At 37.9% G+C, this 121,896-nt stretch overlaps 1 long non-coding RNA gene across 2 annotated transcripts; it reads left to right on the forward strand.

Annotated features, from left to right (window-relative positions):
- Positions 1-11,513: 11,513 nt before the first annotated feature.
- On the forward strand, positions 11,514-120,057 carry LOC132646365 (uncharacterized). 2 transcript variants are annotated; one of them, XR_009584576.1, is made up of 7 exons: positions 11,514-11,749; positions 44,267-44,386; positions 108,666-108,769; positions 112,544-112,762; positions 113,421-113,510; positions 116,020-116,192; positions 118,521-120,057. It is a non-coding gene; the product is annotated as an uncharacterized LOC132646365 (long non-coding RNA). The 2 variants fall into 2 exon arrangements; XR_009584575.1 differs by lacking the exons at positions 108,666-108,769; positions 112,544-112,762; positions 113,421-113,510; positions 116,020-116,192; positions 118,521-120,057 and adding an exon at positions 93,943-94,116 and having other exon boundaries at positions 11,523-11,749.
- Positions 120,058-121,896: the final 1,839 nt, after the last annotated feature.

Raw genomic sequence — 121,896 nt, forward strand, 5'->3', positions numbered from 1 at the left:
TAAAATCATAGTGTATTGATCATGATACATGATAATTTTGTAACTTAATTTGAGATGCAGTGCTGGATGCTTGCAGAGCTGTCTTTTTTATTTTTTTTAATTATCTTGGCTATGGTGTAGGTGTGTTCCCTATTTATTTTATGGTTAAATTTACCATTATTGCAAAACTGTCAGTAGAGTTTTGATGAGGACTGCCTTGATTAGTTCACTGTGGCCCAGGATTGTACAGCACTGGTCCATGAAATTCAGTTCAGGAGCTCACCCACTGTTGAGAGCTTTCATTTCTTTCACGGCATTTCATTATTTTCATCTCACCAGTCTCTCCCCTTGCAACTTAAATGTCTAAGTACTTTCACAAACACTATAGCAGAATATTTTTTAGTGTAGAATATTTTGTTAGTGTAAAATGTCACTGATTTTTACTTCTGAATGGTGATTGTGGAACCTGTAACTTTACTAACTTTATTGTTTTTCATCAATTTTAGTGGACTTTTAGGTTTTTGATATATATAAAATTGCATCATTTCTTAACATGCATAAGCTCCATAATTGATGAAATAGATGGCTTAATATACATTACTCACATATGTTTAGACCAGAAGATCAAAATCAATGTCACTGGGCCAAGGGCCAGCTTCTTTAAAGTCTTGAGGAGATTTCCTGTTGCTCCTTCATTGGCAGCTGATGGCGATCTTTAACTTGTCATCACATGGCTCCAGCCTCCACTCCGCCTGCATGTTGTTCCACCTTTGTGTGTATATTTTCTTTTGTGGGTTTCAAATACCCGCTTGAAAGAGTTTTGATAAGGACCTATCTGGATAATCAGGATTGTCTTCTCATCTCAAAATCCTGCATTACATCTTTTACTACCCAGTGATATGTTCATGGCTTCCAGGTGCTGTTACTCAGCATTAGTATAATACATCACCCATCACCTTTAACCAAAGCCTAAATATTTGTAGAATCTACCATAAGGAAGCCCAGGCATTTCAGTCATCTTTCATGATAGGAGCCAGGTCACCCAGTATTGCCAAGCAACACTCAGAAACAGCCACAGCGAAATTCTAAGCAGCTGTCTTAATAATGTGTGTGGCTCACTTTCCTCGTTTTTAAAATACATTTTATATTTTCGTCATTTTAAAGTTTGGTGTATACAAAATGCCCACTCTTTTCAAAACTACAGTACAATAATCTGTTTATTTTTTAAATGATGAACTATTCACTCACAGGACTTTTTTTTTTTTCAGGGCCCACTGTGAGTTAAAAACTTAAAATTTCACCTGAATGTTTTATAACAGGTGTTCCTAATTACATACATACATTTTCATAACTTCCAGTAAAAATGAATCAAATTGATTTACCCAGATTCTTTATAGCTATGGCTTGAATTAGCACATCCTGGTGAAAATGTTTTATAGAATGCTAAGTATGTCCTTGGTGCTTTACCATATTCTTTGCAAAATAGAAAGCATAAACTATTGTCAAGGAATTACAGAGCTTTAAGGAAACAGGCAAGTGCTGTAGTTTGAACAGACCCCGAGTCTCAGCCAGCACAGCAGGCTTAAAACAAAGCATGTGCTCATGTGGTTCACATTATTGTATCCTGACTGCATTTCATTTCATACATGGAATTTAACATTCAATGGAGAAATTAGACCTATGAAACATTCTGTTTCTTAGAGTGAATGAATACAAGGCCTTCGGTCCTGCAGCCATTGGTTGCTTTCATGACTATAGCATATGCGTAGGGGAACAGGTCATCTGCTTTTTGTCTTGCTGCATATTGTGCCTAGATCCAGTAAGCCTCTACGTATGTAAAAGCCATCATTAATACAGACAATTGAATCAGGAAAAAACTTAAGCCTTAGCTGTGTGGTTAGAGGATCTGTGTGCCACTGTGTACAAGACATTTTTAAAGATAATAAAGGCTATGTTGGAGACACTTAGAAATGGGGGACTTTAGCCTTTAAGAAACAGAAGAAATGAGTAGAAAAGCCAACACACACTTATACACAGAGAAACATGCATACCTTCACACATGTATACACACATACTTTCATACATGCACAATTTATGTGGACACACACACAGTAGACAAGGATGGACAAAAGCAAAAACTGGGCCAAGTAACAGTGAGGGAGATTAGCTTGATGCATTTGTATAACTGTGAGAGGGAGATTAGCTTGATGCATTTGTATAACTGTGAGAGGCAGTTGTGGTTACATCGGAGAATGTTACATAAAACTAGATGATAATGTTGTGTGAGTATGGGAGGGACACAGAACTGTAGCATTTTTAAAAATCAGATAAAATGCTTAAATTTGATATGACGAGATAGGAAACCCCTGAAATTCTGTGAGCAGACGAATAACATGATGGTGATAGATGATAATTTGCATACACAGCAAAAGGATTTAAAGAATACTAATCAAATACATTGGAAACTGAGAAAAATATTTCTTCTGAAATAGTTTAATGGAAAATTGTGACAGTACCCAAACAAATAACATGCGGGGGGAAAAAGGCTTTGCAGGATATTAATTGAAAGTGTCACCTAAGCAAGAAGCTATCTCAAACTTGCATTATGCATGCTTTAGTTCTCTGTACCTTGGACACTTTATCTATTTACCTCCCTCCAAAGAACAGACACAGTCTCTGCATGAACTGTTTGTTTATGATGTATAGACTTTGCAGTATGATAAACTGCATCTCCAAGAATGTGGCACTTGGAGAAGTTACTCGTTCTTTAGTACACATGGCTTAGAATATCATGAATAAAAATGACTAAAATTAAACTCAGACCACCAGCAGTAGATAACTGCCATCATCTTCATTTGTTGAAAACTTAACACTATCAAAGAAATCAGTTCAATATGCACAAAAGTTTGTAAATTACAATTTGACCCCATTGTATAAATCTCAATAGTCATCTGAAACATTGAAAGAACCCATTCAAAATAATTATGTAGATTCTAAATTGTGCACTCAAATGCTGTGTTTCGTTCAGTCTGGGCACAGGACAAGAATGTATGCCATAAAAAAGAAGAAAAGTTGAAGGTAGTTACCTAGAAAATTCTTAATTTTAAGATATAGGTAAAGAAATTTTACATCTTTAAAGGGAGTAAAAATATTTTAAGGACAAAATGGTTTGATTATCTCCATATATTAGGTAAAATTAGGCTTCATCACATAGCAGCTGTGTGGAATTCTTTTAGGATAGAGAAATAAATGTCACTCCCCATTAAAATGAAGCAGATGCCTTATTTGGGCAAGATAGCATGCATAATTTAATTAGATGCCCTAATATTCTGGAAAATGGCATGAGAGGGCTGTGTAGATATGGGTAACAATTTTGACTTTCAGAGGCGTTGTGGCTAAATAGTGTGCACTCTCGCAGCACACATCAGTCTCCTTCAACATGGCTACAAAATCTGAGCAGATGTCTATTCCTTTAACTCTACAAAGCACAACAGGCACAGGAGCAGCTGTATGTGAAAGCTGAGAGGCTGAGCACAAGAGTTAGGTGAGCTTCCTCTCAGTGGTCTGAGCACTCCAAGGTCTGCAGCAATATGGAAATGCTAAGGGCTGGACAGGCTGTGGAACATTGGGATGGAAGGGGAACAGACCTTGCAATTAATATTTCCTGTTGGGGATGAGATGTTTGACCTCACTTTTTCCTTCATGGGTGCTAGCAAATAAGAGGAGTGGCCTCTCATACTTTGCAAAGCTCTGGATATTTGTGCAAAGCCCCCTTTTTAAAGGTGGAAGTTGGGATCAATTGAAGAATAACAGTACTCGCAAGTTGGCCTCTCCTCTTAGAGAGTTAAATCAAGGAGGCAATGTAGATGCAAAATGACAAATGACATAGATAGAGTACTGAGACACTGATCTAAGGACCTAAATGAGCTTCAGACAATTCATAGGCACTAGAGAATATGAACCATCAAAGGGGCACAGCCATAAGAAATATGCTCAGAGTGATATTCTACACATCTAGGGTATGAGGGTGGACTATATGTTTTTTCCTAAACATGAGAGATTATTTCCTTTTATAGCTTCATAGTAACAGTTCTATAGCTTTATTATATATGTATATGTATATGTGTGTATATAATCTAATATAGCAAAGCCTAGGAATTAATGATGTTTGTTTTTTTTACATGCATTGTTTCACATTTAGTCACACCTTATTTCATAACATAAGAAAAGAACATTATTCTTATTTTTTTGTTTTCTGTATTAATGATACTAGTGAATAGTACATTCTCAAAAACTATTTGCTGCCTGACTGGTTCATTCTTACCATGCATATTATAAATAAAAATTATCTAGAACTCATATGGTATCTTTGGCAAAAATTAGACAACATGTATCAATTTTTTTTCAAGAAGCTTAACTGACACTAAGGAAATAGATTGTATTTGTGTATTAAAATTTCACAATTAACTATTCCAGGGAGTCACTGAGGGCTGTTTACTTACAGTATAACTGAGTGTTTAGAAACTGACCAAGAATACAAGTAGTTTGAATGTCTCCTTCTGTATCTAGAACGTATCTAGTCTCGATCTCTATCACTGATGTGGTTAGGGCTTGAGGGACAGCTGTCAGGATATACATGATCTAAAGCATAACTTGTCAATAAAACTAAATCTGATGATATCACTGTAGAAAATTGTGTGCACATGTGTGGGCTCTACATCACTTTCTTGCTGAAGACTGTCATAACTGTTACTCTGTGTTCTTGTTAGGCATGATGTGGACTCACCTTCCTTTCCAGTCTACCCTGAAGTCAAGTCTCTTAGTTATAACGTGGCATTTTTAACACCGTCGTTGGATTAACTGACTTTTGGTCAAGGCTCAAAGCTAGATGATGGAGGGCTGTTGGTCCGTGAGAAGTGCTGCCATAGAGTTTCGTAGAAGACAGATCTAGAAGAATCCAGTAGGTCCATTGTGTCCCATCAGTGTTGAACTGATCACATGAGTGGTGACTCAACTGGGATGGAATATACATCTTCCAGGATGACTGAGCTGCCTTTCCTTGCTGCAGTGCAAGTAACTTTCCAGATGCTCTTTGCTGCCTTCAAGGATGGAGTTTTATTTATTTATTCATCTATTTTAGCCTAAAGGATGGACCCACACTTCAGTGCTCAGGCTTTAGATCATCCCATGCTTCTTTTTATCTCCTCCCATACAGACCGAAAGCTCAGCTTGCAGCAAACTTCACTCCTGACTGTGTCCTCTGAGGTTCTTTCCATCGCTGTTCATGTTCTGGAACCCCTCAGTAATGCCAATGACTAAACAGGATGTTTTCAATAGAGCAGTCATCTCCTGTGGTAGCTGAAAGATGAGAGTTTTCATTTTCCCTCACCCCCCACTACTTTTAAACACAATTTAATTAAAAAAAATGACTAAGAGTAAGAATTTTTTTTTTACTATGGAGGGTCAGAGGAATGATTCTTATTTTTTTAAACCTTTGAGTCAAATTTCTCTCTGTATTTGTTACTCTGATAAATCCTTAGCAGGGATTTCGCCCCTATATTTAAGACAAATGTTAAAATACTACATATTTTCTGTCTGCTGTTTTCATTGCTTATACTAAAGCTGTGAAAGTTTAAGCTTCACTGGTAGGACTTTCTGCTTAAATTATTAATCCAATTTAGTTTAAATTTTCATAAGTTATTAAAGTAGATTCCATGTGAATAGCTGATTTTCAGATTTGGCGAGTCCTAATTCAAGACAGTGCGAATGTGCAGCCTCTGGGCCTTAACTTTCCTTAAGTAATGGATTAAATAATTTCTCTCATCCAAGACAGAATGTGGATAGCAGATGCTTTTCCTGGGGTTTTAATTATCTCAATGTTAGACCACCCAAGCGCTGGAAGTGAAGTTGGAGTTGGCCGTATAGATGGTGCTCAGAAGTGTAGTGCTGTCTGCTAAGTTGAACACTTTTCATCCTGGAAACTTTGATGGATACTTGATGTGTCCATGATGGCATGGATTTATCCAGGTTAAGATGCTCAAGTCACAGAGTAAAACATTCTTCCTTATGTCTTATATTGTGTTTCATTTTTTTCAGTCAGTAGCTAATTTCTTAAAGTCAGTAGACTATTAGATGCTAGCTATCATTAAACAAAATGTCAAGTCAGTTGTTATGGCCTTAGGAAAATTTTGGAAGACAAATAAGAAATATAAAAAAAAACCTTTGTAAAATAAGGACCCTAAAAGTCTAAAACTATTCTGCAGAACTTTCCATAAGTATACACAGCTCCTGAGCAGTGGTTAAAGTATTTTAGCCTTGCCATGTCCCTGTGTCACAACAAATGGGCATTCTTAGACACCAGAAATCTGGATCATCCTAGTCAACCCTACCTGTGGTATCTGAATAAGCACAAATATCTAACATGGAAGGAAGGAAAGGAATGAAAGAGGTATTTCATGGTGTAAACATTTCTTTCCATTTTCCCACTGGCTATACACATGGGTAAGATAGCTTATATAATTGTACCTGCCTGTAATGGTTCTGTACAGGAAGACAATGATCCTAGAAATTTTTTGGTAACCCAGCAATTCCAGTAGAACACCATACAGATGTTTCAGAAAAGCAAACAGGTTAATTTCAAATTCAGCAAAAACAATACCACACAAAAAAGTTAAAAACACCACACAAAGAAAGCCCAAAAGTATTGGTATTTGAAAAGGAAGAAACAACTAATTCAAGAGATCAATAAATGTGGCTACAGTTGAAGTTGTAAACCAGTACCAAGTAGGATGACCTCTAATAGATGGATGGGCTAGTCAGCAGAAAGAAGGGTGCATGTTGTGGTGGTGTCAGGAACTGGGTAGCTGAGCTTTTATAGATTCAGTTTGCTGCTATGTGAAGAATGAATGGGTGAGCTTTCTGGGCACTGTTGAAAGGCATCCCTTGAAGTTCTGTGAGTGAATGAGATGCTGCATGCTGTCCTCTGAGAGCAAGTTGTGGCACAACAACTGGAGAGGGCTTCAGGTGGGAAAGAGGAAGGGAAACAAAGGCCGAGTTCTCCCTGGCATGTCCATTGCATGGCCAGTAAGGTGATGGTTCTTAATGCTGTGACTTCATCTTAGAAACAGGTTCTATGCATGAGGCTTCAACAGCAATTAGGACTTTTACTGGAAAGAATCTAAGACCATACTTCAGACCATCATAAAAACAGCCTGCATTGTAACAAGGCCTCTAGTTTTTCACATACACATTGATCTGAAGTGTTTCTGTATGTGACTATCAGCATATGGTGGTATTGACAAAAATCAAACTTTCATAAAATCATTGTTCTTTTGTCTAAAAATTAGTGTGTTAAGTAATCTGATGAAGCAACGATGTTATCTTGTGTTGGTCAATTTAGTTCTAAACATAGAGGATCTGTCTCCATTGCTGCTTTTCTACACTATTAAAGGAAAACAGGAAATAAACTAGGCTTCTAAATCAGCTGAGGGTTTGGAGTTGAAAGATTAACATACCAGTTGGTTGAATTGCTTATTTTCTCTTTTCTACCTGATGCCAAAGCAGCCACATGAAAATGAAAAATCAAAATATTGAGTTATTGGCTTTGCCCTGCATAAACCATGAGTATATTTGGCTAACTTTCATTGTCTAAATTATTTAACTTTTGCTTACTTGTAAGAAATGTAGTCTTTGTACTCTAGAGGAAAAAAAATACTGCAAGAAAAATTAAAAGCATTCTAGCCATTTCAAGGTAATATGTATATATATATATACATATACTATATATATATATATCTAAGGTTCTCAAAAGATTCATCTTTTAGCATTTAACAGAAAAAAAAAAAAGAAGCTTTGTCTGTAGTATGTTTGGCTCATCTCTCTGTGATCTGGCCACACTTCCCAGTGTGTGCTTATTGTAAATTCAGAATGGCTGGGAAACTTCCTGTTCAGATAGCTTATTTTCATCTGATCCCAATTTTCCTACCAAAGGCTCAGACCACCCATGTCAAATAAACAAAATTACCACCGAGAGCTAATTTTGTAATGAAAACAATTTGAACATAAATGTGTGAAAGGGCAGAAACTTCTATGAATCTTTTCTTTTGAAGGCCACAATTCAATTTTTTTTCAATACAGTGTTTTTCTGTGTATCATTGGCTATCCTGGACTCACTTTGTAGTCTAGGCTGGCCTTGAAGTCATAGGGGTCCAGCTGCCTCAGTCTGCCTGAGTGCTGGGATTGCAGGTGTGCACCATCACGCCCAACCACAATTCAGTTCTTAATCAAGTGATTAGTTTGCATGTGCAAGACACTGAACCTAGAGTTGTTTCTGTGTTGTGATTTTCAGATGTTATAGAATTTTCCAGGTTTTGATTTTCTTGTATGAGTAGGGTAATATTTGTATCTCCTTCTTGATTGTTTTATAATGTATAAATATGACATGAATGCTAAAGAGACTTGAGATATGACAACTCCTGCATAAATATAGTAGATTGTTATTGTGAAGTGTGTTTTCTTGGAGACATTTTAGGATTCATACCATGTTCTGTATCTGGGCTTATCTGGTAACATGTAACTTGGTATGGCCAAATTCTGCCATCAACAAGTTTCATTTTCCAATACTTTCTTTCTAAATGTCAAAAGCAGAAATTACCACCTTTAGCACAAATATTTTTTTATGGGATTAAGACTTTTTGAAATGTTTATCTGAGTACATTTAAAAAGCACCTCCATACAAACTTTGAAAAATACATCATCATTAAATGAATTTATTGGTTTCATTTCTGTTTTCATTTTTATCAAAAAAAGGGAGTAGTGTTCCACAAAGCCGAGGACAAGAGAAAATGTAACTCTAAGTAAAGTGCATAATTTGGAACCCTGCCCGATAATGGGGCGGAGCGAATCAATGATGTGGGGGTTGTGCTACTTTTCTAGGTGTTGAAGGTCTCCAGAGAGGAGAGTTTTGATCTTATTCCCATGTCACCTTTGGTCTCTGGTAGACAGTGAGAGTCTCGTTGAGATATTGCGTAATTTGAGGGAGAAACAGTGACTTTAGTGTTAAAGTGTGTTCATGGATTGAGACATCCAAAGGAAAGGATGTTGTGCAGTCTATAGGATACATACAAGTTCCGTGTTCAGCCTGTGAAGCCAATGAAAAGCAATCTTCAGTATCAAGTTGTAAATGACAACACTGTAGTGAGTGGGATACAGAGCTTTCCCTCCTCTTACCCTCAGTCTGCTTTAGTTCAGTGTTCACAAGTACAGCCTGTTCAAAAGTTAAAATCTGTAAAGTAAAAGTGAAGGCACACAGGAGACTACAAAATCCATACCTGTAAAGAAAACAGAGGGGGTTGGGGAAACTCCTTTGAAAGGCAGGAAGAAAATTAGGAATATAGGAGACCAAAAAGAGGGATATTTCCAAAAACAGTAAGCAGTGAGCTTCACAAATACTTCACAGAAATTGATTTATTTGAAAGACAGAAGCTTATAGGTGAAATTTAGAGGCACTTAATTGTCCTATGTGGAAGAGAGCAAGAGGGAAGGAAGGGCAGGACCCTACATTTCCCATGTTGAAATGGACCTTTTGACCCTATTTTGAAAGGTTCTAGGACTTGTTCTTGTTCTAAGCAATAGGTTCCAGCATTTAGACCAGTAGTAAAGCTTCTGACGGCCAGAATGATATTCCAGAAAACCCTTAAGCTCCTGTGGCCTTACGCTACAGTGTGAACCTCTTGCAAAGCTCGGATCTAAATATGGTTTCGCAGCTGTCCCTAAACTGAGTTTCCAGTCCCTAATAGGCCAAGTTACAGTATAATCTGAACCTAACAGATATTGATGACAATAGTGAACACCCTGTATTTATGCTTAAATATTCAATTATGTTACACCAGGAAGGAAATAAGGCATATAAAGCTTATGCACACCTCACAAGGATTTCTGTGCTGTCTCTGTAGAGGAATGAGAGCTTTATATGTAAATGAATGAGTACCACCAGGCACTAGCTTTCAGCTACAGGATCTTGAGAAGCCTGAGACTCCTCTCCTCATGTATGAAATGTGGGTAATGCCAACAGCTGCCAACTTCTGGGCACCCAAAAGCTAGTTGTTATTTGTAGGGTGCGGCTGCTCGTAGGCTCACTGCTCCATCGGATGTCCCCATACCAGTAAATAAATTAGACAGACTGTTACTTAAGGAGAGAACAGACAAACAAACAAACAAGAGGACACAAATTAGGTATGAAGGTGGGAATAGACTTGTGAGGAGTTAGGCAGGGGACTGGAAGATGAATGTGATCAAACTCTATTCTGAGAATTCTCAAAATTTAATAAAATATATTACCAACGAAAACAAGCAGTTCCAGGTGTAAGGATGGGATTAAGGTGTGAAGTTTTGATTCATTCCTGGCATAAAGTAAGGTGTGTAGAAATAACCATAATGATTCAGGGAAGCATGAAAATGTAGGCATGAATAATGGGTTAAGATCCAAAAGATACCATTGTGGAAAAATGTCTCTCACTGAGAAACATGAGTTATCCTGAAGACTGAATAAGTGTAAGAGTGACTGGCTATCAGGAGGTATTGTCAGCAAGGGCATGGGGATATTCTGGCAAGTTAGTTTTCATTTGACCTCATTCTGCATTAGGGTTATAAGGAAGCCATTATCTGTCAGGAACAGCCATATCACCTTCAGTATTGGGAGGATGGGATTTAATGATCTTTACCCTTGAAGATCTTTACCTTAACCTTTAAGTCTCGACAAATATCTCAGGTGTTTTAAGAACCATGTTGCATAAATATTCCCTGAAAAACTGAAAAATACAGTCTGTCTCCAAGTTTTATGAACATTTTATGTTACTTAGAAAAGTAATTAAAGATGGGATTTGAGTAAGAAGAATGTCCCAAGTAGTTTGAGTACCTGATTTAATTTCTTTGGCATTTTGATATTTTCCTGCGTTTTCCCTTGTCTTTTTTTTTCTTTTTTCTTTTCTGAAATGAAGTAACAACTCAAAAACTTAATTCTGTTGCTGGTGTCACTAATGAATAATTTAGTATGTGGGTTTAGAATTGTTCTAAAGCCTTAATTTTCAAAATAAAAGTAGGAAACTCATTACTGGAAGACCTTGTTTCAGTGCTCGTCAACCTGACCGAGTCTGCAAAGGAATGCAATGATGATTTATTTCTGTCATCTCTGGAGCTGAGGGAAGAGCAACAACAACAACATTTTTCTTAAAGGCAAATCACACACAAAATTGCAGGTCAAGAGGATGAAAAGGGGAAAAAATCTTGCAAAGGCTGAGCTTTCCACCCCCTCCCACAGTCTCTGGGAGGGTGTCTTTGGTGGCTCCTAACTGATTCTGCCACTGTAAAATCCTACAGTCATCCTTCCACACATAAAGGACAAATAGGCAGAAGAGGAGGGCCTAGATGCTTTCAGTTTTAACTCTTCACCAATAGTGGAAAAGGCAGAATGCCTAAGCTATGGCTCTGTGGCCAATAGGATGGCTGTGTGTCTCTCACATGACTGCCTGCCCCTGCCTTTCGCATGGGCTCTAATTTAGTTCAATTCAGAACTGCAGATAGTACGGTTTCCACAGGAGCAGGGATGCCTGAGCAGAAGTGGCTGAGTTTCGAGTGACTTTAGGAAATGCTTCTCCCCTTTCCAGGGCATGCAAACAGGACTCTGCACCTGCCCCCGGGGTCAGTCCAGACAGAAGCCTCTGCTTCGCCTGCAGGGACGAGGAACTAGAGCAAGCAGCAGCATTTGAAAATTGTAAGTAGACATTTCTTCCCATCAAGTGTGCTGATTACAATAGTTTTCTGTCAGAAGCACAAAATATTCGAAGGTTTGTCGGGGAGCTCTCTTATGTGTAGTTTGAAAGGTAGCTAAAGGGCAGGGAACTATTTGAGGAGCATTTGTTGCATGCTTTCTTCTGTGGAAGATAAAGAATTAAAAAGAAAAGTCAGGCTTTCTGAGGAGTAGCTACGTACTGGGACACTGCTCCAGCATGCTGCTTTGTTCATAGGGAAAAATGCAGGCACACACATATGTACTTACTGCCCTTCTTTTCGTTCTTCATGTCTAATCAGATTTGATCTGTCCCCAGGAAAAATAAAAGACAAACTTTGCTGACTCCACTGACTAGGGCACCCCACACTTTCCAGACATCTGACAGTTATTATAATTAGCCATGAAAGACTGCTAAAGACACTTGGAGGCAAATAGCTCTTAAATCTGAACAATGGCTTCGAGCCAGGGCTTTCTTTTGATTCATTTTTGAAGTGTTTTAAATTTTACAATAATGACAGAAAATGAACTGGGTTTTGTGTTTTGTCCACAAAATGTGAAATGAGGTCCGAGCACGAGTGAGGGCAGCTGAAAGTGCCCAGTGTAGAGAAGGAAAAGACAGCTTTCTGTCTTAGGAGCCAGGCCTCCATATAAAGATTTTTTTTTTTTTTAATTCCTAATAGGGTGGGGTGGGGATGTGGGGGTGGGGAGGAAGCATGCCGGAGCTTCTTCATAGAAGAATCCTCAAAGAATAAAATAATTTAGGATTTCTTCCTGCCGGAGGGGGTAACGCTATGGCTAACATCTAAGTTGTATTTATGGAAAGATTTCTTTTGAAGGAGTTTTAAACAGAAGTGACATTCAAAGCAGTATTTTTTTTTAATTTATACAATAATTGGAAACAAATGGTAGAAAATGTTCCTGTTACTGATTTCTTTTCTTATTCAGCATGTGTAATTCAGCAATGCATGTCTTTCCTTCTAGAATCATCCAAATCCTTAAAAAGTTATAAGTTTAGTCTGATAAGAATTGGAACTGCAAATCAGGTCAGTGTGATTATGACTGATGAGGCTTTTGAACAACAAAGACTCTGACAGAAAGAGAGTTTATAAGAACACACTGCCCTCCCCATTTTAAAAAGAGAATATTAACTCCATCAATTATTGAAAGGAATTATTCAAAGGCTCCAGACATAACTAATTATGGCTTAGAGAGGTGCCAGAGCTCAGCCTGTGCTGTAATTATAAAAGTCCAAGACATTAGGAATCATTTCTTTTTTTTTTTTTTAAGGAGGCTTGAGCACGAGTTTTCACATACTCTTTTAAAAATACACCGGTTTTTCTTTGTCTGCTCTCATGTTATCTACACCTCCCCCACCGCCGCCCACTGTGTGCTGAGACACCTGAAGGCTAGACATAATGATCAACAGAGCTCCAGCCTGTCTGGACTCCAGCCAGGTTTTTTTCCCCTTCTACAATCAAGGAGCTTGCACGCAATGCATGCCGAGCCCATTCCACCGCTATGTGCAGATCCGGGATGGAAGTCGTACACATACTGCGGAAAGATTAAAGACAACAATATCCCCTTTCTCCTACCCTAGACAGACTCAATTTTTAACCCTTTCATTGCCTTTAAAACCAAGATGTCTCAAGCACTCAAAGACAGGTCTCCGGGGACCCTGCAACTCCTGCACCATTTCACATAGAGGCACACGCCTCATTTGGTGTGGAAATCCCATCTCCACGGATCCTGGCAGAATATTTGAGGATTCACAGTGTGTTAACTAAACGAAACAGAATTCGCTTGTGTGGGGAATGCGTTTTTGGACAAACTTACGCTATAAGAAGTCGGAGGTCTGTGGGAAGGTTTTCGCAAGCCTTGCAGAGGGCTGCAGAGGGCTTCTAGGGGTGCTGTTCTGTAGCATCGTTCTGTGTGTCTGTGTCTTTTTCTCATTCTCCCTCTCTCTCTCTTTTACACACACACATAAGACACACACACCAGCTAGACATCACTACCACAAGAACCCAGGTTAGTTGATGATGTCATCACAGATAAAATTTTGCCTTTGTGGGCAACATTTTAAATCACCTAGACGTCAGTGTCTTCTGGGTGTGTGCCCGTAGGAAGTTCAAGTGTTTGCCGGGTTAACCGACACCCACAGGAAAGCAGTCTTTTATTCGGAGCTGTCTCGAGGATGTTTTTACGGGGCAGTTTAGGTGTGCTTGTCATGATATGTGTAGTCAGGCAGAGTTCTGTGGTTCTAAGACTCCTTATTAATATGCAGATTGAACATGTCAGAGGTGGCTGAATTGCGAATAATTGTAGAAATGAAAAGCATTTTTAAATGACTTGGCTCAAAATTTTACAACAGTAATAGTCATTATGAATTGGTATTTGTCATTTGCTATTAATTTTGCTGACTTTTAAAATATTTTTACTATTAAAATTCCTTAAGAAAGAATAACTCATACAAATGATTTTGAGGTAATGCCCATTCTTACGCCTTTGTGAGTGTGTCTGGGTTAGATGAAACTTGGATTCAGTGTTTGTGCAGGAGTTTGCTCTATTAATTTTTCGCTTCTATGTTTGGGTCTTCCCCTAAAGAATCACTCACCAAAAAAGTGCTCTCGTCTTTATTCATATACATAGGATCCTATTTTATTTTCCTCATATCAAATGGAAGAAAGATGCTTTTACCACACCGTATGACGGGACTTTAGATAAAATGGAGAAAAATTCTATATACATACTACACCATAGCTATCAAGTTTTGGTATGTAACGTATCCCATAATATAGGAATTAGGGTACATTTACCAGCTTGGACATTCCTGGCATTTGATATACAATTTTGTAAGCTTTGGAATTCATTCTTCATACTTCTAATTTAGAGAGGATTTTCATAGCACATGTCTGTGAACAGTTCCACTAAAGTGTCAGCATAACAATGGATTTATTTGCCAATGTATTATGTGATTGTTTAAAAAAGAGAGAAAAAATATTGCTTCACTTGATTTTTGTTCAGAAAAGTATATAGTTGAAGAATAGACACATTTTGTACTTAGAAAAACTATTTATACAAGTTGAATAATATTTCTGTGGTGTAACAGTCCACTGTAAACTAATAAATAACTTTTTTCTCAGGCAAGACTTACTATTTTTATGTAAACAATCTCTTCCAATACACACTGGAGTTCTGGCCTTATAAAAATAATTTAATTTCTTTATCAAAGGGAGAAAGTGAACAAAGTGTTTTATTTAGATTCCACCTACTTTCTGAAAGCCAGGCCTGACATTGCCCTTGGGGATACAGGTTACTAGAAAGGCATCTTTCAAAGACAAGAAGATAATGGACTTGATTGAAATAGTTGGACTACGTAAGTCCAATTCAAGAACAAATGGTTTTTCAGAACATAACGAAGAAAGAACAATTTCCTATAGTTTATTCTCCTTACACAATGGTAATGATTTATTGGAAATGGCAGAACAAACACAAGATAGATGTAACCCAAACAGAAAACAACCAATGGTCTTTTATGTCAAGGATGCATCCATCAAGATTCTTGGTTTAAACAGAATATTCTTACTATGAGTCTTTTTGTTGTAGATTTTGCTGGTTATGCTCCTCAGCATATACTTTAGAATATAGGATTTCGACCACAATGTATTTTTCTTACCATAAAAAAGTGTTTGAAAAGGTATAGAAAGTGAATGTATTTTAATACAATAAAAATTGGGTAGCAACATCAACTGGTTGTGACTCTTCAAAGTGAGGATCACACTCAGATAATGAAGAAATTAGTTTATTGATGATATAATGATTATGGATACTTCACAAAAAATATAACTGAATCACTCCAAAAGTTTCAGTCCTAATTTAAAGAACAAAACAAAAACTACTATAAAACCAAACCGTTTCTGAGCACTCGCATGATTCCCAGAAGTATTCTTAGTTCACAGTCATGAACTCTCTTCATAAAGAGAAAGATTTCTTTTAAGCTTAGCCTGTAGGCTGAAGGCCTGAAATTATTGTGCACAGATGCCCAAGCAGTGTTCAGTGAGTACACAGGAAACTCTGCTTGCAATAATCAAAGAAGGGAAACTGGTTTTGCTGCTTTATGCTCCAGATTTTATCCCTTCAATCTGGATGCACCCTACACTGAAATTAATTTGAGTGAAGACTATCAAAGTTATTTTTGTAACTTATGAAAGATCCACTGCTTTGTTAGATGGCCCGAGAAGGAAAAGTTCGGAAAGTGATTGACTGACCCTCTGCTTGCAACCCACTCAGGCTTCAGTGAGGCACTGGGGTCAGACGGGCTCATGAATCACAGATAGGAAATGAACCAAATGGATATTTGGAGGTTTATGCGTCTGTGTCTGTGTGTGTGGGTACACACACAGACACACACACATATATGTATGTTTTCCATAAACAGATTTTTGGGTTGATTTTTGGCCATCTTTTAAAATACCAAGCCTTAGTTCAGCTGAAATAACTTTTTATACATATAGCTGAGACCAGATGGCCACATGCTCCTTTCTTATTTAGATGAGACTCTTCCTTTCAATAACATCTTTCTTCCTGACCTGCTTAAAAATTCCAGCGAATGAAATCAGCACAGGATTTTCAATTCTAATTGACCATGTGCAGAGGAAGGGCCAGGACAGAAATCAGTGGAGGCATTGTAAGTCTCTCTGCCTCAGTTCTGTCTTTGTGTTTCACCCTTGCTGGCCAATCTAAACTAACTGAAAATATTGAAAATGTTTAACATTAAAATAGCTGCAATATTATTCTTCAGTGAGAATTAGTTGGTTGATCTGATTCTCTCATTTCATCATAAGAATAAAAAACTTAACATGCGCTTACACAGCTTTTTTTAAAAAGTACATTAAATATTAGCATGACCCTTGAATTGAGGTAAAAAGATGGAATGCCATATTTATTTTTCACATTGCCTAAATAAATCACTATTACATCATATGTACATATGTTAGAAGATAGATATGCATTTCCATGAAAATATTAATTACCAAGAATTTTGGCTTATTTTGTATATGAACAGTAAGTTAAGAAAAATATTTTCCTGCAAGTGTATTAATACTTTTACTTTCAAGTATACTGGATATAGAATATGATATATATATATATGTGTATGTGTGTATTTATTTATAATAAGTAGTTCAATGAATTATAGATTATATATAAATATATTATTCAATTAGCTATATATGCTTTGAAAGTGAACGTCTACTTTGGCAGACATCCATTTTTATGTTGTTGTCAAATACTTTTCAGAGACATGGTGGAGGTAAGACTAGAAGCCAAGGCCTAGCATATGCAAAGCACCTATTCCACCACTGTGCTATATACCTCAGCTCCTCTTTTGAGTAAATTCTTGACTCAAATCACTATTTATGTATTTGTTTTTTGTTTTTTTTTTTTTTTTTTTTTTTAGTTAAAAGCACTCTGTTCTAAAAGTGTATTTTGGGAATGGCAAACCTTTGAGATCCTGTCATTATTTTGACATACAAAGTTAAAAGAAAAGTTGAACTCAAGCTGCACATATTAAACACAGATAGAAATTAAAATCAAAATCAGTTATCAGTGTCACTGAAAAAAATCCCAAAGAGGCTTTTTATCAGGGCAGTCCCTGGGTTAGTGGTTACAGTCAATCTATATATTTAAATATATAATATATATTATATATTTAGAGGAGTGGGGAGCTTACCTCATGTGAAACAAATATAGTGACTGTCTAAAAAGAAATGCTTTATCAAAAGCCACGTTCATGCAAATGTTTAAAAAATGAATCTTGGGAACGGAAACATGCATTATAATTGTTTGCATCGATATTAAACCAAAATCGAAATGCCTATTAAATGCCCATTCTGAAGGCTGTGCTCTACACCACTGATACGTGAAGTCAATTCTTTACAAACTTTGGGAAAATTAAAGTTCTGATATCTTATGTGTAACTCCCTGTGAAGCAACTTGTGCTTTCATACATTGGAGTGAGGAGTATCATGTCTTTAAGCATTTGAGTTATTGCTATTCTCATATTAAATAATTTTTAAATGACTTAGAATTGGAAAAGCCAGTTACAAACCTGAGTTCATAACTGATTTAACCAAATTTGTCTGAGTGGCTATGTTTAAAATCTTAAAAGATCAAAAGTATGAACTATCAGGAAAAATGACAGTAAAGTGACATCTTTACTTTATATCTTAAAAGTGATATTTATTTATAAACAGCTATATCTCAGGTTTATCTTCAGAACCAAAGAGTTTATTTACTCATGAATTATAGCCAGGCTATAGAAACTGATGGATAATGGGATCATGGGAATTATTAATTTAAATTGGTATTGAAATTTTTGATGATTTATACTAAATAATCAAGATAATAGATTTAAATAAGGATGCTGACTCTAAGCTACTTCAGTTTTCTCCATTTCTGTGGTACAATTGGCTACTGAGCAGGTCTTGATACTGTGGGATCAATGCTGATCACAAGTATTTAATCCAACAATAACTCTACATCTCACTGAGCTAAGTGAGTGTTAGTTTTTTCATTTATATAAGTTTGTGGTTGATATCCCTACTCTGTTTTACTTCTTGCATCCTAATTTTCTTTTAGGTAAAAAAAAAAAAAAAAAAAGAGAGATCAGGAAGAATTGTGCCCAGTTATGGAATCTTTGCAGCTGTGCAAAATGTCTGCCCTCGCTCTAGTCCCTTTTCTGTTCTGAGAAACTGTGAGAATGACTCTGAGCTTGAGATCCATGGGAAACCCAAGCCCCCTTCAGCTCTCCCTGGACACTAATTGCACTGTTTTTCTTTCTTAGGACCCTTCCGCAGATTAAAGTCTGCTGTATGGTCGATGCCCTCATCCAGTCTTCTGTACACTCAGCCATTAGTGCTTAGTGAGTTTTGCCTCCTCTTTCCTTGAGAGGCTTCTGAGTCATACACAGCCTAGCATGCTCTTGTGTTGTTTTCTGATTTTATGTTTTTAAGTGTAAAGGAAGCAGGGCTTTCTGGTTAGATGTGAGGATAAATATAAGGGCTCATGCAGATGTCTTCAACATTCTGAAAATCTGCGGTATGGTAAATAACAAGCCCTAAATCTGCCTTCGTGGGCTTTCACTTCTAGCTCCTGCAGTGAGGCCACCTTCAAGTGGAAGAGTTCTCCATTTAATTAGCTAAAAGAGGATGCCCAGTTTATTCTTGGGTTCCACCTGAGTAAGTATATCTCCTGGAGGAAAATTGTTGTTTTAAAGTAGTGAACGTCATTAAAAAAAAAAAAAAGTTAAAGGAGAAAACAAAACAACAATAACTAACAAGCAAACAAAAACAAGTGTTCAGCCATGAGATTATGCCAATAAAATTATAAGGACAAATAGTTTCACCTAACCTGAAGTTGTAAGAGTCTTAAACTTTGGACATTTTCAGCACTCAAATGCACATATAGAAACTCTTATGTAAAATTAACTTTTATGTAATAATGAGAGAGAGACAATTCTTTTTAAGGCTTTAAGTGTTCATTTAAATCTACAGCAGAACAAATGTGCATTAAAGAGACACATTTTGCTGATAGTGTAGTTGTTGGATTGTCTTGATCCATTAGGCATTTACCAGAATATTATTCAAAACACTTTAGGCAAAAAGGAAGCCCTCAGCCAGTACTGTCTTAGGAAACACTTTAAGTGCCCCTTGTTCTGGCAAGAGGTATGGATGTACACTAACAAGGACATTCATTGCTTAATAGGGGGATGTAAAAGGGTTAAATTTTTAAATCTTTGCAAGGAGGTGTGAGGGGCTCGCTGGTAGATGAAAACTGAACCAGAACCAAAGGCTAAGCTGCCAGCCAGTTGGTTGTATTTATGGACTATACTACATGTTGAAAAGAGAAAATCAGATGTAAGATGACACTGCAGGGGGCGTCTGGACTTTTCACTAACTCTGAAGTCTGTTTAGTCAATGCTTATTAAAGCTTGGTTCTGACCTTTGCCCCCTTCACTCCTCCCTGTTCCAGGTGCAACATTTGTGCAAGTTCTTGGCCATTATAGGGTACTCTGAGCAAACTTCCAGTCCTGAATGAACAGAGTATGTTGAGTGTTACAAAATGCCTAGGAGTTGTGGTGGGCACCTTTTTTAAAACTCTGTAAACTTAGACCCACTTCCTCTGTAATTAATAAGCAGTGAATACGGCTCTTCCTTAAGGTGTAACTGAAGATGTCCAAGTCCAGCTTTGCATCTAAAACACACTGCTACCTTGTTACTGTAATATTTTCTGAGAATTATCTAAAATAGCTACTTCTACCCAAACTAAGTCTCTTTGTAGGAAGTATCAATGTTTTTGTATAGGTATTTCAATCTTTATACTCATGTGTGCTCTAAGCATACTCTTATATTGCTTATTGCTAAAAGATTATTTTATGAAGTGTAACTAACAAAAAGAAAAAAAAAACAATAGCATTTTCTAAAGTATTGGAAAACTTTTCTATGAGAGCTTATAAATTATATATATATATATATTTTTATATTGTATTTGATCAATGTTGATAGCTTTAACAGCCAAACTTATGCCTCTAAAATTTAATGATAGATTGCATACATGAAGTATGAAGTGGCCCCAAACTCAACCAAAGATCAAAGTGAGAGAGAAAGTTAGACAGCTGTTGAACCATGTTAAAAAGATTAGGAATTTTGTTTTATTTTTCTTGTAAAAAAGTTTATTTAGCAGAGGAACTACTATGTTACCTAAACTCAGTCATTTTAAATGTATTTTTGAATTTCAATGAAAATTAAATCTCTGACTTTTTACCAAAAAATGCGTTTAAATTTTCACTGCTGGAGTCATACACAAATGTTTCTTATAAATATAGAGAACACTTCATTTTAATTTTGGAGTATTTCAAAGTATATAGGCAATTAAAGGCAAAGTACTATTTTGATCTATGTTTCTACTACTAATTATAATTAGTGTTTTGCTTTATTTATTTTAAACAAAGAAGAGGCAAAAAACAGTTTAAATACAGTTAAAAACCCTAAACTTACCATATCCTGATTTCCCTCTGGCTAGAGCGTAGAGGCCTGTCTTTGTTACTAGGTCATCTTTCATATCCTTATTCTCACAGTTTAATAAATTGTATGTCAGAAACTACTAAAAACTAAGGAGACATCAGAAGTAAAATTCCTAGTTAGCTCACTTAAAACCATCCTAAAGTCAAGGAAGGGGAGGGGTAAAATGATCATAATTAAATCTGTACTTAATATATGTGGTGTTTAATGTGGTAATTAAAGTCATCGAAAAAGAGTTTTCTTCTTGCTTCAACTAACTTGGATGGCAGGAATTGAGAAAACCTACACCTAGCTTCCCTTGCTGCAGGGCCTTTACAGCTGACTCTTTAAACTATGTCTTCATGTTACATACATATAGTGTGGGTAATGAGGCTAAATCATGCTTTAGCATTATTCCTGCTTTTCACATTCCCTTGCTTTTATAAGGGGTCATGTATTAGAGTTATCTTCATGCTTCAACACATTCACCTTCTTCACTCAGCAGGCCATTGGTAAGGATGCTTTGTTTTGAAGTATTCTAAGGAACTCTTAAGAACTCTGCTCAGCTTGGTTTGGGAAGGAGATTCGGTAGTACTTACGGAGATGAGCACTGACACTGGGGTGATTTTTTTGTCTCCTTCATTTGGAGTCAAGTGCCTACCTTTAAAAAAGAACTGAATGCAGTTCTGAAAAAGTGTCTTATTTATATGTGTTGTCACTACAGATTTGCATTAACCATGTGGTGATGCATTCTTCCACAGACTTGTGAGGGATCTTTCTGCACCTAGCCATTAAAGCATATATCTCCATCATCACTTCTGTGTTCTCTTAAAGAAAATTCTGGAAAGAAAGCTTTAGTACACGTAGGTGTGATGCATTGTGTTCTTTTATAGATTCCGTAGTAATTAAACTATTTGCGAAAAAAGTACATGAAGAAACATCTGTAGTAATTTACAACTTAAGCCAAAAATCTTAACACTTGAATGGAAGAGACATATAACTGAAGTACCTGGCTTAGATCCTTAAGGTGGGTGTTCACGTAAACTGTAAACTGCGTCTTATCTTAAGATTGGGTAATTAGTATCCAGTAATAAATATAGACTGTAGACAATGGGGTCACACAACCCAAAAATGAGACCAGGACATAAGAAGGGCTTCATTCTTTTCTACCTTGTATTTCAAATTTATCACAAGCCTCACTAAATGTAACCACTGATCTTTTATGATAGATGTACAGGAAAACTAATACAATGTTTCTTTAAAAAACATATTATTGATACATGGCAAATTATAGATGATTTTCAGACATATTTTGTAGACAAAACCATTTATTCAGACATAATTTCATTATAAGGTACATTAATGGGTATGGAAAGCAGCTCTCATCTTCTGGTTTTATCCCAAGAATTACAAATGTATGTGCTAGTGTTTCAGTGAGATTTTTCTTTTTTTTCTTTTTTTGGTTACCTTTGGCCACTAGATTCATTAGCCATTAAACTGCCAATTTTCTTTCATTGCAGATAATTACAGTCAGTGTCACACACTTGGCCATTTTTATTGTTGTTTTTCCAGAACTCTGGTTAATTCATTAACAGTCTTTCAAAGTCCTCATGTCTGGTTCTCATTATGTTTATTCAACAAGTAAGAAACACCTTGGTTAGGACCAACAGGGAGGCTTCTCTGAAAATGTGATGACTCTCTGTGGACCTGTACAGTGTAGTAATACTCTGCAGACCTCTGATTTCCTACCACTGACAGAGAAATGTTGAGCTAGGAGTTCTCCAAGTTGTTTACCAAGCTCTATGCCAGTACAGTTAGACCTCTCAGGACTGATGACATTTTTTTTGATGACTCTCAAAATACTCTATGCTATGCAAGTATTATCCTTTTAAAATGCAAAGTCACATTTTTGTATAACATTACCCACTTTCATTTATTTTGTTCTTTAAAAATGTCACTAGGCACTGAGGAGCAGCTTTCACAGACCTTGCTGCTTTCCTGAGGATAAGTCTCATCTGTGAAAATCTCATAGGTGAACAGGTCAGATAATTCTGATAATATCTTTTTCTGACGAAGCAAGTGAGGTAAGGAAACCCTGCTGCTCACTGGTAACAAGTCTGTTGAGTAGGAATCACTCTCCAAGACTCTATGACCATCTGGGAGAACTTAGTAGCATGGAAACAAGAGATGGAGCTCAACTGCTATCACTGGAAGCCATGATTTGACCCTGGGATTTCCAGGCACTAACCTAGATATTAATAGAAAGAATGAAATAATAGGTATTTTCAATGTATTATGAAATGTAGTAGGTTTTAGTTTGGCATCATCACTGCTTTTATTACAGGAAAGTTAGTCCGTGAATGAGTGACGAGAACTTTCCCAGTGTTTTCAGTCCGGATTTTAGCAATATAAACTTGCTCAGATTTCTTGTTTGTGAACAACTTGCCTTGTAAATTCTCCTGTTACTTAAGACTATGCACCAGGCTTCACCAAACTCTACAATTGTGATGAACAAGTGCTTTCTCACATTAGAAATGACCAGAGAAATTTGAACTTAGAGTTTAAAATGTCAGACATAGAAATAATATCAAAAATCAAAACTGCAGAATGAGTCATGGAAGCTCACAAAGGAAAATATTATATCAAGTGATTTAAATAATGATGTAATATTCATTTCAGTAGTTCTCAAGATACAAGAGTTTTAACTGTGTTGAAATTATTTTTCTAGTGAGGTCTGTATGAAATATTTAATTTATTCACTTAACAAATGATCATCAAACAATCATTCAAAACATGCCATGAATCTGACAGTAACAAATTTCTTAAATCTACTTGTGTGCCCAAGCTATCTCAGCCTCTAAAGTAGTCTACAAACATAGAATATATGCAAATTTCATGCTTTTTGTAAAAACTCAAATACACACAATACATTTGTTAATGATTACATTTGGACTTGAATCCCATTACTTCTGTCAATTTTGAGTCTTAATCTTCTTAAAAGACATTTTTAAATGGAATGTTAAGCTAAAGAAAGCGATGAATTGGACTATAAGCTGTGAATGCCTATTATTGTGTGTAAAATAGAATAATTTGTTAATGAGAATAAGTGTTCATATTATTTTAAGGTAAAAATTCATTGTTCAAGAGTTTTAGTTAGTAAAGTTATATAACATTATTTTCTATCAAAAAATCCAAGAGATTATTAGATGATTAAAAAGTCTGAATCTGAGTTGGGCACTGGAGGTGCACGCCTTTTATTCCAGCACTCAGAAGGCAGAGACTGACAGATCTTTGAGTTCGAGGCTAACCTGTGTCCAGTGAGTTTCAGGACAGCCGGGGCTACATAAAGAAACACATTCTCAAGTCGCTCCCCCCTAAAAAATTATGAATCTGGGGTAGAGAGATGGCTTGGTGGTTAAAAGCATATAAGGCTCTTGTAGAGGACTTAAATTTAATTCCCAGCACCTTTACAATTTCAGTATCATCCCCAGAATATCTGAACTTCCTTGACATTGACTTGTACAATGTCTAGGGAACATGAGGAGTCTGCCAATCTGCCTCAAGTATCACTAAGGTTAATTACAACTTAGTAAACTATAAAATAAGCAACTCCTCATGCATAGAGTATACAAAAGTAGTCAGCGATGCTGAAATTGATAGAATTGATAGAAGTTCAATGCTGTAAGCATTGCTATAAGAGCCATAGCAAGTATCAAAGCAGCAGAAAGCAAGGACTCGTTGATGGGGACTCATTGATGATGGCCAGATGACCAGATTCCCCAGGTCACTATTCTGTGAGCTACTAAGAATCATACTACACAGTGCTTGCTTGTGTAATTCTAGGATTTGGGAATATTATTCCTGTTGTCATCCTTTAGAATTTCAATTATTTGACACATGTTGAAAGAGAAGCATCTTGAGAATGCCTTTTCTTGACATTTCTGAACATTTGGGATTGCATAGGTGTGTAAAACTTAATGTCTTCAAATAAAAAAAATTATGAATAAAATGTCACATAAACATAAAGGATAATTGATTTATTCCTTAAATCTTGACAAAGGAACCCATGACCATGATATCATGGGAATGACTAAAAATTCTTTAGTGTATTCATTATCCAACCCAGAATCAAGATTCTTTAGAAAGGTGAGATGTTTAGGCATTGGCTTGTATGCCTTCTCTGAGGCAGAAGCAGAGTTGAGTCACAGTCTCCCATCTAGAAGCATTCAGTTGAAAGCTTAAGAAGCCACGAGGAAGATCTTCAGATTCTCACCAAATTTCTAAGTAATTTGTTAGGAAAAAAAAATTGTTAGAAAAAATTAAATCAAAGAAATCAAGAGCTTTTAAAATTTCTCTGAAAGGCTCTACCCTGCAGAGTATCAAAGCAGATGCTGAGATTTATAGCCATTCTTTGGGCAGAATGCAGGGAATCTTATGAAAGAAGTGGGAGATAGTAAGACCTGGAGAGGACAGGAGCTCCACAAGGAGAGCAACAGATGCAAAAAGTCTGGGCACAGGGATTTTTTTTAATTATTAATAGTTACATTTTATTAACTCTGTATTCCAGCTGTATCCCACCCCCTCATTCCCTCCCAAACCCACCCTCCCTCCCTCATCTCCTCCCTGCCCCTTTCCAAATCCACTGATTAGGGAGGACCTCCTCCCCTTTCATCTGGCCCTGTTTTATCAGGTATCTTCAGAACTGGCTGCAAAGTCCTCCTCTGTGGCCTAGTAGGACTGTTTCTCTCTTGGGGGGGTGGGGAGGTCAAAGAGCCTGCCATTGAGTTCCTATCAGAAATAGTCCTTGTTTCCTTTACTATGGGAAACCAATTGGTTACTGAGCTACCACAGGCTACATCTGAGCAGAGGTTCTAGGTTATATCCATACATGGTCCTTGGCTGGAGTATCAGTCTCAGAAAAAAATCCCTGTGCCCAGGGGTCTTTTCTGAGACTGATACTCCAGCCAAGGACCACTAATGGAGATGGCCTGGAACCCCTGCACAGAGGTAGCCTATGGCAGTTCAGTATCCAAGTGGTCTCCATAGTAATGGGGACAGGGACTGTCTCTGACAGGAACCAATTGCCCTGCTCTTTGATCACACCTCCCCCTGAGGGGGAGCAGCCTTATCAGGCCACAGAAGAAGACAGTGCAGCCACTCCTGATGAGACCTGATAGACTAGGATCAGAGGGAAAGGGAGGAGGACCTCCCTCATCAGTAGACTGGGAGAGGGACTGGAGTGGGGAAGAGGGAGGGTGGGATTGGGAGGGGAGGAGAGAGGGAGTATGGGGGGGATACAAAGTGAATAAACTGTAATTAATAAAAAATAAATAAACAATTCTGTATTCCTAGTTATGTATTTTAACTTCTGAAAAACTCCACGAAATCTCTAAAGAGAATAATGGGAATATATTTCTAGATATTAAGAGCATGAATTCTATATATTCCATCTGCCTTACCAAAAGTTGATGCTCAATAAATAACTTTGAGTACTGCACTCAGATTCAACTTGGCACTTTTTAAAGGATTATCATGGTTCCTTTCATTTGAATGGAAAATACTGTGGGCGGACCTCAGGCATACTGTGAATGACTTATAGAGAGTCATAATGCAACTTTGAATGTGAAAACATTTCTGATATACTTTATGAGGTTTTTCATCACTTTAGATAGACTAACAGAATGTAGCATATTGACTAGATAAAGGAGACTAAAACCTAGAAAACCAATAAACTGTGATGAAAAGTAACTGGCATCAAACAGAGTTCTTGAAACAAATGTGACTGCTGTTGTATGTATATTGAATTGTATGTTTAGAACCAGGGAAAGAAGCACTTATTGCCTTTACTTTTGTACCCCTGGAGACACTATCAAACTTCAACAGGTAATCCCAATGTAATGGTAATACAGATGGCCCTGGTTAAAACAAATGAATCATACAACAAAATCAAAAGTTGTAAATCTGGGAAAGGGACAGGTAGGGAGAGGGGAGGCAACAGGAGCCAGAGGTATATAAGAGAGGGAGGTGGAGGGAAAGAGCAACAAGAATGGATTAGATATTCATATAAAATTGTCAAAGAACTAACTTAATAAAAAAATGGTATATTGTCTACACAGGTCATATTTTATCATGGCATACAGAAGTCAGTATACAGAAATATTAACAAGTACAGTAAGTTGGCTTTTATGTGGCATTTAAACATGTTCCTTCTCAGCCTTCCCTGTAAGGGAACTCATTAGAGATCTGACCTGAACATCCACATATCAATTACCCATAATAATAAGAGATAAGGCTGCATCCTTCTTAGAATTAATGCCGACTTGCATATGAAAGTGTTTTATTGCTTTGATGTTTCCCCCACCTCCCGATAACTAGAAATAAAGATGGAAGAAAGCAACTCATTTAGATGCGTAACTATGAGCTTCTCCGGCTTCAGGTTCTAGTCTGAGCCCTTAAGTACTGCAACACTTGGGGATTATTACTTAGTCACTGTTTTTAAGTTGCTTCATTCATTTCCAAATGAGGAAAATGAAGGGATTTATCTGAAGAAAGTATATATAAAAACTGACTTCACTAAAGTCTTTATAAAGAATGGCTGATATTATGGGAGATCTGCCTGTATGCTGCAATGTGCATTTAAAGGATGACTGATTGCAGATGTGAAAACAGAGGCAAAGAGATGAGTACTGCTTCAGGAAGTTGGTATTCTCAAAACAGACTGCTGGACCTCACCCTCTGTTCTCTTCACTGGGAGTTTTATTAAAGCTAATATTCTGCAGCCAGATGAGTACATATGCTCTCATGTCCTTTATGTTTCAACAATTTTAAGAAGATGCCGTCAAGAAGTTAGCAACATCATGCCCATCATTCTGGTCATTTACGTCATGACTTCTGGCTACTGGTTCTGTTCTCACTTATTTGGCTTTATTTTTTGAGAGAGAGAGAGAATGAGAGAGAGAGAAAGAGAGAGAGAGAGAGAGAGAGAGAGAGAGAGAGAGAGAGAGAGGGAAAAAGAATGTGTCCACATGAGTGAAGGTACCCAAGAAGGCCAGAGACATTTGATCCCCTGTGACGGGATTTATAAACAGTTTTGAGTAACCCATTATGAATCACTTCCAAGATTTTGAGGTAAGACAATTTTGTAGCTAAAATACATGAAATTATCTTTTTTTTTTTTTTAAAGTTCAAGTTGACAGCAAACAGATGAAATGTAAGCCAGATGTGGCACATTCGGTCTTGGGAATGTGCACAGAGCTCCTAGGGCATTCAGGAATGAAATCTCCATAACTAATATGTTATAGAAAGACTCAGGTGCACAGTGCTAGCCTTATGGTGATTTCAAGTGCCATGAGAAACATCCTCTGCCATTCTGCACGTTTCTCTCATTTCTGTGGGAATGACAGTTCAGTGGGTGTCCCAAGAGCGATCATAACAGCCACAATGATGTGCTGCCTGGAGTGTGTTCTCCCTTTCTGACAACACAGCTGATTTTCCCTAATGAGCCTTTTGGTGTCCATGTGGCTTTTTATTAGCCATCTTTGAAGTACTTTTAGGTCTTTGTATCCTCAGATTACATTCCTTAATGCAACCTGTTTCAAGAGATTTGACTAACTGCCCACAGCCTTTAAGTGAATGAGTAGCAAATACTATTTTGGGTGGAGATTTCTTTTACTGAGAGAATAATGAATGGAAATTTTTCTTTTTTCCTTAATTCTGGTACTTGAACCCAAAATCTTGCACATGCGAATGGTGCTGTGCCCAGGAAGGGAAATATTATTCTCCTTATCTTTTTTCATTTTGGAGGGAAATGCATAATGAAAACAGTCAAGGAAGAAGTGAAAAAAAATCAACACACAGGACCAGGGCAGGAATCATTAACCTCTAACTTGATGCCTGGTGTTTTTTAGAATAATAAAGAATTAAAAGATTTTGTAATAATAGTGTTCACAAAAATTAGTAAAGTAAAAGAAAAAATTTTTCAAGCTATTTAATTTAACTATAGTCAAGTTTAAATTCCCTAATGGAATAGGGAAAAGTATAAAATGTGTTTTCATTGTAAATTTTAACATACTTGACACACTACCATAACTTTTATAGATATTATTTTGTTTAGAAGAATGAATTATTTTAAAAAGTAATCAGGGATGTTACAAGAGGAAATAAAAATAATTTGCCAAATTAGACACTACTATACACATATTGTTGAGCCAGTTTTTAAAGTGGGATTTTACTGCAAGCGTATGAGATACACATGCTGCTGTGTGTTGGCAGTATGAGCTCCTGTGCAGAAGCGAACATTTATTTCAAGCCATGTATTTTTGAAACACCTGGTCCTTGAGGCAATAAATCACATCCTCCCTCCCCAGTTAAGCTCAAAAACAGAGTGAAAAGTAAAATGAATGGAAATAGACTACCACTGTTATTCCTGCGACAGCCAGCTAACCTTCAAGCATGTACACTAAAAAACTGCATTATGGGGAGGCCACCCTGAGGACAGATCAGTTCCTTGGGGATAGGAGAGAGAAATGAGGATGGAGTGAGATAGAGTCAGGGTTAATGTAGAAGGAGTGGGAGGGGGTATGGGAATATTCCTGATCACATTTCTAGTTTTTCCTTCCACATGTCTTTATCACAATATAAATAGAGTATGTGAACAGAATGAATAGAAGAGCTAAGAATTTTTGGTTGGTAGAGTTCACGCGTGAAAAGTCAGGAATAAGAAACATTTCCTCATAAAAATATAAAAATGAAGAGGGAGACATTATAGGATGACACTTTAAAGAGAAAAACAAAAACGTGACCTTCAGTTCTTTATTGACATTGTATATAGAGCAAACTGTGCTCTTGCACATCCACACCACAGATAAACACGGTGGTAAGGAGTGCTTTTCTACCTGGAAGAACTTAAGTGGTTCCCAGATATTTAACCATAATTAAAGAACCACTAAAAATTGACACCAGAAACCTAGACCACCTATTTAAAAAAAAATGGCACAGTGAATTGCAGAGGCAAAGGAAATTGATCCTCCCTACAGGCTAGCGTTGGTAGTATTGTTTTCTTAAAGTAGTCTTCACCACTATACCAACCAACTTCTAAATCTCATCATCAAATTCAGCATAGCCTTTAAATTCATTCTTTCATTCAGCACATCAATAGGAAGTCTCACTAAAATTGTCTAATTTAAATGCTTAAAATCATAGGATATGGGGAAATACCTAGGAAAAAGTGTCATAATGTAATAAAACAAAACTACTCCTTGAGATTCATATGCTATAAAAATGTCTAATAATGTTGAAAGGGTTTTCATCCCCCAATCCCAAGAATAGAAGCTCTCTAGCCAAGTCACTTTACTTTATAATATTATTTAGTTTGCAAAGTGTAGAAATACTTTTGGTGAGGAATCTTGGTTTGGTTGTGAAATCTTTATGCCTTTCCTCCATTCTCTTTTGTTCTTGGATCTTCCACTAGTATCAACCCTTTGCTATCCATAACCACTAACAACAGATTGGCCATAGTGTACAGCTGAAATGACTTTAAACATGGCCAATGTTCAGAGCATTTTTAAGAGCTGTAGCATTGAACATTAGGAAGGTTAGCCCTATGTGGTGGACTAATTTTAGTGTAAGAATGGAGATGATACATCCAGCAGACTTTTATAGGCTTATCTGTAAAATAATTTTAAGAAGGAGTCGGGGCAGATTGATTAAGGGTTTCAAATATCCAAGGAAGCTTGTCAGTATTTAGATACCCTTCCTCAAGACATAATATCTTCATGCATTCAGAGTTTTTAGGAAACAAAATTGGTAGACTTTTTCTTGGGGTGAGGGCTAACGAACTGGCTCAAAGAATTGTAGGTGCTGGCAAAACTAGAATCTGTAGGGTAGGCCAGTTATAGGCTGGAAGCCAGGAAGAGCTGCAGTTTTTGTATAAGGTCAATCTGTTGTTTGCTGACTTCTCATCACGTAGTATTTAGCACTGTATCCCCTCCTCAAAGTGAAACTCAGCAATCATGTGGATTATTTTCTCCTGGGAATCCCCTCTAACTCTTGTTACTGCATGTGACTCATCTGCGCAACCATATATCCTAAGAGAGTTGATAGTCGTTTGAAAATGACAAAGCAAAGAAGGAAAGGATGAAGTTTGCCTTTTAGAAAGATGATTGAGGAATTAAGTCACATGAGTTACTTCACATTTTTCAAAATGAGATACTAGGGCAGAGGTATAAAATGTCACTTTGCATATTCCCTAATCAAGGAATTAAAAACAAGTAGCCATTTTCCATCTAATCTTGCCTTGTCCTTACTGACAAATTGATCACTGTGGTTTCAGACTAAATGCAACATTCTTGCCTGGAAGTCTAGTACACAACCTTCATTTACATGGGAAGAACTCTCACTAGTCATCCTTGACGTCTTGGGAGCCTGCACCCAGAAGGTCTGATGATACTGGGAACTTCCAACAATTCTCAGAGCTGTCTTTCCTTGCTGAGGATAAAGTTTCCACAGGAACAGCTAAAGAGAAACTAATAAAAAGATTGCACTTTGGTGCATGCAGCACACCGTGCTGACATTCTAGCTGAACAGTGCTACCCTTTCTTGTGCTGTACATTGGAACAGATCAAGACACTTAATATTGAAGTCACAACTATTTGCAGATGGGAGATAAAATGTTGACTCTCACTAGAAAAGCAGTTTTCTATAAGATTCTTTAACAAGCTCCCCAGGTTCATACTCACTGGACATGTAAAACTAGTAGAAGTACATGGTGTTCATGACCAGGTGCACATCTCACCGTACAAGCCAAACTCTGATAACTTCAACACATTTAACAAGTGATGGTGTGTGGTTCGATTCCCGATTACAGCGAATGCAAAGAATGCTTTAAATATTATGTCATTTCTCTCTGCAAGGGCTCAAAGGTGACTATGAGGTCGCTATTTACAATAGCATGTGTTAGGTCATTGAGAATTTCTTTTGGTTTTAAATTATAAAAAAGAGAAAACAATAGAAATCTTTTTTGTTGTTGTTGTTTTAAGCACGTATGTACACGGTATACCTGAGTGTACTTGGCTTTTCTAGAAGAGTTAGAACCCTCTTCTATAGAGAGTGTAAACATATACAGTCATAGCCTAAGGTTTTCTCTTGTTACGTGGAGCTATTGTGTTCATATATCTTTCAGGTTTGCTTACACTATTTCCTTCTATTGAAATTATTTTTTTCTTACTGCTTTTTGAACATTCAAATGAAGTCCAACTGAGATGGAATCATCCTAGATTCATCTCCCCTATCCATATTGCCCAATACAATACCTTCTTTGACATCCAAAACTTTATAGCTAAATCTTGTTCAGGACACTTACCATATTTTCCTTTCCATCTTTTGAAGACCACTCTATAGTTGGAGGTCTCATTTACTTAACAGAATGTCATTGATATAGGGTATGTGAATATTAATTGAAACAATTGAATTAATGGGTAAGAACTTAGTGAGGGAAAAGCCATGAAGACATCAAAGAGTCAATCCTATGACTGATATATCTCTAGAAAATTTGAAAGTACCAACTTCTTTCTGCCAGGTGGCATTAAAATAGCCTTATTTATTTCAACAGTCTAAATAAAAATAACCTTTGTAATTAAAATAGAGATAGGAGTTGTTTGACTTGTGTTACATAAATTTCATTTTTTAAAATGTCCATTATTTTCTAAGTCTTTGGTCAACAAATAGCTAGTAAGAAGACAATGGCATCAATCATTACAGAGTACAAATGATGAGCTCATCAAATAAGCCATGGGAAACAAAGAGGCTTTCTAAAATAGAAGTACCATTATATGACCAGGAGAAAAGGAAACTGTGGAGTCAAGAATAAGTGTAAGCCACAGAGGTCTTGTGGTCTATAGAATTCTGTGTCTGATTGTTAGTTATTCTTTCTCATACAATAAATATTTATTGATCACATAGTTAACTCCGACCATTCTTCTCACTGCTGAGGAGATAATGGTAAATGAGTGGTTAATAAGCTTGTAGCTCACCATAAACACACACTAGAATTTAATCATATATGCCATAAATACTAAGAAGACAAATGAAAGAATGGGGAAGGTAAGCTGTGAACTTATACATACATGTGTTGAGAAAGATGTACCGAAGTATTTTACCTAAGTCTTGAATGAAAAAGTGGGAAAAACATCAACTTCAGAAGATCTTTCTAGACCAGTGACATAGAACTATAAATGCCCTGAACTGCAAATGTCATTATGATGCATGAGGAAGAATAAAGAGACCATCATAGTCAAAACAGAGTGCCTAGGAAGAAGGTGGTAAGAGGTGCAATGAAGAAGAGGGGCGGGCAGGTTTTGTAGGATGCTTATAGCCATGGTGAAGATTTGGAATTTTATTTTAAAGCTGCTGAAGAGTTTGAACAGTAGTTTGTGTGAGTTCTCTTTAATGTCAACAGATATCATGACCACTGCTTGAAGAACAGGTCCAGAGGGATTGAGTAAGGGTGATGCACGAATCCCACGTGCAACAATGTGCTGTGATACACTCTGTTGTTCCTGTGGTGGTGAATTGCAGTGGAAATGGTGAGAAGTAGCTGGAGCCTGGATATAGCTAAATTGGCAGTAAGGGTTAATTTTTCCTCACAACCTGTACATAGTAAGGTTCAACCCTATATAGGTTTCAAAAGTGTCTTTATGAGAAGATTCCATTGTAGTATATTCATAGGATAATTATTCTCCAACTTCCTCTCTAGGTTGCTCAGTGTCAGGATTAAACCAGCTCGCTGAGAGGCCAGGGTGACATGCTTTGTGCACAACTCAAGCCAGATCCCAGAGTGTCAAGGCCACTGTTCTGTCCACCAAATTTAACAATTTTCCAGTGTTTTTATTCTGCATATCTACATATCCAAGAAGAGATTCGATTCAATGTGTAAAGTATTTTTAGCAGAGTTAGGGAAAATGAATTTTAAATGACTGGCTTCATAAAGAACTGTTAATTTGTTTTGAGAAGATAGGCATAATGATTCTCAGCTATGTTTTGGATTCTGAATACTGAAAACCAATGCACAGCCAATCATTTGAACATTCTGTACAGGGACAATGCTTAGTCTCTGTGAGCTGTGTTTTCTGTGTTACTTGAGTTTCAAATATGTGTGTTTCAAGTTTACAGTCATTAAAGGATACCCAAAGATACACTTAACAAGTCGTTAACTGTTAGTATTGCTAACTGCTAAAACATAAGTTTATTGCTACATCTGGTCAGTGACATATTTGCTTATTCTGATACATTAACCATGGACATATATACATTTTGTCCCTAAATACATCTTTAACCAACCATGCATTTCTTGAACACTTGAGTCAGTAAATTCACTAAAATAGTCCATTATAATGACCTTATTGTACTAGAAAATGCATATTGCTAGAACAATAGAGTTAGAGCTTATTTTTTCCTTACTATTCTTGAATAAAATTGTAATAAATCTTAGTCACTTTGGTGTTTGCCATGCTAGAACATGATATAGTTGCTCAGTTTTACTCAGGAAATGTATAGACTAGTACTAGCGTCTTCCCCTCACACATGTGAGTCATTTTCCCCCCACAATGTTCATTTCCCACACTACCCCAGCGTCCATCTGACTCACATACACTCTCCACCTCCTGAGTCAAACGTTCACTTCATTCTTTCTCACAGCCTGTTCTTCTGGAAACTCCATGTAGTATGCACCATTCACAGCCTTCATTTGTTCGGCCAAGAAAAAGAGTATCACAGACAGTTGGACACAATCCCTGTTTTTAAATTAATCCATGAAGCTCAATTTAACCAGGCCAGAAACTTAAAAAAAAAAAAAAAAGCAAAATACAAACCAAAAAGCAAACAAACAAACAAACAAACAAAAAACCAACCCTAAACGAAAACAAACAAAACTAAACAAAAACAAACCTTTCTCATTAGTCATAGGAAGCTAAATAATTATGTAATGATGCTTAGCAGTGGCTTATTTGTTTTGTTTTGTTTTGTTTTGTTTTGTTTTTCGACAGGGTTTCTCCGTGTAGCCCTGGCTTCCTTGAACTCACTGGCTTCACACTCACAGAGATCTGCCTGTCTCTGCCTCCTCCAGTGCTGGGATTACAGGCATGTGCCACCACTCCTGCCTCTAATAGCTAATTCTTAAAGTAAAAGTAAGCATCTTTTAAGTGTTCAGTGACAATTTTAGCCTCTTTTCTGCTTTAGTAATGATGTGTTTTGATGTTCCCTTTAGGGTGTTTTCCTCCTAATCTTTTTGTTTGTTTGTTTTTAAGATAAACATGTCCTTAGTATTGCTTGAATCACTGATTAAAGGAAGTGTGTAAGTATGGGAGATAGAAGAGCAGGAAGTTCTTGTTTTCTTCTGCTCTTAGTTATTTCTGTTTAGCTCGGTGGAGAAGGACTACTCTGGAATACAGGAACCTCATCCGTGGAGGGTGCCCCCTCAGCAAGGAGAGCCGAATGTACGGAACATTTCTGTGTGCGAGCCTGTTGTTTGCAAGGTGTGTCCGTTTTATTCTGGTGGAAACGTGCTTTCTCTTCAATGCTTCCATAGTGAACTGAAGGGAATCCGTGCTTTTTGTTACTGTAGAGCCAGACGCAACAGTGGATGCATACAAATTTGCTAAAAAGTAGTTTGTAATAACTTGTTCTGTCAGAGCTATGAATGCTCCATTCTATTTGTTCTTTGTTTTTTGCTTTTTTTGGAGATAATATTCATGAAATTCAGGCACGTTTTTAACCACTGTTGCAAATTTTATATGATCTGAAAAGATTATAGGAGAGCTGAATATTCTCTGTCCTGATTCCAGTGAGTACAGAGAATGACAGTAGAATGTAGTAATATTCTTAAGGCCCAGGGTGGAGCATGTTCCAATCCCATTAAAATGTTCTATCTCTTAAAACCACAAATACTTTAAATATTTAAGTTTATTAAGCTTACAACAAGCATAAAATATATTTTCTCATAGGATATCAAGCCGTGGACAATGGCTTCTTAGATTATAGATGGGACACCAGTAACATAACATAAATTAAGAAATCTTTGTAAATATAATGTGCTGTTAGTCTCTGCTATAATCTGCAGTGTTACTAAAAATTACATTTTAAAAGATATTGCTACATGACAGATAATAAAACATTTATGACTAAAAAAATAAAATGAAATACCTTTTTAATGATTCTGCTTTAAACATTGTTAACAAAGTAACTTTTCCTCTAGAATTATAGGACTTAGACTCATATATTGACTTCCATTCTCTTCCTCTGTCCTACCAAAATTCAGGAGAAGGTTTACGATAAATCAGAGAGGGAAGGCAGAATTTTGTCTTCCAATAAATCTCTCTTCCTACATATGAATACCTAAAGATGACTGTGGAAATGTGATAACCAGGGAAGAAATGGAACTTTCCAAATAAATGGGCACACAGCCTGTTCTGAAGAGTGGTTGGTACTTAGGTAGGGAACAAAGAACCTCTGGAAACCGGCAGATGCGTTTTGCCTACAGTTGTCTCCAGGTGGGAGGAGACATGCCGCTCTCACCCTGAGAAGGGAACGGAGAACTCCAGAGCCGCGGCTTCCCACGCAGAAGGGTGCAGGCCCATTCCATTCAAGAGCTGCTGTGCATTCTCTCATTTTCTGCTGAGGAAAACGAGCATCTCATGTGAGAATACGTTTTCAACAAATCATTTACCAGGCAGCAAGTAAATTTTGAGATGAATCATGTGCATTTGGATTTCCTACAGACTATTCAGAGAATCCACAGTTCATTAAAGTTGGAACTTTTTTTCAAACAACATTCATGTTTCTTACCTAGGTAATAATAATAACATTAATAAACAACTTGTAGTTAGGATTGTCTTCTGAAATGTCTATAGATGTTTGTTAACAAAACAAATAAAACAAAGTTCAGTTAGTTTTTTTAAATGTATTATTGGTAGGGGTTGTTATGGATGCTTGTTAAGCAACTGACACAAATGCTACAGTTTTATTTTCTAAAATTAGAATTTATAAACATAAGTTTTCATGTGTGGCACAGTGGAGGTGATTCTTTTTGTAAATGGTGGGAAAGAGGAAAGAGAAAGAAAATATTGATTGGCAACAATGATACTTCATTGTCTGGCTCTGATTATAAGGCAATTTTTTAAAAGTATATTTTGAGTAGATTCTGTTATTTATCATGGGAAAAATCTGTAATATTCTGATATTTAATAACATTGTATGTGTCCATTCCTGACCTATAATTATACTGTCTGTAAAATTTTAATTGTTACTTCATTGCAGGTCCATTACAACCATCACTTGTTTATCATTGAAAAGATGTTAAAAATTACTCCTTGATCTTAATAATTTCTGCTGCTAGCACATTATTAACAAAATAACATGTTTTCTTCCTGTAGACTCAATGTGTATTACAGGTTACAGTGTTTAGAAAAATGACAATGACAGGAAATGTACAGGGATGTGGTCATTAAAGTACACAAAAACACAAGACAAAAGGATCTGCAGAATTTGAAAGAACATCCCTATTTGGGGAGCTATGAGATAGTCTTAGATGTGTGCTTGATGATAAGGAATCTTCAGAAGGAACAGGAAGGGAATGTCCAAACTGTTGGAGATCTGAAAGAAATACACCACAGTGCTTGCTGCTTCAGTGTTCTTCCGTGACTTCTGTTAGAGAGGATTGCCCCAGTCCCCACTCCTAGTTGCCGGAATACAGAAGCCTTCTGGCTTGTGCTACGAGTTCATCCATAACAGATGTACCACCTTGTTGCTAAAGTTAATTTTGCCAGCTTCCTTCTGTACTCATTTTTAGCTCTCTCAAATGCTTATTAAAGAAAATTTGTATGTGACTAAATAGCAGAAACATGACTCAAGAAGCAGATCCTCAGTGTTTTTGAAACAGGGTACTAAAAAACACGAAAAGTAGAAGAAAAATATAAGACAAGACAGAGCAGCCTTCTGTCACACACACTGGCAGGGCAAGCAAACAGGAGAATGAAACTCTGGTGTCCACATTGTTTGAGACTGAACTGAGATCATTTCCCCAGTCCTGAATTAGGACTTGACTTTAGGAATCTTAGTTCTTCAGCTAAGGGTGTTGCATATTCCCGTCAGTCATCGCCCAGTGAGCTATACCCAGACCCTTTTCATATGAATATTTGTATGGGGCAACACATAATATGCAACCTCATATCCTTATAATATTGTTTTCTTCTATATATCATTGTTCAGAACTAACACAAATTTTGTTTATTATTTATTTTATTTATGATTTATTTTTGTTCTGAGGCAGATTCTCACTCCAGGCTGCCCTGGAACTCATCTGGAGACTAAGCTGGTTCCTAAAAATGATGAGGTCACAGCCACCACTAAATTCTTATTCTTTCCTCCACCATTGACGTGGTTCCTGTGTGACAGTAATGCATAAGGCTTTTTCTTGTTCTCTTTTTCAAATGTACTGAGTTGCCCCTGTTAGACCCGCCTAGGGACTAGCCATTATGCTCTGATGGAATGAATGACATGAAGAAATGTTCTTCTTCACTACCATCAACAGTTCTCTCCAACCCAAGAAAGGAGCCTGACAAGGTTTTGGTGGCTCTGGTTACACTTTGACTCACAGACCTACTTATTCCTTAGGACAAATCATTTTCACAAATGAACATCTTTCAAATGAGTTATCCCGTAAAAATAAATTAAAACTACTCCTCCTCTTCTCCTTCCTCTCTCTCCCTCCCTCCCTTTTCTCCTTCACCCATGCCAGAGTGTACAAACCCAGAGACATAGCAATCAACTTACAACCTGTCTATACCTAAATCCCTCATTTGTTTTAATGTAGAATTATATTTAATAATTTAGCTAATAAATAATAAACATATTTTATCCTTAGGAAGCTTCTCAGGGCTTTAAAAACCAAGTGGAACATATTTAATGCTTTCTAAACTCCAACTTAAAATAGTGTGACTCTGGCTTTTATATCTCTGTTTATGGAGAGCTCAGAGAATACTACTCTATTGAAATTTTGCTAATAATCAGTTACTGTACATTGTCCATATTATCCTTAACAAAATACACCTCAAATATAATCACTTATATTCTTGCATATTTTTCTTACCTCTAGGCTCTCTAAAATTTTACAGCCTAAAGATTTTGACTTAGCAAACCTATATCCTTATTTTTTAACTTAGCAAAACTCTTAGTTTTTCCAACAAAACTATATTAATTTTTCCAACTGTTGTAAAATACTCATTTCATTGCTGACAATTTGCACAGTTAATATAGATGCTAGATAGATAAATTTTGAGACGTGCACTTTTCTTTACACAGAGAGAAACACGAGAATAATTAGGCCCAACTAACTTTTAGTACAGTTTCTCTGCCTTAATGTATATAATTGTTGAAGGTTTGGCCAAGGTAAGAAGGTTTTCAATTCCAGGCTCAGCTATGTACGTGTGCATTACACATGCCCTGCCATGCAAAACATTGTCTGGTCTCATCTTTCCGGAGCTAATGTCTGGTGTGTTGAGAGCAATCAGCAAAGCATGTGGCTGTAGGTCCAGAGTGCTGTGGAGATATGCTTTGCATTGATAGAGTGGGAAAAAGGTATTTTCCTTATAGTACATGACCTTATAAAAGAAACTGTCCCTTCTCCCAGAATTCCTTATTCTCCTCCTCATCTTACAAAAGGAGAAATACACCGTTAATTGAGCTGAGTCTTATATTTAACATTTTTAGGGTAATTACCTTCCTGACAGGAGTTAGTTGTTTTTTGTTTGTTTTGTTTTTTGTTAAGAGAAGAAATGATTCACTATAAAAATTCAACAAATTAAGCAGCTAGTTCTGCTTTTGAAACTTTAAACTTCAGGATTGAATTCAGCATTTCTAAGGAACAGGGACACCACACATCCCTTTGCTGCTTTCAAGGTCATGACTGGGATCAGACAGTCCCCATTTTTTGATACAATTAGAAGATAAAGACCTGTCAGTTCTCAGAGAGCTTAGCCCAGAGCTCCGAGCAGAAGTGGGTCAATCGCCCTGCTCTGTTATCTGTCTAATTAATGATGCATTTAGTTCCAGACTCATAAATCTGCTCACCCGCTTCCCCAAACACCTTACATGTACAGAAATTCCCCTGCTAGGTATTACAATTTCCAAAAGGGTACTGTGAGAATGGCCCTTAAAAATCTCAAAATAATATTTTTAAAATATATTGTCTTCCTCCATAATTACTGTTGCCACTCTTCTGCCTAACTACCAACCATGCCATTTGCCTGAGATCACTGTGTTAATTATTATACTGGGGGAGAAATGGCTGCATTCTCCAAGCATGTGTTTGAACAGTAAAGAAAGGAAAATGAATATTCATTTACTCCCAAGGATTGTGTGAGCACATATCTCCTACATATTTCTGGTCTGAACCACTTGGGTACCACACACTGCTATTGCTTCTTACCCTGTTTCCTTTATATTGCTGTTTGGCATTCATTTGTATGCAAGAGTCTATTTACCAGCTTCCTGTTATTAATTATGGGAAACAAGTTTTCGTAGAACGTTAGGGACACTCCTGTAATTCCTGTCCAAACACTTCAGGCCACATAGTGACCATTCCCTTAATGTGTCCATAAAGCTGGAAGCTCAGTTGAAATACATCATTTCTTCTCCTACCCTGCAACTTCTGATCTCTCACTGAAATGAAAAGACGGAATCCGGAGAAAGCTTTCTCTCCTGTTAAGAGACAGAAAGATGTAAATTTACAAACAGGTTGTAAAATTCAGTTAAATTAGTAAAGAACTAAGAGACAAAAATTATTCTAATGTAAATCTACAAAGAGAAAAAAATAGAGATTTGATGCTTGATATATTATTACAAAGCTTTTCTTATGGAGTCATCTGGTCTCTGTCTCTCTGTGTGTCTCTCTGTCTCTGTTCCTGTCTCTCTCATGCTGTCCCTTCCTTCTGTTCTCTCTCTCTAAAATATAAGCAAATATATTTGCATACATTAAAATCATAAAGAACTCAAAACATCTGGAAATTTTAGAAGCAAAGCAAAATAGTCAGGGAAGAAAAAAAAATCCATTTTTAAAATGCAGATGTTTAATTGTGCTGTCAGTTTTGTTACAAGGGAGTAAGAGCAGAAATAACCAGAAGCCACTGGTGGAAAATTAAAATACTTTCAAGATCTTTCGCCAAGGTAAAAGCAGTGAAATTGGTAACACAGTATGGACAGGGCCTTTCTAGACTGAGGTCTGAGAGTGTTGCCATGTGCAATTTCATAAATTAGCCATTTCCAAAACTAAAAAAAAAAAAAAAAAAAAATTAAATCTTTTTCATTAAAGTGCAATAGAAGTTTTTCATACTCCCCTTCCCTTTGGTCATCAACATCAGTCAGTTATTCGGGGTTTGGCTTTCATCAGTGACAAGCTCATTCCCTACCCTTCGAGCCCCCTTTCTAAGACTCCGTGATAGTGCTGAGTGGCCAGAAATTACAGATGCAGGACAGCTGACAAATGACTGCCAGGCCCCTCCCCCAGGGCCTTGGCAGTCACAGTTCCTGCCAGAACACGCCTGAGCACAGCGCGCCTTCCAGACAAAGACACAAAGATTCCATTTTCTCAAGGAAAATAGATTTCACATGTAAAACACTGGTGAGAAAAATTGAAAGCTGACACATATGTGCAGTCTCTGAGAGGCAGGGCTCAGCTGCTCTGAAGACTGAAATTTTGCTCAATTGCATCAATGCCTAAGAAATGTTATTTAACCTAAAAGTATTTTCAGTCTGTAAAAAACGACCTCCAATGGTAAGATATTTTATTTGCTGAAGTACGTGGTTAAGAAAGCAAAAGAATGAGCTTAGTAAAGAGATCCTCATCATAAACGACTGTTGGGTAATTAAAACCTTATTGAATCAAAGGGTTTAGCAAGATAGTATTAAATTCCTGTGAGTATGTTTCTTGTGAAAAGAATCTCCTCCCAGCAGCCCCAGGATATCATTACTGGAGAGACAGCAAGTACTTTATTAGCCATGAAACCTTGGCGTCTCAGCTTTGCCAAGCGTGCAGGTTTCTCGTGGGCCCAGAGCCCCAGCTTCCACAGCGAAGGCCATCTGCTGGGCCTCCCCATCGAGCCAGGCCATGTGTAGGTGCAAAGGCCGGGCTGGGAGACAAAGAAAGACTGTCCACTGAGAAAGATTCTGCTTTTCTTCCTCTCTGCCTGGACTCCCAGCCCTGCTACGCAGAAGATGACTTTGGTGTTTGCAGAAAACTTAGTTTAATACACCTAAGAAAGTGTACCCTTAACAGGTTAAAACATAATTAATAGTAGCTGTCAGGGGTAATAGACCAAGAAATTGCACTGGGGATGTTTTAATTAAAAAAAAAAAAGTCATACAACAAGTTTAAAAGAAAGCAAGCACATTTTGTACAAGGTATAAGAAAATATATTCTTAAATTTCCTTAAAATATAGAAACATCAGAGTAAGAAGGGCAGCGAGACAGAGACAGACATAGAGAAAGAGAGAATACTTCAGAATCCAAAAAGAGGTTTCAAAATGAGAGGATAATGAGACTATTGGGTAAATATTTTTAATATTTATTTATTTATTTATATTCATTACAGTTTATTTACTTTGTATCCCTTCTGCAGTCCTCTCCCTTATCTCCCCCTATGCCCTTTCTCTAGTCCCCTGATAGGGGAGGACCTCCTCCCCTTCTATTTGGCCTATCAGGTCTCATCAAGGCTGGCTGCATCATCTTTCTCTGTGGCTTGGCAAGGCTGTACCCCCCTCCCACAAGGACGTAAATCTTAAGACTGAAAATATTTTATATAACCTCTTTATTCACAGAAATACCCATTTCAGGACACTGTAGGGATCATATTCAGTCTGGGGAGAATACTAGCATTTTAAAGGATACTTTTAATATTAGCAAATTTGATATTTCATATGTGTTATTAAAATACCCTGCCTAAGCGTAAATATACTTGTCAGAAACAAACAGCGGTTTGGTTGGAAGCATACTTTTTATTCTCAGTGTAGCCACCTTGCAATCTTACTTAGAGACCATCTCAGTTCTCCTGCCCAGAACATAAAGAATTTTGCAAGTTGTAACTAACTTTCAGAGAGTCGTCCCTGAAGGCCACTTTCTGTTCTAAATGCATATTTAAGAGCTGAGGGGAAAGGCTGTGACACATTGTGTGAAGGACGTAGATGTGCAGTGTGCTTGGCAGGTGTGGCTCGTCCGTGTGGTCGTCGACGCCCAGCCTAGGGCTCTGTGTTGAGAACGCTGTGCTGTACAGATGGATGTGTGCACTTTCATAGTATTTCCACATCCTGCAACCTGAAGTTCAAAGTTAACTATTCACCACACGTCACGTTTACTCAGTCATACTGACTTCGTCTTCTCTTGACCATTACCCTACTAATGGTACTGGATCCAATGTGACACAGTGTGAAGTAGAATGGCATAACGGGAAACTTGCAGTTAGAAAGCCAGCCTCTTCGGCCCCTCCCCACGCCCGGGAGCCTCTGCCAGGAGGACATGCAGAGTGGTCACCGCTCTGCCTCACACTGCCAGCCAGCAGGGTCATTCTCCTCTCTTTAGCTACATCCTGGAGGCCCCAGAGCTCAGCTCCAGAAGACAGTGAAAACGGGCCATCCCAGGAAGAAGACAAGGTGTGAGGTTAAAAAAAAATCATTGAAGAAAGCCAACCACAGTCTTTAGAAATAAAAATAATAGAAATACATTTAAAGAAAAAAAATACCCTAAGTAAACCCAGTAAATCAAAATTAAGAAACTTTTTTTTGGGGGGGGGGTTGGAGGATTCTGTTTTCTTTTTTGTCTTTTCTAATTTGCTAGAATTCTCTAATTCAATATGGAAAGCACATTCAAATCACATTATTGAATCACAGCATTTTTTTCCTTAGAACTTAAAACTTAAACAATGACCACAGGATGAAAGAATGGTATAAAAATAGCATGCTATCACTAGGTAAGCTTGTATCTTCAGAAAAATGAGATGATAAAAACAAAACTAATATGTTTAAGATATTTTAGAATACAGGTAGATGTTGTTGATAATTGAAACATTTAAAAATAGTTTAATGCTCTTGGTATAGGAAATAAATTCCAGAGAAAACTAATCTTTAAAATTGATTCATAGGCTGGAGGTAGCTAAAATCCTTAGCTTTACCAGGGCCTCTTGTTATTGGAAAAGCTATATTTATGGCAGTCGAGAATTTCAGTGATCTCTGGTGCCAAAGTTAATCATGAAGCTGGCAACATGCAGCATAGCAAAAGCGGGCAATCCCTGTGAGGTGCTGGGTGGGAAGTCATCCCTTTAAAAGGGTAAGAAAACACTTTGGATAACCTGCTTGACGTGGCCTGAGTTCGAAAGAAGCTCTTTTTTATTTTTGTTTTGCATAGGCTCTGGACACAAGGGCCGGCAAGTCCATGAAGGAGACTGAAGGGCAGCTCCATCTGCATGTTCAGTGGCAGTCGGACAGGAACCGCAGCAATGAACACGTCTCTGAGGAACTTAAAAAGGTTGGTTTGTTGTACCCTAAAATTAGAAATTGACTAAGGTACGTCATTTCTTGGAGCTCACTGGAAACACTTTGTTCTTTCTCTGACAGAGAGTTTCCTCTCTCTTTTTGCCCTGTGCCTCTATGCACAAGCCCCAGCATTTGTGTTTCTGTCTTCCTCTCCCTCCCTTTCTCATTCTCACACCTTCCCTCCCCTTTCTCCTCCCTCTTCTTGTTCTGGTTAGCAGATGTCTTTTATAATTTATGTTGTTTACTGTCCTTTCATTAAATCTAAGCTGCATCACTTAGGCAAGCCAGCAGCCAGAGCACCTAAATACACAGAGGAGGAGAGTGGACGCAAGAGCTGCCCCCACTGTCTCGTCAGGGCAGTTGTAATAAGCATCCTGGTGCCGCTGAACGCAAAGCTGCACTCAAGTAACAGCTTTCATCTTCACTCTTTTTAAATATAAAAGTAACCCTTGAAGCCCTTTGAAGGACCCAACCAAACAACATACACAAGAAAATACATCAACAAGGCTTTGAAAAACATGTTTGTGTAAAATCTGTAAGGCATCGTACTATTTTTATCAAGAAAGTCATCTAGGTAAATGATGGCTTTTAATAAGACACATGACAATCTCAATTATGAGGGTCATTACTATGTGTTCTCTGTGCTGTTTTATGTTCCCAGCAGGGTGATCTCTCTCTCTCTCTCTCTCTCTCTCTCTCTCTCTCTCTCTCTCTCCATTCTTATATCAAAATTCTCAGAACTGTCTACAATTTTCTGTGTATAATACATCCCCAAAGCTATAATAGTTTTTGCTTTGTTTGCTGGTTTGTTTGTTTTTTAGTAAAACCACCCCTCCAACACCTGGAACCAGCCAACCAAACAAACAAACAAAAAAAACCCCAAAAACCTGTGTTAAGTCGGCAGACAGACTGGAGCTAGAGGGTTATAGGTGAACTAGAGGGATGAAATGAAAGGTTGAAAGCTATAATTTCTGTTTCTGTGGTGGTGACAAAATCAACTGCCAGAGTAACGTGGCTGAAGACATGGCTACTGGAGCCTAAAGCCTGGAAGAGCAGACTGCCCTGGTGGTAAGTCAGACCGCACATTTCAGAATGTACTATGTGGCATGGTGGGGAGTCCTCACCATGCTTTACCCCCAAAGTGCCCGTGGCCCAATACCTGTGACCCCACTTCACAGTTGATTGGATTCCAGTTATTGACAGGTGCATACTTGATTTTCCATCCTCCTGTTTCCTTACTTTAAAGCAAAACAAAGCAAAAACAGCAGTTACCAGCCCCCAGACTCATATTCCATGATGATATCTCCTAGAAAATAAAAATAAAATATAAAAAAATTAAAAATCAAAGCATATTTTTTTGAAGACACTGCATCTAAAAGACTCCTCAGTGGACCAGAGGCACATACGCTGGACGTACTGGTGGACTGTAATCCTCAGTTCATAATTTAGCATTATCCTTAGTTTCATAGAGTCTAACACAATTATATAAATGCTGGAAAGTGGAGAAACTGTACATTGTAACTTATCAGGTGGAAAGCAGGCAGTCCTTAAGGTACCTCCTATGACATCGAACTAGCCTGAAAGGGCCATCAATTTAATTACACATTTGCACATGTATACATCAAGAAAACACACACCTAGAGGGAATGCTGTAGAAATGTTTAAGGAGAAACATACTTATCAAAATATATACACAGAAAATAGGAATTACTGTCCAACTTAGACAAGAGTATATGTTTAAATTGCCCGAGGATATTGTTCACACAGCAAACTGACTTCAGGCTTTTATCTTCTGACATCTATATACACATGAAACTCAACAAAATTCTACTCATAATTGAATATTTTCTTTTGGACACATATGCAGCTTCAATTTGTTTTTGTTTTTTTGTTTTTGTTTTTTTCTGTTCTGTTCTGATGGTTTTTGCTTACATTGGTTGCTCAGGAGGATACTTGGAAGAAAGGAAGGTAAGTTAGTAGGTAAATTGTATTAGAACTTTGGGAGTTCTTTTCTCGTCTCCGTATTGTGTTTTGTTTTGTCTTTTTAAGCTGGGTGAGATGAAAGCCCATTTTCTCATTTATGAATATCCCCATGAGAACCCGCAGCTGTGGGAATAAGGAGGAGAAGCATGGCAAACAAACCAATGCATCCTACCGTTAGAAGCATTGTTAGGGTTCTGTAGGAAATATAATTTATTCTGGAAGATATGATTGTCATAATGCTTAAAAACAAGATATTAAATATATACCAATAATATTTATGTACATTCTAGTTTTGAAAATTTTTGTTGATTTTTGAGACGATGTCTTATTCTGGAGCCTAGGTTGGCTAAAAACTCAAGGTCATCCCCCTGTCTCTCTCTTCAGAGTGTTCAGACTGTAGACATAAGTCTCAGCATCTGCTTTGATACCCTGCAGGGCAGAGCCTTTCAGAGTCCCTCTGTGGCAGGCTCCTGACTTGTTCCTTATTTTCTCCTTCTTCTGATGTCCATCCTCTTTGGAAAGGCAGGAGTTTTAAGTTTTGGTTAGTTTCCTCTTCTTTATGGCTGGTGAATTTTTTTTTAATATTAGGTATAGTTTATTAACTTTGTATCCCAGCTGTATCCCACTCCCTCATTCTCTCCCAATCCCACCCTCCCTCCCTCATCTCTCCCTGCCCCTTTCCAAGTCCACTTATAGGGTGGACCTCCTTCCCTTTCATCTGACCCTGGTTTATCCAGGTATCTTCAGGACTGGCTGCAAAGTCCTCCTCTGTGGCCTAGTAGGGCTGCTCCTGCCTTGGGGGATACGGGCATCAAAGAGTCCACCATTGAGTTCATGTCAGAAATAGCCCCTGTTCCCCTTACTAGGGTGCCCACTTGAATACTGAGCTACCATGGGCTACATCCGAGCAGAGGTTCTAGGTTATATCTATACATGGTCCTTGGTTTGATAAACAGTCTCATAAAAGACCCCTGTGCCCAGATATATTGGGCAGAGTGCAGGGAATCTTATGAAAGAAGCAAGAAATAGTAAGACCAGGAGAGGACAGGAGTTCCACAAGGAGAGCAACAGAACCAAAAAAATCTGGGCACAGGTCTTTTCCGAGACTGATACTCAAACCAAGGACCATGCATGGAGATAACCTAGAACCCCTGCACATATGTAGCTCATGGCAGTTTAGTGTCCAAGTGGGTTCCATAGTAATGGGAACAGGGACTGTCTCTGACATGAACTGATTGGCCTGCTCTTTGTTCACCTCCTCCTGAGGGGGGAACAGCCTTACCAGGCCACAGAGGAAGACAATGCAGCCACTCCTGATGTGATCTGATAGACTAAGATCAGAAGGAAGGAGAGAAAGACCTCCCCTATCAGTGGATGTGGGGAGGGGCATGTGTGGAGAAGGGGGAGAGAGGATCAGGAGGGGAGGAGGGAGGGAACTACAGGGGGGATACAAAGTAAATAAAGTGTAATTAATAAAAAATAATAAAATAATTTTTAAAAAGATTGTATACATTAGTCACCACCTGACTTAAATTTTTAATTATACCCCTTAATGAATTTTCTACCTTTCTTAGGAAATTTATTTCTTTAGAAAGAAAAATGTAATTTTGAATCAGCACACAAAAGTGTGTAGTTTTTAAAATTAGGCAAATAGTATGTCTTAATTCCAAAAAGCTTGCCACACTATACTTTGGTTAAGAAGTCAAGCCTAAGGTGTTTTTAAGAATTCAGGGTGCTTCTACAGATGTTTTGATTGACATGTTTTAAAGATGGCTGTGTCTTCAGTGAAACATGGATATTTTTATGAAATAATAATCTCTGAGTGGTTCTCCACCAGCAAATGCTATTAGCTGTTCATGCAGGCAGACATCTCATAAACTGAGGCTGCATCTAAGTAAAACAGAAATTCTATAATCACATGCTTTAAAAAATAATTAAACCAGAGTTTTGTCAGCCAAATTTCTCTAGTATTAATTTTATGTACTAAAATTATGCTATATAGTGAATGGCATCTCTAGTCGGGAGATTTAGGAATAGCTCTGGGAGGGTCCACATTCTATACGTGAGAATGAATTCCACAGCTATTGGGAGTTTGTAAAGGCACACTGAAAGGTGCAGACAGACCACTATCCATTTCATTTAGAAACTGGGCTGTACAGTTTAGCCTGTACTTCTAAATTGAGAAAGTATAGGGAGATAAAGAATCTTACTCCCCTATCAAAGTGAGCACACACAATCCTATGCAGCATCTTGCTTTTCCCAAGAAGATGACGAGCAAAGCTGTACGCTCACCTGGGGCAGGAGATATATAACTCAGAATCTTGGCACAGAACAAAACCTTCAGTGCAGACTCCCTGCCGATCTAAACCAATTAGCTATATTTTCTGCATTGGGGTGGAAACTCTTTGGAGGCCTTGGAAATTAGAGTGGAGCTTTGAGTAGAAAGGGGGGAATTTCACTCCTCTCATGGGGCCATGCCACTGTGATGGAGGCTCTCATTTCCCAAGTGGGTAACAGAAATTATAGTAACTATGGCCAGTTTATATTGAGTGAAGAGTATGTTATTTTTCTCTAGGTCAGGGTCACTCATCCTGACCTCTACTGTTATTTTAATCCAGATAATTCTGTTTGTGGGGAGATTCCTCAGCTCTGGCTCCTTCCTGCTGGGCATATTTCCACCCTCCTTGCACTCATACAGACCCAAAGGTCCTTCTGAGACAAGCTCTCCCTGGCTGAGAGCTACCTGCTCAGATATTTTGGGTTTCTTCTTTGATCTATACATAAAATGAGTTATATCAGATCTTCACAATGACTTTAATAGAATTTTTTATATGTCCAGCATTTTTCTGAACAGCTATGACACAAATGTCCCTGCAAGACAGTATTTTATCTGTTTATGTAAAACTGTTAGTCTAGCTGTGCGTCCATCACCTGCATCACTCACTTGATGACATATGAACATAAAAGGTCATCGAATATGGGCTAATACTTAGTGCTTTGGTTAAAACTATTCAAAGTACCCAGCTATGCTGAAATAAAATATTCATCTTCATTTGGAAATGAAATACTTTTCTCATATATTATCATTAAATATAGTAATATGTTTTCAGAACATAGTTTTTGACAATGGAAATAATTGGAATGATTCTGTGTGAAACTGAAATTACAAACATGGTCCTAATTGTGCTTTGTCATTAGTTTGGGATTTATCCAATTACTAAACAGCTTTCTTGGGAAAGCACATAAAATAGTGAACAATGAAGAAAGTTTAAAGAGATCATGTAGGATCATTAGGGAAATGGATTGATAATCTTGGTCCTTTCTAACTAATAAGGAGGTGGAAGAGAAATTACAAACTTGCTTCTTTCTATATATGCATGCGTGTGTTTGTATACTGGCAGAGGTTTTGATTGGAAAAAACATAAAAATGTAATATTCACATAGAAACTAAGAAGATGAATCATTAAAAGAAAATGATCTTTGATGACAGGGAAAAAAGTCTATGGTCTTAATTTGTTCTTTTCAAAAATTAGTTAACATTACCAAGATGCTATATCTTAGTTTGAGCTCACATGAACAAAACTATTACAAGAGTAATCTGGGTCTGTTAACTTCCTAAATGAGTTTATAATTGTCCAGTGAGTGAGTGTGCGTGTGTGTGCACATGTATACCGTGTGGCTGCTGTGGCCGCCCGTTGTGCACCTGTGTGACAAAGCTGAGTTTTCTCTTTGTTCATTTTAGTACTCGCCAACTTTTCTAAAGTTTCTGTAGTTTTCTGCTTTATGCCTTTCCCAGGTGACGTGGAGGCAGTGAGTTCAAACTCAGCACGTGTACATGGAGGTGTGCGTAGATCATTATCCATTTCGTTTAGAAACTGGGCTGTGGACTCTGGCGGTGCTTTATGTGTGTGCAGTTTGAGATTTTACTAAGACACCCAGACCCATGTGCAGTGAGATGGCCCTTAGTTATATGCTAAGGCAAGACCTTGACTCAAATCTATTCATGAGTTAACGGTAACATCACAGGACTTACAGATGTGTATCTGTAGTGTCAAGATTTAGACATGAAGTGGCATTAGGACTCTACCACACTCTTTTCTTTATGAAGAGTCTATAATGATTGTGCTTTGTTTTGATATGTCACATAATTTGTTAAACTGCTGTGGGGTCTTTCCCTGGTAGTAACTAACATGATGTGAAATAAAAGGAATGCATTGATATGAGAACTTTTTGCCTGCCATTAGATGTCTCCTGATTAAAAAAAATCATCGTGAATGAGTTCACATCAAAAAGAAATTACAATTTGGTTTAGTGATGGACTGGGAAGCAGTTTCCAGCAACTTTGTTGCTAAAGGCACTATCTCAGACTTTTCTAGTCCAGAGTTCCCCAAAGTTTGGTGTTCCCAAAACTTCTCAAAATGTTTGTGAAAATATTGACTGCTCAGGTTTTCCCTAGAGTCTCTGCTTCAAGTGAAGCCCAATATCCTGCACGGATGACCAGTGGTCCAGTGGTATAAATGAAGCTGACAGCCTGCATATATGACCAGTGGTCCAGTGGTAGCAGGGGACCACTATTGTAGAGCTCTCCTGATGACACTCAGGGACCAGTTCTTGGTTTGAACTAAGGACTTTCTTTTTGTTAGAAATGCCAAAGACAGTGTTGCTTCACTCAGGATGATCTTTTCTAGTTCCATCCATTTGCCTGCAAATTTCAAGATTTCCTTGTTTTTAATGGCTGAGTAGTATTTCATTGTGTAAATGTACCACAGAATCTTATTCATTCTTCAGTTGAGGGACATCTGTTTCCAGTTTCTGTCTATTACAAATAAAGCTGCTATGAACATGGTTGATCAAATGTCCTATGTTGCATGGTGGAGCATCTTTCAGGTATATACCCAGGAGTAATATAGCTGGATCTTGAAGTAGCACTATTTCCGCTTTTCTGAGAAAGTGCCAGATAGGTTTCCAAAGGGGTTGTAAAAGTTTGTAATCCTACCAGCAGTGAACGAGAATTCCCCTTTCTCCACATCCTTGCCAGCATGTGTTGTCACTTGAGATTTTGTTCTTGACCATTCTGACAGGTATGATATGCAATCTCAGAGTCATTTTTATTTGCATTTTCCTGAATAACTACGTATGCTGAGTGTTTCTCTGCCATTCGAGATTCCTTGTTGAGCATTGTTTAGCTCTGTATCCCATTTTTAATTGGAATTATTTGGTTTGTTGGTATTTATTTTATTTATTAATTTTTTAATAATTATATGTTTTGGACCCATGGTATATACTCACTTATAAGCAGATTTTAGTCATTTAGTAGAGGATAGACATACTACAATGCTCAGACCTCAAGAAGATAAGTCCAGTGGACACCTTAGGCTTCCTGTCAGCTCACTAGTTAGAGGCATGGGGTGTATCTCTGACACAGATTATTTTGCCTGCTTTCTGAATACTCCCCTGTGATTGGACTTCTCTACAAGGCCACAAAGGAACAAGATGAACTCAGTCCTCATGTGAATAGATGAGCTGGGGTGTCTGGGTAGGGGGGTTCCTTTATTCTAAGGAGTAGGGGAGAGGGGATGCAAGAAGGAGGGTGGGACTGTGAGGAGAGGAGGGAGGGGCCTATGACCGAGATGTAAATTGAATCAATAGTAATAAAAAACAAATGGCAAAGACCATTCCAGGTTAAACAATATTTTTTTTTAATTGGGAATACTCATTTGTAATAGACCAACTTAGCTTTACTAGCAGAATAGATGGGTTACAAATGAGATTGTTTTCAACAAGATCAGTCACATAATATTGAAAGAAAAGAAACTGGAAGAGAAAAACAGAACAGATGATCTCTCCCCAAATAGAAATTTCAATCCATTTAATTTTAAATGCACTATACAGTAACACAAAACTAAAAGTACCTTTCATCAACATTTTATTTATCTTTTCCATGAATTATCCCTATTCCACCTGCTCACAAAGAATTAATGATTTTGTTCTTTTGGTGTTCAACCTCACCCTAATATCCAATATCTCTCAGCCTTATAATTTTTTATTACTTATAACAACTATTGCTCAATACTATTACTTAGAATTCATCAAGATTCTATTAAATTTAAGTAAGTGCTAATCCACAGGTCATAATACACTTCAGAGGTTAGCCAGAACTGCAAAGCACATCTTGGCAGATATTCAGGGCTCCCCGCAATGGTGGTGGAGGCCACCAAACTGAAGTACATGGTGTAGCTGATCAGTTCATCATGTGGATGAGACATGGACCACAGGGCTGTTGAATGTTTCCTTATACTTTGGGCATTTCTAAGCATCCAGAGAAAACCAGCTACCTGAGAAGTCCCTGAATTAGATGTGATAAACTAATCATCCTCAGACAGGAGTCAGCTTCTAATCCTAATTCACAAATTTGACAAAATGATGGAATCCCAACAGAAAAATGGCCCATTTGCTGTGTGACTGTTTAGCTGAAGATTATCCTGTACCATGGCCAGTCAGCTGTTACCATGTAGCTTTCCACAGAAACCAAAATGCGTGGTGTTTTAGAAGTGAGCTGAAATGAAGATGAGGTGAGGTCCATCTCTTTGTGCTTAAGCGAATGAAACCAACATTGAACTGTAACTCTCGTAATAAACCAGGGCACCAAATATCCTGCTTATTTGGCAGAATCATCGAGTCACTTAGCCATGATAAATAACACAATTCTTTCAAAACAAGACACTGTCAATTGAATTAGCATCTAATCTTCCAATAAATATGTGTTATATTTGACAATGAATTATACCATACTATGGCATGTGTGCTTGAAGATTCCTCATGGAATTGTGGCGTCTTGAGGCTATCTGTGAAATGAGAGCTGACAGACCACAAGGGAAGTCAGAAAGCAATCCTTGCTGGTTGGATATTGAGAAGTTATTATTGATTCCCCTTATTCAGTTAGTGCTATTTGGAGACCTTGGAGAGAGGTGATGACTCATTAATGAGTACTTTTATATTCTCAAATGCAGTGTAGGAATACTCCATTTGAACTAAACTTTATTTTTTATTTCCTGGCTTTATAAAACCATCGTTTTCCAATACCTTGCCAACAGTATCCAAATTTGGGACTTATGGTTAGAAATTTTCTTCTGTTTTAGGATGACTGAAAATGGTTATAAATATAATAATGTACATTTGAGCCCCTGACCACTCTGTTTTCTCTGTGTATTAATAATCCTAGCCCTCCTTTCCCATAGAGATAGAAGTGCAAATCTCTTTAACATAAAGACCTCTCCCTCACCTTGTGCATATCCAACGTGCTGTAGGTTATGCTGGATCCAGGGTTCCCAATGGGGAGGATAATCTGCAGTAACAAAATTGTTTCTGTTTCTTCCTGCAAATGACCTCAGCGTCCGCAGCCTTGCCATCTGGAAGCCCCCAGCTCCTGTAGCAGCTGTGCTTCCTGCCCCACTGCAGAAGTTAAGCGCGTGTTCCAGAGAGCGCTCATTGTTCTGGTGTTTTCTGGGAACTCCAAACTAAGGCTGTTGGCGAGCACACTACGTGGTACCGTGCACATTTTGGCATCATGTACTCATGTGTGGGCTATCACACTGTGACCCACTTTCTTACAGGTGTATACATTGTCTTTTGCTTAGCAGCAAAGATACACACACACACACACACACACACACACACACACACCATATCATGATCATATCTTGAGTTTAGCCATTTTTGGTTAAATATATACCAGTCTTCAATGTTCTTATCTTTGATTTGGAGACTCTACTGCCATAATTTTCTCCAACCATCAAGTTTAGAAGGATGTATGCCTCAGTACACACTCACTCCAGTTTAAATGGTTGGAAGAGAATTAAGTTAGACAGGAAGTGTGAGAGTTGAAGCACTCTGTATTTGTTCATGTAGTACTTCAGATAACAAACAGACATTCAAATACTCGGTACGTAATACTCAACAGTCTTTTGACATCAAATAAATATGCGGAATAGTTTTGTGATTTAAAACTGGTAAACATTTTGGCTATTTACATGGCTTGCTTTTATTATTTTTAAATGATCAAAAGTACTGAGTGCTACACGGACTTCCTATTAACTTATCTTCAAAAAAGGCATAATGATTATCCTCATTTTAAGAGCATTAGTAGGTTTTGTTCACAAAATTAAGAGTGAGATGGATTTTACTAATGTCTATAATCATTTTATTAATCAAAACAATTGCCAGCAATTTTCTAAAAACTAAACTGATTGGTTCCAGAATAGACTAAATATTGCACTAACTCACAGCATCACTTGGCAAAAATATAACTGCATATGATTTTCTATTTAGTTTACTAATTGTATTTTTATTTGTTTATCCATCTTGCTTTCATTTACTCCAAAATGTTAAAATATTCTCTATAGCATATTGTGTGCCCTAATTTGCTACTTAATTTAATATTTCCCTTTGCTTGATTTTTTTAATTTTGCACTCATAGTGATTAAGTAGTCTCTCATAATTAAACAGTTTATTTCAAATGATTAAAGCAGGCTTATATCATTTATGCAGTGACTGTGATATCTAATATCTTTTTTTCATTAGGATTTTTTGACTGTATTTCATGTATTCATGTGATACTAATTTCTGTATGCTTAAATAGTGTGTTAGTTTTATAAGACTCTCCTCTGATAACTAGAAGTTATTGGACATTATTCTAATATTTTAATATGACATTCTATACTGTAGGTTTAACTCACTTTGAAACAAATTTTTATTTGGATAGTGACTGGTTTGTATATCTTCACTGCTCTACAAAATCTGGCCAGGGCTCATCTTTATTTAAGTAGCAATATAAAGTCCAGAAAGATGTTTATATGAACTTTTTAAAACCAATTTAAAAATTACATACAGAATATACAATACATCTTGTCCAATTGCTTTGTTGCCTTTATGCCTTTGCATTGCATTCTCTTAGTGACAATTCACTTTTCATTACCACACAGTAAGAGCAAATTTTGGATTGGTCTGTGAAATTCTTAAGTATTCAGGCACAGGTCAAGTGTTTTCAGAATCAATAAGGCAGAACTGTGTTTGTGATGGTCTGTTCACATGCTGTTGATGCTTCATAACACATTAGAAAACATACTCCTTTTCACTGCCGCTTAAACAGAAGCACCCTATTCAGCACTGAAACTTCCATCAGTGGGCACATGTGCAAAGGGGACTGCAAAGACTTGTCCTCTTGGAGACTGCTCTCCAGTCTTTCTCACAGGAGACTCAGGTGGTCATAAATACCCTCAACAGAAGCTTCTGCAGGAACCTTAGCTCTGAACAAAAAGAAAGGCGGCCCCTGTTTCTCGGCTACAAATGGTTCGCAGGTGTTTAAAGGCAGATGAATGACAATGTCACGTGCCAGCTCCAGACTTGATTTTGATTGTTTACTGATTGATGAGTATTTTACAAAACTGACTTTCACTCGTTTCTGTTGGACACAATATGTGTCAGAAATATTGCTTAAGTTCTCCTCCTTATCCATTTTGGTTTTTCTCACACCTCAGAAAACCTCTTTTAACTTTCAAAACACATCTCACTTCCAAAGCTTACTGTTAGAATCTTTTATGACATAAAATGTAGCAAGGTGAAATTGGAAATGATTTATGCACCTTAAAAATATTTAAGCCAACCTTGGTAAAAATTCATTCTCAAGAATTTCCCACATGATAAATTTGGTGGGATGATAGATTTTATTTTCTTTTGTGCTTGGGTTTGAATCTAGGGCCTCAGACATACCAGGCAAGCATGCTGCCAAAGAGTCACATCCTCAGTTTTATCATTGGTCATTAAATAGACTGCCTTTAGTTCCTGTGAAGTTCTCACCTACAGACGGAACCAAAAATTACTCCTGGCTATGAGAATGGATATTGATGCATCTTAGCAAAAAAAAAAAAAAATATTCCTAATGCCCTAACTTTTAAGGAATTTATTACTTAGTTTTTTTAATACAAAAAGAGAGTCACCATACAAATGTGTGAAATCTAAAATATACTAAGATCTGAAGACTATCACCAAAATGTTATCATCTGAAATTAGATGATTTAGGAAGAGATTTCACAGTGTCACAAGAAGTTATCTAAAAAAAATAATAAAATGGCTTTTCCTTTGTCTGGTTTTCCGTGGAAACATGGTGAGTCTGCTAGGAAAGTCTACCAGATCATTCCTTTCGCTAGAGAAGTTAGCATACATTTTAAAAATTATAATGTGATGTAAAAAATGTGAACATATTACAAATCTGTCTCTGACTTGGAATCTAATTTGTTATGGTGTGGAAAATATTTTACTTCAAACTTAGCTCTTGAGTTTCCTTAGAGGTAAAAACAGTGATGATGCTCTGCTTAGTCTCATGAGCAAATATCTCTCCATTGAGCCAAAATAAAAATTATAGAGTTGCCAGCCCACAAAGGCAGAGGATCCAGGCAGTCCTGAGGAGACTGATAGGCTGGGGTCAGATAGAAGGGGAGAGGGAACTCCCTTATCAGTGGACTAGGGGAGGGCACAGGGGAGAAGAGGGAGGAAGGGTGGGAAGTGGAGGACATAAGCGTGGGGGCTACACTGGGATAGAAAGTGAATAAATTGGAAAAAAGTAAAATTAAATATTATAAAAAGAAAGAAAAATTACAGAGAAGAGCAGCAAACTACAAAGTTCTGACTTCCTAACCTAGAACCTGTAAATGGTCTTTATCAACACGTGGAGTTTGAGTCTGGGCTCTTTGAACCAGATGTGGCCATTTGGGGCACTGTTTTCAGCACTGTGCAATTGTAATGCAGCCTCCAATAAGGATAGGAGACCACGGAGCTCCGTGGAATGTGTGTTACTGTTTGTCTGGTGTTAACAGTGACTCTGATGGAAAACGTAGTCTGTCTCAGTTTAAGATGGAAGCGCAAAGACATTTTCCTTCTGGACAGCAGACTTCAGCACTGAAAGATCAGAGGAACAATTCGATCCTCGTGACTACAGGCCAAAAGATTTCATAGCATTCCTGCTTCCGAGCTAGGGCTTATGTGCCTGTAATGGCATTTAAGTCACAGCCCTCCACAGCCACGCAGCCTCCACATCATCTGACAGGACACCACATTACAATCATTCAGGATGTGGAAGTTTGAAAAATCCATATTCTCTGCTTGCCCTTGTTTTTGTTTTTGTTTTTTTGATTTTTTTCTCTTGTGATGGAAAATTGTCTATCTAGCTGAGCACGTAGTTGAACTAATCAAGATGGACAAAAGAAATGCTTTTGTTTATATTATTTTAAGTTGGTTTGTAGACTTTCCTCCTTTGTGTAATGGATTCCTCTCATAATTGTATTTTGGAATTCCCATCTATCTAATATAGCACATGAATATTGCACTTACACACAATGCATGAAGATTAAAGTGTATTTTCAATTACAGGAATTTTGTTTTCTCTCAAAACAAGGTATTTTATGGAAAGCTTACTTATATTAGAGTATCTACCAAATATAAAGAAAAGACATCACATTCTGAATTCTGGGATGGCATTCAGTCAGATGGAGTCTTTAAAATGTCACCCAAGAAAGAAGTTTTAATTGGAATGTGTACTTGTAGCATACTGTTTATTATAGTGATTTCACAATAAACCCTTCTGAAAATTAGCATTTCACTCAGTATTCCTACAGATACACAAATAAGATGCTAACCCTTCTATAAAAGCACTACACATTCACCTCATTCAATTGTTTTTTTATAATAATACATGTACCTATACATCTGTACCATCAGCGTTCAAAGAATGACACCCTCTTCCAGGAGTACCTGCCAACTTCGTAATTGGTACATGAACTTCGCTTCCATTCTCATAGTGTAGCAGAGACTTCATGCATTTGCAAGAGTAGGTTTAGCTCACATGACAAAAAAAAATGAGGTTTTACGTAAAATGCTTGTTTATTTGAACACTGAGATGGGATATAAGTGACTTAAAAATCTCATGGGAGATTTTTTTTAATTAATCTGAAACCCTCTTTAGCAAGCTGTAGCTGATAATATTTATACCAAAATGTGTGTCTTGGTTTTGGAATAAGCCATTCACTACAAATAAGTGGATTTCTAAACTTCTGAAAGTTCTGAGCAATTTTCATTTACATTTTCTTTCTCTATGTGTATTTGTCTCTGTCTGTCTGTCTCTGTCTCTCTTCTGTTTGTGTAGAAAATTACATTATTAAGCTATTCTGAAAGAAAAAAATTATGACTGTGCAGGTAGTTCTCAGGCTGGGAATATTTAAGGTCCCACAACAAATTTCACCTCCCTAAGACACCAGGTAAGGGATGCCAGACAGTTATTGAGAATAGGGACAATTCATTTTTCTCTCTATTAAACTGGGTTAGATGTGCCCACACCACATTAACATTTGACTAAATATCATGACAAGTATTTTACCGACAGATTTTTTTTTAGCTAAATAGAGCTACACAATATAATGTTAATACATTTTTCTTTTGCTAGAAGCAATGGAAAAGAAGAAATAGCCATATTCGGAAGTGAGATCCCAGAGAGGAAATTCTGAATGTGTGCACAACAGTTGACTTTAGACTCTTCTCTCCCTAGTATTCAGGCCAGATTTTTTTTCTGGAAGTTTGTTGTTTGATAAACACAATTCTCAATTCAATGTAGATTGTGGCATTCATGGCTAAGAAATATTCTAAAATATGTGGTACTTTAGTAATTCTGAATCTTAAGGCTTTTGTACATAGCTTATATATGAGTTTTGTTTCTGTTATTTTTTTAATAATTAAAATTATAGGTATTTGTCTATTTAGGTCCTGTGCTCTTTTAATAGTATCTGTATTTCTAAATTTGAGGGTTTTTGTTATGTTTTGAAATTAAAATATTTCACAGGAAACATATTTCCTTGTTTTCCTCATTGTCAATCATTCCTACAGGTACTCTCACATACCCCTGCCCTCCTTCTCACTCTCAAATTCAGCGCCTTTGGTCCCTTTTCTTTTTGTTCATACACATACACACACATATGAACATATGCATATCTATTTCTCAATATATAAATATAACCTGCTCCTTCTGTGTAACACTACCTGCCTTTTGGTTTATTTAGGTTTCTTCTATTGTTTTGCTCTGAGACATGGTGTCAGCCTGAAAGTCTCCTACCTGAGAACTCATTACATAAACCAGGCTGTCCTGGAACTTCAGAGAACTGCCTGCTTCTGCCTCCTTGGTACTGGAATTAAAGTCAAATGCTATCATACTTGGAGGATTGGGGTGCAAATGGGAAGAGTAAAATAATTTAGAATAATGTAATATGAAACTCAACAAGTGTTTCTTTACAAATCTGAAAATATGAAATGTTCATGCGTATGTATACATATTAGTAGCTCCTTGAGTAATTTTAATAAAACCTTGCCTTTCTAAGTCATTTATTTTTATCCAGGTTTACATTTCACTTTATGAGGTCAACACTTGTAAGATTTACACTTAATGTGAAAAATATATTTAATGCTACAAAGCATTTGTGCATAGAACAACTCAAATTATTATCCAGGTCCAAAACATTCTCCCTCCTCCAAAGAACTGAATACCCATTATAGCATGTGCCCAGTGTATCACTTCAGCAGCCACTGACTGTCTGTGTCTGGCTCGGACTACTCTGCCTCATCATGTGAACAGTTAAATAGTGTGTGTTGTCTTGACTGGCTCATCACACTTGTCACGCAACCTTCAGATTTCCTTCATTCGGGGGAAGAATATCCTTCCTTTTTCAGACTGAGTAATTTTTTTATGCTATATACATGCCCACTGTTTATCAAACTCACTAATTCTTAGCCTGTCATGAATAATGCTATTAAGGAACTGACAACAACAAATCACCAAAATAGTTGTTGAATCTTTTTCAAATCTTAGCATGAAGAATTTTTTTTTTCAAACTTGAATAAGTCATTCATAGAGAACCTGTGATCTTGTCATTATGAGCACTTGTGATCTTAGGTGTATTGAGTTTTTGGTTTTTTATTAATAATTTATTTAGATTGGCAGAAAGCTGGATGGTGACAGTTGTTTTTAAGTTTTATAGGGTTTACTGATATGAATGTTTTTATTTTTTTAATGATTAAAACTTTTGTGTTGATATAATATCCTTCTTGCTGTTCTTAACTTCAATCTTATAAAACTGAGAATCTTCCCTAATAACATAAACTTGCACATTTTATAGAGGCATTTCTTGCTGCTGCTGGTGCTTCTTCTTTTTCTTCTTATTTTCTTCTTCTCCTCCTCCTTCTCCTTCTTCTCTGTCTGAAATGCCCACCAGAAAACTGTTTTGTACTTTTAAAACATTTGCTGAAGTCATAAGTTAATAAATACTGAATAGGTATATATGTAAAGTTGTCCCATTTGACCATTTCTTGCACATGTTAGTGGAGAGTAAAGTGAGATTTTTAAAAGGGTAAGCGTCACATTTACACAATGGAATAATGCTCAGCAATTAAAAACAAGGAAATCATGAAATTTGCAGGCAGATGGACGGAACTAGAAATGATCATCCTTTCTGCTTCCCAGAAGCAGAAAGACACATATGACAGATACTCACTTATAAGTGGATATTAGCCATATAATATAGGATAAACATCCTAAAGAGGCTAAACAACATGGAGGACCCTAGGGAAGATGCTTAATCCTCACTCAGAAGGACAAACAGGATAGACAGAGGAAGTAGGAGAAGACAAGGAACAGGACAGGAGCCTTCCGCAGAGGACCTCTGAAAGACTCTGCCCACCAGGGTATGGAAGGAGATACTGAAACACATAGCCAAACTTTGGGTAAAGTACGGGAATCCTTATGGAAGAAGATGGAAATAGAAAGACCTGAAGGGACAGGAACTGCACAAGGAGAACAACAGAGCCAAAAGACCTGGGCCCAGGGGGGTTCTGCAGAGACGATACTCCAACCAAGGACCATGCATGGAGAGGACCTAGACCCCCTGTTCAAAGGAAGCCCATTGGCTGCTCAGTTTCCAACTGGGTTTCCTAGTAAGAGGTACAGGGGCTGTCTCTGACATGACCTCAGTGGTTGGCTCTTGATCACCTCCCCCTGGGGGCTGCAGCCTTGCCAGGCCACAGAGAGAGATCATACAGCCAGCCTTGGTGAGACCTGATAAGCTAGGGTCGGATAGAAGGGGAGGAGGTTCTCCCCTATCGGGACTCGGGAAAGGGCACAGGGAGAGATGAGGAGGGCTCTTGTCGGGGACACAAAGTGAATTAATTGTAATAAATAAATATATAGATAAAATTTAATTTAAAAAAAAATAAGTGCTTTAAAATCCATCTATTATAAAGGGACAAAGACAGAGTGCCAACTCATGTCTTTCTAGTGTCAAACCCATTTCAAGCATAATACATTCAACGTCCCTACGCTAAGTGAATCCCTATAGAAGCCCTGAGGTCATCACAGTGCAGTTGGCTGTACATCTTCTTTGGAGAGACAATCTCTGTGAGAGGAAATTATGTTTGGGGATTTCACAGCTAGTAATTGTTACAGTATTCATTTTAAGTGCTTTTTGTTTTGTTTTGTTTTTGTCTCTCCCTATAATCTACTCGATGTATGGCCACCACTGGTTTCACTGAAGTTAACACCATGACATTCTCAAAACACAGATTAAAGCCATTAAACAGAATGCAACTTAAATAGGTTATGTCAAGTATGCAACATGTCGCATATTAAATTTGTTTTGTTTTACCATTATGCTCAGACTGACCTTGAACTCTCAATCCTCTTGAATCAGTTTCATAGTGCTTGCGTTACAGGCCACCTACCTCTCCACCACAATCTATTGGTCTGTTTGTTTGTTTTGAGACATGGACTTGTGTATTCCAGCCTCAAACTCACTATGTAACTGATTCTCCAGCTGCCACTTCCCAAGTGCCAGGACCTCAGGCATGCTCCACTAATCCTAGCTCACTGCGACTTTTTTCAGGAGAGTAAGCCTCCCATTTTATAGCTGATGAGTTTAAGAAAGAAACACGTAAGCCTTAATCTCATTGCCTGTACAAAGAACCGTTGAAAGACATTTCTTTTAATATGGGCATACATGGCGCAAACATATTTGTAGCGTTAAAAACCCTTTCCCTAAACTACAAATCCCACTACTTGGCCTGATAAAGTAGGAAGTTCGTAGGTGCTTCAGATAGTGTCCCCAAGGTCCGCACCTAAGGACATCTTTGCTAACTCAAGAATCTTCCAAAGTCCTAGTTACCTGTTCATGACGTGCACTCATTGTCTCTGGGACTTTCCCACTTAACTGCTGTTGAATTTCCTTGAATAGAAATGCCATTCATGCTTTAACATACAGAGCTAAATTCCTAGAAGGTAACTGCCCATTAAGCATTGGGTTAATCATTTTTCACTCTCATATGCAAATGAACAAGCACAATGGTAATGAATGCGCCTTTCTCATTATATGACTGAAAAGTCTCAACCCTAGTCATTCTGTCAACATGTCTTTATCTCTTTGGTTGTAATCTACTTTGACACAGAAGAGAGGAAAGGCAATGAAGGCATTAAATAATTTAACTAATAACAAATAATTTATATGATGAATAATTCAAAAAATATTCATGAAGTACTTTTAAAAAATCCACTACCTTCCACTACTTTAAGGAAGTAGATCTTGCAACCACTTATTCCTCACTGCATGCCTTGTATGGCAAGTGTCCATGTTACATGTACAACCACAGGGCTCCAACCCCAGATGTCTGCACAGGAAACTTTCATGAATCCTATGCTCTAAGCAGCAGTCATTGAAACTCCCGCAATCTGCCTGAGCAGGAGTCTTAGGTAAGCTTTGCTCTTCTTCAATTGATTTTACTTCCTCCATATTTTGCTTCATTACACAAGAGAAAATCATGCTTATTAATAACTGAAAGCTAAACTATGTGATAATTATAATGACAACCCAATAGTAAGTAAAGTAAAGAAAAAGTTTTTTTAATTGTTTAAAAAAATGGTAATGATGCCAAAATAGTTCAGATATAATAGTTCTGGTATAACCATTAAACATATACACATTCTGAAATATTAATACAGCACATTTTTATTTCCAAAGAGGAATAGCTATTTGTTCTCTCTCTCTCTTTTTCTCTCTCTCTTTTAAGTAAAAGAAAAAAGGTTGGCTTATGGTGGGCCAAGTAGTACCAAGATGGCTTTCTGGGTTTGTTGTTTTCCCAGAATTAGTGGTTTCTCAGACATTAATTTGCAAAAGCCAGCCACTGACCACTGATTTAATCATTTGTTTGGGTGAAAATGCTCCTCTAAATTCATTTTGTTTTTGTTTTGTTTTGTTTTTTTTAATGCATTTTATTTTTTTATTTTATTTTTTTAACTTTCATTAGTTATACTTTATTCACTTTGTATCCCCCCATAAAACCCTCCCTCCTCCCCTCCTAATCCCATCTACCCTCCCCCTTCTTCACGCATGCCCCTCCCCAAGTCCACTGACAGGGGAGGTCCCCCTCTCCTTCCTTCTGATCTTAGTCTATCAAATCTCATCAGGAGTGGCTGCATTGTCATCTTCTGTGGCCTGGTAAGGCTGCTCCAGTTTGTGAAATATATCTTCTTTTATGTTAGTATGCCTCCTTTCACTTTTAAATATTTGCTTCATAAAAACGCACACAAATTGAGACCAAAGTGAGTTTTTATTTAAAAAAATCCATTTGAAGTTTCTCGGGATACATACTATAAAACATTGTGAGGGTAATTGTAAAAGAAGGCTTTAAAGGAAATTCATGTAGTTGATTTAAAAAGGGAGAGGAAGGAAGAAGAAAAGATAATGAGGGAATCCATATCTGTCATCTTTCATAAAGTAAAAGGACTTGACAGGAAGAAAAGTCAAGCTTGTAATTGACATGCCAACTCACTTCTAGGGAACTCACTACTTAAGACATAAATTATCGTTAAATATGTATGTACATGTTACTACAAGATACATTTTTGTCATATATTCACATATGTAACTTTGTAAGTTGAAGCATTGGTATATTGATTCCTTTGTTTTTATAAATACCCAGTATAAAACACAATAACTTTCACACTTTACTGTATGGACAGTCTAGTTATGTGTAGAATTTGTCTCTGTGTGGTAACGTGGTTTGCCTTGGACATTTGTGTGCAGTGTTGGAGACATTTTTCTGGAGTCTTCCTGTATAACTGAGATGTCCCTCAAAGTCATGATCTTCTTGTCTCAGCTTCAGCCTCCCGTGCTTGGATGATCTGAATTAATTCATTTATATTTGTATCTCACTAACTTGATGGATTCAGTACAAATTGATAGAAAGATTAAATTTGGAAGTAGGCACATTTGTGTAGATGGTCAAAATCCAGAAGTCTAGGTACATTTTTGTACTTAAATAATAACAAAAAACTGTTATCTGTTCAAAAACATGCTTCTAGTGAGATTTTTAGTTATTTTATAGGTGATTCATGGAAATATACTGTTTTAAATGATCTCTTGCAAATATACTAGCCTGCTACTGATCATGTAAATTGTACAGAACAAGTCCTCCACTCAGTGAAGGCCATGCATGGGTCAACAACATGAGAGCCAACAAAGAGTGCCAGGCTGTACGATGGCCATGGAAGATGAGCTCTAAAGGAAGCTTTGTGGCATCTCCACCCAGATGACTGATACAAAGCATAAATGAGGAGGAGGAGAAGGAGGAGAGAGCAGAAAGTAGTCTGGAAAGAGAAAGTTAGTTGAGAGGATGTTTCCATAAGCACCCTTTATCACTCCTTAATGTCTTGACATGGGACCAGTGACTTAGAGGAAACTTCAGTTCTCCTAGGTAACTGACCGACTCACTCACTTTTCTTAAAAACCTAACTGGTAATTTAACTTTCACATTGTCTTCACTGTCCTGTAATTTCGACAGTTAATTGCTGTGTGCATCTTCCCTTCTGTAATGAACTGCGTAAGAAGGGAGCCATATGCTGTGATGCCTTCAGTGTTTCAGAACAGGACAGAAAGTAAAGAGAGGAAGAAAGGTTTTTCCAGTGTTGCTCTTACATCTCTGAAATTGATTCTAGTAAGTTTCAAAGCGGCATCTGCTCCTTGTCCACCTTGCCTTGTAAAATTTCTTGTCAAAGAAGGAATTACAGAATGAGAAGCCGATTAACTCTTGCCATGTGCTATCATGTAGCCACAGAAAAATATGCTCTCCTCTGCTTACTGTGGAAGCTGTCTCTACATTCTGTTGCCCACAGAGTAGAGCCCCAAAGTCCCTGCCTAGCTAGGAAAGCCTTTCATATTTAGAGCCTAAGTTTCACAGTTCTAATCTCCCTCCCGCCTCTCTCCTCTCTGTGCCCAGAAACATGGATCTCAGGCATATGTACTGTTTCTCTAAGGAGATGTGTATCCTCCGTTGTGTATCCTCCCTTCTATCCGCAGCCCACCCTCCGTGGATGCTTTCTGGTATTCATCACTTTAGTGGATCAAGTTTGCTCAAAAATAAAACCAACCTTTGAGGAATTTTTTTCAAGGAGTCACCATTTACAGAAATACTTAGAGCAGCAACCTATGTGACAGAAAAAAATAGGAAAATACTTAGAGTACATGGTCAGATAATTCTATATTTCAGCTAAGGAGACTGAATTACGGAGAAAAAGATATTAACCAATGCTACATAGTCACGAATGAAAGGCTCAGAACAAGGTGGCTGTTTCCTGTGAGTCTGCAGCAGTGATCACAGAGCCTTTGATGCCGACAGTTCTGAGCCTGACCTTGGGAAGCTTGTTATCCTCTGATTTAAATTTAATGCCAAGAATAAAAACACACAATCCAGATAAGTTTCTGTCTCCTGTTTAGTCTGTATACCATGCATTTCTGCTTGTAGGGAGACCTGGGACTTCTATCCTGTAGACCGTGGCAGGTAGAGGTAGACTTTATTGGGTGCTTCTATTTACTCACACTCTTCAGGACCTGCTTATTTGGAGCTAGTTACTTAACATCTGCAAGTCTATTTCCTCCCTGGTAAATGAAAAATAATTAGCTTATTGGAGGCACTTTTACCGTGTTTGATTAGAAATTTCTCTTACAGACTGGAATTGCAATAGTGAATCACAAAGGTAAAGCCCCTGCCATGAAAGAGGCTCCCTTCTGACAGGACAGACAGTTGGCTGACAGACTAATAACGATCCAGCCTTCTCCAGCGCCCAGCTTCGTGTGGATCCTGTATTCTTCAAGTTTTCCTCTCTATAAAGGTGTCAGGGTGTTATATGTGTCACGTTCATACTGAAAACCCATCTGCCTTGGTATTAACTCCACCTGCATTTTATTTCATGGTCCCTTCTTGCACTATTACTTGAAATCTTTAGTCACTGTTGTTGCCTGTCTTACTAGTTTGTCCTTGGTTATGTGCCAAAATTCTGGGGGTGAGTGGGAATGTTTGATATATGTGTGCACAGCTAACTTAATATATTTTATCTATAATATATAATTATATAAAATATATAATTTAATATATTATATGTATAATAGAATATGCAATATTATATATATATATAATGAGCTATACACAATTTATTGACAATGACTGCATTAATGTCTAGTTTAATGGCTTTGGTGATATATGCCCAGCAAAGCAGAGTCAGTACATAGCCAGATTTACTAGGATGCTGTTTCTTATAAAACAGCAAGATAAGACACTAAGAGTCACTTTGGACAAGAGATGTGAATGAATTGAGAAAAGAGAGTCTAGAGTGTAGCCCAGCATTCTAGACACAAGAAAATGCATGGACCAAAGGGCCGAGGGCAACCTCTGACTGGCATGCTCTTTTAATGGAAAGGACAACCTGCAAAGGGTGCAGAGTGATGATAGAGAGGTAAAATCAAACAAACCAGACACTTTGATTTGAGAAGATAGCCTACCAAACGGGAGGGTAAGAACTACTGAGAGGTTTTCCAGGTACTCAGTTCAGGAGATTTATCACATGAAGTGCCTGTCGAAAGGTACAGGTGATGAGAAGAGAAATGAGCATACCGTGTGCTTCCTAGCTGTATGATTAATAACCATCACAGCAAACACTCAGACTTCCAAAGCGATCAGGATAGGGAGGAACTATGGAAAGCTCTGTTAAGAAAGTATACACAGGTGAATAAAAAGATGGATTATAATTTTAGTGTGTATTCACACAAAATCTGAAAGATCATTCCATTATCCCAGATTGTGAAATTTTATTCACTTTAAATGCTCATCCATTGAAATAACAATAATTTCCTGCCATGGGCATTATGTTGTAACCTCTTGTTTGAGCTTATATGAACTCACCAATACACTAGCATCCTCATCATATCCTTCCTCTTCAAAAGAAGCTGCCTTGGAGCAAATGTTCTACACTGCTTGAACCCCTGGATTTAAGTTGTGTATATTTTCATATCTACTTTAAGGAAAAAAGCAAAGAATGAATGTAAAACTTACGGTTTAGCACATGTATTTATCTTTTTAAAAAGATTCCTTATTATTTTCTATATTCACCACTTCCTCTGTTTTCAATAAAGGTAGTAGTACTACCTTTGAAAGAAAAAAAAATTCCCAACTCACGTAGAATCTCCCTCCAAGGTGGGCAGACCTTCTGTATTGCTACAAGGCTTCCAGAGAAAAGAGAAACTACTTCATAAAAAAGACTCAGAATATGTGTCTTTTTGAGTGTTTTAAAACTAGATGCATACCTGTGCATCATTCAGTCCTTTTGTACCAGTGAGCATAATGCACCCAGCAGATTGTAAAAAAATAATAATAAATAAAAACATACACTACTTTTAAGTTTAGGATGATTAACAGAAATTGATGGAAAAGAAATCTGCATGGAGTTAGTAAAGAATATGTCGGCTTTTAATTATGTCCCTGTCCAAAGCGATTGGGCAGAGTGCCTGCTATACATTATAAATGAACTCCATTCATTATTTCCCTACTTTGAGTTTTGGCTGGCCTAATTAATGGCTGTTATATAATTCAGGCTTTGAGTCCCTCCCTGCAAGGCCCCTAATCACCTGGCACAGAGGCCCAGTGCAGACAATTGCCTAGGCCTTCCAGACTCTGACTTCGACAGACTTGAGCCTCTGATTTATGGGCCAGTCCTCCAGAAGAATGCACAGTCAGGACAAAGCAGAGCCTCAGGCAGACTGCATGCCTGGGTCCTCCAATGTGTCGCCTGAAAGCTGTCACTAGAGTGCTGAGGCTCCAGAGTGGCCCTAAGGCAGCATGCCTTAGACAGCATCCTCTGTCTTAGGGGTCTACCTACCCTGTGCTCCACGCTTTGCTGTCAGTTCAGGGTGGTGGTGGTTACCCCAGCTAGGCCAACCTTCAGCTGATCAAAGGAAGAAAACAGACAGGCAGCAGTGTCCCTCTGCAATAGGCCGTCAGGAAACTGGCTGCTCTGCTCCCAAGGAATGGAAAGCAATTGACTTGACCTACTACTTATTTCAAATGAAATAGTTATACATTCTATTTGACCTCTTCACTTTAGTTCATGTAGCGATGTAGAGAAATTGTTTGCAAAGCATTATATGTTAAAACAAAAAAGCTAACCATGCCCCTCCTGACTTCAAAGCAGATTTACTTATGGCCTGGAAATTCATTTATCATCTTATCAGAGAGTCAGACATGAAAAGCCAACCCTCTGTGTTCACTGATCCTTTTGGAAATGCAAGCCCCAGCAGCTAGTGACACACAGGCCCTAGTGGTTCAGACCTCTGGAATGAGCTGGCCAGATATAACCTCAAAAATTTGCTTTATGCATGCTTCACACTTCTCATTCCTATTGTTCTATCCCTAGCCTTAGTGGAGGTTTTGTGCCTTGAGTACCCACTGACTTACATGTTGCCAGGTTAAAGGCTTGGTCATGAGGACAAGACTTAAAACAAAATTCAATACAGTGTAATAGTTAAGATAATACCCAAGTCCAAGTATATGCTGGAGATGTGTCTTAAGGACCTCTCACATGGTCCTGAAGGACTTGAACATCTTCCCATCAGTTCAGGGCATCAGTTTAATAATTCAGAGTTATAATTTCAAAAGTATTTTAAGGTTCAATGTGTGTTTCTGTAAGTAAATTTTACAAATTCAAAACTTTTTCTGTTGCAGATGTTGAAAATCAAGGTAATGGTTTTAATTAAATGAGGGGAGTGGGAAGTAAAGAGGTAATTCAGAGGTTTAAGAACTAGAAAACATGCATACACACACACACAGAGAAAGAGATTTTAGTATGAACAATGATTCTTTGTCCCAGAGATAATCCATTAAGCAAACATGCTCTTCAGAACTACAGAGACAAAGTGGACATTGATATTTTGTGACAGTTTGAGATCAAATGTATTTGCCTGTGGCTCTCTGGGAGAGGCAAGGGAGGCCTAGCTAGAGATGTTAGTATTCCATGGGGCAATGGTGTAATGACATTGATCTAAAGCAACTCTGAAGTTCCAGGTTTTTAAATGCATTTGTGAAGAAAAAGAGAAATGCAATTAGACATGAGGAGGAAATACACACTGTCACAAGGAAACACTAAATTCTAGGTGTTACCTCTGAGCTGAACTAACAGAAAGGAACATTGGAAGAGTTCCAGTGTGGATTCGAACCCAGAAAATAGCACACAGCCTCACCTATGAACTTCACCAAGCACCAGTGGAGACAGCAGTTAGAGACATCAGCATTGGTTCGTGATTATGCATTCCTCTTTCCTGGCTCTTTTCTTGTTGTTGTTTTTGTTTTGTTTTTTTTTTGTGAAATTTTAAGCAAGTCACTTACATTGTCTAAGTCTCAATTTCTTCTTTCATGAAAAAGAACTAGACATGATGCTAAAAGTTTCAAGAAATGGAAAGCTAAGTACTTATCTAGTTACTAAGTACTTACCTAGTTGATGCAATTTCAATCTTCACGAGTGTCCCTTCATTAGAATTTGATCATTTGTCATTAGCTTATAATTACTCATTTGTAGTTACTCAAGTTGTCCTGATTGAATGTACATGTTTCTATTTTTAACTAATGGTAAATAATCCAAATGTCTACTCACATTTAGCTGAAAGTCTACAATGAAAATTGTGTCTATCAATCTAAATAAGAAAGGCTTTGCTAAATGTTTACCCTTTATATGTATAGTTACTTTCTCAAATCAGACCCCTTGTATAACTTTCGAGTTTCATAGATGAAAATAATGCCTAACATTGTTTTGCTTTCCTAAAATCATGAAATAGAGTTGCTATTGAAAAAGAAACATTTAATAACCAGGGAGTTGATGGATATATATAGAATATATATATTCCAATGAACTCTATGACTGCAAAGGTAGAAAAATGCAAGGCCAGCCTAGTTAGTCATCAAACTTCTAGAGCAGTTAAAATGGAAGATTCCACGTATATTAAAATATTAATAGATATCTTAATATATTAGAACTATTAAAAGGATATATGTATCCTTTCCACTGAGCTGGAACTCCGAAGCTGCAGGAAAGGCCCATGTTCAGGTGTTTATAGGTCTGTTCTTCCTTCAGCCCTCATGTCCCTGATGTTTTGCTTCATTTTAATTTGTGGACTTTTGTGAGATACATTCTTACTATGTAGCACAGGTTAGCCTCCAATCCAGCACCTGAACCTTTGTCTCCCTGAGGTTTAAAATCACCACCCCACCACGTGTGGTTCTGCTTGATGCCCCTGAGTTTCTCCAGGCCCACAGGAACCACCATCTGTTGCACTGGTACCTTGCCAGCTTTGAAAGCTTCTGTTAAATTTCTCGCCCTTTTTTTTTTTTTTTTTTGGTCCTTCTTTCCATCCGTTGTCTTCATTCCCCTATCCCTCTCTTTTTTCTGTCCTGTCTTTCCATTAAGAAACATATTTGAGCAGAGGAATCTTCATATTGGAAGTAGGGTGGCAAGTGTTTTATTTATGTAGTTGATCTGTTGATTAAATTAGTAATTAGTACTTCCATGCTGACTTCTGAGTATGCGAGAAGTGTTCCTGTTTCAATCTTCCTGTTCCTAAACCCTTCTTGTGTCTTTTTAGGTTTTTGTGGCAATTCTCTGCATATGCTATTTGGGGCATCCCAAAGCAAATTATAAGGCCAGAAAGTAATTCACCACCTCCTCCAAGTACAGCTTTTTATTCCTGCAGAAAATGTCTTTCAGAACAGTTTTTATATAGCTCTCTTGCAGCATCCTTAAAAATATAAAAATCAAAGAGTGAGGTCTAAGAACATATTCTATATCACATGTACAAGAGCGTGAAAATGAGTTCTGGGAAACATCATTATGCTGTGTTCAGTCATATTTTTCTTCAAATAGAAGCATTCTGTCACACTTGGACTAACTGTAAAGGCTCAGGCTTTTGTAGTTTCATCCACTGAGAAACTTTGAATAAAATGTGTTTTTTCTCTCCCACCCCTACCATGCAGTAGGCCCAGTCAACTGTGCTGAAGAAGAAAGTTATGTTTGGAAACATATGCTGTTTACAAGAGTATGAGTGTACTGAATTTTAAAAGACACATGTTTTTAATTTCCAGTGTATTGTATATATCTTAATTCCATTATTTCTCCCAAAGTATTCCAAATGTATAATAATCAATGTACATCTCATTTTAAAATTTTACTGTCCATTCCAATAACATATCTTTACTAACTATTAAGGCCTAGAAAATTTATACTTTCAATATAAAGCTTTTACTGAAGGAGAAGTTAAGTCTAAAGGCTGAAGAAAATGGAGCTCTTTTCCATTCTCTTCTCCATATGCCTCCAGCTACTTCTCATAATAGGAGCGAGAGCTTATTTGTTGATAGCCTGTCTCTCCAAGGTATACTTTTAGCTCTCTGATCTTAATTATCTAATGTCAAAGAAATGATAATGGAATGCCCCCAAATATTTCCAGCATAGCATGGGGTAATTAGGATAACTTAAAAGTTACCTCATGATTCCTTTTGTTCATTTTGAATCTAGAGAATAGAGTGTGTTTTTGTGGGACTCCAAAATCAGGATTATTTTCTAAAATTTAATAATTCATCTCAAAGTTCATTTTGTCATTATTCATGCAATGCCATGCAGAGTTAATAATGTAAAGCTATTACAAATGAGTATTTAAGTTCACAACCTTCCACTTAGTAAATATTTTCTTACTTTACAAAGTAAAGCAGATACATTTTTAAAATGTAATTGCCAAAATTATGGGGGTTCCCAAAAGTAAAAGCAAAAAGTACACTGACACATAGCATATTTTTAAATTTCATTCTCCAGCATGATGATATCTCTGTGAATATCACTATGGATTCCTTTAGTTAAATACAGGAGTGAGGAGAAGTGAATTGGATTTACAGGTCAGTCAATATGTTTGAAGGAACGTTGGGGAATCCTGTCTTTTCAAGTGACTAATTTGGTTTGTTGCTCTAAATTTCTTTGTTTGAGCAAAAAACAGAAATACAATGTAACAGTAAGAAATGCAATTTCAAGAAAAATAGGACAACCAAAAGTTGCAGTGTACTTGGTATCTCAAAAAGGATATTATGTTTTATGAAAAGATGAAAAAGGAGAATATTAGACGCTAATATGATTGTCACCTTGTGTGACATTGGGGGGTGTGCATCTGCAAGTACACATGAACAGGCCAGAAGAGGATGTCAGGTGTCATCCTTCATCAGTTTACATCATTTTTTTAATTCTTTATTAATTACACTTTATTCACTTTGTATCCCCCTGTGGTTCCTTCCCTCCTCCCATCCCAATCCCTCCCTTCCTCCATCCTCTGCATGCATACCCCTCCCCAAGTCCACTGATAGGAGAGGTCTTTTTTTCCTTCCTTCTGACCCTAGTCAATTAGGTCTCATCAGGAGTGACTGCATTGTCATCTTCTGTGGCCTGGTAATGCTGCTTCCCCCTCAGGTAATTAAAGAGCAGGCCAATCAGTTCATGTCAGAAACAGTCCCTGTTCCTATTACAATAGAACCCACTTGGATACTGAACTGCCATGGGCTACATCTGTGCAGGGGTCTTAGGTTATCTTCAGTCCTTGGTTGGAATATCAGTCTCAGAAAAGACCCCTGTGCTCAGACTTTTTGGTTCTGTTGCTCTCCTTGTGGAGTTCCTGTCCTCTCAGATCTTACTGTTTAGCACTTTTTTCATATTCCCTGCACTCTGCCCAAAGGTTGCCCATAAGTCTCAGCATCTGCTTTGATAGTCTGCAGGGCAGAGCCTTTCAGAGGTCCTCTGTGTCAGGCTCCTGACTTGTTCCCTCTTTTCTCCTTCTTCTGATGTCCATCCTCTTTGCCTTTTGGGATAGGAATTGAGCATTTTAGCAAGAGTCCTCCCTCTTGATTAGTTTCTTTGGGTGTACAGATTTTAGTAGATTTATTCTATATTATATGTCTATATGAGTGAGTATATACTGTGTGTGTCTTTCTGCTTCTGGGATAGCTCACTCAGGATGATCTTTTCCAGATCCCACCATTTACCTGCAAATTTCATGATTTCTTTGTTTTTTTTTTATTGCTGAGTAATATTCCATTGTGTAGATATATCACAATTTCTGTATCCATTCCTCAGTTGAGGGGCATCTGGGCTGTTTCCAGCTTCTTGCTATTACAAATAAGGCTGCTACAAACATGGTTGAGCAAATGTCCTTATTGAGTACTTGAGACTCTTTTGGATGTATGCCTAGGAGTGGTATAGCTGGAGATCAATGTAATCAAATAGAAGTTTACGGCATTTTTGAGACAGGGTATCCCATCAAACCTGAAGCATATCACTTTGGCTAGTCTGATTGGCCACACACTCCTGGTATCCACCTATCTTTGCAACTCGGGGTTACAGGCATACATGATCATGCTCAACTTTGAAATGGGTGCTGGGGATTTAGCCCACGTCTTCTTGCTTTTACATGAAATATTTTTACCCCCTCCCTGAGCCATCTCCCTAGACCTGATTTTCATTTTCTTAGGCATTGACATAAGCTGAATTTAGTAAAAGCAAAAGAATGGAAATGCAGATTCTAAGATAAAGTATTTTATGCTGATTTCAGTGGTCTCTCTATTGGTATCATTTGATGGGAAATACCTTTCAACTGAAACATTTTTTAAAAAATACTGAGATTATTTGAACATTTTCCCAGAATGCTGGAATTTACAGCATCTTAAAATATTAGTAAGGGAGCATTTTGGGTTGCTTTAATTTGGCTGTGGAAATTTTTAATGAACATCAGTGTTTATGCCCGTATGACTGCCATTTGGATAAACTGGTTCTAGGCATAGAACTGAACAGGGTTACCCCCTAAGAGTTTAAGTGCATTGGGGGATGGTCATAAAGAGAGAGATCTACTATTAATCAGTGACACTGTTTGGAAAATAAAGCAAATGGTAAGCTTGGTTTGCATGGATTTTTATGTGTAACAGAAAATACTGCTAAAAGTCATTGCTGTGAACAGAGCAGAGTTAGCTAAATGTGTGCTCTGAGTACCAGCCTACAAGAAATCCTGAAGAACTGGAGACAAGAGAGGATAATTGTTTATCAGAACTTACCTCAGTGAGACAGTAGCATATGGCTAAACTACAGGGAGGGGTGAAACTCATGACCAAACGTAGATGTGAGCAAGTAATGAGGTCTGCTTGCCTGCAGTCCCAGGGCAGAGAGCAGGTACAGAGGACCCACATGTTCCATGCCAGCGGGGCTACGTAGGAGATCCCACGCAGCTGCAGTCGGCTGTGTGAGAGCCTGCAGCAAACAAACAACATCAAACAGACTCAAAGAGCTCATATGTCGCTCATTTTGAAGGAGATTCAGGATTTTCTTCAGCCTGCTCACTTTAAGAACTTCCCTGTTCAACACCGTTTTTCCTTTAACTAAATAAAAATTAGAAGAATCCTTGGATATGTTTTTTTCATGGGCAACAAATTACAACAACTGTCTCCATATCTTGCTCAACAAAAATATTATAAAAATATTTAAGAACTGAAAATATCATTAAAGTATAAAATTTGTCAAAAAGTACTTTTGACTATTAAAAAACAATTATGATATTTATGTATGAGGTATTTTTAATGTGATAATTTGTTCATATTGTTTGAAGAAAATGTGTGGTCCATTCAAATAGGACAGTGAAATTCTGATTTTAATGGAACACTTTGTCTCAAGTGCTTTCGCTTCTGCTTCACTTCTCCATGTATGAACTTCTGAGAATGACTAGCTCAGACCTCCGTGCAGTCCATGCATGCTGCTCCAGTTCAGTGCATACGGAAGTGTGGGACCCTCACAGTGATGCTAACTATTTCAGCAGCCTTCATACAGAGTTTTCTAGTACAAAGGATAGAGAGTAAACAGACTAAACACTCAGCTATGGCTGTATGCCAGGGAATCCAGGATGATGTCATAATTATATGTTGAGCATCTTCTCTGTTCTAGAAATTATATTAGGTCCTCAAGGCCCCTGCAAAAGGAATAGTCTGTGATGTCAGGAATTTCACAACCTCATGAGAGACATAGGCCAAAAAGACAGGCTTGAATAAGGTTCTTAGATGCCTCTTTCATTTTTAGAAAGACGTTTCACAGAGAACTATGTAACACTTAAGCTAGAATTCTGGATCCCTTTGGTGTTTATGTCCTCAGCCTACTACACTCACTTATTCTTTCCTCATTTTAAATGTCATCAGGAAATATCAGAAGACCCTTAAGTATAAAGGTACACATGTCACTCATGATTTATTGTGCAATTTCTTGTGCAATTTTTGAAAAATATATTTGGCTAATATTTACTCTAGCATTTAGAATAGTAGTAAATATTTTTTAAACATTAGATGATAAATGAGAGGAGGGACTCAACATAGAGTGGTCATCAGATTTCACCACTGTTTTAGGCTTGCCCAAAATTATTCAATATTTTGATTCAGCACCAACTTAGGTATGAAGTAGGTCGTTTAGCAGAAATGTTTGCCTTCACCCTCTGTGTGACGTCTTGTCCCAGCTGTTTGTACAGCCGCCGCCGTTTACTCTGGGAAGCACGTCACACTTGTGGAGGTGTTTATGATGCGTGTTCGCATTGTATGACCAAGCTTATTTTTTAAAGTCATGTATGCGTGGCCCTTTATTCGGAGAGAAATTTAAGGGTCTGTGCAGTTGTGTGCTCGCTCATGACCACATGCTTGGAATGTTGCAGCTGCTTAGCAGCCTCGAGGCAACGCCGAAATCAAGCTTTAAGACAGGAAACTGGGAAGAATAGTGTGTTTGCTTTCATTTGCAGAGGGGCTGTTTCAGTGCCTAAAGTGAGTTTGAAACAAAATTATCAATACACTTTTGATCTTTAAAAAATGGGAGGAAACGCCTGTATATTATTAATGATAAATGAATTGTTGAAAACAGTCATACAAACAGGCCAATGGAGCCAGTTTTCCTCCGCATTGATCTCCAATAAGCATTTATGAGTCATACACGAGAGGAATTGCTTACAAATTTAGTTCAAAATACCTTTGAAAAGTACAGTAAAATGACATCATGTTTATGTCTTAAAGTAAGTGTTTTTCTAGCTGGATTTACTATGGGCATAGGCCATCAAATTAGAATTTTACACAGTAAAGTCAGACCATAATTTCCCACTCTGTGCTGACAATAGAAAAGCTTGTTCACTCCTGTCCTTGATAGGCTTTCATTTATGGCAGAGAGTTTTTGAAAACTCAAGCCCATCAATTTTCTGAAAATATGTAAGTTAATAAGAAAGCAGCCCAACTGAGAATATGAGGCCATTTCCTACTGTGGACAACTGTCTTTTTTTTTTCTGTCTATAGAGACATATTTCAATAGTCCAGAATTTTCAAGTAATTTTTGAAAGATAAAAAGCGTATTAATATTACTAAACCATCTATATTATAACAGATCTTTTAAAAAGAACATTTTCACTTTGATAGAAACAAAATAAAGCCTAGATGAAGTGTTTTTCTTTCTGAATTTTATATTTTTAGTCATTCTAGCCATCACAAGATCCTGTTGTTTAAGGACCTATTGATAGATTTAAGAGTAGAAAGTAGTATATTATTTATTAAAGACCATCTTTTTTGCTGTGTGCTGTTTTGAAATATATAATGATGGAAATAAAGTTAGATCCTCTAGAATTATTCTTTATCTATGAAAATAAGAAATGGGAGGGGGGCTGGAGAGATGGCTCAGAGGTTAAGGGCACCGGCTGCTCTTCCAGAGGTCCTGAGTTCAATTCCCAGCATCCACATGGTGGCTCACAACTATCTATAGTGAGATCTGGTGCCCTCTTCTGGTATGCAGTTGTACATGCAGGCAGAACACTATATACGTAATAAAATAAATCTTTTTAAAAAAAAAAAAAGAAAAAGAAATGGGGACTATCAAAATATAGACTCTTTAGACAAGAGGCCAGTTATCAGAGTCCATAATAACTGCCTCCATGCTTTTAGTAATTCAAACATGCGATTGTCATAACTTGAGATACAACTTAAACTACCGTGTCTTAGTGTCATGGAGATTTCAGGAAAATAAAATATTGATGAAATGGAGTTTTGATGCTGAAATTCTTTATTGGTCCCAGTGACATATGAAGAGATTGCAACTGACCTGTGGGTTCCATTATGGAAGGTCAGTGTACTTAGATTGTATGTTCTTAACATTGTAATTTTTATCAAGCCAATGAAGCAACATCCAATTTGTGTAATATATACCAGAATTCAATGAAGAAGATTCAGAGATTTTCCTATTTTTCAAATATCATTTAATTTGATTCATGCTATAATCAACTTTTATAGAGATGCGAATTGTTCTTCAGTTATGTCACATTCTTCCATTCTATGCAGAAAAGTTACCTGGAAAGACATCATGACTGCTGTAAATTTCCACAGATTTTACTTTGAAATGTGTTCATTATTGCTTTTAAACTTTCTTCCACAATCTTAGTCATTCAAACATTTTTTGACAACAAATTCACAGCTCACTAAAATCCCATGGGAGATAAATTGTATTGTATGCATTGTTCACGCAGAGTAATGTACAAAACATTTGGTTCCCTGTTGATTGAGAGAACAGATGCCTGGCCAACCCATGAAGCCAGAAATACAGCCACAATATGTTATAAAAAAACAGTAAGGTATTTTAATGACATAGTAAGTGCGGAATGCAGTTCAAAAAAAATAGCAAGAAAGCTCAGGAGACTAAGCTAGAGACTGAATGATGAGTGGAGCAGAGAAAATTTGAAAGATATTTAATTCTCAAGATATTAAAAGTTAACTGGTTTTATACTATAACATTCTAGATAGAAAAATGAAATGTATTGTTTCAAGTGAAAGAAAATCTTAAGAGCCTAGAGTGGCATTTTGTGTTTAGTGTTTTTGACTGTGTAGACTGGATCTCTTTCACTGGAAAAGTTTAACATTTTGCATAAATAAGAGGTCTGCTTCTTTCAAGAATGTGATATTTATCCAGAAAAAAACTTATTTTTCCAATGCATGTATTGCTTTTAACTTGCAAAGATTAATTCATGTTCTTAATATGTATGTAAGTACAATATTGTTTAGTTTGAACTGATTTTAAAATGACTTTGAATCTATGTTAACATATATGTCCTTTCCAAGTCAAGAGTGGAGTCAACTGTTAATACAGAGCCTTGGATCTGAATAATTATTTATTTGTAAATAAATAAATGAATAAATACTGCCCACCATGGCAGTGTCGCCATTTGTAGACATCACAGAACTCTATGTTCTTCATGAACAGGATAGGATCCCCACTTTAACTATGGTAAAGTGGGGATTTCAATAGTTTATTACCTGTTTAGTCTAAATGTCACATCATTGTGATTTCTATAATAACATAATTTAACCCCAGTTAATTTTATTATCAGTGAGTTATTTAACTATCGCTACAGAGTCAAAGAAATACAGACAACTAAGGAATGCTGAGAATGGGAGAAATAGTCTTCCCCCGAAGAGATCACAACAATTAGTTATCCAATATCAAATGATGGGTACTACGTAGGAGGGTTTGGAGGGAGAAAAGAAGTGAGAATGTAGAAAATGATGAAATTATTTGATTATAATCTCAAAAAGTAATTAAAAATTTAAAAATATTTTGGATATCATAAAAAAGTAATTAAAAATCCATAAAATATTTTGGATTATCTAAAATAGACATTCTGGAGTTTGGTAAAAATGCAAAGTTCTGTTTCTTTTTTTCCCCTCTTTCCCTGTTCTAGAAAGAATTATAACTGTCATTATACAACACATACACACTAGAGAAAGGGAGGATAAGGGGGTGAGAGGGAGGGAGGGAGAGAGAGAGAACTGAAAGAGGTTTCAAGTGGATACCATTTTTTTTTAAATGATGACTGGATAAATTTCTAAAGCACAATTAAACATTTGTGCACTTTCCTGTGGTATAGTGATTTAAATTAAAGCAATTTAGGACATAAACCCGTGGCCAAGCAACCGTTTTGACAGACTATCAGGAATAACCAGTCTGCGTCTGTTCCCATCTTCGTCCTGCAGTAGTGCTACTGATGAAGACAGAGATCCATTAGGTTAATCCAGGGCTCCTAAGTTTAGAAGAGCTTAAGCTTAATTGTAACTTTTACGTAGACATCACTCGTTTTCAGAAGTACCTGTCTAGGAGAACACTTCCTGCCTGTCAGTCATCACCACCTGCCAGCCAGGGGGGAACTGCACTGCTGGAGAATTCCGGCTTGCTGGGAATGCTCACATGAGATGAAAAATGAACGTGTGTTGAGGCTCATTATGAGAATATTTTATATGTGCATGTGTGTCTGTATATGAGTATTTCAATGTTAGAAGTTGAAAGACAGCTTTAATTTTTATGAAAAAAAAAAAAAGAATTAGAAACATAGGAGGCCTGAACTTAATTTGTCTTTTAAGTAATGATTGGAATGCCATGCATTGCAGAGTATCTATGACATGGAGTTTTACAGAAACTAGAGTGGCTTAAATGAGAACAATTTTATTATGCAGATTTATCCAGGCAGAGACATATAACCAACCCCATGTGTGGCCAGCCCCACTCCGTTGCCCGAGTTCTAACACTCGTATTGTGTTAATTTTATGCTATTGCTTCAGAGGTGCTCCTTTTAAAGTACTGCACAGAAATACCTTTACATGCCAAGATTGTATGTATGTTATGACTACAGAAAAGTTTAATAATTCAGTATACAATAAAAAACAGTTATTCTAAGGCAAGAAATACAAGCAAAATGATATTACAGAAAATGATGTCCAAATCTCAGACATAGTGGCACATGGTTATCATAAATAGTCTCAGCGCTTGAAAGGCTAAGACAGGGGGATGGAGAATTTGAGGCCAGCTTAGCTATTCATCCTAAGTGACTAAAGAAATTTAAAAGTACGGCTGTCTGATAAAAAAAAAAAAAAAAGTACGGCTGTAAGATGGCTTCTCAGATAGAGGCTCTTGCTGCCAAACCTAATGACTTGACTTAGATCCCCATAATTGCATAGTGGAAGAAGAGAACAAGCTCCTTAAAGTTTCCCTCTGGCCCCTATGTGCAAGCCCTAGCATGCCTGAGCTCTTCTCACCAAATAAATCAATAGATGTAATAGAAAAGAAATAAAAGATTCATTTATATTTAAAATATCAGACAGTAAAAGTGAAGTATATCTTGGAGTTATACTGGTTCATTTTAAGTTGTTTTTATTACTGTAAATACTTTCGTTCGTGCATCGTTTTTAAATGAACAGCATAACACATTTACAATGTATAGTTTATGCAGTAAACTGTGTGGGTTTCTTTTATTTAAATGTAGCTGATATGTACATTAAAAATCAGTTAAGTTTTGTTTTCAATCACTGGAATTTTATCAAATAATACAAAGAAGCTAGAAAGTTTTGTTTTCTCCAAAGCAAAATCATAGCCATTTTATGGGGTCATTAGTGTAGATTATCAGTCATTGCAACACTATTGGAAAAGCAGATCATCATTCCTCTGGGCCCACGTCTCTTCAGTGAAGACTGTCTTCCAACCATACTTTTGCGTAATTCCCTTCTTGGCCAGTGGAGACCCACACGCATGTCCTCCTCTGTACTCTATACTGTATTTAGTTAATTTGGACCTCTTTGACTCCTTTGCTTTTCCTCCTGAGGTAGGCTAAGGGCCCCATGATTAAGCTAATTACTGGGAGGGAGCACTTAGGACTTGCACACGTACCTGTCTGAATGGGAAGGTAAAATTGCTGGCGCTGAGACATTTCTTGAGATGTGTTGAACAGAGGGCTGACACTCCTATGGAAACAGACATAAATGGGATAAAGCTGTCTGGAGACCACCAACTCCAGTCATTCTGGAATGTCCTCCATGGTGCTTCACAGGAGGCATTTGCTCGCTTCAGAACGAGAGAAGACAACATTGTTTCATACTGCAAGTGTGACTTTTTTTCTCTCTGCGTTTTGAAGAGTTATATTCACGACAGACGGGAAAAGTAATTTATAAATGTGCTTCAGAATATGTGCATCCCCCCGAGACAATTTCCAGCTGACTAGAAGTAAGGATAAAATGTGTGTGCTAGCACCATCTCATTCCCTCTCATTTGTCAGATCAATGCCCGCATGCCCAATTCAGGTCAAGGCATCAGGCAGAGGAAAGGGCTGTAGAATGACATTGAGATGCTCTATTTCACACACTTGCCCTCTGGAAGGACTGGCAGAGGCAGTCACTTAAATTAAATACAGGTCATCAAACAAGATATACAGTCTATTTCTAAAACAGACAACCCCAGCATCTTAAATCCCTGTGGCCTTTTACTGAGGCACATTGTGCTTCTTTTTCATGCTCCTCTGTCAATTCATGTTAAAGTTTGCTTTGCTTAAAAGTGGTATTTCATGTATTCTCTGACCCTCTTGCTCAAAGCAAAGAAATTGCTTTGGTTTATTTATGACCCACTAACCTTAAGCAAAACTGAAATTCTTAATTCTCCCAAAGCCTCAGGAAGGAGAAGTAAAAGCTAAAATAAATTTGGGGTTAGTGCAAATCAGTTTCAGAGACCTTTCAAAATCGTGACGGGGGCACAGGTAGGTACTTGCACATGAATGACGTGTTCCTTGTGGCCCTTCGTTCAAGAAAAAGTGTGCAAAGAGGTAGAATCCTGGAGTCATAACATTTTCTAAAAATAATAAAATAAAACCATATACCTTTGAACAGAAAAATGTAAAAATTATATTTTTACATTTGTAATTGATATTTCGGCCAATGATTAAATTGGGAATATAACAGTGTAGGTGCTGGTAGGTATAAATAGATAGTTATTGGACTCGGCATCATCTCCAGTAGTGGAAAGATAAGTTAAATCAGCAAGTAGACAGTGTCCCCTTTTAGAATACAGTCCTGAAATTACTCTCTGACCTTAAGGCCAGTGAAGCAAGAGCGGAGATGTCTCTTCCACTGGAGAAAGTTTAAACTGTTGAGAGGTTTCAAAAGGTCTTATCAACAGACTATAGCCATGCAGAAAGTACATCTGTTATTCCAGGTAAATAAGAGTTAATCATCGCTCACTCTACGGCTAATCTAATATATGTAAATGATGTGATAGTTAATCCAATTTCTTACCAGACATGAATCACTTTCAATCTCCTAAGAATTTCAAGATGTTATACTCCATAATTTTATAAGAATTTGAGAAATTTGGACTTAAGTTTTCTACGGAGAATTTTAGAAGGTTCTGGAAACCCCTCACTTTGTTGTGTTTTGCTATAAATTGTAACTTGGATGTAAGTTGCTTGATTGTAGGTCAAATTTGTATTTTGAGATAAGGTGCCAGTCATGGCTCAGAGTCTCACCTCGGCATCCTTGAGAAAGTGATAGTGGGTACCAAAAGAGGTGACAGAGATGTATAAAACATAGTGAAGTGTTGTCCTGGATATGAGGCAATGAGCAAGCAAGGGAACGTGAGTGACACACGTTTACATGAAATTGATAACACAAACAGAGGATCCCAGGAGAACATACTTTCCTGCTACAAAGGACAGTTCTTATCTCAAAGGGAGATACACAGAAAAAATCAGATTAGTCAATTTTGTGTCCTTTGACTATCTGTTGTCTGAATGCATATTGTCAGCAGATCGTTACCCTAACTTTTTGTCTAAAAGATAACTAAATGATTACAGCTTTAGCATACAGTATCCTAAGTGAACAAAATGGCAGTATGAAAAAAATTCAGACTACATGGTTAACCGTTATTTTATTAATGGTTGCAGTAATTTTTATAAAAGTAGGAACAGCTTCAAAGTCAGATTATAATTTTTATTCATTTTTTTCATTAAAGCCCCATAAAATTCTACTTAGGTAGAATATAGTATCTTTCTACCTGAGTTTTGAAGTATACAGGGGGATTTTTTTAAAATGGATAATTGAAAGAAGTTATAAAGACATATTCAACACAGTTCATACTAATTTAAGATAGACAGTACTCAAAAAACACCTAGAAAATTGATAGAAATTACTTCCAAGTCCATTCAGTCATGAAAAATAGCGACGGTAAGCCTTTAATAACCCAAATGGCTGGAGATAAATCTTGACTAGTCTGTACAGTTTGCATTTGTTTTCGTTGCAGTTTGAATCTTATGTCATAGGCTAATAAAAACTGGGTTGAATTGGTTTAATTTGTTTATTATTTTCTAAATAAGTATATTTTAAGGAAATTACATCAATTTTAAAAACCCTGTTGTATATTAAATTCTTATTTCATGCATAGTATAAATATAGAGGGCCAAAGTTGTTCATACTTTAATTTTAAAAAACTTAAGTGGTTTCTGTTTGAATTTTGCATAATCTACATGCATCCTTGCTATGCTTATGATATGCACAACAGCATTTAAATTATTAGATACTTAGATACTGTTTTTATTTGATGGATTAAGTTATTTTGAATGATAAATTCTCTAGGTCTTTAATAGCCTGGAACTAACCCCTCCCCTCCAAAAGTATTTCCTCCTCCTCCTCCTCCTCCTCCTCCTCCTCCTCCTCCTCCTCCTCCTCCTCCTCCTCCTCCTTTTCTCCTCCTTTTCCTTTCTTTTTGAAAAAAAAAAAATCAAATCCTTTGACAGTGTGGAGTGGAGGCTTGCCAATCTCTGGACTGGAAGAATCCCACTTCTTTTCTTCCCTTACTCTTTTGAAATGGTTTAGAATGTGTGACATGTTTGGTTAAAGGACTGGGCTTTTTCTCTGCCTCCCTCCAGTTTCAGACACCTACACATAGTGTAAAATCAGCTCAACTCTGGCTTAGAGGTTGCTTCAGTGAACATTCAACGCTGTCGGTGAGTTTGGAATTCAAATAAAAACCATCGACCGTTGATTGTACCCTGTAGCTAACCATTGTCGCCATGGCCCTCTGCGTCTGCTGGAGACAGAAGTCTAAAGCAGGAGCTACCAGGACACCCTTCGCCTGTGCAGAGATGATGTTTACAAAGGTCACAATCAACATTCATTGCTGTCGGTGGGTTGGGCTGTGTAGAAAAGCTCACTGAACAATGAATGCAACTGTGGCCCCACTTTTTGCTATCACAATCAACAGTCTTTACCATCCTAAAGAGAGATCCTGGAGGTACTAACACTGTTCCTCAGTTTAACTTCTGTCTGCATTTTTGGTTTTGTTTATTCAACTCATATCAAATCCTGTTTCTGTGAGGAAGTCAATGGTTTACACAACAATACTGCTTTCCTTGCTTCCGCGTACTACAGGTGAGACACTTATAAATGCTAAAGTGTTGATGCCCAAAATTAACACAGTAGCTCTAGGTTGACACTCCATCCTGCTCCACAGTGTGGGTGAAAGGAAGAGCCAAGGAAATATCTTTCCTCCCATGTCACTGTCACCCACATCTGTCACCATAGAAAATATTGTCATATTGTCATTTTCTCATCCTCTGTAAGATTTTCTGGTCAGGAAAAAAAAAAAGATTTTCTGGTCAGAATGGGCTTGAAGCAATGGTTGATTCTTTCATTCTGCATAAGGAATTACCAAAATGCTTGTGCTTATATGGAATTAGGTGAGGAGAAGTAAATGTACATAAATATCTTAAGTAGTTATCCAATGGCTCATCATACAGTAGATTTATTTCCCCAGAGAGAACTCAGATTTAAGGTTATATTTCACCATCTTTATTTGTCTTTCCCCTTCCAAGAACCTCATCTGAACTGGTAGATTTAATCCATGGCCTGTCTTTTCAAGTAACAGGATAGTGTGTGTGTCTCCTAACTAGTTTAGTACTGTATTTTTAAAAAGATTTGTCATTTTGTTCTGATGACAGTGTCTTTTGCTTTACAGAAGTTTTTCAGTTTCATGAGGTCTCATTTATTGATAGTTGATCTTAGAGCTTGTGCTGTTGGTGTTCTGTTCAGGAAGTTGTCTCCTGTGCCAATGAGTTCTAGGCTCTTCCCTACTTTTTCTTCTAACAGGTTTAGTATGTCTGGTTTTATGTTGAGGTCTTTGATCCACTTAGACTTTAATTTTTGCAGGGTGATAAATATGGATCTATTTTCATTTTTCTGCATGTGGACATCCAGTTGGACTAGCAACATTTGTTGAAGATGCTGTCTTTTTTCCATTGAATGGTTTTGGCTTCTTTGACAAAAATCAAGTATCCATAGGTGTGTGGATTTATTTCTGGTTCACAACTAGGAACAGTGCTTCCTCCAGATCCAGCTATACCACTCCTAGGCATGTATCCAAAATATGCTCAAGTACACAACAGGAACATTTGTTCAGTCATGTTTGTAGTACCTTTATTAGTAATAGCCAGAACCTGGAAACAACCCAGATGTCCCTCAACGGAGGAATGGATACAGAAATTGTGATACTTTTACACAATGGAATACTAACTACTCAGCAATTAAAAACAAGGAAATCATGAAATTTGCAGGCAAATGGTGGGATCTAGAAATGATCATCCGGAGCAAGGTATCCCAGAAGCAGAAAGACACACATGGTATACACTCACTTATAAGCGGATACTGGACATAAAAATAGGATAAACATACTACAATCTACACTCCTAAAGAAGCTAAACAAGGAGGACACGGGGTAAGATGACCAATCCTCACTTAGAAAGACAAATGGGATGGACATTGGAAGTAGGAGAAGACCAGAAACAGGACAGGAGCCTACCATAAAGAGTCTCTGAAAAACTCCACCTACCAGTGTATCAAAGCAGATGCTGAGACCTATAACCAAACCATGGGCAGAGTGCAGGGAATCACATGAAAGAAGGAGGAGTTAGTAAGACCTGGAGAGGACAGGAGCTCAACAAAGACCAAATATATATGAGCACAGGGCTCTTTTCAGAGACTGATTCTCTAACCAAGGACCACGTGTGGTTATAACTTAGAAACCCTCAGACGAAGCCTATGGCAGCTTAGTATCCAAGTGAGTACCTTAGTAAGGGGAACAGGGACTGTCTCTGACATGAACTCAGTGGCTGGCTCTTTTACCCCTCCCCCTTCCCCTAGAGGGAGGAGCAGTCTTGCTAGGCCACAGAGAAGGACATTGCAGCCAGACCTGATGAGACCTGATAAGCTAGGGTCAGATGGAAGGAGAGGAAGACCTCCTCCATCAGTGGACTTAAGAGGGGCAGGGAGGAGATGAGGGAGGGTGGGTTTGGGAGGGAAGAGGGGACTACAGCTGGGATACAAAGTAAATAAAATGTAATTAATATAAAAAATTTTAAAAAGGAAAAAATATAACAAAATAAATATAATAAAATATAAAAAATAAAAAAATAATAAAAAAAAGATTTGTCATTATGGCTCATTGTCAACTATGGTAAGTGGCTTGTTTGGATTATTATTTATAACAAGATGTTCTACATAGAGTGTCTCTGGTTTTAATTCATTGGAAAAATCTGTCAAACACATTGTCCTTTCTTTAGCTATTAAGTCTTACATATAGTCAACTCCCGCGACAGAAATCCATTCCTAAGGCTTTGCTCTAGTGTTAAGACTAATCCAACAGTATTTTACATAGTTAGTTCACAAGCTGTTGCCTTGCTTAGGATATCTCTGTGTTTATCTTAACCCTTTATTTCCCTGATCTGGCTCTTTCCCTTTAACATATGATAAGGCTCAGTTTCTCTATTCTGAAACAAAAAAATACAAAAAATTTGAGGAAAAATGTTCCTATTGCTTTAGTCACTACACAAATCCTTTTCTCTCTCTCTCTCTTAAAAAGCTATGAGTTTGGAAATAGTGTTTAGTTAGTAACCTGCAGAGGAATCTGTTTTTGTAGATTTTCTTATTAGTCCTCTCCAACCTACATTTTGACATCTTCAAACGTTGATCACTCCTACTTACATAATTTTTTAATGGAAGCTGCTCTTGATGAAATCAAATTACCAGTGGTATTCATATTGTCAAGCAAATATCAAACTTTTCTGTCAGTTGATCTCCTGAACCTGCCCTCAGTATTTGGTACTTTGGATCTCTTCTCCTGAAATATCAGCTCATTAACTTTTCTGACCTCACCCACATTTAGCTTTCTATATATCATGGTAGCATCCTGGTTTGTACCAGTGTCTGTCTTTGCTGGTTTGTTTGGTTGGTTGGTTTGGTTTGCTTATGTATAGGTATGGTCTGCATTTCTACTTGCATGTTTATATGTGCAGAGCACATGCATATGTCTGTATATAAAGACCCACAGTTATTATTGGGTGTCTTCTTCTATCACTTTTCACATTATTTATTAAGAAAGGGTCTTTCACTAAGCTCAGAGTTTGCTGGGATTATAAATGCCTGTCACACCTGACTGGCCTTGACAAGGGTTCTGAGGGCATGAACTACAGTCTTTAGGCCTACAAGGCAAGAAGCACTTTATCCACTGAGCCAGCTATTCAGCCCCTATATTTGCTTTTGGAGCTACTTAAAATCTGAAAGGTAGTATCCTAGAAAAGTACAGTCTTGGTTTCTCTTCCCTTTTGCTTCATGAACTGAAGGAAGGTCTACCACAGGCATGAGATATACATCTGTTTAGATATTCTGATGTCTAACTCTTTGCCTCCAGGTTGAGTACCCTAAACCTGTGTACTATCTTCTGCTCATAGGCCAAAATCCAACCATAATCACGTTTAAGTCTGGTCTTTTTCCCACAGCAATCATACCTCAAATAACTTAATAACTCACACCGCAGATCTTGCAACAATCCCATGTTCCTAACTCTTTTGTTTCCTAGCTTTTGCTCAGCACACAGGAACAAAGGTCTGACGATACTCATTGCTTGGTATCCCACCAAACTCCCCATTCATGGCATAGTTCCCCTGCTTTGGTCCAGAAATATGTTTGTACTGACATGGAGTATTCCAGTTTTCCAGTTTACCCTATTTCTTTTATTTGGCATCTGTTTATATTTTATTCACTTTATCTTAAGAGGATTTTTTAGATTTCTGTATTTTTATTTAACGTGTGTGAGTGTATGTATGTATACATATCACCTGTGTGGCTGGTGCCTATGAAGATGAAAAGCTCCCTTGGAACTAGAGTTATAAGAGGTTGTAAACCAAGGTATGGATGCTGAAAAACCAGACTTTGTCCTCTGGAGGTATAGCAAGTGCTCAGTGCTCTTAACTGTTGAGCAATCTCTCTTGACCTTAAAATGGGAGATTTTGAATGGGAGGATATAAAATCTTCTGAGGTACCCTGGATATATCATATATTCATTTTACACTAGAACATGAATAACACATCCTAATGTGTTCAGTAGATAAGTTATCCTTTTAAGGAAGGTGTGCATATTAGCTAAATGCAACAAAAATGAAATATTATCTAACTTCTTACACACTCTCAAGATTCATTTACTCCTTTAAGAAATCAAATGCAATTCTCTAAAACAATCTAAAATAAATGTAATTGAAGATGTACTCTCAAAATGACATGGAATTTTTTTCCAATATTCATACAAAACCTGGAGCATGTCAAAGTCACCTACGTGAGAAGGCAACCACCAAGAGGAGGACGTGGACAACAAATGAGAGAGCCTTGGTAAGCTGCACACATCAAACCTTTCATATAAAACTGAGAAAAAATGATAACACAGACGCAAACAGTGGAATCGACAGAGCAGTCATGGAATAAATATGAGTAATACAAAGATGATTTAAAATTGTGCATCATTTATGAAAATTCAATCATGAACAATGAGATTAGGAGACTTTTAGTAAAGCAGGCTGAGGAAGAAAGGGTAACACTGTGCAATTCCAGCGTGAGTATTTTCAGCCAGCACATTGATTCCTTTCATTCTGGCTCCTTTGTGAACATGTGATCTTCATCTTCCAGCTGTGGTTTGATAGCACACATGTCCTCAGGAGAACCATTCCTGGGGCTGTGATTAACACCTTCCCTCCTTCCTTTGGAATTTGAACTAAAATTTACTGAATCCTTCCTGCCATGGTAGATATGTACCATAGCTAAAAGTCATGAATGTTCAGAGTCATTTAGCAGTGATCTTTGTGTTTATGTTAGCATGTCAGAATAAGAAATGATTAGCTAAGAAAATAAGCAGTAGGAAGCAGGAATGCAATGTTTTGTTAACATCCATTATCAAGACATGGATTAGTACAAAAAGTTTCTGGTGCAGAATGGATTCTCCCAAATATCTTTACTCTGCTTCTGGATATTTGTCGTAGAATCTATATAATCTTTAATGTTTTTTTTTTTTTTACTAAGCCTTACTCTATATAACCCTATGGTTTTTGTTAGGTAGGCCCTTCTGTTCTTGGCTTATAGAACCATACATTGTTCAAGAACCTATGAAATGATCTAAACGCTTTGGAAACAATTTGGCATTATTAACCAATAATTTTAAAATATTTACCATCATTAATTTAATTTCTGTCTTTAATATGTATTATAGAAACAGCACAACAAACTTATCCATTACCTTATCACAATTGTTTCTTCTTCTTCTTCTTCTTCTTCTTCTTCTTCTTCTTCTTCTTCTTCTTCTTCTTCTCTTCTTCTTCTTCAATTGAGGTTATATAAGATCTCTGTTGGTTAGATTTCTTTAATATATAATTTTCATTGGTGTTTTGCTTGCCTGTATGTCTGTGTAAGGGTATCAGAAGCCCTGGAACTGGAGTTACAGACAAGTGTGAACTGCCATGCTGGTGCTGGGAATTGAACCCAGATCCTCTGGAAGAGCAACCATTGCTCTTTACTGCTGAGCCATCTCTTATAGGGATGTTAAAATCTATACTTTTATTATTTTGAAGTGTCTAGATAGTACGATGAAACACATAGTGCAGTAGTTCACTAAAGCCTCTTCCTCTAGTTGAATGAACCAATTTAGTAAGATATTTCATTCCCAGATTCTGTGCTCCACTCAGCCACTGTGAGAAGCTTCTGATTCTGCTACAATAAAATCATTGTCTTTAAGTTCCACATTTAAATGAGATCATGAAGAACTTGCCTTTTTATTTCATGATCATAAAATCAACCAAATGTATCCATGATGACAAAATTTCCTAAGCCCGTATAGTATTTTATTACATAAATACACACACACACACACACATATATATATATATATATATATATATATATATATATATATATATATAAACATGTGGCATGTTTACTTTACTCATTCATTGATTGAAGGATACTAAATTTGTTTCCATAGCTTGGCTATTATTAGTAATGTTGAAATAAAGAGAGTGCATATCTTTTTGATATGCATATCTCAGTAAACACACACACAGGATGTAGGAATACTAGGACATAAAGTATAGGGATTCTATTTTCATTTTTCAAAAAAAACTTCATCCTGTTTCCCAAAATAGTTGCTTTATTTTACATCCTTCAAAAGTTTAAAATGTTTCTTTATTTCTGTACTTCCTTGTCATTGTCCTCGCCACCCCGGCCACTTGTTACCATTTATGGTTGATAATTTCCCTCTAACAGGTGTGAGGTGTAACCTGACTATGATTTTTAATATGCATTTACATGATATGGATGACAAACATTTTCCCTATATGTATTTTGAATACATATGTGTATTTTAAAATTTTAAGTACATTGTTTATTATAATTTTGTTTCTTTAAAGGAATCAGTTTGAAGCAAAATGATATAAAAGTTCACTTGTTAAAAAAATTTTTACTTAAGGTTCATATACATAGGTTTGAATTCAAAGCATAATAACATTAAATTTTAACTATTCATTAGGCTTTGACTTTTTCATAATATTTATGGGCTATTGCATGCATTAATTATGTACTGATGACTTTTTTCAGAAAGTTTTTGAATTACAAATCTTACTTATTTTTTAATGAAAGACAGAGGCAGAATTCACACCCCAGGGTGTGCTTCTAAAGACTGTGATTCTGAGACAACATCTCCCCTTGTGAACCATGTGGGTATGGTGGTTAATCTTTTCCTCTCAGCCTCCAGAGTCACAGGTCGTTATTCTATCATGCTTAAGATGTACTTTTAATTAATACTGGGCAGTCAATGTCAAAGTGACACTAAGGTATGATAATGAAAATATATAGAAAAGTAAATGTTTCTTGAAATTCAAAAGAATTTTGATTTTGTTTTGTTATTTTCTATAAACCTTTTCTTTTTCTTTGGGTAGTCGAGAAAACTCTGGGTTCAAGTGGGTTTCCTCGTAAGGGGAACAGGGGCTGTCTCTGACATGAACTCAGTGTCTGACTCTTTGATCACCTTCCCCAGAGGGGGGAGCAGCCTTGCCAGGCCACAGAGGAAGACAATGCAGCCAGTCCTGGTGAGACCTGATAGGCTAGGGTCAGATGGAAGGAGAGGAGGTCCTTCCCTCTCAGTGGAATTGGGGAGGGGCATGAAAGGAGATGAGGGAGGGCAAGATTGGGAGGGGACAAGGGAAGGGGCTACAGCTGAGAGACAAAGTGAATAAATTATGATAAATGAAAAAATTAAAAAATCACATGGGCAAAAAAAAAAAGAGATCTCATTTTCATTTGCTGTTTTCTCTCCATAATCTCCATAACATAATCATTTAGTTAAGAATTCTATTTCATTATTATCTAGAATTTTCTTTTTCAATCTGGAAACAACCTAGTTGTCCCTCAATGGAGGAATGGATACAGAAAGTGTGGTACGTTTACACAATGGAATACTATTCAGCAATTAAAAACAAGGAAATCATGAAATTTTCAGGCAAATGGTGGGAACTGGAAGATATTATCCTGAGCGAGGTAACCCAGAAGCAGAAAGACACATAATATCCACACTTATAAGTGGATATTAGCCATAAAATATGGGATAAATACACTAAAGTATATATCCCTAAAACAACTTCCTTGCTGTCTAGCTAGTGAAGATGTTTAATCCATCATTCAGAAGGGCAAACAGGATAGACAAAGGAAGTAGGAGAAAACAAGGAACAAGACAGGAGCCTTTCACAGAGGGCCTCTGAATGACTCTACCTATGGGTATGGAAGGAGATACTGAGACTCATAGCCAAAATTTGGGCAGAATGCTGGAATCCTTATGGAAGAAGAGGGAGGTAGAAAGACCTGGAGGGACAGGAACTCCACAAGAACAATAGCCAAAAAACCTGGACCAGGAGACCTGCAGAAACTGATAACTCCAACTAAGAACCATGCATGAAGAGGACCTAGACACCCTGTTCAAAGGAAGCCCATTGCAGCTCAGTGTCCAAGTGGGTTCCCTAGTAAGGGGAACAGGGGCTGTCTCTGACATGAATTCAGTGGCTGGCTCTCTGATCACCTCCTCCTGGGTGGTGCAGCCTTGCCAGGCCACAGAGGAAGATGATGCAGCCAGTCCTGATGAGTCCTGATAGGCTAGGGTCAGATAGAAGGGGAGGAGGTCCTCCCCTATCAGGGGACTAAAAAAAGAGAATAGAGGGAGAAGAGAGAGGTGGGGTGTGGAACAGGGAGAGGTCTCCAGTGGCATACAAAGTGAATAAATTGCAATAAATAAATATATAAATAATTGTTTTAAAGTTTTTTTCATGGGGCTGAGGAGATGTATCCTCCGTGGTTAAGAGTAGTGCTGTTCTTCAAGAGGACCCTTGCCCGACACTCATATTAGGCAGCTCCCAACAGCTTACAACTCCAATTTTAGGAAATGCAATATCCTCTTTTGGCTTCATGGGTACCTGTACATATGTGGCACATCCACAGACATACTAACATGTACATGCATGTGCATACACATAAAAACGTTTGCTCCTTTTTTACATCACTCTGTCTGAAGCCACAGTATCTGCTTCTTTGGTGTCCTAAACACTAAAAGCTTTGGTTTAAAAGAGAAAAAAAATTAAAGTAACATGTTACATTAAGATTTGATAAACTTACAAGAATAAAGTTAAATGTAATTATGTTTATTAAATACACAACACGGTTACAATTACAAAACCATTGGAGAAGTAAGATATTATTTTATAACTAGGACAAGCCAGGAGTGCACCTGATGTCACAGCACAGGCCAGGTGAGGGCTGAGAGCTGTTCTTCAGAGATCAGGCTCCAGCGCTGAGGATGTAGATTCTGAGTAACTAGAAAACAATAGCACATTCCTTCCAAGACATATTTGTGCTTTCTTTAAGGGCTCCAGAAGATCAAGCATGATCCAGTGTGTGGCCCACTTCTGAAAGTACATGGACAGCATGAATGGGAGTCACTGGTTATTAAACCTAAAGCAATCAACACAAGAGGTCATGAACTTTGGGAAGATAGGAAAATGAGGAGAAGTCTGACAGAGGTTACTGGGACTAATATGATCAAGTAAAATTCTCAAATATATAATAAAATATTAAAAATAAATATGTTTCCTCTTGCTTATTTATTAGTTCAATTAATCTGCACAAGTCAGAAGGCTTTACTTGATGTTTCTTCCTTTTTTATGCTCTAAACATTGTGAAAAGAAACATCTCGCTTATAATAGATGAGTAATGTATTTAGCTGAATAATTAAGTAAAAAATGTGTCTACTCAGCAGACAGTATCTACAATGAATACCTCATATAACTCAATACTTTTTGCCACAGGCTATGAGTCAAACTGTGCTGTGGATGTGAATGTCATACGTCTATATTTATAGTTTCTAAATTATTAGGCCCTAATATTTATGCATGTATCATGTGGATTTAATCACTCATTTTCCTAGCCATGGTTGTCTGTTGTGTGGCTGAGCCTGCCACGGCTCACATAGGAAGGTCAGAGGGCAGCTTGCTGCAGTCTGTTCTCACCGTATGGGCACCGGGGTCAAACTCAGACTATCAGGCTTAGTGGCAAGTGAGCCATCTTGTTGGCCCTAACTGTACTATTTACTCAATTATAAGAATCTATTGTTTCCAGAAGAGACCGTCATTGAAAAAAAGAAGATGGAAGTTAGTCACAATTTGTAAATCTCATCAGTTATGACACTGTCAACTGCTGAGGTGCTAACATGTAGGTAGCATGTTTCTCTGTATCAAAAAGAAAGAAAATGTACCTACAGAGCATCATTATTTGGTGTCACTGCTTATATTAACATAAAGTTGGGCTGGAAAGTGATGCATGTAAAACATATGGAAAGTCTAGGGCATTTATTGTAATTTTTGAGTAGTTTACAGTTTGTTGGTGTTTAAAAGAATTTTTCAAGACTATTTTGGATTCCCATGATTATTTTTATCCGAAGTTCTGACTTTAAGTATGAGCTGCCCCCTTTTCCTTAAGGTCAAGATAACGTGTAGACTTAAGCTGATTTTTTCTTAATCTCAAAGACATAGTAAGAAAAGCCATGGGTAAAGTAGCAATTTAATTTGCATTTTCACATTGCTTTCCTCAATGCCATCTTGACATAAAACAGTTTTGATAACTAATAGTCAAATTTTCTAGTCACTTCTCTATCATCCTCAGACAAATGTATTCCCTTTTCCAGCTCCTTTAAGAAAGCAGATTATGAATACCTTCAGACTTCCTTAACTAGACACTTGCCATGCAAAACTATCCTGAAATATCAACACTAAGTAAGGGAGATAAAATATCCCCGTGTGTTCACTGCCTGAGTTTCTCTAAGACCTGAACAGACAGCTTGGAACCAAGAACATGAAGCCTTAGCTAGTGATGCCAGATCACAGCCATTTTTAAGATGCCTGCTCTATGCTATCAATCCTTTTACCTTAGGCAACCCCCTCCAGCTGCTTAAGTGCTAACACGTGCTTTACAATTACAGGGAATGAGATAGTTTGCACATTAAAATTAGATGCATAAAGAAAGTGCTTGAACACAGTAAAATGGAAGGGAGTGGAGGGTGGGGTGCGGAACACGATCTGAGCATGCCAATACTCTCACACACTTAATTCCAAGACGTGGATCTTCGTTCAAATTTTTAGGTGCAGCCTCTGATTTCATTACAGAGGGGCAAAAATGCAAAGAATATGCATCCCTGTGAAAATGCATGTCCACTTTATAGAATTTACAGCCATGAATGATCACAAAGGCAAACATCAGAGATAGTGTTTGAGAGCCAAGTCATTTAATGGCCACTAATGACATTTGTAGCTCTTTAGGCTTCTATAGCAAGAGTAATCAGATCCCAGGCTCCGGGCTGTAACATGATCACCTCAGCTTTTCAGAGGGATTTCTGTGGCAGCCATGTTGCTGTACAGCTGCTCAGGCATGTTATTGTAATGTCAGAAGGCAAGGGTGGTGAGAAGGCCTTTCTCCAGGTCATTAGATGCTGTTTGCAACTGATAAACACAAACCAGTACAGCAGTGAAGACCGATCCATCTTAAGTAGAAAAAAATCAGCCATTATCTAAAATTATATTTTAAAAAATACTAAAGCACTGAAAAATTAAAGAAGTGTGTATATATACACTTCCTTGCTTTTGAACCTGAAGTCGTGAAATCAGACGTTATCAACTCACTTGTTTAAAAACCATGGGTTAGAAAGCCATGCATTTATTTGCACAGCTAAGTGCTGGGATACACCAGAGAAAATGCAGACATTATCATTATCTCCTACATCTTGAGGAGGAAGATCTCAACCACACTTCTCTAATTAGAGGACTCCAAAGAAAGGGCTAGAGAATAAAAGGAGACCACTAGAACCTTCAAAACAGAAGAAAATGTCAAAATACAGCTGAGTCTTATTAACGGGCAAAGCAAAGAAACACATGCCACACTCATTACTCATGGGGAAAGTGAAACATTCAATATTAGGCAAGAATTACTGATAATGTGCTAAAGACAAAAAAAAAAAAAAACCTCCTTTACTGATGAATGAATCCAGGGTCTTTTCATGGTGATAAATAAAAATGTCATGGTTATTAGTTGGTAAAGAGAGCTCAGACAGATATAGCTAAAGTTTGATGTACAAGGAGATTCTAAGTCCAGCTCCTTTAACATCTTCACTGTTTAAAGTAAGTTAGTCCTGACATGGCCCAGGATGGTCTACTGTAACATTTTGTTCTTGCAGATGGGAAAGAGAAGTTAAGGTGTTAAGGATATGGGGTCAGGGAACTAATACAGAAAACATCCAAGCTAGAGAGAATAACAGGTGTAGGCACCTGGTACTGGGGAAAGAAATATAACTCAAGGAAGTGAAATGCCCTATACTGTCTGGATGACCAGGAGGCTGGATGGTCCAGAGACCATCCAGTGAAGAACCAAACATGACTGGCAAAAAAGAAATCAGTGAAATGATCCCTAATGGTATTCTGCTACACTTACAGATCCATAGATCAGTGCCTTATCCAGTAGTCATCGGAGAGTTTTCCTCCGGTAGCTGAAAGGAGCAGAGGCAGAGAGACCCACAGCCAAACATTATGCAAAGAGAGAGAGACAGACAGAGAGTCTAAATTGGAGGTTTTTATTTGGTCACTCCCCTCAAAGCTAAGTGAACCCCTCAGGAAACGGAGGAGAGATTTTAGGAGTCATAGGGGATGGGGGACAAAAGAACGTGGCACAGCGAGTCAACTAAGCAGGGCTCGTGGTTCCGCAGAGATGGGCGCCGCGATGACGGGGCCTGCTTGGTGTGTTTGTGAGACTCCTGACAGCGGGAGCAGGTGTATCTCTAGCTCTCTTGCCTAGTCTGAGGAGCTTTTTCTCCTGTTGAGTTGCCTTGCATAGCCTCGATAGGAGGACTTTTGCTTTGTCTTGTCTTGTTTCTTGTTTTATCTTGTGTGGTTGTGGTCCTTTACAGGCCTGCTCTTTTCTGAAGAGGGAATGGAGGGAGAGTGAATATGGGGAAGAAGGAAGAGGGTGGAGCAAGGGGAGATGGGAGGAATAGAGGGAGGCGAAACTGTGGTCAGGATTTATTGTATGAGAAGAATCTATTTTAATAAAGAAAAGCAAATTTTAAAAATAAATTGTGAAAAAAAGAGAAACAACAGTTTAAAACTTCAAAATTGCTCTGAGCAGTAGAAACTCCCACACAATTTTAACCCAAAGAGCAAGGGCAGTAGTTGGAAGCGATGGTTTGCTATTTGAGATGTTTACTTTAGGAGACAATTATCCTTGCCTGGAAGAGAAATGGTGTAATTAAAACTGCATAGTTCCAATACACCTGGATGATGTCTATAATGAAGGAAAGAACACCAGGCGCCAAAAGCTTAAAAATTTAGATAATACATATACATTATTATATTTAACAACTATGGTGATTAGTTTTTGTCAGCTTGACACCAACCTCTACATATGTGGAAAAAAAGGAATCTCACTTGGGAAATTGCTTCCATCAGAAGGGTATCTGTATGTCTGTAGGGCATGTTCTAATTTTACTCATTATGTCACAGGAACCAGCTCACTCTGAGTGTTATCATCCCTGAGCAAGCAGATTTGGGCTGCATGAGAGAGACAGCCGAACAAGCCAGAAACAAGTCAGTAAGCAGCATTCCTCTGTAGTTTCTGAGGTTCCTGCCTCAGCTTCCCTAGATGATAGACTGTAGCCTATAAGAGAAATAAATCCTTTTCTTCACCAGCTTGATTTTTGTCAATGTTTTATCACAGCAACCAAAACCCAAATTAGAACAACCACTAACCCCAAATGTTCTCTGTCTTGAGTGTAGGGTATTGACTTTCATTAGGGTGATTTGTCATTTCCTAATATTTTAAGATAAAATTGTCTCTTTGGAAAAAGAGACAGTCTCCCACCTACAGGTAATGATGGCTGAAGTGTACCACCCTCACATGACAACTGATGATGACCAGTCTTATGAGAAACTCTGAACCAGTAAGCCCTCATCCAAAAGACATCAGAATGGTGATTGAATTCACTTTCTGTCACTGGAACCAGAAATATCTGTGATGAACAAGTTTTTTTGGGCTTACAGTTTCATCCATGATTGTTAGACCTTGCTTTCAGGATTGAGGCAGGGAGAATATGAAGGAGGAAGCAATTAGCTTTGAGGCAAAGGAAAGCAAAAGACAAAATAAGGAGGTTGCCAAAGTACCACAATCCTCAGGAGTACATCTTCAATGACTTAATTTTCTCTCTTACTACACCTCACATATAAACATCTGTATCCTCCTAATATCACTAGAGTCTGAGGACCATGTCTTCAACATCTATGCTTTTCAAACTAAAACCAGCCCCAACTCATGGAAATGGGGAGGTGAGAAGACTTCAGTCTATGAATGTGGACTGTTTCATTGATTAATTATGCAGCTTTAGATGACTAATGGAGAGTTTATTGATGAAGCAACAATTAGACCTCATGTTGTATTTGTATAAGAAACTCCCATGCAACTATATTTTCACTAATTTATCTTTTTTAAACTGAACACTTTGGTAAGTAATGTTTTTACAGCATTGTGTGTTGTGTGTGCGGTGTGTGTGTGTGTGTGTGTGTGTGTGTGTGTGTGTGTATGTGGTGGCTGAATTAGATGATTTCCTTTTCAATCATATAGAGATTGAAAAGCAAAGAGAAATGATAATGATGAGAGTCTGATATTTGCTGCTATGTCCATCTTCTTTGGTATATGCAACATTTCAGAAAAGTTTGAGCTCTGAAACCAAAATGAACAACTGTATTATAGATGCTATTTATTGTATCTTTCACCTCCGTGTGGTGACTGTATATTTTGACTTTCCACTATGCTATGGTTTCTTAAAAGATAGATAGATAGATAGATAGATAGATAGATAGATAGATAGATAGATAGATAGATATAAATAAATTGCAGATGATTTAAAATAGAATGATCATTAAGAAATTACAAAGAAACCAGGTTGAACAAATGGATTCATACTAAGAAATTATAAATGGGTCACTCCTGATAATTACTGGATAAGTCTCAGCTTTCCTGCCTTTAAATTTATCTAAATTTGTTGTTGTTGCAGCCAAGGATATATTTTTTCATTGTACTTTGTGTTTGTTGATTTTATTCTATTTATAAACAGTAGTAAATTATGTTACATAATGATAATATTAGGAAGAAACGACTTGGATATTAACTCAAAAGAACCAACTTTTAGATGCAATTCTAGTATTTATTAGTGTTATAGATCTATAAAATTTAACCAGAAATTATGAAATGTACCAAATGATTATACTTTGAGCACTTAAATGGCTTTATCATGCTTTCAACTAAAGTCTGTTTAATTTAGTTCATTCTCATAGTTTATCTTCTCATCTTTTGTCAGCCCTCTCCACTTTTCATGGTTTCTGCTCCTCCTTACCACTCATCATTATGATGCCCCATGGCCCACAGCTTGGCCACCTTGTCTTCTGTATTTGCACTCATTCTCTTGACATTCCCAGAGAGCCCAAAATCTTTGTACAGTATCTATTCCTCAGTGACTTCCAGAGTTAATCTCAGTTCACCCTTCCTTCCTCTCCTCAGAATTATTAGTCCACCCTGCTCTCCAGCATTGGCACTGGTTTGTCAACAACGCTACAGCTTTGTCATCTCCAATAGACAACATCATCCTGATATGTCCAAAGCCTTGATCTTCCTCCCAAATCTATGCCAATGTAGCCTTTTGCAGGTCAGCTTACTATCTTCTAAATAGTGATTCAGGCCAAAGCCCTGGGCACATTATTTTTACCTTCAAAATCCAGTGGGAGGGAAAACCCTATTCATTATTCTGACACAGACCAAACTCTAGCCAGTTCACCATGATTTATGCCTTGAGTTATTGCTACCACCCATTTCTTTCTTTTTTTTTTTTTTGGCACATTTTGGCTTTCCTCTACTTCTTCTAAGACAGAAAGAGAAATCCATTTGGAGTGTCAATCATGCTATGTCCCTTCCCTCCACAGAAGCTAGCAACAATGACTCATTTTTTGGAGAAAGGGAAAATAAGTGACTACAGGAGCCTGGAAAGCCCTAGAATACACAGGCTTCCCCATCAAGTCATCTTGTACTAACCTCATAATAGCCAGGTTTGACATCTTTTTATATGTTTGATTTTATTGTTTGTATTTATTGCATGGTATAATGTTTGGTTCATGTATTAGGCCTCCTTCACTGTTAGCACACCTTCATGGAAAATACATTTCAACTCCTTGTTCTTGTATTTGAATCCTTAATTTGATTCACCTTGCTGTTCCACAGTACACCAGAACTGATTCTTCTATCTAACTCTTCGATCACTCCTATTGTTGGACATTTCTTCATCCTTTCTCACTCCTCTCTCCAGCCCCTACAAACCATTCTACTCTCTGCTTCTGTGAGAGCAAAGTTTTAGAGTCCAGGTCTTCCAAAAAGTCACTAGTTCCCCTGCCTTAAAATCTGTGTATTATATATAGCCTATGCTTGGAGAGCATCTTCTGAGAGCAAGCATTATAACCAGTCTTTGCATGCCTTTTAACTGTAACCAAATATTACCTTCTCAATGACCATACTGTTTTATTATGAAACTGTGCTTTACAGTCTAATCACTAAATACTCTTTCTTTTTTTCTGCAATGGTCAGAGCCTTTTGATTATTATTAATATTTAATATTGATTTATCTATTAGTTAAACAGTGGTTATTCTTAAACCAGCTGTGTACCCAAGTCACCACACAGAGACTAGGATTTATTTAATTAACCTAGAGCACAATTCTGGGCAATAATTACTCCATCCTAAACATCTAAGCCTGCATAGCTTCCTACCATTCAGATTTCCAACATTATACTTGCTTTTTAGTCATAATTTGGGTCCAGTTAATATCTCCTAGTATTTCTAGGTCCTCTCCTCTCAGATCTCTCTTCTCTGATCCTCCTCACACTTGCTTCTTTCTTTTCCCCTCCAGTCAAGGATGTCCCTTCCTATTCTCTCCCTGGCTCAGCATTGGCTGATTGTTTTATTGTCAATACAGAGAACAAATGCTGGCATGTTTATACAAACTTGAGACAGGTGATGCTTAGAATTAGCATTACAATGTGATGTCCAGGTCGAAACCAGATAATGGGGTAGAGAAAACAGCATTTGAATGAACAAGGGTAAATTGTATACATTCTAGAAGAATATTATACCATCAAAACCTTCTAACATACATATAATATTTTTATTTACTACATGTATTTATTACATTAATTTCTCTAGCATGGAAGATCATTGAGCACAGAAATGTTCACTTTCTTCACTAATGCATTCCATGTTCTCAGAAGGTCTTGGCATATAGTAGTTGATCAGTGAAATTTTGGTAGACTAGTAGTTTGAATAAATCCATGGGTTTTGAATGAAAGAATCTCTCTAGCAGTATCTATCACAGTATCAATTTTTAACAATAAAAAATTGATTATTTATTTATTATTTGTTTGTTTGTTACCATTTATTATTGTGGGTATGTGCCTTAGTCACTGTTCTATTGGTGTAAGGGGACACCATGACCTAGACAACTCTTACTTTTAAAAAAGCATTTAGTTGGGAGCTTGCTCAGTGTTTCAGAAGTTTAGTCTATTAACAACATGTCAGGAAGCATGGCAGCAGGCATGGCAGAAGTAGTTAATAGCTGTATCCTGATCTGCCAGCAGCAGAAAGAGAAAGAGCTACGTGGCTTGGCATAGGTTTTTGAGGCCTCAAAGCCCATCCCCAATGCCACACTTTGGCCAACAAGGCTCTGCCTACTTCCACCTATTCCAACAAAGTAACACCTCTACCTCCAATATTTATAATCTTGTCACAAAGTTCCATTCCCTGGTGACTAAACATTCAAATGTATGAGCCTAGGGATGGTGGGGTCAGTCTGATTCAAAGTACCATAGTTTGTGCATTATATGTTACATGTATGGGGTCATACATGTCAGAGTACACGTATAGATATCAGAGGACAATGCTAACAACTTTGTTGAGTTAGGTTTTTTATTTTTTCCAACTTTATATCGGTCTCTGGGATTTAACTCAAGTTGCCAGACTTAGCATCAAACACCTTTACCTAGTGAGCTAACTCAATGGCTCATAGTCTGGGTTTTCTGTAACATATAAATTTTTTGAAACATGGTTTCATGTAGTCTTGACCTACTTGTAACCGCTACCCAAGCTGAGCATGCACCATTACCGCCAACCTTATTTTCATTCTTAGCAATTACTTTTCTTAAAGTTAACTTCGTCAAGCACCAGTCACAGAAGATATTATTTTACCATGTTGATGAGCTTTCCTGTATAAAATTGATCCAAGATTCCTAAAAGTGGTTGTTTTATAACAAGAAAACTTAATTTGACAGTTGCTTGCTTTTCTAGGCTCACGTGAGTGATGACAAATGCTTTGATTTATACTTCACCTGGTACACTTGTGGAATAAGTTGAGTAAGATTTCTACCTCATGCCCAGAAGCACTTTACCCATTTGCAGGTTGTCTTTCTTGGACTTACTTAAGTGATGGTTTTTCTCTAGGGAAATAACTTTTTTTTCACCTTGAAATTCTTAAATCAGTGCCCTTCAGAGATTCCACACAGACAGTAACAAACAAAATAGTTTCACAGTTACACCTAACAAAGCCTGAGTTTCTTAAAATCGACAGTTATTCGGCTCCTTCATGCTTTGATGGACAATCCTTGTCAGCTCATAGGAGCTGTTGTGCTGTGTTTCTAGAGTTGCCTGGAATATGCAAGAATCAAATTCCCATGTTTATGATGGAGATTAACAGAACACAAGAGATTCAGAGACTCGGAGACAACTAGCTTCAATAAATTGATGTTAAAAGTGGGTTATCATCATTTTCTTATCCTCACAGATATTTGGAGTTGATGGCACAGATATAATCCATACATAGAAAATGAGATTGTGCCATTGTCTTAATAATGAAATAAAAAGAAGGAAGAAGGGAGAGGAGAAGGAGTTGAAGAGAAGGAAGAGAAGGAAGTTTTTGAAAACAGACAGGAAGAAGAGTGTTATGAAGCAAGTATTAAATAGTTGACCAAGAAGAAAGATTTTTTTTTTTAATCTTTCAGCTAGTGTATTTACTATGGCCTGATAGACACCGGCAATGCTAAACTGATTGTAAAATCATGCTACAGCTAATAGTTTGTTTTTGTTGCTTTTGGTGCATTCTAGAAAGGATGTTGTGTTCACTATCAGATATAGTGGTGAAAGAAAGCGGACTGGAACATAGGGACCCAGAAAAGGAAAACTGAGTGCTCAGGAGCTACAGTGAACCTCTTTAGAATACTTGTGTGGCATGTCACATTTTGAAGTGACTCCCTATGCAAACATAACACTATGGTGAGTGTTTTATTGCACTGGACAGCACTCTGGAAGGTAGAAAACAGCTGTTCATCAGGTCAAATAACCTAATAACATGAACCAATTTCTTCCAATGGGCAACAAAAGACAAAGTCATAGAAATTTGAAAACTGAAGGGAAGTGTGGGCTAGGAAGATGGCTAGTTGTTAGACTGCCTGATGCATAAGCATGGGAACCTGAATTCAGATCCACAGTCCCTGAATCAAAATTCAGCCTTGGTGGGCTCCTGTAACTCCAGCACCAATCCAACAGAAAGTAGAGGAGCTCCAGAACTTGCTGGAATCCAGTGTAGCCAATCCATAAGCTCCAGGATCAGTAGGGACCCTTTCCCAAAAATTAAAGTCGAGAGTAATAGAGAAAGACATCTATGAGCATCTCTGGCCTTCTCATTCATGGGCACACACACATACCCGTTTATACATATATGTGTATATGTAAAAAGTACACACATACTACACACAAAATGTCTCACAACCACAATAAACTAAACTTCTTTAATGCTTTGAAAATTTCTGGAAGTGGTTTCTTTCTTAGAACTTCCAAATAAATGGTTTATCTCCCATACACACACAACAAAAATTTTAGCCTTGATACATCGTAAACAGTAGACCCAGTTGAGGAAATGTGGGCTTGTAACCTGCATGTCTGTGTTGAGATAATAATGGCCATTGCTTTGGGCAGTGAAGACTAAGGTAAGTTGTTTACAGAGAGAAAGGCAGTATGCATAAGAAATCTGAAAAATATCATTCATTGTTTGTAAATGACATGGACTCCTGATGACACCTATTAAAATGTTAAGCCCAAGAAGTCTGGATTTGGGCCATTTGGATGATGGGTAACAAGACATGGCATTTATAGGTCAGTGCTTTTAGGATACTCAAATTGGGTGGCATTAGAATTCTGACATTCTATTAGCTGGCATGACAGCTGTGAGGATGTGCCTTTCAACCTTCAGCTACCTGGGACTGAGCTGAAGGTATCCCTCAGCTGTTCATTGAAGTCAGCACTGCTTCTGTGCAGGCTATGCTGCTTACATTGCTTCTGGCCAGTCACCACAGGAATCTTGGTGACTAAGGCATGCCCACTGCCCAGCTGTGGTCACCTCTCTGGTGACTGACTGAGACGACATATCCCTCGAAGCTCTGTTGATGCTCTCTGCAGCAGGGAAGTCATCTAGAGGATTCTTCTCTCTCTCCTTTATGGGTTCAGACTGGATTTGTAGTCTGACTGCTCTCCCTGCCTTTCCTAGCTCCTTCACCACCTCATGCTCTCTCACACAGGCATTTCCCCTAATAAAACCTTTACAAATTGGATCGTATCTCCAAGTCTGCATTTTGATGACTTGGACTAGCAAGTCCTAGCTGGATTTCCCTCTTCTAGTGGAACCCTTCATTACAAACATAAAATAAACACTGGTTGTCTACATTGCTTCTCATGTTCTTGTGTTAAAAACACCCGAACAAAGAGACACATGACAGAAGGAGTTGATCATGGCTTAAAGATCTTCATTGGGAAGAAGTCAAGGCAGCAGGAGCCTGAGGCACCTAGTCATGTCATGCACACTGTCAAAAAGCAAAGAATGAGGAACACCTGTGCTTGGCTCACTTTCTCCTTTCAATATAACCCAGGATTCTAGTCCAGGAAAAGATGCCACTCACCAGGAGTCACCCCTGTCTCCTTGGTTAATCCAATCAGGGTAACTTCCCATAGGCTTGCCCAAAGGCTCATCTCCCAGGTGATTCTAGCTCTTAAGTTGACAATTGAGATTAACTATCACAGCCCTACCCTTTGCCATGTCAACACCCACACACATCATTTCAAATTGAAACCTTTCGCTCTTTCTCCCCAAGTCTCTTGTTCATCTCATAATTCAAAGTGCAATTCAACTTCAAGTGCTCTCAGTCTTTAGCAGTTCCAACAATTGAAAACTCTGAACTCTACATTTATCAAGGGAACCGTTTAACTGTGCACTTCTATAAAATTAAAAGTATTCCTGAGCAGTCTCCTGCCCAAACACTAATACAGCCTGACATAGCTTCTGTGATCAAACAAGATCAGGTGCATTCAGGGTGGTATAGCAGTAGAGTAAAAATTTTTTAAATATGTAAAATTTTAAGTTATTGCTTTTGAATATACAATGGTACAGAATAAATGGTCCCATTCCAAACTATGGAAGTCTGAGCATAGCCAGAGTAATTCTTGCCTGGCAAGTCAGTGTTAGAGCATGCAGTGTACAGTGTGGATAAGAGCCTGATGTCTTTCTCCCTCAGCAGCATGCTTAGCATCTTCCAGCACCATGAAAGCTAGACAGCAGGCTCTTACAGTTAGTTCAAGATTGACTTCTCTATGTCCTGAAACCAAGTGTGTACTTTCTTCAGCAGTACTTTTTGCCATCTGATTATGGCTAACGAGCACACAGACATGAGTTAGAACTTCTGGAAACATGCTGGGTAGCATGTGCTTTTATCCCAGCATTGGGGAGGTAAGGACAGGTGGATTCCTGAGGCTTGCTGGATGGCTAACCAGTCTACGTACTAAGTGACCTACAGACCAATAAGGAGAAACTGCTCCCTATCCCCACAAAAAGAATAACCAAAGTGGATAATGCCTATGGAATGACATGGAGGCCATTCTCTGGCCTTTACCTGCACAAAACACATACTGTGTGTGTGACCAGTACCTTTAGAAGGCATCAGAGTCCCTGGAATTGAAGTTAGAGATGGATTTGAGTCACCATGTGGGTAATGGGAACTGAACCCAGGTCCTCTACAAAAGGAGCAAGTGTTACTATCTCTTTAGACCATAAAAGCTTTTTAAAAATTATGTTTATTATATTTTAATGATTCTTTGAGAATTTTATCCATTCATACAATGAACTTTGATAACCTTCATCCCACGTTCCTCTTTTCTACTCCTCCTAGAAACACTCCCACTTTTCCACTCCTCACGATATTATTTTTTCTTCGTTTTTTTTTTTCCATAGTGCAGTGTCCCGTTTATGCTTCCAATATATTCATTGATGTGGGACCATGCCCTGGCACACAGTCATCCTACCAGGGGCCTTAAATTTTTTATTCTACCTCCCCCAGAAGCCTTCTACTGTGAATAGCTCCTCAGCTGAGGACTGAGGTCCACCAGCCTGTCTTCTCTCCACACTACCCTGTTGACTGGCTTGATCATGCGCAGGTCTTAGACAAGCATCTGTGGCTATTATGAGTTCATGTGTGCACTGGCCCTTCTATTTCTAGAAGATACTATTTTTCTCGGGCCCTCCACCTTTGGCTCTTATAAGCTTTCTACCCTGTTGTCCATGATGGTTCCTGAGCCTTAGTGGGACGGGATCTGATATAAAATTCCCATTTGTGGCTGAGCACTCCACAGTCACTTAATCTCTATCTATGCTTGGGCCAGATGTGAGATTCTGCATTAAAAGTCATCTACTGAAAGAAGAAATTAGCTTGTGAGACTGAATGAAATCAACACGGGCAATGTCAAACTGTGTCAACCACCTTAACTATCATGTCTATTAATTAAAATAATGTTTCCACTAAGTTGATTTTGACATTCTGTAGCTGACAAAGCTAGTAAGTTATAAATCATTGTAAGATGGCTTTTAAGAACACACTTTTAAGAAGGGACCTGAGTGTACCCCTTGGACTCAAGCCTGGAGATGCCTCAACTGGAGATGCGAGAAATTTTTTTGTGTGTGGTTTAAGTGCATCTGCCAAGAAAAAGTGCTTTATTTAGAGAACATAAATTGGCTGCCAACATTTTTCTGTTTTTACCTGACTATGTTTTAAGTAATATGAGAAAACATAACCATAGTTATAGCAAAAATAAGTTGATTCTGAGGCTAGTTCAAGGCTTAAGTTTGAGAAAGCAACAAACCCCACATTTTTGTTGTAACACAGACAAATCATTATATCTGAAATGATATCACTGATGTTACTCTTCTCAGGGAGTCAACGGAGAACAGTGTCCAAACCCCAGCTCTCTCCCACCTTCTGGGACCATCTCTGTAATTCAGTATTGTTGATAGTCACTGTGGGTCTCCGAGTAAGGGGAGCAGGGGCTGCTTGTGTCATGAACTCAGTTGCCTGCTCTTTCATCACTTGCTCCTTGCAATTCATCCTTGCCAGGCCACAGAAAAAGAAAATCCAGGCAGTCCAGATGAGACTTGATAATCTATGGGCAGATGGCAGGGGAGGAGAATTCCCCCTTTCAGTGGACTAGGAGAAGGGGATGTGGGGAAGAGGGAGGCAGGGTAAGACTGGGAGGAGTTGAGGGAAGGGAATACAATTGGGATATACAATAAATAAGTTGTAAAGAAAATATAATGAAAAGAAAAAGACATGGTTACATGTGTGGACTCATGTGTCATTCCATGTGTGAAATCACGGTTACAAGTGTGTGATTTTCAGGCAATATGTTTCTTTCTGAGACCTCTCATCCAGCTTCCCATTCAGGACCAAATTTATGCCAATGGGATCATTTTGCTGAGGCAAGCAGGTGGTGGGCACCCTCAGTAACTAAAGTTGATCAGAGTTCCCTATTCAACATTCTTGCAGTAGCTTAAATTTTAAAAATCAAGTTTTGAGAAACCAAAGACATGACTTCTGTGCTCTTTTTGGGTTTTCTATACTTTCTGTGTGGTCTTGGAATCACTGAAGCATGATTCGGCTTTGGAGCTACATCAGAGATGGAAAGACTGGGATGACAGGAAGATAGGGAAGCCTGGCTCAGTCACGAACATCTGGCAACTGACTGCATCCATGTAAGATTTTATTAATTAATCAATTTACATCTCAGTCATAGGCCGCTCCCTCTTCTCCTCCCAGTCCCACGCTCCCTCCCACATCCCCTCTACCTGTTCCTCAGAATAGAGGAGCCTCCCTACCCAGATACTCCAGCTCATCTATTCACATGAGGACTAATTTCATCTTCCTCCCCTGTGGCTTAGTATGGAAGTCCCATCAGGGAGAAGTGACCAAAAAGCAGACAACATAGTCTGTGTCAGAGATATGCCCCACTCCCCTAACTAATGGGCTGGCATGAAGCCTAAGATGTCCATCGGACTTATCTTCTAGGGGTCTGTGCATTGTCATATGTCTATCCTGTACTATATGACTAAAATCTGCTTATAGGTGAGTATATATCATGTGTGTCTTCCTGAGTCTATGTGAATCTATGTAATTTAGAGGTTCCAGAGGCTAAAGAAATGCTTTAAAACAAGGCAAGTTCTATATGTTTGAGGAATTTTCATGAGGTGCCAAGGATAATAACTAAACCTAACACCTGTCTGAATGTAAAATGCAAGAATTGTTTCATGAGGTTTGGTTTCAGGTTTGCTTAAGAGTCAAGGTGTTGGGTAGAGTTGGCCTAGGGAATCTAAGAACTTTATATTCTTTTTCTTCTCACTTCTTTACTTGAAAAGATGACCCTTTTTAGTGAACACATTGTTGTTTTATAATAAAGTTATTTTTGAAGAGTTTCTTGTCTTCTTTTTGTAGTAAATTTTTAAAATGTTTTACTGCTGACTAAACAATTCTAGAAACTTCTTACCAGGGGTTGATAGTATTAATAAATCTTTATTGAGGCAAAACTTTGGAAGACAGTTGGGAATTTCTCACTGTTTTCTGCTGTTGTGACAAATGATTACTATATTTGTTACTCCCAAAGGGTCTGCCTCTTGCAATTTACTAGGAAGTGGCCAGAAAGACATTTTGAAACCAAGAGGCATGCTCTTGATCCCAGAATCTGTACTAGAGAAGGCTGTGGGAGCATAGAGGGCATGGCCTGTCCTGAGGAGGCTTCTTGTCTAACCTGTTCCTTCAACTCCATCGGCCTAAAGTGCAGGGGCAGTCTCCTTTCAGAGGGTCTGGCCTGGCACTCTCTGTCTACTAACCCTGAAAGCCTTGTCAACTAAGTTCAGCACTTGCTTTTTGGACGGCTTGAACCAAAATTAAGAGTTTTACATTAGATACAGGTCTAGCAAACCACTATCAATTATTAACAATTAGAAGTTAGAAAATCATAAAACCATCATTATGTCTTGAGATTAGGTTGACCTTTGTGCATAACGTGAGCTGGCATGTTGTCAGGTATTGACCCGGAATTCTATTTTATTTTTTTTTTAATTTTATTTTTTTTTATCAGTTACATTTTATTAACTCTGTATCCCAGCCGTGTCCCGATCCCTCATTCCCTCCCAGTCCCTCCCTCCCTCCCTCCCTCATCTCCACCGTGCCCCTTTCCAAGTCCACTGATGGGGGGGACCTCCTCCCCATTCATCTGATCCTGTTTTATCAGGTATCTTCAGGACTGGCTGCAAAGCCCTCCTCTGTGGCCTAACAGAGTTAGTAAGAAGTTAGAGCAATTAATTCCTAAAGGAATACTGACACAGATTGTGGTTAGTCTTAGTTGAACGGGGCTGACTTACGTGTGTTCTGATTTATCTGTATTCTTCTATTCTGATTGGTCTGTGTGGCCTCTCAGAATCACAAGAAACCCGTTAGGGATTGACAGCACTGCCAGGGAGTCAATGGACTGTAACTTACAGACCGGAGGCTCACTGCGTACCTTCTCACGCTGTTGCCAGGTGCGTGCTCCGTGATGAGGGCCTGAACCACATGTCTTGTGGCAGCAAGTACTCTCCACATGCTGAGGTGACAGGCTTCATGTGTGAGGCCTGGGAAACATCTGTAATGTTTAATTTAGATAATTCCTAATGTGACAGAAGCTCTCTAACAGAAGTACTGACAGCTCATGCTTGGAGACACTGAAGAACGTATTTAGCAAAACTTAGTGGCATTTATGTGGAGGAGGCAATTAGTCCAGTATTATAATTAGAAGGCAGTCAAAGATACACATTATTTATTGAAAAAAGGCTTTCTTATAGGTCTAACATGTCTTCCAAAGGTTTTTATGTACCCATTTGTACATACCGCAGTATCGCACATTCAAGTGTGTGCCATGCTTGTGCTTTGATGGTGGAGGACAGTAAGCATTACGTCATGGTATTAAATCTCCTGCTCAAATGCAAACACTGTTCAAAAGGGCTGGTATTCTAAGAATCACCTAAAGGGATCACACTGGCTGTGACCTCTCTAGTAATAAGACAGTGAGTAGTCACAGCTCTTAAGAACTATGAAAGAGAAAACTCGGGACTTGTGGCACTTCATCAACCTTTTCCTCTTCACTCAAGAACACTTAAAGTACAATATCACAGAGTGAAGCCAGTTATCCCTTCACCATGCCTGAATATCTTATTTAGACCCAACTGCCTTCCCAGTTATCCAGAATAGACACCTCAGGGTTGCCCCAGCTAGAGAGAATGACATGCTACAGTCCCAGGACAAGCAAAAACTCACTACAAGTGTTTTCTCCCATACTGAGAATGCTGCAAATCTGCCTTCTCCTGCCTTGATCTCCTAGCTGGCGCCTGCACTTGATAACACAGTCACGTCCTAGAGCATTTGAAAGAGCTTCTCTACATCTAGTCAGCGTGGCAGATGTTGAGGGTGACGATTCAAGAATCCTTTCCAGAATGGGAATTAGTTTCAAAATTAAATCATAAATTCCTATGAGCATCGTACATCTAAAGAGGATTTGATAGTGTTATTTTATATGAAGATTTGGGAGGCTTGTTAAGCCTGAGTTGTACGTTTTATTCTGAAATTTATTTTGAAAATCGATTTTATTTATGCAGGAACTCTATTTTTGCATTACTGGTTTTACCTTCCTTGATTGACAAGAAAGAAAATTCTAAGTCAATCAGTTTGACAAAGATGACTATAAGACTCACCCCACTAATATATGAATCACCCTATTACATCAGAGATTTTTTTCTATAGTTTAACAAATTCTTCTTAGAGGCTTTTCATTCACAAAGAACTGTATCATATGTTATAATTTTACTCAGTACACAGTAAATTGAGAACTGTGACCTGCTTCCCAGAGAAGGATACTGGTCCTCAGAAGAATCTACTGCAGGCAGGCCATTAGCCGTGATATGACTTTCATCCTAGGATTTTGGGAACAGAATAACATAGCTCTGTATATTCTTACCCTATGTCTCAAAGCCTATTGCTTATTTTACAAGTTATTCAGAAGCACTTCCAGAGCTTAAGAAGCTGGAAATTAAGCCATGTCCCTGGTCAGCTTTAAAAAGCATTATCAATATAAATTTATAAAATTTTTGAGAAGCGCAAATATCATGCTTCTTTGGTGCCTTTTAAATATGTGATCATATGTAACTTTCTTACCACTTGTTTGTGGTGCTGAGAACAAACACAAAGCTTCTACACATACATTATAATGTCTTTACAATGTTTGTGCCTCCATTTTTACATATAATATAGAAGTAATAACAGCATCTATAATTTCTTACAAGAATTAACTCACAAAAAAAATTTATTGATATAATGACTGCTATTGTCTCTTCAAATGTCGAAAAGAATAAATGGTAAAGCTGCTTTCTCAGCCTTGATTGTCAGCTCCATAGAATTTGTAATCACCATGCAAACAAATGTTTGGGCATGTCTATCAGGGAGGACCTAGATGAGGCCAGCTGAAGAAGGAAGACTCAATGTGGGCAGCTCCCATCCATGAGGCGAAGGCCAAAGAGAATCAAAAGGAGACAGGCAGCTGATCATCAGCAATCACCTCCCTCTGCTTCCTGGATGGGGCTTTAATGTGAGCGGCTGCCTCAAGCTCTTGCCACTGTGCCTTCACCATAGTGATGCTGTGTATCAAGGTGTGAGTCAAAGTAAGTACTTCCTTTTTCTTTCTTTCTTTCTTTCTTTCTTTCTTTCTTTCTTTCTTTTTCTTTGCTGGTTGTTTGTATTTTTATTTTTTTACAATTTATTCCTTTTATATCTCTCTTCTTTCCCCCTCCCTCAACTTCTCCCAGTATTATCATCCCTCCTTCCCCTCCCCATCCCTTTCCCCTAGCCCATGGAAAGGGGGAGCTCTCCTCTCCTACCATTTTCCCCTAGCTATCAAGTCTCATCAGGACTGCCAGGATCCTCTTCCTCTGTGGCCTAGCAAGGCTAAATTGCCAGTGGCAAGTGATCAAAGAGCAGGCAAGCGAGTTCTTGTTAGAGACAGCCCCTGCTCTCCTTACATGGGAACCCACATAGAGACTGAGCTGCCTATCAGCTACATCTGAGCAGGGATCTAGGTCCTCTCCATGCATGGTCCTTGGTTGGTGCATCAAACAAGGAGGACCTTAGGGAGGATGCTTAAATCTCATTGAGAATGGCAAACATGATAGACACCAGAAGTGGTGAAAGAGAAGAAACAGGATGGGAGCCTACTATAGAGGGTCCTCTGAAAGGATTCACCCAACACGGGATCAAAGCAGATGCTGAGACTCACAATCCTTCCTTTCTTAATGTGTTTTCTTCTGGTATTTTGCCACACAGATGACAAATGGAACAACTAGACCTATAAGATATGATAAACATACTAAAATCTGTACACCTGAAGAAGCTAAACAAGAAGGAGGACCAGGGGTAAGATGATCAATCCTCATTTAGAAAGACAAATGGGATGGACATTGGAAGTAGGAGAAAACAAGTAATAGGGCAGGAGCCTACAACAGAGGGCCTCTGAAAGACTCTACCTAGCAGTGTATCAAAGCAGATACTGAGACTCATAACCAAACATTGGGCAGAGTGCAGGGAATCATATGAAAGAAGGGGGAGTTAGTAAGATCTGGAGAGGACAAGAACTCCACAAGGACCAAATATATCTGGGAACAGGGGTCTTTTCTGAGACTGATTCTCCAACCAAGGACCATGCATGGATGTAACCTAGAACCCCTGCACAGATGGAGCCCATGGCAGCTCAGTATCCAAGTGGGTTCCCTAGTAAGGGGAACGGATACTGTTTCTGACATGAACTCAGTGGTTGACTCTTTGACCTCCCCACCCCACCCCCGAGGAAAGAGCAGCCTTCCTAGGCCACAGAGGAGAACATTGCAGCCAGTCCTGATGAGACCTGATAAACTAGGGTCAGATGAAATGGGAGGAGGACCTTCCCTATCAGTGGACTTAGAGGGACAAGGAGGAGATGAGGGGGGGAGAATAGGATTGAGAGGGAATAAAGGAGGGGCCTACAGCTGGGTTACAAAGTAAATAAACTGTAATTAATATACAAAATAAAAATTTAATTAAAAATGCTAGAAGAATGAACTTCTTTCAAAGGTACAGGCCTTTTTCTTTGAAGTGGAAACATCTAGAAGCTTCTCAACTGTTGATTCAATTGCCAAAATAAAACCTTTATTTTACTTATAACTATAAAGAGTTTAACAGACCTCTCTATTCTCTTTTAAAACCTGTATGTTCTAGGCTAATGTTTATAGCTTTGAAAAATCATAAAAATAATCAATTGTGACAAAAAAACAAAACAAAAAAAAAGGAGAAAGAAAACCTCAAAGTGTTTGTCCTGTTGTCAAAGCTGTCATATAACCCTTCAGTTTAATGCAAAGGTCCAAGCAGAGGTTACCACAACACTTTATAAGATTCTGTGGTCTTTGCTTTTCTTTCTGTTTGTATAAAAAGTCAGCATGTTTACTGGGGGTGCAGCAAGAAAATATAAGAGAATACAGTAATCTTTTCTCAAGATACTTTGAGCTTCTGTACTTTCTTGAACTGCCGATTTCTTGGTTTACTATTATGCCAAAACAATGAATGAACACATGAACGTCCTGCTCACAGAATGAAGGATTTTGAGTTTCTGAAACTGAAACCATTATTTTTGTGATTTCCATCATGAAGGCCCAGATCCAATGCTTACATGAAAGAGCATCCACAGGAAAAGGGGACAATAGAGAATTTAAACAGTAACTCAAAGCCTGGGAGACAAGTCTCAACACATTCCTGTGATGCATCACCAAAGCAAGCTATGTGAGCGATGAAGGGAAAACTTAATTTCCTGACAAAAACTGAAAAATTGGAAACATGCATATAACATGACATAAGCAGCAAGTATATCCATGATTACTATCATTCCACTTCGTGCTACATATGTTTCCCTCTGGACATCTCTACAGCCTCTCATCTCACAGTCTGCGTTTCAGGCTATGGCACTGTATGGGCGGTAGAACCCTGAGGAAAAGTACCGTAGTGAAAGAATTTAGACCCTTGGAGGGACGCATTTGAAGGGCATGATATCCCAGGGCCTCCTCTCCGACTCCCAACAGCCCTGAAATTAGCAGCCTCCTCCCCCGTTGGCTCCCTCTCCATGATGTTGCATCTTGCCATAAACCCAGAGGCAAAGGAGCAGTGTCAACTCTGAATCCTGCCAATTCAAGAACTGGCAAGTCAGTTTAAACCTTTCCTCTTTTTAGGTTGATTGCCTCAACTACTATGTTACAGCAACATAAATCTGACTAGCCATCATTGAACACAACTTTATCATAGGCCTTAAAGTTTATAAGGTACAACAAAACCTAATATTTTTCTTTCTTTTTTAACAGCTCAATTCTCTGTACAACTCACTAATGTTTTATTCTTTTATTAAAGAGCTATGGGTCTCAAATAATCTACTGAGTTTATAAATAGTCTAGTGCAAAGACATGTAGCAAGAGGCTGGGTATCACACACAGAGATGATGGTGAGGAAGAGAGCCCATTGCAAGAATGCCGGGAATCGCCATTAGGCTGCAGCTCAGCTTTTCTTGGCATCGATTGCCCTGAAGTGAGTCCAGAAGCTTAACCAGACAACCACAGTAGTTCTCTGACTGCACTGCTGAAGCCACTGGGTTGTGATCTCTACATGATAAGGCCCTGAATGAACTTCCCTGCTTATGGAATAAGGAATATTCCAAAACTGCATGTCTTGCATGTTCTTTAAGAAGCATACTTTAGATTTGACTACGCACATAAAATATGCTGATTCTAGTTCACTTTGGTCAAACTGAATAAAGTAAAAATATTCTCTGAAGGTCTTTATAATTTAGATTCGAGTGCTATAAAAAAAAAGTTTTAACAACTGCCCTGAATTCTGCTTCACATCTCAGGCTTGGTAAGAACAAGCACTGTTGGTCGCTGTCAGCAGTAGAGACTCTTTTGAGAGGTCCTGGCTCTGCTGTCTCCCATGTGAGGTCTTGTTCATCACACTGCTCTACAACTGCACACTCCTGTTTCCTTCCTGGAGACAGAAGGGCTTGAGGGCTCCCTCAGTTTCCTCAAGGTAAGCTCTGGGTCTTTTCTTGACTTTTAAAACCTTGCTTTCATAATCACTAGCTTCTATTGTCAAGGCGTATAAGTGGTGTTATAATGTTTCATGGTTAAATAATGACAACAGATGGAATTCACTCTCATCCTTTTAGCTAAAATGGATCTTGCATCAGGAAGACCTATTTTGTATACAGAGTGTATGTGGAATATAGTTGTTGGCACATCAAATTACAAAGTCCAGGTTAATTTGTGGAAGGATATTTGATAATAAAAATGAGGATGCAAACACTATGAAGTACAAAGCATAAGTTTTATGAAGCACCATCTTAGCAGAAATTACACAAGCAATTTTCTACAATATACTGACTTTCTAATTACAATACATACTTAGGAGACAATGCTATGAGAGGACATTGAAAAATTCCCAGAGGTGTTACAGTGGGCTGAATATATTGCCTTTCCTAAGATCTGTTCATTTAACAATTTAAGAAACCCACAAATTATTCTACATTGGAAAAAAAATTTGAACATTTACAGTTAAGGATCCTGACATGGAGAGGTTATTTTGCATTATCTGGGTGGTCCCAGTGTCATCCCACAGGTTCTTATAAATGACAGAAGAGTTCGGAGTCAGAGCAAAGGCTTTGAAGATGTCACACATCTGGCTTTGAAGACAGAGAAAGGGATCTGTAAAATCACGAGCCAAGAAAGGCAGGTGGCTTCTAGAAACAGATGTTCCCCTGGAACTTCCAGAAGAAACTCTGTTGACACCTTGATTGTTAGCTAAGACCCATGTTTATCTCCCGAATTCCAGAACTTAACATCAGGGGACAATGTACTCTCATGGCTGGGGGAATCATACAGAGGCATTAAGCTTAAAAGAACGGTCGCAGGCTGAGTGGGGTAAAATTCAGACACATCAAAGGAGGAGACACATGCTTATAGGAGGTCAGATTAGATGATAGGAAACACCCATGTGCCAGAAGAATCTTTCTGCGTATTTGAAAACTGAAGGGTGGTAAGCCGTGACTTATGCCATTTGCTGTGGAAAGACATGGAAAATAATAATAATAATAAAAAAAAGACATCAAAAGAAGTAAAGGCTGAAAAACAACAGTAACAGTTACAATCCAAAAACCTTTAGAGATGGCCTGGTACCAAAGAAAGCTGCTTCCAGTTCCTGTTTTCATTATAGTACTGAGACCACCTGGCCGGATCAGATGAGCTGATCCTGAGGATGCCTTAGAGTGCTCCCTCTGCTCTCCACAACTTTGTCTTTAAATTTTTAAAGTGTGTGTGTGTGTGTGTGTGTGTGTGTGTGTGTGTGTGTGTGTGTGTGAAAGCCAGAGACCAGATTCTCTATTTTTACCACAAGAGCTCTGGGGTTCAACTCTAGGTCATCAGACTGATAGGCAGACGTCCCTACTCGTGATGACATCTCACTGGCTTGCTTCTTACAGTTTTAATCTGTTCACCTGCAAAACAGGAAAAATCTTACATTTTACACTATCATAATTAAACAAAGTGGCATTAGATAAGCTTCCAAACACTGATTAGTCATCAGCCACAAGGGTCCTCCAAAAAAAAACTACTACTGAACTAAAATGGAAGTCATTTATTTGTGCCATGCATCCAAATTTGATCTTAGGCAGATTTTAAATTTGTTAGGAAAAAAAAAACCTAAATTACACAAATGATAACATACTTTGTATTCATTTATGTTTGAAAACAAATCTCAACATTTTTACACACACTTTCTAAATTGTTATTCAATACTTCAAAAGTTCCATCGTTTTTGTCACATAGCAATCATGTGCTCAGCTCCCTGTCAGGACTCACTTTTATAAATGGCCATGTTCGTGGTAATCCCTTGAAACGTTCTCCTCCATTGTCTGAATATTCTAATTGTTTCTCTTTTGTGTATAATTCCCTTGCCGGCCTTTTAACTTTTAGCAGAAGTGTGGAATGTTTGAGAACACTGAGTATGAAGAAGAGGCAAGAATTACAGCAACAGCGATAGTGTTCACTACAGATGACTTTTTTTCTGTTGTACAAATCTCTGTAAACCATTACTAAAGTGAATCCTCTGAAAATATCGTACTTACTGGAAGCAGTTGATATTATATCCATCTTGTGAAGGCTTAATGAACAAAGTATAGTAAAACAAATTATGAGTCTTTGTAATGATTTTAATTTCATGAACATGATGTAAAATTTATTAGACAGATGGAAAATTGAAAACATATGGGGCTCATCTCTCTGCTCCCTGGATTAATTTTGAATGTCCCAGGAGCTTTACTCTGTTGCTTATCCTACTTCTATTTTCCTATTACATTCTTAGGATGAACAAAGATTTCCTCAAGCAGCATGTCCAGGCTTCAGCTCGCCCCTTCACTCAGAAGACTCTCCCTGGTCTGAGAGGAGCAGCTGTATTTGAGCTTGTAATATAAGAGCTTCCTATGTGGTTTCAATGAAAATGAACTACTGGGTTATCCTGGAGCCAAAGCAATTACAGGAAAGTAGGTATTGATGACAGATAAACAAACAATCTACTGGGACCCAACCATTATTCTGAGTTGGTGGAGATCAGAAACCCCCAAAGAACTGTGCAAGAAAGGAATGAAGCCAAGTTGAGCTCATCAACTCACATCAGTCATAGATAAAAGGTTGGATCTATGGTGGCTGTTATTACTATCCAATATTCATTATAATTCTATGTTATTTTATACTTTAGTTTTTACTAGACAATCATAATCTACCAGTTTAAAACTGAATGTCCCAACTTCAAGTATTGGATACCTTTTTTTGCCCACTCAGCAATTTTGTCTAGATTTCTTAAGGGTTTCTAAAACTCAGTCTCATTGTAAATGTGAATGCTAATACCTTCAGAAAAACCACTGGAGACACAGTTTGAGCTGTTACCCAGTAGAGTCATGTCCAAACCTTCCTTTTTTTTTTTTTTGGTCTTTTTAGAGCTTAGGTGTCCAAGGCTACCAGTGAAATATCACTTGAGGCCTTGCTGTTCTAAGAGAGCAAGGATTGGATGAACGTGGAAGATGTCATTGCTGAGAGGAACCTCAGCATAACCAGAACAAACTAGGCACATCAAAGGACTCATTAATTACAAATAGTTCCTTGAGACACAGATAACTAATGAATAAATAATTTTTATAAAATGGTTTTATGCATTGGAACTTCTCTGGTTATCAGATATGAAAACACATAATTGTGTAATATAAAGGTGATATAATAATTAATATTGATGGTTAAACATATTGATTTTGTGTGCAGAAACAATTTAAAACTTTTAGCTGACTTAATAATTAAAAAATAAACTTACCATGAACACTGATCTTACAATAATGGTTGAGAGATGACTTAAAAGCCAAGACCATGCTTGCTATCATCACCCTAGCTAAAACTAACTGCTGTCATATTTATAGGCAGAGATTCCCTGGAAGTATGTGCCCTGATGAACTATCTGTCACTCACAGACATATAAGCACCACCATACAGGCACTGATAAGGTCATCAGGCTCCTAAAGTAAACAATACTTTATACTTAAGTGGACATGTTTCCAGAGAGTCCTTGTGAAAACATAAATTTCATGCAAAAACTTAGGATCAAGGGTTGGAATGATAGCCGTGACAAAATCCAAAAGATATGATGTTGGCTTTGAAAATGTGTGACAAGAAGATGCTGAACACATAGTCAGCTAACGGCTAGCAAGGCTGAGGAAAAATGATGAGTCAGTAAGTATAAGACTAGAGAAAATCGAGATGGGGTATGTAATTGAAGAAAAATCTGTTAACTAAATCTGACTTCCAATAAAATATTGAACGTACCAGCTAGTTGCTGCTGGCTCAGTATAACAAAAGACAAGAAAGAGATGATCTAAGGACTGAATTGATTAATTTTCAAAAAGAATATGGAAGAAGTATAAAAAAGAAATTATTGAGTTGGAAAATAATTATTTTAAGTTGGTCTTCCAGCAGAAGATCATAAAAATAAAATATGACTTAGGAAAGAAATCAAACACAGTCTATGCTTGTGCAATATTTACAAGACTTCCATAATGATAGAGGTGGTTTTCTCAAAGGATTAAAAATAGAAATTACATATGATCAGGCATTCCTACTACTGGGCACATATCCAGAGAAAATTAATTCAGTTTATTGAAAGGGCACATTCCTTGCAGCAGTGCTAATATTAATACAACATAACAGTCCATCAACTGGTGAATGGGGAAGAAAAAATGATACACACATACAATAGAAGGCTACCCAGCCATTGAAAGGATGCAGTTCTCGTCGATGCACAATAGGGGTGGAAGTAGACGTCATTATGGTAAGTGAAATAAGCAGGCACAGAAAGTCAGAGGCTAAGGGACCCTCGTGTTGTGTACGTCTGACATCACAGACACTGTACAGGGGAGAGCACCGTGTTACTAGACCCAGGGGAGAGCAGAAGAAGGGAAGAGGAGAGAGGTCCAACAGTGAGTCAGTGAGTCGTGGCATGAGAGATGAAAGTAACGTGCCAGACCTTTCAAAGGGCCACAGAGATAAATGATTAATACTCCATGAGATAGATACATTAAGCCTGAAGTTAAACATCACACAACGCCAGGGTGCTGGCTAGCTATATGTCAAGTTGACACAATCTACAGTCATCAGAGAGGAGGTAGACTCAGTTCAGAAAATGCCCCAATAAGATAGGGCTATGAGCAAGCCTCTGGGGTATTTTCTTAATTGGTGATTGATATGGAAGGGTCCTTCCCATTGTGGGTGTGGCATGCTCTGTACAGGTGGTCCTAGATTCTGAAAAAAAAAAAAGTCATGGGGAGCAAGCCAGTAAGCAGCACAAGCCAGTATTAGCTCCTGACTCCTGGTTCCTGCCCTGTTTAAGTTCCTGTCCTGACTTCCTTCACTAATGGACTATAGCATGCATGGAAACATAAGCCAAACAATCCCTTCCCCTCCCCCCAGTTGCTTTGGTCTTACGTTTCATCCTACCAATAGAAGCCTTAACTAAGACAAGTTGGTACCAGAATAGAGGGATATTACTGTGGCAAACCTGACCATATTGTTTTAGGGAAGATTGTAAAAGGATTTTGGAACTTTGGGATAGAAAAGCCATTGAATAGTCATTTCTTGGTGAGCTGCTCTGTAGAAGTTTAGACAATAAGAATGTAGATGGCAGTGCAGACTATGAAGGCAAAAACAAAGGAGGAGGAGAAGGAAAAGGAGGAAACCAGCGTAGTTGAGGTGAAATCTGGGAAGTGATTTTCCAGAGTCAGCAAAACAGAATCTGTGTTCCAAAGACAAGCCACGTGTAGATTGCTCTTCACACCGACAGCCTGACTTGGGAGTATAAGAGTCTCTCAGGTGGTACTGACTTTGAAGGCATGAAGGGGTCATGGAAAGCATCTGAGGCATGGCACTGGGAGAGGCCATTGGTAAAGGTGCAGCCTCGGTGGCAGTTGGAGGTCCACTGCCCAAGCGTTATAAGCCTCTATTTCACAGAAAATAAATGCGCGAGCACCACCTGCTTCATCAGTGACCTTGTGAGACTCGCCACTCGTTCTGGGGAAAGAAGGGCTCCCCCTACTCCTCAAATAATTCACCGTTGGAACCCCAGGCTGTACTGCGGGTCAGGCGGCCACCTCAGAACCGCTTCAGCCACTGCTGAGGTGCTGTATCGTGAGGCAGCTGACCCA

This window comes from Meriones unguiculatus, chromosome 11 (genome assembly GCF_030254825.1).
Source record: "Meriones unguiculatus strain TT.TT164.6M chromosome 11, Bangor_MerUng_6.1, whole genome shotgun sequence".
In the NCBI taxonomy this organism is placed as follows: Eukaryota; Metazoa; Chordata; class Mammalia; order Rodentia; family Muridae; genus Meriones; species Meriones unguiculatus.